This window comes from Sabethes cyaneus, chromosome 2 (assembly GCF_943734655.1).
Source record: "Sabethes cyaneus chromosome 2, idSabCyanKW18_F2, whole genome shotgun sequence".
NCBI classification, from domain to species: Eukaryota; Metazoa; Arthropoda; class Insecta; order Diptera; family Culicidae; genus Sabethes; species Sabethes cyaneus.
The window spans coordinates 183,654,322-183,779,830 of NC_071354.1; the positions used below are offsets into that span (position 1 = coordinate 183,654,322).

Below are 125,509 nucleotides of genomic sequence, written 5' to 3' on the forward strand. Positions count from 1 at the left end.
GCTCGCACATCCAAAGATTTCCACCACTTCTGTAAGTCTAAACCCGGACTCATAAAGCTAATCACCAGGCCTCGGTCTAGTCTGGTTTTGTTCAGTTATCAGTTTCACTGTCGCTTTTAAGTTGTTCTACATTGTGAGAATCCACTTTGTGATATTTTTCCTGGACAGTTTTGGACTCTAAGCCAACCAGGACTGCGTCAGCTTTGTACGGTGTAGTTTGCTCCTTGATCGAAGCATCTTGCGGAGGGCGGTGACCAGAGATCCCAAATATGATTGATGAGTTCATTAAGCACTTCCAATTTATCACCGCCAATAATCACTGTCTGTGGGAGGTAAACGTTGTTTTCCTCATATCATACATTTGTTTTTTTTTGACGCAATTTGACGTTTTCAATCTAGGATAGATTACACTTCGCCGTCCCAAAGTTTCTAGTAATGATGTTGAAGTCGCCTGCGAAGGCTAGGAGCTGGCTACTTTTGCTGACGATCGTTCCGATGCCAGTTCGCTGGATCACACCTTCAATAGCGATGTTAAATAACATACAGAACTGTCCATCCTCTGACCCACGGCAAGTTGAATGTGATTGCGTGAATGCGTACGCTTTCCGCATTCAACTTGCGCTTTTTGATGGATCATTTGACTATTTTTTGAATTCAGTCAATCTGCCGCTTGCGCTGCTGCCGTCTTATAATTCATGCGCCCTCTCAAGAAAAGCCAACAGTCGTTCTACCGCTTAGCGTTCATATCGAAGAATCTAAACTGCAAACTGACTGGAAGCATAAGATGACGTATTTTTTCGTTTCTCTTAATGTCTCCAATTCGGCTTCTCACAGTAATAGTTTGTCACCCGGTGTCGGTCCGACGCTAGCAAAATTTTCGTTTGTATTGGACGGAGTCCGATCGACTTTTTCCATGCACATGTAGGTAGCGGTTGTTTTTTTTTGTAGTATTGAATCATACGATAACGCGGTTGCTTTTCGTTAGCGTGGTGACTATCACTCATTTGACTGATTTGCAGTCATTCGCTGCTCCACACGGTAAAGACAACTTGATCGAAACGATTTTTGGAGGCAAAAATTTTTTCTAGGGTGAATTGAGACCCCTCTTCTCTTTGGAAACGGAATTATGACCCCCCACTTTAAGAGAATGGACTTTAATACAAATGAAATACAAATTTCCTCTTATCTCTAATGGAACCAAATTCTGCATGTGGAGGTTTTAGGAGGTAAGATTTTTTTCTATGGTGTACTGCGACCCCTCACCCCTGTGGTAGGGGGATATGGACTCTCATACAACAATTTTTTTGCGTAACTCAAAAACTAATCGAACTCAAGAAATTTTAGACTCTTCCATAAAACATTAGTCAATAAGGCTATTACAAATATTCTATAAAGGTTTTGTCCTTTCGGTGTTGGGCAACTGAAGGGAAAGAATATTTGATAATCGAGCAAATTTTCTCATAACTCGAGAACTAGCCAACAAACATTTTTGTTGAATAACATCTTGTCAAACGCTTGTTGCTCGGTAATTAGCTGTGCAATGGTTGAACAAGCTATTATTCAACAAAATTATTTGTTGGGTAATCAAGCAAGTGGAACCAAATTTGGCATGTGGGGATTTAAGGAGGCAGGATTTTTTTCTACGGCAAACTATGACCCATCTCCCCTTTAGCAGGGGGGCTCCCATACAAATGAAACACAAATTTCCAAATTATTTCAAAAACTAATCAAGTAAATGGAACTAAATTTGGCATGTGAGTGTTTTTGGAGGTAAGAATTTTTTCTATGGTGTACTGAAGTCCCTTCCCCTTTTAAGAGGGGGGGCTCTCATACAAATGAAATACAAATTTCCTCATAACTTGAGAGCTAATCAAGCAAGTGAAACCAAATTTGGCGTGTGGGGGTCTTAGGAGGCAGGATTTTTTCTATAATGAATTAGGACCCCTGCCTTATTTAAGGTGGGGCCTTTTATACAAACAAAAATTTTCTTGTTAAGTAACTGCCAAACTGAATCATCTAAGGTTGAACTCCTTAGAAACTTGCAAAACTCGAGATCGTGACAAAGGTCATCCGAAATTCACGATTTAAATACACAGTTTACACATAGTTTAATTTGCGGCAATATGAAGTTTGTCGGGTTAGCTAGTTTTATATAGATTTTAGATAAAAGATTGCTCTCACAAGCCATTAACTCGCAAGACAAATTCTTTGGTTGAGTGCCTACAGTCTGCTATGATGCCACTAAATAGCATGTTTACAATTCTGCAATTTTCAAGTAGTTATATACCTATGTACTTTATCGAATGGTTGGCGTTGTTTGGTGCTCATGATAATGTTATGCTAGTCAAGTTTCTTTTGAAGGCATAAAGCTTGAACAAATAGAGAAAGTACATATTTGGGTGCCACATTTAAATGAATTTATTTCCGAACACGTCCTGAATTATTTCCGGTCTCATCGCAATCAGCACTATTCATGCCAAAACCATTATAATGAATATTTTACCATTTATTTGCCCAAACTTTCATCTGCCCTAGAGAGAAAAAAAATATACATAAACCGTTTCCGATCAACAGAGCCGCCAGTAGGTAGAACCATAAATAAGAAATGTAAACACAGTTGGATGTGCATAAATCGAGACAGCGAAAATCAAGACCAGACGCTAAAATGAATGAAAAATCCGTAGTGCCGCGGTTGGTGTTGGAGTCGGTGTTGATTTTAGTGGATGCTGCTGTTGCCATGGACCTGAGGGCATTTTTTCGACGGCCCGAGTGATGGAAATGCGAATGCTGTGGGAGCAATAGTGCCGCCGTTGCCGTAGTATTACCAATATATTTAGAAATAGTCCACACGAGAAACGTACACAATTCAATCGACCCTGAATTGGAGCACGAGAATTGGCACGGAATCAAAGGCGCCGCGAGTGTGCTACCTTGCTGTGATAAAAAAAATCGGTATCGTTCGTTCGTCCGTCGCACGCCAGCAGCGTCACGTTATTTCAGGGGCACGATGGCTGTCCACATTTTGGACGAGGATCACTTTGCGATCAGTGCGATTGTAACGGTGGCGATGCAAATCATCTTCTTCCTGATAGCTGCCATTTTCCAGCTGGACAAACTAACGGATTTTGCCGGAGGAGTTAACTTTATCATCATTGCCTTGTTGACGTTCTTCCTGGGGCAGATCGACCGGACGCTAAAGGTAAGTTTCTTGTTACCACCGTCAGCAAGAGAGTCTCTCGTTTTTCATACCTACCTACTGTTATTGACAACATGAAATACGGTTTGGATGTAAACACTCCAATTTTCATGCACATTTATTTTTGTAGCTAGGTAGGTACATGATACTAATATATGTATTCTAGTCGATCGATGGCACAACGTCGCGAAAGCTGGTCCACTATGAAAATTCAAGTCATAAAATTCACTCGAAATAGGCCCCGAGGGTAATGTTTCGCAAAACTATAGTGGAGTTTAAGAACAGTATGTACTATGTAATATTGCTTCTTACTCTAAAGTCATCTTTTTGCGATGAGCTGTGCATGGAGATATAAACGTACAAACTTTCAGCAAACAAACGTTATTTGGTTGTATAATATCATCCACATTCGATACACGTAGAGAAATAATTCGATTTTCTTCCATTGTCGATTGGCGTGTGGTATTGATGATTGACGTTCGTTGGAAAATTGTGCCAGCCAAATGCAATGCAATGCTACGACGACGCTCTCTCTCAGGATATATGAACCTGTGTATGAACCATGCATTCCACAGAATGCACGAAAGAGATCAAATTATGAAATTATATATTCTGATTATGAAAACTTATTTAGATGATATTATATAGTGTGCAGTAGGTAGCGCTATAATAAATGCAAATTTTATTATTTGCATTTTTCTGTTCATAAATATTTAACCGCAGTTAGTGACGGAATGTTTGAGCTTTTGCTATTCAAGTTTATTTCAAACAACATCCTAATGTGCAGAAACATATCTAGATTCAAAAGTTAAACCATAAACAGCACCAGCATAGCAGTTGGATCAGTCATTTTGGAAGCAATGCAATGTCATGCCGTAAAATGACAATTTATTTCTGTATTTCCTTTCATTTCCGCTAGCTACGCGTCCATGTTGCTGATTTGTGTGGATCATGTTTAATGGAAACTGGAAAATATTAGGTTCGCATTGCTGTGCTTCTGTACAAATGAAATATGTTAAATGATTAAAATAAAATATTTTCATTGATGGTATACCAAGTGGATAAACATTTTCGGTTTTTACATTTAGTGGTTTCTTTCAGTCGACCTCGAAGTACGATACTGATCTAAAAGTGATGTGGTTCCGATGGTGTTTGAATATATTTATTAATATTGTACTCATTGAGAGAAAAATGCCTTATTTAATTGCGGCAGTTTGCCATATAGTCTAACCCCGGCTTGATGGAAGAGTGGTATGGTGGTGTAACGGAAACACACTTGACCGGTAATTGAAAACCATTCGAATCCCACCGGCCCTGACTTAAAAATTCCAGTTGAACTAATTTATCATGTTTCGCATCACACATGTTTCTCTTCTTAAAAAAGAAAATTACCAGTAATAGTTAAGAGTTCCGCCCAATTTCAAAAAGATCCCGCATTATAGGCTGCGGTATGTTTTTTGAGTTGTCGATTTTTGTTGCTAATATTGATAAATGTTTTCTTCTTTCACACCTTCACATTGGCTGTTGTAAATTGACAAAACTCTATTCAAATTCTACTTGCAAGCAATCAGTTCTAAATGAGTAACGCCAACGCTATAAGAACGTTAACAGTCAAGAAGCTGTATACCTATTTCGCAAAAGCATTTTTTAAGCAGCATTTAAACATTTGCGTTGCGTTGATTTGCTTATTGGTTACCTTGAAATTGAAAAATTTCGCGAGATCTCATCAATTTACAATTCTAAGCGAAATTTTGTTGAGGCTGATGGTAAGTTGAACATTTCGTAAGGGACTTTTCATGTTGCTTAGGCTCATGAAATTTTAGAATTTTGGGCATAAATTCGTGAAAAAACAACAGCTAGCGAAAAGTCGACGTTTCATGCCAATGAGTGGAGGAAGAATGTATCCAGTCCAGTCCACTGAGGTCCTCTGTTGGAAAGACTACCGTTATGAAAAATAAATATAGTACCACGCCGCTAATCTGACAAATTTATAGCTGGATTATCGAGTTTTGACCCGATAATCCGGCAGTCAAACTAACGTCAATGTGGACTTAAAATTTATTTTTGTTCAAATCCATACCTACACGACTTCGGAATTTTTTGCAAATATTTGTCGTAAGTACGCAGTAAGCTTATTTTATATTCAGTAATGCACAATTTCGTCAACAAAATACTTTTTAATGCTTAGTCAGTTTCGAAATAAGCGCAAGTATATCAGTCTAGTGAGAATAGCGATGAAAATATTGAGGTTATGGTTGTAAAATTTAGCGTAGTTAGAAAGAGCACCATTTACCATTTAGATTTAGTTAGAAGGAGTACCATACTGACTCTAATGAAGACGCTCATCCAAGGTAATGTTCGATTAAAAAAAGTTAAGTACAATACTTTTTAATTCGGAATTTTCCGGATTAACGAGACTCGGACTATTGAGCCGTCGGATTATTGGGTGTTGGATTAGCGGGGGGATACTGTAACTTGTCCACGTGGACATTTTCTATACCTATACAGTCTCGTTTGCCGTCTTTTCCTTGTCCGCTTTTTCTTGTTTTTCTTTTCTTATTTTTCTGTTTCAATTTCCCGTTTTTTGTCCCATATTTCTACTTTTACGTTCGATCTCTCTTTCCTGTTTTCCTCGTTTTCTCTATCGGCATTTTTCTCTTTCATTATTCTTCCTTTCCTTTAAGTTTCCCTTGCTTTCTGTGCTGTATCCCCTTTCTTGTCTCGTTTTGCCAAATTTACTTTCTCGTTTTCCCTTCTCTCTGTCTGCTCTCTGCTGTTTTCATTTTCGTGGTTCCCTTTTTCTTCTTTTCCCGTCTCGTTTTTCACCCTTTTTCTGAGTCATTTTTTCCCATGTTCCATTTGTCGTCTTTCTTTTTTCGTTTCTTCATTTTCAGGCCCGTTTCTCCTTTTTTTCCTCTCTTGTTCTTCGCATTTTTTATTTCCTCTCGACTGTTTTCTTGTTGTCGTTCCCGATTTTTGTCTTTTTTGTTCATTTTCTATCTCGTTTTTGTCTTCGCTATGCGTTTATTTACACACAATGTTTCGTCCTTTCTCTCATGATGTTCTGCTCTTCTGTCACGTTCTGTGTTTTCGTTTTATCCCTTTTGTCTTTTTTTTCATTTTTTTCTTCGCTTGCTTCGCTTTATTTAGGGTTCTTCTTTTATTTCTCTCATTATTTTGGTTCTGGTTTTTGCACTGTCCACTTTTTTCTCTTTTTACGTCCCGTTTCCCCTCAAATTCTTTCACTTTTTCTTTTGTTTTTAATGCCACTTCTTCTTCTATCTGTGATTATGCTAAGAAAATTTCGTAGTCTCTCCCTTCCGTGGTCAAGCGTTAACATTTCCATGCCCCTTACCATCCCTTTTAACCTGCTCGATTGGGTACACTCATAAAGGGTGTCCACGGTAAAATTGCAACACACAAAATTAATTCGCATAATTCGAGTTTTTATCCGATTGCCAACAAATTTTCAGGGCATCAAATGAAACAATTAAACTTAGTTTTAGCGTCTTTATTTTATTAAATTTCGTCTCCGTGTCCGAATGCCTGTATTTTGGTCTTAATCCCACCCAGGGATGGAAAAAATCACTTCTAGCGATCATAGGAGCGATCAGATTCAGATTCATTGACAACACTACTTGTAAGCGACAAACACTTTGTCTCGATCCTTACAGATTATGACTAACCTCATGTCAGATCATGTTTCTGTTGAGAAATATAACAGATACAGACGATTGGTTGTGTGCATCGTATGAATCACAATACAAACAACATGTGTGACCTTTTTCCACGCAGCTAGGTAAGATGTAACACTGTGATCCACTGCTGAAACTGTTTAGAAAACAAAATCATGTGATCAACGCTAATGATTCACTGTTTGTCATGATCTGTACGGATCGTGATCTGTGCATGTGGCGATAACTCACAGATTTTATCAAAATCACTGATCTTCCATCCCTGATCCCACCCATGATTTTTTTGAGTGGTTTTAACCCAAAGGGTTATTACCCATGAAATTGTACACAATCTCAAAATCGACATGTTTTGTATATTTAGCCGTGCTTTCTTTATTTCATCAACTGTTTTGACTACCTTAGGATGTTTCAGAAGATTTGGTTTTATAATAGCCCAGTATTTCTCGATTGGCCGCAGCACCGGTGTTTTTGAGGGTTTATGATCTTCTAGCACGAAAGCGACATTACTTGCCCTATGCCATTCCAGCACGGCCTTAGCGTAATGACATGAAGCCAAACTCTACCGCGAGATCGTAGGACAGTTGTGAGACTTCAGAACAGGAAAGTTGCTTTTGGAGGTACTCTTTCAAATACACCGGTTCATTCATGGTATCTGTGGTCACGAAAGGTGTACTCCGTTGTCCACATGAAGAATTTGCTTGCCATATCAAGAATTTTTTGGCAAAGTTCGACATCTTTAGTTTTCGAAGGTTCTCTGGAACATCAAACTTATCCTATGCAGTGAAATACTGGTTCCCCGAAATCTGGTTGGAGTCCGCTATCACGTAGGTGTCGTCGTCCATAACGTAGCGATGGGGTTTCGTCAGCTTTTTATCGTAAAACTTCTTGGCACGGCTTTTCGCGACCGTATTCTGTTGAGGCCTTCTGAACCTTGAACGTATGTAATTCAGCTCAAGTTTTGGCCGTCTATATGAAACTTTTGCTCAGATTCAGTTTTTTTTGCTACCTCTAGAACGAAGGAGTTTTTGTTTCCCGTCGAAGGCCCCAACTACGCGGGTGAGATCAGCATACGGACGCCTTTTTTCTCCACATCTTGACTCACGATCGACAGTCAGATGTTCTTCGAATGGATTTGTGCAGACGTTCTTCCGATGGATTTGTGCAGATTTTATTCGCAAACGAGCTGTTCTTTTGACTCCATTTTTCATATCTTTGCGCATCTGAGAAAAAGACTTGCACAGTACAGTCAATATTTGTATAACGCGGGTAATTGGGACCGCGTTATATGAAACGCGTTATACAAGTACACGTAGCATATGGAAATTGAGTTAATTGGGGCAATACTCGAATTTTACGAAATTTTTAATCAACACGACCATGGTTCCTTTGGGAAAGATGTCAAGTATATATTTTTCCATCTTACAGATGCTTGGTGAGACAGAAAAAATCCCCTCTTGGTCTTCCAGAGCTTCCGGAACACCCGCTAAATTTTCATTTCTGTGAAGTCTTCTCATAGCTTCAAAATTCTTTTTAAAGTCACTATGGCTTATTATTTGGCATAATACAAGTAAAGTAAACAATCCGTGCTATTGAGAAGCCATCATGCGATTCTCCGACAAATCCGGAACATCGGTAAAAGTGGTCAACGAGCGAAAATTGTTCTTTGAGTTCGGAATTATGTTCATTCAACCTCGAATTGAACAATGTGAAATAGAAATAGAAATTCAGCTGTTTGTGACTCAACCTGGCCACTATGAAATGCATCGAGATCCGATATTAAATAATTAAAATTGATGATCAGCGGCATCGAACTGCTTATCGCGTTGACGAAAGCAACAAAGTTTTCGTAGCCTGTGTAGCTCTTACAAGAAACCCCATTCTGCATTGTCCAGGAAAAGGTGAAAACAAAAGCAATAATACTTCTCTCTCACTTTTTCTCAGGCAAAACCCATAAAAATATTAGATACCGTCACCGCGGTTTACGGGATGGCCATGGCCAACTATATATATGATGATGGTTAGATTTCTGTTAAAATTTTCGCAGAAGAGCACGACACCTGGTGAAGAGCTTCAGTGTGAAGAGTAATTTCAACAAACTTGCGAAATAACCACGTTTATTTGTCAGCGAACATTTTCAGTATTTGCATCATTTCTGTTTCTAAATCCGAAATATTTTATATCAAACTCTTTTCAAATTGTAACGCGGACTTCAACATGAATTTTCACTTATTGTTCACTTTGACTGCAAATCCTTATTTTCCAGTGAACGTTTTGGCGGTCATATCGAGTCGTGAGCGGCCTATTTAGTTGAGGATTGCTGATATTCCATTTCATTTTGATCTGTTACAAATTAAAACATTTGCATTTCAAATAACCAATTTCCGGTAAGCTTCAAATTTTCTCTCGGTAAACCATCCAATGGCCAAATTAAGTCACAAATAATCGAAATATATTTCTAGTGTAGTCAAATTACACTCAATATATTCACAATATATTCTGAATTTTTCGGAGGACCACCTTACGCCTTCCTAAGGTCACTTATTTATTACTTTTTTTATACTTTGTATAAGGTAATTGACCTTAATTACTTCAAAAATATTTTACCAATTTTAACCAACTATACCAATACGAAAATTTCAACGGGTATTCCGGAACCTCCAGCAGGCCAACCCGTAACTTTGTGGTTTCCGTACATCACTTAGAGAGTCAACTGTTATATGCCCTACAAGTTCTTAGAAGACGCCACGGCCGTATCTGTTCCAAATCGCTCAAAATTCGAGTTTAGCCCCAATTAACTCAATATCCATATGCTACGTGTATTTGTTATACGCGGAAAACCGCGTTATAGAAATATCGTGGTACCCGCGCTATAGAAATCCGCGTTCTACAAATCCGAGTTATACAAATCTCTACTGTATAAACAATGCACTTTGAGCTTTCTCCATGCAAAGTTTCAATTAAAAAAGTTAGGGCAATTTGAGTGTGTTGCAATTTTATCGTGTCCAGCCACCCTCAACACACGGATGACCCCTTAGTAGAAGAAAGTAGAGAAATCAAGGTGTTTTATAGTATCTCTAGTATCTCTAAAGTAAGACTAGGGGTGTGCGTGATTTCGCGAAATTTTCTGTTTACCGAAATTTAACGAAATCGTATGAAATTTACCTTAGATGTCATGGTTGATCACCATTAAACTACAGTTGACACAAGAGTAAATTTCGTTCAGTTTCGTTCGATTTCGTCGAAAACGAAATTTCGTGAGATCTAGCGCAGCCTTAGGTAAGATAAAGTAGCGACTCGGTTTGGAGATCGCTACTATTCAGGAATTTCGGTGACCAAACTCCAGAGAAAGGAATTTCCCTGCTATAGACCCTATTGCAGGCAATTCTTCCAAGTATAGGGTTTATTTCTAATTCCCGTCGTAGTAAGGAAAGCCCCTCTAATTTTCATCATTTCTTAGGTGGATTTAATGAATACTCCAAAACTTCTGCTCCTGATTTGACTCAAACACTATTTGAATTCACTAAAAAGCGATTATTAAAGCATTTTATTCAAATTACGCAACTGACTTTATATCTTAAATTCGTCGTACCGTTTTAAAATCCGTTCATCAAAATTTTTCAACGTCCGAACTAAAAATCACAACAATGTTTACGAAGCTAACGCGCATGTATTTGTGTAGGTCGGCATGACAAATGTTATTCTGCAAAATTTCTGCAGGTCAGGCAAGTTTTCCTGGCTGTAGAATAACGACAATGCCTTGCGTGAGTTATTTTCATTTATGAATGACGGAAATTAAAACGATTAGTCGACATTTTCTTCTTCGTCGCACTAAAAAAAGGAGGAAATTTGGCTGGTAGGACTTCTTTAATGATAAAAAGCATTTAAATAGATCTCAGCTCACTTTGATTGATCGCGTATGATGATCAACAAACTAAAATATTGGGGAATAACTAATTTTGCATTGTGTGTCATAAAAATCGCTGATATTTTTAATAATTTGTGTTGGATCCTGAGCAGGAGCGAAGAGCAAAATAATATAAAAACATTATCAAACTGTGTTATAATGGTATATTTTGTTATTGAACAGATTTGGAGATACATTGATAAAACATTTTGTTATTGAGTAGATATTTAAAACAGTGGTTGTAAGATGAGTTTAATAACTGATTATGTTATCATATCTTATTTTGACCTTAAAATGACATTCGAAATATTCATAATTTTTTTAATGATTAAAGAAAATTTTGGACTATAAATCTATACCTATAAAGAAGAATTTCTGTCTGTCTGTCTGTCTGTCTGTCTGTCTGTCTGTCTGTCTGTCTGTCTGTCTGTCTGTCTGTCTGTCTGTCTGTCTGTCTGTCTGTCTGTCTGTCTGTCTGTCTGTCTGTCTGTCTGTCTGTCTGTCTGTCTGTCTGTCTGTCTGTCTGTCTGTCTGTCTGTCTGTCTGTCTGTCTGTCTGTCTGTCTGTCTGTCTGTCTGTCTGTCTGTCTGTCTGTCTGTCTGTCTGTCTGTCTGTCTGTCTGTCTGTCTGTCTGTCTGTCTGTCTGTCTGTCTGTCTGTCTGTCTGTCTGTCTGTCTGTCTGTCTGTCTGTCTGTCTGTCTGTCTGTCTGTCTGTCTGTCTGTCTGTCTGTCTGTCTGTCTGTCTGTCTGTCTGTCTGTCTGTCTGTCTGTCTGTCTGTCTGTCTGTCTGTCTGTCTGTCTGTCTGTCTGTCTGTCTGTCTGTCTGTCTGTCTGTCTGTCTGTCTGTCTGTCTGTCTGTCTGTCTGTCTGTCTGTCTGTCTGTCTGTCTGTCTGTCTGTCTGTCTGTCTGTCTGTCTGTCTGTCTGTCTGTCTGTCTGTCTGTCTGTCTGTCTGTCTGTCTGTCTGTCTGTCTGTCTGTCTGTCTGTCTGTCTGTCTGTCTGTCTGTCTGTCTGTCTGTCTGTCTGTCTGTCTGTCTGTCTGTCTGTCTGTCTGTCTGTCTGTCTGTCTGTCTGTCTGTCTGTCTGTCTGTCTGTCTGTCTGTCTGTCTGTCTGTCTGTCTGTCTGTCTGTCTGTCTGTCTGTCTGTCTGTCTGTCTGTCTGTCTGTCTGTCTGTCTGTCTGTCTGTCTGTCTGTCTGTCTGTCTGTCTGTCTGTCTGTCTGTCTGTCTGTCTGTCTGTCTGTCTGTCTGTCTGTCTGTCTGTCTGTCTGTCTGTCTGTCTGTCTGTCTGTCTGTCTGTCTGTCTGTCTGTCTGTCTGTCTGTCTGTCTGTCTGTCTGTCTGTCTGTCTGTCTGTCTGTCTGTCTGTCTGTCTGTCTGTCTGTCTGTCTGTCTGTCTGTCTGTCTGTCTGTCTGTCTGTCTGTCTGTCTGTCTGTCTGTCTGTCTGTCTGTCTGTCTGTCTGTCTGTCTGTCTGTCTGTCTGTCTGTCTGTCTGTCTGTCTGTCTGTCTGTCTGTCTGTCTGTCTGTCTGTCTGTCTGTCTGTCTGTCTGTCTGTCTGTCTGTCTGTCTGTCTGTCTGTCTGTCTGTCTGTCTGTCTGTCTGTCTGTCTGTCTGTCTGTCTGTCTGTCTGTCTGTCTGTCTGTCTGTCTGTCTGTCTGTCTGTCTGTCTGTCTGTCTGTCTGTCTGTCTGTCTGTCTGTCTGTCTGTCTGTCTGTCTGTCTGTCTGTCTGTCTGTCTGTCTGTCTGTCTGTCTGTCTGTCTGTCTGTCTGTCTGTCTGTCTGTCTGTCTGTCTGTCTGTCTGTCTGTCTGTCTGTCTGTCTGTCTGTCTGTCTGTCTGTCTGTCTGTCTGTCTGTCTGTCTGTCTGTCTGTCTGTCTGTCTGTCTGTCTGTCTGTCTGTCTGTCTGTCTGTCTGTCTGTCTGTCTGTCTGTCTGTCTGTCTGTCTGTCTGTCTGTCTGTCTGTCTGTCTGTCTGTCTGTCTGTCTGTCTGTCTGTCTGTCTGTCTGTCTGTCTGTCTGTCTGTCTGTCTGTCTGTCTGTCTGTCTGTCTGTCTGTCTGTCTGTCTGTCTGTCTGTCTGTCTGTCTGTCTGTCTGTCTGTCTGTCTGTCTGTCTGTCTGTCTGTCTGTCTGTCTGTCTGTCTGTCTGTCTGTCTGTCTGTCTGTCTGTCTGTCTGTCTGTCTGTCTGTCTGTCTGTCTGTCTGTCTGTCTGTCTGTCTGTCTGTCTGTCTGTCTGTCTGTCTGTCTGTCTGTCTGTCTGTCTGTCTGTCTGTCTGTCTGTCTGTCTGTCTGTCTGTCTGTCTGTCTGTCTGTCTGTCTGTCTGTCTGTCTGTCTGTCTGTCTGTCTGTCTGTCTGTCTGTCTGTCTGTCTGTCTGTCTGTCTGTCTGTCTGTCTGTCTGTCTGTCTGTCTGTCTGTCTGTCTGTCTGTCTGTCTGTCTGTCTGTCTGTCTGTCTGTCTGTCTGTCTGTCTGTCTGTCTGTCTGTCTGTCTGTCTGTCTGTCTGTCTGTCTGTCTGTCTGTCTGTCTGTCTGTCTGTCTGTCTGTCTGTCTGTCTGTCTGTCTGTCTGTCTGTCTGTCTGTCTGTCTGTCTGTCTGTCTGTCTGTCTGTCTGTCTGTCTGTCTGTCTGTCTGTCTGTCTGTCTGTCTGTCTGTCTGTCTGTCTGTCTGTCTGTCTGTCTGTCTGTCTGTCTGTCTGTCTGTCTGTCTGTCTGTCTGTCTGTCTGTCTGTCTGTCTGTCTGTCTGTCTGTCTGTCTGTCTGTCTGTCTGTCTGTCTGTCTGTCTGTCTGTCTGTCTGTCTGTCTGTCTGTCTGTCTGTCTGTCTGTCTGTCTGTCTGTCTGTCTGTCTGTCTGTCTGTCTGTCTGTCTGTCTGTCTGTCTGTCTGTCTGTCTGTCTGTCTGTCTGTCTGTCTGTCTGTCTGTCTGTCTGTCTGTCTGTCTGTCTGTCTGTCTGTCTGTCTGTCTGTCTGTCTGTCTGTCTGTCTGTCTGTCTGTCTGTCTGTCTGTCTGTCTGTCTGTCTGTCTGTCTGTCTGTCTGTCTGTCTGTCTGTCTGTCTGTCTGTCTGTCTGTCTGTCTGTCTGTCTGTCTGTCTGTCTGTCTGTCTGTCTGTCTGTCTGTCTGTCTGTCTGTCTGTCTGTCTGTCTGTCTGTCTGTCTGTCTGTCTGTCTGTCTGTCTGTCTGTCTGTCTGTCTGTCTGTCTGTCTGTCTGTCTGTCTGTCTGTCTGTCTGTCTGTCTGTCTGTCTGTCTGTCTGTCTGTCTGTCTGTCTGTCTGTCTGTCTGTCTGTCTGTCTGTCTGTCTGTCTGTCTGTCTGTCTGTCTGTCTGTCTGTCTGTCTGTCTGTCTGTCTGTCTGTCTGTCTGTCTGTCTGTCTGTCTGTCTGTCTGTCTGTCTGTCTGTCTGTCTGTCTGTCTGTCTGTCTGTCTGTCTGTCTGTCTGTCTGTCTGTCTGTCTGTCTGTCTGTCTGTCTGTCTGTCTGTCTGTCTGTCTGTCTGTCTGTCTGTCTGTCTGTCTGTCTGTCTGTCTGTCTGTCTGTCTGTCTGTCTGTCTGTCTGTCTGTCTGTCTGTCTGTCTGTCTGTCTGTCTGTCTGTCTGTCTGTCTGTCTGTCTGTCTGTCTGTCTGTCTGTCTGTCTGTCTGTCTGTCTGTCTGTCTGTCTGTCTGTCTGTCTGTCTGTCTGTCTGTCTGTCTGTCTGTCTGTCTGTCTGTCTGTCTGTCTGTCTGTCTGTCTGTCTGTCTGTCTGTCTGTCTGTCTGTCTGTCTGTCTGTCTGTCTGTCTGTCTGTCTGTCTGTCTGTCTGTCTGTCTGTCTGTCTGTCTGTCTGTCTGTCTGTCTGTCTGTCTGTCTGTCTGTCTGTCTGTCTGTCTGTCTGTCTGTCTGTCTGTCTGTCTGTCTGTCTGTCTGTCTGTCTGTCTGTCTGTCTGTCTGTCTGTCTGTCTGTCTGTCTGTCTGTCTGTCTGTCTGTCTGTCTGTCTGTCTGTCTGTCTGTCTGTCTGTCTGTCTGTCTGTCTGTCTGTCTGTCTGTCTGTCTGTCTGTCTGTCTGTCTGTCTGTCTGTCTGTCTGTCTGTCTGTCTGTCTGTCTGTCTGTCTGTCTGTCTGTCTGTCTGTCTGTCTGTCTGTCTGTCTGTCTGTCTGTCTGTCTGTCTGTCTGTCTGTCTGTCTGTCTGTCTGTCTGTCTGTCTGTCTGTCTGTCTGTCTGTCTGTCTGTCTGTCCGTCCGTATGTTCCTTATAGAATCGAAAACTACAGAACCAATCGGCATGAAAATATGCATGTAGAGGTTTTTTGGGGCCAGGAAAGGTTTTAGTGATGGTTAGAAACCCCTCCCCCCACTAAGAGGGGGGGGCTCCCATACAATTGAAACACAAATTTCTGCATAACTCGACAACTAATCAAGCAAATAGAACAAAATTTGGCATGTGGGTGTTTCCGGTGACAAGAATTTATTCTATGGTAAATTGAGACCCCTCCCCTCTTTATAAGGGGAACTATAACTCCTCTCCTCTTTAAAAGGGGGGGCTTCCATACAAATTTCCTCATAACTCGAGAACTAATCAAGCAAATGGAACCAAATTTGGCATGTGAAGGTTTTCGAGGGCAAGAATATTTTCTATAGTAAATTAGGACCCCTCCCCACTTTAAGAGGGGGGGCTCCTGTACCAAAGAAACACAATTTTCCTCATAACTCGAGAACTAATCAAGCAAATGGAACCAAATTTGACACGCGGGTGTTCTTGGAGACAAAAATTCTTTCTATGATGAACTGGGACCCCTCTTCACTTTAGGAGGGGGGGCTCCTATACAAATGAAATGCAAATTTCCTCTTATCTCGAGAACTAATCAATCAAATGGAACCAAATTTGGCATGTGGGAGTTTTAGATGGCAGAAATTTTTTCTATGGTGAATTACGACCCCTTCTCCTTTTAAGAGGGGAGCTCCCATACAAATGAAATTCAAATTTCCTTATAACTTGAGAACTAATCAAGCAAATGGAACCAAATTTGGCATGTGGGAGATTTTGGAGTCTTGAATTCATTTTACGATAGTTAGAGACCTCTCACCTCTGTGGTGAGACTCTCATACAAATAAAACAGAAATTTTTGTGAAACTCAAAAACTAATCGAACTCGAGAAATTCGAGACTGTTCCATAAAACATTAGTCAATACAAGACCACAAAAACTATCTATAGTAACACTAGATCATTCAGGACGAGACGGTCGCGAGTGTTGCCGGTGACCCGCCGTCGGAAGCGCCGCCCACTGGGGGGCTTGCAAAACTCGAGATTGTGACAAAGATCATCCGAGATTCATGATTTATGTACAACACAGGTTAATTTGTGGCAATACGAAGTTTGTCGGGTCAGCTAGTATTTTATAAAATTACTTTTTAATATCTCATATGCTACTACATTTGTTATTCGATACCTTAATAATACTAAAATATGTCATTCTAAACTCTGAATACGGTCATGTTATTGCTTTGTTATTCAAATAACACAAGTAGTTATTCTTTTGCCCATAAAGGAGTAAAACTTTGATATTATTTTCTGTTTTTTTACCAACTATGTCAGCCAAAACAAGACCAAATTTTGATATTATTTTACTCTTCGCTCCTGCTCGGGATAGGACGGGAATAGGCAATCACGATGAAGCAGCAACATACCCTATTCAGAAAAGAATGAGATTGTGCTTAAAGTTTACAGCGACAAAGATAGGTTCAGTTATCGAACGATGTGTCAATCTTCATTTGATATTCCCAACCACTATTAATTTCAACGATGCATAACAGATCTATTTTCGATTTGCTGGAAAATCCGCTCTTACCAATGCTCTCAATCACTACTAGAAACCACTAGTTTGTAAAGTTATCCGAAGAGCTGCTGTAACTTGTGGCATTGTATGTGGCTACATATAGCTACACAGTAACATGACAGCATGGCAAAGTTTTCGGATAAACAATGTCTTTTCTCACGTTCACATCCCACTTTTAAAACTTTAAGCTCGATAACGGGTGGTTAAATTTGGCATTGAAAAGTTAGCTGTGTTTAAAGCGTGTAATATTCACTGAACGTAGTTCCGCATGCTGTTTGGGTATGTGAAAATCTTATGGGGTAATTTTATTGAAAATTTTATTTCTTTCATCCCATCAGTCGACCATAAAAGAAGAACAGTATTTATAAATGATCACTAGCGTTTAATCACCATGCGCTTCCATTCTTTTGTGACGAATGGAGTTCCCTAGTGAATATCAAGTCAAGCTGTTTTTCTTCGTTCGACTGCTTTAAATATATTTTTTAGTGCTTCAGTAATAAACTGCTGTTGTTGTCGGATTTAAAACTCTTTTGTTTTTTATTCGGCATTTTTCATTTCTGAAAGCCATTGTTTCCGGCTTTATAAAGTGCAGAATTGCATTTTGCACGATGCGAAGCTGGCATTCACGCTACATTAAGAATAAAATATAGCGATATTGGTCGGACGTTGCACAAGCAACTGCACATTGGGAGGCGACAAACTTATAATCACTACGCCTGCCCACGTCTGCCACAGGAATTGTTAAGCCTTTTAACGTTACAAACAATAGAAATGTTCTCCAACGTTCTCTTTCGGATTTCCAATATCGTTTACCGGACCAGAGCTAATCAGAAAACGGGATCTGGCCGGTAATACCCTGAATACATGGATGCAACCTTCGCAGTCACCGTAGCCATTGGACCGTCATTAGATGAGAAGCGGATCCTACCTTCATAAAAAATCTTCATTTATTATCCGAGTATAGATGCAAATTCTCCGCACAAGCTTTCACACAATTTCGCCCGTAGCTAGTTGGGGAAAAGAACCCACCGCAAAAAGTAAATATGAATCTATCAGTTGGAATGAAAAAGAAGAATGACACACCACGGACCGGCTGTGGTTTTTTTGCATTCATGGTACGCTTGGAAATGGTATCACAATCCGCAGCAAACCTCTGGCTCATTTAATTCATTGCTAGAAATTTACATTTCTTGCCACCAATGACCGTTCAACTTGTGCATCAATATTCATGAGTATCTTCAAACAATTAGCCAATGAATGAAGTTCATAGATCACTGACAGGTGAATTAGCCGTGCTTCCATTCGATGACAGCGCTTTCCACACCTTCTTGCTTTCTCAACGGCAGCACGCTTCGTTCACTGAAAGCACCCCACTTTGTAGCGAAAACCTTAAACCGAGGTCCTTTGTCAGAATATGGGTAGAACGTTTCGTGCTTTTGCCCTAGTGAGATAAGTATTTATCTCGGAATAAAAACGGGCAAACCGCCATTCGTGGCCCGGAATTCGTTATTATAAAATGATATGGGTACACAACAACGAGCAGCGCAGCTATATGACATCAGAGACGTCTGACATAGACACGTGGGATTATAATCGGATCGGCCAAGAAGAGCGGGCTTGTGTTTTGTGGCGTACGGTATAAATTAGATATTGACGGCTCCATTAACCCAGTTTCGTCGCACCACAAAAGGACCACATTTGTACACGGGTACGGTTCTGCCTTCGGAGTGTGTAGAAGTTTTTATCGCTATATAGGAATAATATTTTCCTCCGGAAGTAGATGCGTAACACACCAGTGTATTGCCGCTATCTTCAGCGTTGACAGATGCGACGCAATAAGTTTTGCGAAACTTCGTCACACATGCGGGATGCTGGGTGGCAAATTTAGATTGCTGAAATGTATCTCTGTGCTATTAACATTTGGTAATTAAAACATTATTTAATATTTTAGTTTGATGTTTCAGTCGAGCTGAATTAATTTTGTTAGAGTAACTTCTGAATTGTACGCCTTTTGGAATATCAGCTTGGCAGATGCTCTGCACATCAGTTATTCATTATTTATAATTTGGATTTCAACATTTCGTATAAATTTACCGCACATCAAACCGGTCGCTACTAATGAATCAACAACCAAGAAGAGCTTCTCCTGTATCCCGCGGGATCAGGACGATGTCAATATGACTAATTACGGAAGCGTCATCAGCTTCATCCGGGTAAAATTGAGAGGAAAATTTAATTATTGCGTTTATTGATTGATGTGGTAATATATCATTAATTTCACGGTCATGTTCTATCAGCTCCTCAATGTTGAAGCTAAAGCCTGATCCTAGGTCGTCGATGGGAAATTACCACGGCTGCTGTGGCTAACGCCAAACCATATTATTTGGTTGAGTAAAATTGCAGTTAATTTATCACCCCAGCTTGCAGCAGGTATCGTTCGTTTATACGTGCGGCCTTAAATTAACGTACAAAGTTGGCAAGATTATACGGCATACACTGAATCTGAAACCATAACCCGAATGATTAACAGGATGATAAATCCAAAACCGATGAACTAACGAATATGATCTGTTATGTGGTTTGTCGTCGAATGCAAACGTCGCAATGAAAAATGCATCATTTACACTGGTTGTGACTGATGCCAGCAAATCTCGTAGCTCATCCGTCGCTAAAAGAGACCCGTTTTTTCGCTACACCATTTGCTGCTGTCGAACGATTGCCTGATTGATTGCTCTGTCCATTTGGTTAGACGCTAATTGGCAAAGAGTGGAGGGGAGCATGATTGAAAAACTAATTTTCCATTTTCGAAACCAGCTCAATCCAATCACAGCGCAGAGAAAATGTGCTGTGCCAGTGTGTATCATGAGTGGCACCGGATTCCGTTCGATCCCGGCATCCCGGCAGTCTAGGTCACAGACACTTGTTGAATGGAGCGAGTAGAAGAGCTTATTGATTTGAAAGAATTATTTTTAGCGCGCATCGTTTCCGATAGGGTGTTTGACGGCTTTGGCATGCGACGTATTATTCGCATTTTTTCATTACAATACTCTTGACATTTTTTTTTTACTTCAAGCTGTCGAGAAAACTGTATATTTTATGATACGAAACGGAGACACACAAAAGACACCTACCGAAGTGATCACCCACCCTATGTGTGTGATCTGCCTAGAGTATCTAGTGATAGTACGGTAGCACCTCATGAGCTTTTTCCACTATAACAAATTGATGGAAAAAAATCGAGCACCAGAGATCGGGACATGCAGCTAAACTTTACCCTCAAAGGATCAAATGAAAAGCTTCGGCATTGGGGGCCGCTCGGGCATGGTTCGTTCGTTACATGGATACATGGAAAAGTTGACTCGCACCGTCTATAGGTACCGCTTTTGAAATGAAAGGCGAGACTAATATGATACTTGAAAGTATCAACTGCCATAGACCAGGATCAAAGCAGAACCAACATTAATAAATCGAAGGCACTTCTTACTGGAGAGTCAGGTGCGTTTGTGTCACGGCCAATTTAGCTAAGATGATTGTAAAATAAACTAATTGAGATCGTTCGGCAACGCATAGCAGATACCCGGGTAAACTATGGAAACTAGGTAAAAAAGCGTCATTTTATATCATTTATGTGTATCGTTAATAATTATCAAACAAATAAACATTACTTATTTGGTCTGCACGTAAAATTGGCGAACTTTGGAGCTTACCCTTTCCATGAGGGTCAGTGCAGACTTGTTGGCAACCAATTTAGCTGCGTTTGTCCAAGATTTTCGAAATTTATCTATAGTTGTTGCTTGTTGTTTGTACTGGGACAGCTCTCTCTTCACCAAAGCCCAATACCGCTCGATGGGGCTTAACTCTGGACAGTTAGGTGGATTCGCCACCTTCGGTACAATATGGACTCCATTAGCATCATACCATTCCAAAACATCTTTGGCGTAGTGACAGGATGCCAAATCAGGCCAAAACAGCGAGGGTACATCATGGCTGTGTAGGAACGGTAACAATCGTTTCTGCAGGCATTCTTCACGGTATATTTCCTTGTTAACCGTTCCCGTAGTGATGTAACTTTTGCTTGCTCGACCACAGCTGCATACGGCCTGCCATACTAAATATTTTTTGGGGAACTTGGCTCTCTTCTTTGTCCTAAAATGCTCTGCAACGCCATTCCGCAGTGTAAAAAGACATACCAGAAAGCTGTTTAAAGTCTTCTAGGACATACGTTTCATCGTCCATTATAACGCATGAAAACTTCGTTAAATATTCGCGATAAAGCTTACGAGCGCGTGTTTTGGCCATCGTATTTTACTTATCATTACGGTTTGGCACAGTCCTCACCTTGAAAGACTTCATGCCTTGTCGTTGCTTAGAAGTGTGCACGAATGTTAGTGACATTTTTATTTTACGAGCAATGGTACGTACAGAAAGATCTGGTCTCCTCCGTAATATTTGTTTTACCTTCGCATCCTTGTGGTGGTTCCTCAGATCCGTTTTTGTTCCACTTCTCTTCTTCCTAGCTGTTGTACAGCGAGTATCGAACGATTTTAAAACACTGTAAACAGTGCTTGGAGGAAATCCAAGCTTTTTGGCAAATTTTCTTAACGAGAGATCCAGATTTTCATTGCGACCGCACACAATTGCTTTTCGCACCTACTTCTTTCGACGCCATTTTACGCTGATCGCTTGTAATATAAACAAGTGTTATATTTTCAGAAAGAACAGACATACGTCTACCACACTGCAAAATATTTCACTGATTGTTAATGTATTTCCGAAGCTGTGTGTTCAGGACTGTCCAAATTTTGTCGCGAGCAAGCCTTATGCTTTTCGTAAACTGGGTTGGACAATATTTTCTATTCCACCATACGAAGCACGCTGCGTGCTTATAAATATACAATAAATATACAAAAAGAGCGCCGTAAATATGCAATGGTGTTATTTGTAAACGATATCGAATGGTCGAAACACAAATGGCCGAGATTATATTTAGCCGAATCAAGAAAGGACGAATCTCAATTTGGACGTATTTCGAAAGGCCGAATCTCGAATTCCCTCGAAAAGCTCAATATGAAAAGACGTATTTTCTGGAAATACTCAAATAACTATTCAATAAAATAACGTGAATTGGTTTTTTTTTCTTTTTTAAGTGTTAGAAGCACAATTCCGCTAATCCGCTAACAGCTAAATAGCTCAGCTAACATTTCGGGTTAGGGTTAGCGATTTCGCTAATTTTTAAAACCGTTAGCGTTTTTGTTAGCTTCCGCTAAATTTATGTACCGCTAAATAAACCGCTAACTTTTTTTAGCAGGAGGAAATTTGTTGAGGAATAGGGTAACCAACGTATTTTGGACCCCATCAGCAGCTGTACATAATTTAGACACTTACAGCAAAATCAAATGGAAGTGTCCAAATTACGTACAGCTGCTGATGGGGTCCAAAATAGGTTGATTACCCTATGAAAATTTTCTTTTAATTCTGCTGTTGAACTAGGGTACGGGTGGATATTTCCAGCCCATTAAGCGGTAGCCTGAACACAGAGAACAGACATTCATCTTAATCTCGTGGGATGTGTTAAAGCTCTACCGCCATTTTGAATGTATGTGGTAATGCTCCCGTTACGTGGCGCTCGCATCATAAAGAAGGGGAGCTTTGGTTGCCAAAGCACATATTACATTTCAAATAAAGCATTATAAAGTTGCTAAGGTAACTAACATGTTGTTTACCTAATCAAACAATCTAAAACGAAGGAAAACACAATTTATCACGGTCACGGTCATCGCTGAAGAATCTGAAACACGGGTTTTATATCGAAGAGTAAAATCGGGCGAGGAGCGACCTGATTCAAGACTTTGTCATCCCAACACGAGGTTTCCCGGAAAGCTCTTGAAGTTACCGGTACCGGTGCAGTTGCGGTGGGGTCAGCTACCGAAATTGCAGATGCATTTATTTACCTCCACTAGTTTTTCAATCACAATCACAATCAAACTGCCTGTAGGTATAAAGTTTGCGTTTTCTGGTTTACATACTCCTTAAATTTATATTTTAGAACCTCGCTTACCGTATGTTCGTACCGTAAACTCCTTGGAATAAATAAATCGACTAATCTCAAGATTTTAGTCTTGACCTTGGAATGAGGTCATACATATATTAATATTTTTTTTTTTTTGAAACGATGGTTCTACAATTGATGAAGGGACGGTAGGGGAAAGAAATGAAAATTTTTGGTGAAGGAGGGGGAAGAGCGGAAAGGAAGGGGGGGGGGGGTATTGGTAGCTATGCTTGACAAGTAGTCATTTTGACTCCTACCTTTTGTCCAATGCTGGAAGGTGCATGAGTCGAACCAAGCTGTAATCTGAGATTATAACCGGATTCGAACCCACAACACCCTCCAGGGCATGTGGTTCGCTGGTACTTGTACCTTTGAACCATAGAGGCGCTGGACAAAAGGAGACCGCAAAATCCACTTCTCAAGGATAGCTACGCGTGTTGGTTGTGTTATCGACACATATTGTGCCGCTTCCTGCATCAATTGCAGATTACCACCGAGCGAGAAGTTTTAATCTAACTACTATTTACTTTCAGGACGACGACACTGTGCCGGTCCTTACGACTTGCAAGGTACTGCACGTGACGCTGTTCGTCCGTCAGCGTATGTTAGCCGCGTTTCTCGGCGCGGGTTTTCGAGGGAAGGCCCCGTTCCTATGTAATAGACTAATCTCAAGATTTTAGTCTTGACCTTGGAATGAGGTCATACATATATTAATATTTTTTTTTTTTTTTTTTGAAACGATGGTTCTACAATTGATGAAGGGACGGTAGGGGAAAGAAATGAAAATTTTTGGTGAAGGAGGGGGAAGAGCGGAACTCATGCACCTTCCAGCATTGGACAAAAGGTAGGAGTCAAAATGACTACTTGTCAAGCATAGCTACCAATACCCCCCCCCCCCTTCCTTTCCGCTCTTCCCCCTCCTTCACCAAAATTTTCATTTCTTTCCCCTACCGTCCCTTCATCAATTGTAGAACCATCGTTTCAAAAAAAAAAAAAAAATATTAATATATGTATGACCTCATTCCAAGGTCAAGACTAAAATCTTGAGATTAGTCTATTACATAGGAACGGGGCCTTCCCTCGAAAACCCGCGCCGAGAAACGCGGCTAACATACGCTGACGGACGAACAGCGTCACGTGCAGTACCTTGCAAGTCGTAAGGACCGGCACAGTGTCGTCGTCCTGAAAGTAAATAGTAGTTAGATTAAAACTTCTCGCTCGGTGGTAATCTGCAATTGATGCAGGAAGCGGCACAATATGTGTCGATAACACAACCAACACGCGTAGCTATCCTTGAGAAGTGGATTTTGCGGTCTCCTTTTGTCCAGCGCCTCTATGGTTCAAAGGTACAAGTACCAGCGAACCACATGCCCTGGAGGGTGTTGTGGGTTCGAATCCGGTTATAATCTCAGATTACAGCTTGGTTCGACTCATGCACCTTCCAGCATTGGACAAAAGGTAGGAGTCAAAATGACTACTTGTCAAGCATAGCTACCAATACCCCCCCCCCCCTTCCTTTCCGCTCTTCCCCCTCCTTCACCAAAAATTTTCATTTCTTTCCCCTACCGTCCCTTCATCAATTGTAGAACCATCGTTTCAAAAAAAAAAAAAAAAAAATAAATAAATCTTCAAATGTTTTTCTTACCATTACTCGTCAGGTTTAATAAATATTTATATTCAACAAACAACAAGGCGTTGCCTACTACCGTTGCTACAGTAGCTGATATTAGTGTTGCCATTAATTCGAATATGTAGAGCGTAGTAAGATTGTACGTTGAATTTGGCAACACGGACGTAGAGTAACTGGTGTACCCTGAGAAAGATGTCGCTAGTGTTTTGTTCAAAAGCTTACACACCATTTGAATAATATTTTATATAAACACTAGCTGACCCGACAAACTTCGTATTGCCACAAATTAACCTGTGTTGTACATAAATCATGAATCTCGGATGATCTTTGTCACTTCTCGAGTTTTGCAAGCCCCCCAGTGGGCGGCGCTTCCGACGGCGGGTCACCGGCAACACTCGCGACCGGCTCGTCCTGAATGATCTAGTGTTACTATAGATAGTTTTTGTGGTCTTGTTATTGATTAATGTTTTATGGAAGAGTCTCAAATTTCTCGAGTTGGATTAGTTTTTGAGTTTCGCAAAAATTTCTGTTTTATTTGTATGAGAGTCCATATCCCCCTACCACAGGGGTAAGAGGTCTTTAACTATCATAAAATAAATTCAAGACTCAAAAATCTCCTACATGCTAAATTTGGTTCCATTTGCTTGATTAGTACTCAAATTATAAGGAAATTTGTATTTCATTTGTATGGGAGCCCACCCTCTTAAAAGGGAAAGGGGTCGTAATACACCACAGAAAAAAAATTCTGCCATCTAAAACTCTCACATGCCAAATTTGGTTCCATTTGCTTGATTAGTTCTAAAGTTATGAACAAATTTGTATTTCGTTTGAATGGGAGCCCCCCCCCTCCTAAAAAGGTAAGAAGTCCTAATTCATCATGGGAAAAATGGTTGCCTCCAAAAACACCCACATGCCAAATATGGTTCCATTTGCTTGATTAGTTCTCGAATTATGAGGAAATTTGTATTTCATTTGTGTAGAAGCCCCCCCTCTTGAAGTGTGGAAGGATCCTAATTCACCGTAGAAAATATTTTTGCCTCCAAAAACCTCCACATGCCGAATTTGGTTCTATTTGCTTGATTAGTTCTCGAGTTATGGGGAAATTTGTATTTCATTTGTATTGGAGCCCCCCCTCCTAATGTGGGAAGAGGTCCTAATTCATCACAGAAAAAATTCTTGCCTCCAAAAACACCTACACGCCAAATTTGGTTCCATTTGCTGGATTAGTTCTCGAGTTATGAGGAAATTTGTATTTCGTTTGTATAGGACCCCCCCTCCTAAAGTGGGGAGGGGTCCCAATTCATCATTAAAAAAAAATTGTCTCCAAAAACACACACATGCCAAATTTGGTTCAATTCGCTTGATTAGTTCTCGAGTTATGAGGAAATTTGTATGGAAGCCCCCCCTCTTAAAGGGGAGAGGAGTTACAATTCCCCTTATAAAGAGGGAGGGGTCTCAATTTACCATAGAATAAATTCTTGTCACCGAAAACACCCACATGCCAAATTTGGTTCTATTTGCTTGATTAGTTCTCGAGTTATGAGGAAATTTGTATTTCATTTGTATAGGAGCCCCCCTCCTAAAGTGGGGAGAAGTTCTTATTCATCATAGAAAACATTCTTGCCTCCAAAAACACCTACATGCCAAATTTGGTTCCATTTGCTGGATTAGCTCTCGAGTTATAAGGAAATTTGTATTTCGTTTGTATAGGAGCCCCCCCCCCCTCTTAAAGTGGGGAGGGGTCCCAATTCATCATAGAAAAAAATTTTGTCTTCAAAAACACACACATGCCAAATTTGGTTCCATTTGCTTGATTAGTTCTCGAGTTATGAGGAAATTGGTATTTCATTTGTACAGGAGCCCCCCCTCTTAAAGTGAGGAGGGGTCCTAATTCAACATAGAAAATTTTCTTGCCCTCGAAAACCTTCACATGCCAAATTTGGTTCCATTTGCTTGATTAGTTCTCGAGTTATGAGGAAATTTGTATGGAAACCCCCCCTCTTAAAGGGGAGAGGAGTTATAATTCCCCTTATAAAGAGGGGAGGGGTCTCAAATTACCCTAGAATAAATTCTTGTCACCGAAAACACCCACATGCCAAATTTGGTTCTATTTGCTTGATTAGTTCTCGAGTTATGCAGAAATTTGTGTTTCATTTGTATGGGAGCCCCCCCTCTTAGTGGGGGGAGGGGTCTCTAACCATCACTAAAACCTTTCCTGGCCCCAAAAACCTCTACATGCAAATTTTCACGCCGATTGGTTCAGTAGTTTTTGATTCTATAAGGAACACAGGACAGACAGACAGACAGAAATCCTTCTTTATAGGTATAGATAAATGTCTGTTCTCTGTGGCCTGAACAATATTCAGGAACTACGTTGAAACTATATTTATTCGGGGCAAGATTTTTATACCAGTTGATAGAATAATATTTAATGAATATCGGCGTGTATTTTGGTCTTAATAAAACGCTACTGAATTTGAGTTATAGTCGCGAGAAATGATGATGTCGCTGCGGCTAAATTGAGCCCATTTTCTATAGTGGTGTCTGTGTTTTTTAAATCCGACAGGCCGAAAAAGCTAGCACAGCAATTAAATGCTTTTCAAAAACAGATCGAAAGAGACAAGAAAAGAGAGACCGATGGATAACTTCTCGCTATTGCCTACATTCCGGGCTCATTGAAGATAATTAGTTTTGCAGTGACAACAGCTTGCTGCTGGTGCTAGTGTATCATTGAATCGTTCATATACACTAGCGCCAGTTGTCACTCAAATACCAGATATGTCAGATATATTGACAGTAGTGTAAATAACGCACCATATGCTGGAATTAAAAACAAAATGCTGGTAATGGCTAGTGAATGAAAATTGATTTATATTTTCATATCAGAGGGGAATTTTTGTGTTATTCCGTGATAAAAAGAAGTAGAATTATTCTGTGACAGCATATTCACAGCTATTTAGTTTCTAGAATAAGTAAACGTGATCGTAATTGTGTGTTTTCTAAACCATCATCAAGCGCGGATACGCGTAAGCGTTTGCTGCTGATTTTTTCAGCCTGGTTACGTGCTAGTGGAAAAACAGTGGTGTTGATGTTTATAGAATAAAATTAAGCAAACTACTTACATTTTTATGAAAATAGTTATAACACATTAAAGCCTATGAGTGCTACATTCGTTTCAGTATTATTATATAGCGGCAAAGTTTTTATTTGGGAAAGTGTAGCCAAAAAAGGTAATGTATGCCGAAATTAGTAGCGTGATGGGAATACCCTCCCGTACCCAAGTATCTATCAATATTATCGCATAGATTTGAGTCGAATCTCAAAGCTTCGTAAAGTTTTGTACGCCTGGAAAACAGTTTTTCACCACAGAAACAGATTTTCTATGGCTGCGGAATTCCAAAGCAAACTTTGAAAAACTCTATCTTATGGAAAATTTCCAAAATGTTTATTGTTTCTTGTTCTTGTACTTGTATCATTCATTTATAAATGTGGTCATTGACTCATTGGCAAATTGCATCATTGACAATCCGGATACAATATTATTTGGAAAAATCTTTTACAAAATGTTCCACAGCGATAGAAAACTGCAAACAATAATCGAAAAAATCAAAGCCTGTCTCTTGAACTTGAAATATTTTCTATCTCTTCTATTTTCAATGTGAAAATGTTCTTCAAAACATTTTTTATGAACGCCTGTGATTTTTTTCATGATTTTTCCAGATATATACTTTATCTTAGACTTTTGCAACGAACATTTTCGTTTTTGCCAAAATTGGCGCTTATCAAAGTATTGCCAAATTTGCGCTTCTAACCAATTTAGCGGTTAGCTTTAGCTTCCGCTAAATTTTTGGTTACTTTAGCGGTTAGCGGTTATCGTAGCTAACGTTTTGAATTAGCGGAATAGCTGTTAACGAAGCTAAAATTTCGGTTAGCGGTGCCCACCTCTGGTGATTTGATAGACAGAAAAAATGAAATAAGAATAGTTTAATGAAAATAACGATTATTTTGAAAACAAAAACTACTTCCGAAATCCGTTAAATAAATGGTGCGTGTTTGAACCTTAAATTCAATCTGGGTACTGCGTTTGCGCTTTTTCAGGCGACAATAAACCGAAAAAATGAAAAATAAACATAGAAGGAATTCGCACGTATGAGACCGAACGCACGAAGAACCAGTAAATTCAAACTCTCTAAAAAGTTGAGGAAAAAATTAACTTTTTAGATTGTTGCATGAGAGCTAACATTCGCTCAACTTTTGCGATGAACCATCATGGCTTTTTGCCGCTTAACGTAGCTTTCCTGTCCTGTGTACTTCAAAAACAGCACTTTCCAAAGACTCAACTCTGTACAGCTTCCGTTTCTGCCTAAAAAATGTTTGTAATAGGTGATAAACTGTTTGAATTTGTAAAAATCACATTGGAATCAAAGTGATCCAAAATTGTGAAAAATTACCTTGTTTTGGTCCCTATCATGGATCACTTTGAAAATTGCTATTTTTACAGGACCAACCACCAACCACCAATATTTCGCTGAATCGTAAAGAACTTAGCTTGATTTTTGTGCACAAGTCATGTTTTACCCGATAATAGGTGATTATGTCACATAGAAACCTTATGAATGAGGAATGTACTGCTTATGCTAATTGAAAAAAAAACGACGGACATTTTGATAGATTCTCGATAACAACATTGTACGCTCATCAATAAAGCATCAATGTCGGGATAAAAAGGATGTTTTATGTGTTAATAGCTAGTTAATATGGTATATTTTCCTACAAAAATGCTTCACACTTTCAAACAATTTGTTCAATTGAGTTCTTTAATTTGAAACACAAATGTGATCCTTAATTGTGGGTGATCCATAATTGTGGAGGGAGTGTAATTGCTATTGAGTAAAAGAGATGCCTTTTATTATTTTTTATGCGTGCCTTCCTTTAAAGCTTGCTCTTCTAAGCAGTTTCGCCTCGTTATAGATGACCTGGCGTGGCATCATTAGGTTTGGCTAAGCCCACCCTAGATAGGTCTTCCGTCCATTATACAAACTATAAGAGGTGTTATAGAAGTTATGTATAACTCAGCATGAAGGAAGGGTAGTGAAGGGTTTAAGAATTACCCTTGCTTAAGTTACTTGACATTAAGTGTCCTTGGTACTACTGAGATTCGAACCCATGACCATTCACTTGTCAGAGCAGGCTCTGTAACCTTGCGACTACAGAGTCCCCAAATGAGCATTCCTCTGGCCGCAGAAAGATTTATTATTCTCAATCCTCAGACGAATTTTGCATTGTGATTCAGGCACTCTCCATAGATCTGTCCGATTCTGTCATAGAATTCGTTCTTAACATCGTCGGATTTATCGTTTGTCGGTGCGTAAAGATTGATTGACACTTGGTACAACGCGTATTTTTGCGTCGCATCACACTCCCTCCAATTAAACACCAAGAATGTTGGACTCTTATGCTCAAAGACATCAACAGCTCGTCGATCGCTCACCTTCAGTGTCCACGTTTCGTGGCCGTGTGATGCAGTCTTGTGCGAACTTGTCAACTGTGAGATTTTAGTTGGCTACGCAATCCGTAATAAGTATTTGCCTCTATATTTCATTTCGCTTTACTGAATCGTATGCTGCTTTAAAGTCTATAAATAGATGGTGGATCTTCTAAATGAGCTCACGAAATTTGTCAAGGATCTATTTCAAGGTAAACATATTCATCAGTTGTCACCGTTGTGACCGTCCTTTTCGAAAACCATATTGGTTCACTTCTGCAAGGACCTTAGTATGTGGAACAAGATGTAAGAGAGAATTTTCCAAGTTGAAAAAGTTTACACCTTGACAATTGCTGCATTTTGTGTCGATCGTCGGTCTTCCTGTAAATCAGACGTATGAGCCCTACGGATTCCTATGGATTGACCAATACAGCTGTTCGCCCCCGACATTCAAAAGTTTGGCAGAACATCTTTTTGAATTGCTGTGCACTCTCACTGCTTTTTTCACTTCGTCCAAAGTTGGCGAAATCGTGATTCCTTATCCTGGCCCTATCAACAATTTCGTATCGTTCACCCTTCAGGCTGTGAACCATTTCATGAAATTTTTAACTTTTCAGTTAAAATTTGACACATTAGTAGACATTTCCCCTTCTCTTGAAAATAACCCTACTGTGTAGTATGGTTATTTTTGACGGTTCGGTGGTTATTCTAGGCATTGACAATATGTACGCAGGTGAGGGGGAACATCAAAACTCTAAAAATAAGTACAAACATTATTTTTTCTTTCGCACATTGATATTTAACGGGTGACGACTACAATTTTGGAATTTTTTTCTCAAGCTGTCAAAAAAAAACAAAGGTACATGAAGAAGATCTGATTTACCTTAATTAAGGATACATTGTCCATTGTTGAAAAAAAATTATTGTACACTTATAAACGACCGTAATCGGTTGTTCGGCGAAGCTTCCGCTTGATGTCGGAACAGGAGCGTTGTACGACGACCAATTTTGCGAATGCATCTCTTGATTCTACCAATCAACTGTTTGCAATTCGTGATTCTCCAGTTATTTTTGAACACCAAGGACTCAAAAACCCGAAGAAATGTTCGATTGGGCGCACTGAGAAAGATTTGTCGGGTCGCAGTTATTGGGTACAAATGGGATCGAATGGGTATTCAGGAACGATTGGGTTTTTTGCGTAATGCGATGATGCTCTATCCGGCTAAAACACGTATTGTCCATTTGCATGATGTTTTTAAAGAAACGGAATCAAAATTTTCTTCAAACGTTCGTCTGGTGCACGTCTAATTGATAGCCAACCAGAGAGCTTGTTGTTGAAGGCACGAGAAAGAGAACGATGTCCTTCTGCGTCCATAATTTTGGCTGGTCTTCCACTACCTTGCTTGCGAATAGTTGTTGGATATCTTAAGATACGGGAAACAGTCGAAGCCGCGACATATTCACTTTTTAAATGTTGTACCCTATATGTACTTTTTGCCGAGATTTCTGTGACAATTCTTAGAATTGTACAACGCGCTTCCGAAATGCTTCTTGTTTCGACGCCATTTTTAGCAAAACTGGGCAATCATAAACAAAATAAAAAATATTGACAAAAAGTGGAGAGAGAGAGAAAGAGAGAGCTAAGTCATACATACTCTCATTTCTTTCTGAGCTCGTTTGTTGTTGAGTAAAGGGGCCTCGAAAAAATACCAAAATTTTAGTTGTCACTCGTTACACTCATTTCATTATTGGCTCACCTGTCAAAATATGGGATGGTTCATATTTTGAACTGTTTTTAATCACTTGAGGGGAAGTAACTGTCGAACTATTGGCAATGGCCAATTCTGATTCTACTAATTCTATAGTTTTCGTTTCATAAATTTATCAGAAGCCATTCAAAAATCGGTCGTTACTCAAACGAGTCCCTTGCATTACAGTGCGTAATAAGAGATACCAATTTTACGGCATAAGTACCTTATAATATCAACGAGAAAGTTGCTACAAGTTGTAGCAGAATTAAATGAAATTTCGTGCCAACGAACTAAATGCTGAGACACTCGAGCAATAATTTTAAAATTATTCTGCCCATCAATATCTTTGAATTATTAAGCAAAGCCTTAGGCTTAAACGTCTTTCTAAGGCTTGGCCCTTCTTTATCGACAGCCTTATTCACAGTCGGCTATTAGAGTATCGGACAGTACTCTAAGACACCCCACTGACTCTATCTAGCAGCACAGCATAGCCGAGATTCGAACATATGACGTCTGGCTTGTTAGACCAGCATCGTACCTCGAAGCTAACTGGTCGGTTGGGATTGAATTACAAGCAAGCTTATAATATAAACCTAAAGCATGACTAATTTTTCCGGGCTTTCTGTGAGAATTTACCCAACCGAAGCGAAGTATTGAAAATATAAAGCATTATTGGTGTCTGTGTCGGTTTCTATCCAGCTGGTTTCATTTATCTGGGCGCTGTACTAATATTTCATATCGGATTTCATATTGCTTTAGTTCAATAGCCTTAACGATGAAAAGTGCCGAGAAAGTCGAGTTATTAAATTTTTGTCTCAATACATATCCAAGCCCAAATCCAGATGTGGACGATCTCTAACTTCCAGCCAGCGTCATCATCACCATGAGTACGATAACCAGCTAGGGGTCGTATCATATCATCATATAATATATATTTTCTCTAACGCATGTCAACCGTATATGACCTCGGATTATATAATAACAATAATAATGATAGTCACTTTCTCTTTTTCCGCTACCACTTCCAGCACTATGACAGCCGGCAGTTGATGGTGACAGTGTTTGTTTGCCTGTGGGGTGCGAGACTGTCGGGATATCTGCTGTATCGGATCGTGAAAATCGGTCGCGATAAGCAGTTCGAGGATAATCGAAGAAACGTCATACGGTTCGCCGTTTTCTGGACCTTTCAGGTAGGCCATATGTGTCAACGGTTGTTAGTTTTACCGGTTGCTTGCTTCATTTGAATTAATTAGTTGTATGCATCAGTATATTGCAAACAAATTTCTGGATACTTTAAAAGCTATTACGTATAATTTTTTCAATCTGTTTTCAGGCATAATATTATAGATTTACACATTCATAATTTGTGTAGTCGGCTTTTTATACAGTGTTGATTGTTTTAATTCAGCTGTTCATCGCTCCTCTGCAGATTTTAAATATATTTTCGTACATATTGATGTGAATATTCATGCCAAAGTGAAAGCTGCACTAATAGCAGAAAGTTAAACAAGCTAAAAAACATAATTAATATGATGTTTCATGCAAAAGTACAAACTCTATAAACAGCGAAAAAGTGAAAAGTGAGCATAAACAAATAAGTATTTCTTGTTTATTTTAAAACCGATTAAATATACACGAAGTCAGCTATAATAGTATTCATTAACATCGCAGTAAATTTCACTATTAACTGACATCTAGATATCCAACACAGAATTTTAATGAATGGTAATACAAGAGAAATGCAGTCGATTCTGCTTCACATTCAAAAAGTGTGACTTCTTTTCACACGATCAATTCGGCCGAGATAAAATAATAATAGCTTTCATAGGTAGCTTATGTCCTTTGGGATAGAAAATTTCCAATAACTGGAAAATAGCTATCTATAAAATTTAACGCTAAACTTATCTTGAATGATGTCGAATTCTAAACATTAAATAACACCCGCTGTGTCCGCTGTGTTCAGAATAGCAAAACCAGCCCACTAATGAAAGTGTCAACTACTGTCCAAATGATTCGATTCAGATGTGTATTGCATTTGCCGTTAGTGGCCTGGGTTGCATTTAGTTTTGAATTTATTTTCCTAGATATAGTACACTCGTTTTCCCTGGTCAATAAATTAGCTAGTTTAATGTGTCTGCTCATACAAAAGTTTATTTCCGTTGCAGTGCCAGCGGAAATGTGAAACATGCTAAAAATCATAATTTATGCAGTGTTTCGTGCCAAAAGCACCGACTGGTCAGCGGAAATGTATGAAGTGTTCATGATTAATAAAGTATTCCATATTCAATTTTATATCATTACAAATGTGTAGAATAATTGTCAAATTTGAAACATGAATTGTTAGTGAAGCATTCTGCATTGAAAGAAATTCGCATGGAAGTTTGCTTGTATATTGATTTAAACAACCAACATAGTGTATGCAGGTATGTGAGAATAAATATTAATTTGAGTACAAAATTATATCCGGACTCAGTAAAACTATCGTGCATAGAAGTACTTATAAAGTTTGCCACCTCAAGCGCAGTTTGGCTTCATAGTTGCATTATACTTGTACTGGGATTTCAAATCAGTTTCGTTCTGTTGAAAGCAAGATTGACAGCTTGCGTGTATAAAGTGATGCAATGGGGACATGGTTTACCCAAGAGGCAATCCTTGCCGAATCACTTAGAGGGCTGTCTAATTTGCATAGAGCTGTCGTCATGTGTGCCGGTTAATTATCCATTCTTTGGCGTTTGGCCACATGTCGCATAAGGCTCATCACAATGTTGAAAGTGAAATGAAATTCAGCTTAATCCAAGTAATTTTTTTGGTTTATCCTTTCATTACTGTACCCCATGATGTCCTCTTGCGTGTTATTCAAATATGAACGACACTCTTTTTGCACTAAGTAAATTAATTACGATTAATAAAGATCCAGACTCAAGTTCGATTTTAATTTTAAATACAGCTACATTTTCAAGTAGGCTTTCAAGTTCAATTTAAGTCCAATTTTATGTCATATGTTGACTACAATTTCAAGTCCTATTTAATGTCCCAATTCATATCCAATTATCCAATTATTCAATCCAATTAGATTTGTCTAATTTAAATCTTTTCTCTTTCGATTTACCGTCCCATTTTTGGTCCATTTCAAGTCTAATTTAATTACAATTTCACATCAGATTTCAGTTTAAATTTCAAGTACAATTTCAAGTCCAATATTGAGGCCTAATTACATGTTTAATTCTAACCTTAATTTCAAAATAGTACGATTTCAAGTGTAATTTTAGTCCAATTTTAAGTCCCACTTTAAAGCCAATTGCAAGTCAAATTTAATGTCACATTTCATATACATTTACAAGCCTAAATTAATCCCAATTCCACTTGAAATTTAATATGATTTTAGGCCAATTTCATGTCCAATATATTTCCAATTTTACCTCCCATTTTAAGTTCAATTTTAAGTTTCTATTTCATGTCCTATTTAATGTCCCGTTCAGTGCAATTTTAGGTTTAATTTTATTTAAATTTCGCCTCTGATGTCAATTTCCTGAAATTGGAGTTAGGTCGAATTTAATGCGCCGATTGAGATTTTCATGACTAATTAAATTCCAATGTTAATGTCCCCCTTTTTAAGGCCAATTTCAAGTCTAATTTAATTCCAATTTAACCTTCCGATTGAAGTCCAATTTCATGTTCAATTTAATGTTTCATTTTAAGTACAATTTTAAGTTTGATTTTACTCCAATTTCGCCGCCGATGTCAATGCCTTGAAATTGCATTTTGGTCCAGTTTAATTGTCCCAATTGAAGATTTCTCGCCTAATTGAATTCCAGTGTCAAGTTCAATTGAGGTACAAATTCAAATATAAGTTGATTTCTAATGCCACGCTTAATTTCAAATCATAAAATCAAATTTCAAGTTTAATTTCAAGTCAAATTTAATTCCCATTTCAACGCAAATTCGACTTGAATTTAATGCCCCAATTCGTATTCTATTAGAAGTCTAATTTAATCCCAGTTTCTCTTCCAGTTTAATGTCCCATTTTAAGGCCAATATCACGTCTAATTTAATTGCAACTTGACCTTCGATTTTAATGTTAAATGAGTTTCAGTTTCATGCCCAATTTGATGTCTCATTTCGGGTACACTTTCAAGTTTAATTTTATTCTAATTTCGTCTCCCATGTCAATTCCTTAAAATTTGATTTTTGTCTAATTTGACAACCCAATTAAAATCTAATTTCAGTTTAAATTTCAAACTCATTATCAAGTCCCATATTAGCCCAAATTCAAGTCCTGTTTCAATTCCAAATTCAGGTTAAATTATACGTCCTAATTTGAAATCTAATTACAAGTTAATGTTCCATTTTAAGTACTAGCTCAAATCATATTACAGGTCCAATTTCACCTCCGATGTCAAATCCAATTACAAATACTATTTAATGTCCCAATTGAAGTTGAAGTAATTGAATTCCAATTTCACTTCCAATTTCAAGTCCAATTGCGAGTCTAATTTCACGCCAAATTCTAAGCTTAATTTCAAATAAAATTTTACGTTCTATTTTCTTCTCAATTTTAGGTCCAATTTACCGTTCTATTGTACTGCCGTCATATGCAAAAGTGACGTTAATCCATTTTGCACATTTTTCAGTACAAGCAAAAAACGAAAATTCGAGGCAATTTCTAAGTAAAGCCCAATTTCGGAATTTGTTTTTGTACAAATTGCTTATTTTGATGTATTTTAACTAACCATTGGTGTTTCATTAATTGTTTTGTAGATTACATGAAATCCAAGCGCTAACGTCACTTTTGTGTATAAATACAAATTCAATTTTTACGTTTCGCTGCAAAAGTGACGTCGGCGAACAAAACGGCAGGGACAGCATGCAAATGCGGAATTTAACATGGATGGTGTCTTTGGAGAAGTTAATTCAAAAAATATGGTCCACCTTTTTAATTCATCATGGTGATCATATATCCACCTATTAGGGTGATAAAAAATTTGTGGGTGAAAAAAAATCGATACAAAAATATGACATCTTCATAAATAATTTGGAACACATTAAAATAAGCAGCTTTGATGAATACCTCAACTCTTTTGTAACATATAATGACTCAGAAAAAATCCTCTAAAATCATTGTATACCAATAACTTTGCAGATGTTTTTTTGTGCTTTCAAATGATCTAACGAGTTATTCGTTACATTAAAATACATACTTTTTCTGACGACTTATTGCTAGGATGCATCTGAATTCTGAACCCCCAAAAACACTCATATGCGAATGTTCTGTGTATCTCACATTAATAATATTATTCAAAAGGTTGCCGAGGACATCTACCATATTGAAACTTTTTTTAAAAAGCAACTCCAAAACTTACTTCCATGGAGATTGATCATATATAATTTATGTCAAATATAAAGCGTTTATTTTAATGTTCAATAATTTTTTAAGCACATACCATTTTTCACAATCCTGTGTTTGCGGGATAATCAATTCACCGTTTTGCAATAGTTTTAGACGTTTTGCTTATTGCACGAGGGGAATGACTAATTTCCGATCTGGAACCCTGTTAGGCAGGGTATCAAATTTGTTGTTTTAACTTACTTATTGGCAAACCATGCATTGGCCATCGCATTGTGGATTGTTTCAGATGTGGATTAACCTGGGTACATATTGAGTTATCTAAATCTTGTTTTTTAAATATGAGAAAATCACGAATGCACTTTTAGGTGAATTGAGCCATTTTTTCACTAAAACCATCTGATGATTTGATGATGATTTACACGATTATCACAGTCGAATTTCGCACACGATTTCGCTCAAGGAAAATGAAGTGAAAAAGAAGGGGAAGAAGGAAAAAGAAGCCAAACTCATTAGTAGGGTTTGTTTTTTTCGATTACTCGAAAACGGTTCAGCTAAGTAACTATTTACAATCTACGTGAGGAATGTCGAGCTAGTCCCAAGTATATTGAGAAATAAATGAATGGTCCACCCCATCGACATCTCTATATCGAGCTGCAGTGGACGTCAGCGACAGCATGTCCTGGGCTCAAAATTTGACAGCGGGCCCAAATCAGACTGCTGGCAGTTGAGTGAAACGCAGTGCTGACATGCTATCTCATTTTCGCACACACGAGATGTTGGCAGCGAAAACAAGGTTGCCTGCCGATGGGATGGAATGGTCTCTAAGTTACCCCGTTCTTAATACTCAAAAAACTAAACCGTGTAAAAAAAGTACTTGAGTGTAGTCTAAATAGTCATAAAAGGGGCAATATTCAATTGAATTAATGTGTAACAAAGTGGTTTATACCGCAGTTAACACTATAACGTCACTTTTGCAGCGAAATTGCGGTTACGTCACTTTGTTTTTTCAATTTTTTATATAGTTTTCGATGAAAATGCATCGAGTTCTCAACAGCAGAAGCAAAAGCATTGCGTAAAGCACCATTTGGCAAAATAAAACCGTTTTTGACCAATTGGCGTTTACGTCACTTTTGCATATGACGGCAGTGTAAGTCTAATTTTTGGCACCGCTCAGTTAGCTTCGAGGTACGATGCTGGTTTAACAAGCCAGTCGTCGTATGTTCGATTCTTGGCTAGGCGGTGCTTGCTAGCAGGGCTTCGACCGATCCTTTTTTTCTACCGCAGTCACACCAATGCGCATTCAAGTTCACACCGTCCGTTTAGAGGTGGAATACGAACGCTATGCATAAAACAACTGGCAGTTTGCTCAGTCAAACGCCGAATGCACGCAACAGAATGAACGCTTTTTGACATTTTCGTTTCGATCAAGTTACCTTTACCGTTTGGAGCAGCGAATGACTGCAAAACAGTCAAATGACTGGCAATCACCACGCTAACGAAAAGCAACCGCACAATCGTATGATTCAATACTACAAAAAAAAAACCCGATTTAATCCACCTAGTGGTGAAAGGAACCTTTGTTATACGGTCTTACTTGGTATTTGAGATAGAAATCGACACGTTTTTGGAACATAATTCATCTATTGGTTAACGTTGCGTAATGCGTTGGTTTCAGCGGGGTGCTATCCTTATCTTAACGAACGGTGTTTGACAGTCGACTTAACGAAGGGCGCTATTTGCAAGAAATGCAGGAAATAGCGCCCGTCTGACAGGTAAATTTGCTGCCAACCTTGTCGAGATGTGCTGAGGATGTTGGCAACAAAAACATGGCACCCATCGCAAGCCCCTGGTTGGTTTACATAAAATTTTTGAAAATTGAATAAGTTTACAAATTTTGAACAAAATAGGAACACTTTTAAATTTTGAGTAAAATGTTTAAAATGTATCCGTCTGCTGGTAGTCGAGTAATTCGTAATCAAAATTAAGGTATTTTTTATAATCAAAGTTCTACAGTTCCTAAACAAGCAAACATAGACGTATACTATATTCAGCAAAGTTGTGTATTTTTATCATTTGTACAATTTTGTAATACAAGAAAAAGTCATACAACAATTACAAAAAGAGCAAAAATATAAAAACTGAGTTTACAAATTCATATACAATAAATAAGATTTTTCTATCTTAGCTGAAGAGATGGAAGGTTACTGTCTCTAGCAAAATTTCTTGTAATAATATGCTCTATAACTTTGCAGAGCACATCAATGTGTTATATTGACACTGAAGAAAAATAATTTTTTTTATTTCACTTTTAGGGGGGGGGATTAATCAAAATTTAGATTCCACCAGACGATAGAGCTTTTAATTTCAAGAAACTATTCTAAAGGTTCGATAAACCTAAAACCAAGTTTTCCCAGTCAAACCTCTAGTGCGCACGTTTTCTTTGGTTTGGGTTTATAGTGCGCGCGAGTAACTGTGTTGCAAAAGTTGGCGCGAGTGTTCGAGGGGTAATATCTTTTGACCGGTACAACCAATTCTTATGAAATTTTGCATATATATTCGTATTGTCAAAACCTCTCGTTTGATATTAAAATATTTCAAATTAGGTAAATTATCTTGGTTAAAATCATTATAAATTATTGTTAATTTTGGTGTGGTGTATACGGTTGCTCATAACTTTCAAATTAAACGTCCAATCAAAAAACCATTCAATAGTGATCTATTAGCATATATTATCTTTCAAATGAGACTAATAGCGCATAAATCGGTTTGGCCATCTCTAAGAAACAGGCGATAATTATTTCCTTGTCAAAACAGGTCTTTTAAGCATAACTTTTAAACTACTTGTTTGTTTTCAATTAAAAATTTCTGAATAATTTAGCTTTAATAAGGGCTTTCATTTGATACTAAGATCGTTGAAATCGGTCATGTAGTTCTAGAGAAACCCGTGTCACGTATTTTTCACAGTTTTGCTTATAACTTTTAAACGAAACGTCGTGTCACGAAGCAACTCAATAGTGATCTACTAGACAATAATACCTTTCAAACAAAGGTAATAGCGAACGATTCGGTTCAGCCATCTTTGAGAAACAGGCGATAGAAAAAATCATTACATATATACACACACACACACACAGACATTGCTCAAATCGTCGAACCCTATCGATTGGTATATGTGACTTGGTCCTCCGGGCCTCGGATCAATTTCGTGTTTTTCGACCAATTTTTAAACCTTTGTTATAGTATAACAAAGGTAACAACCACTACATGTGCATGGAAGAAGTCGGTCGGACTCCGTCCAATACAAACGAATACTTTGCTTGCGTCGGACCGACGTCCGGGTGACAAACTATTACTGTGAGCAGCCGATTTGGAGACAAAAAGAGAAACGAAAAAATACGTCACCGTATGCTTCCAGTCAGTTTGCAGTTTATATTTTCAAAACGCAAAGCAAAACGGGAGATTGACTGTTTGCTTTTGCTGAGATGCCGCATGAATTGTAAGACGGCAGCAGCGCAAGCGGAAGATTGACTGGATAAGAAAAAACAGTCAAATGATCGTTCAAAAAGCGGAGTTTGAATGCGGAAAGTTCGCATTCACGGCAGTCACATTCAACTTGCGATCCCTTTTCAAGCCCTGCTTGCTAGATAGAGTCAGTAGAATCGTTGCACTGGCCCTGTAATTTTCCTGTACTCTATACAGCCGGCTGCAAAGTCTGTCGATAAAGAAGGGTAATGTCTAATGACGGTTTAGCCCACGGCTTTGCTTTTTTTGTAAGTTTAATTTATTATCCTATTTCAAGTCCAATTTCAAATTTAATTCACCAATTTCACCTCCGATCTCAAGTCCTATTTTAAATCCCATTTCATGTCTAATTTAATTCAAATTTGAACTCCGATTTGAAATCCAATTTCACTTCAAATTTGAATCCTATTTCAGGATAAATTACAAATCATTTTTTAAGTTTAAATTCAAATCCAACTCAATCCAATTTATGTTAAATTTCAAGCCTAATTTTAGGACATTAAACTTTGAGGACTTTTGGTCTAACTTCAATTCTAATTTAATGCGAATTTCACTTCTCATTTGTTCTCTTTTTTTGTCTCGTTTTTTTTTCAAGATCAACTTAGGTCCCAATTTTTGTCCAGTTTAATGTCTCATTGATTTCCCATTTTAATTTCGATTTGAAGTTCAATTTTAAGTGCAATTTGAAACTCAATTCCAAGCCCATTTCAATCAAATGTCCCATTTTAAAATCAATTTTAGGTCTAGTTTAATTCCAATGTTAACTCCAATTTCAAATCTAATCCAATACTCGATTTCAAATCCAAGTACAATTTCAATATGAAGTAAAGCTTCAAGCCCGCATTATCTCAAATTCAAGTTTAATTCAAATTAAATGTCCTTTGTTAAGTCCGATTTTAATTCCAATTTTAGGCCAATTCCAAGTGTAATTTCTGGTCAATTTTTAAATTTGATTTTAAATCCAATGGTTTAGATATACGGCTTTTGCAGTCTACGAAAATGATTTTAAAACGATATTTTTTGTATATCCGACGTTTCGGCCGTTGGTTTCGGCCTTTTTCAAAGGAAATATACGATAAATATACCTATACCTATAACGATTCCTATATTTCCTTTGAAAAACGCCGAAATCAACGGCCAAAACGTCGGATATACAAAACATATCGTTTTAAAATCATTTTCGTATACTGCAAAAGAAGTATATCTAAGCCAAATACTATTCACAGTCGAAACCAGTACAATACAAAACAAAATGACCAATATTTAAATCCAATTGCACCTGAAAATCTGGAGTTTTTACCCTAATCGGTCGGTATTTTTGTGATAAGTAATAAAAGAATTTGAAGTTTTTATTCGAAATTTGAAATTTTGCTTGGAAATTGTCTGAAATTCGTCTTGAAATTGGAATTCAACTTGTACTTGAAATTGTACTTGTAGTCAGAGTTTAAATTTCCCAAAATTGAACCTACAAGTGGTATTATATTAGACTTGCAATTGGATAAATTTGAACAAAAAGTTCTACTTCCAACCGAACGTGAGCACTAAATTAGACACGAAGCTTTACTTAAAAATAGAACCGACATTTTTCGTATTATTGTCTCACCTGTTTTTCCTCTTTTCTTTTCTTCTTTTTTTGAGTCACGTTTATTCTACTTTAGGACCATTTTTCATTTTTTTCTGTACCGATTTCTTGGTTTTTGCTCTTACTTTTCATCCGCCTTGCCTCTTACGTTTTACTTTTTTCTATGCCATGTTTCCTGTTTCACTGTTCCTTTGTTCCATTGTTTTTTGTCCTATTTTTTCTTATCTTCAGTATTCTTTTTCTTCTTGTTTTACAAATATGTTTTATAACTTTCTTCTCCGTTTTCGGTCTTTTATGTTCAATTTTTCCAATTTTCTTATTTTTCTAACTTAACTCTTTTTATCTCTTTTCCTTCTCGTTTTTCGTCTTCGTCTATTCCGTTTTTCTCTTTTTAGTTCCCCTTATTTCCGTCTTTACTGTCACGTTTATTCTGTTTATCCCTTTTTCTCTTTCCTTGCCAATTTTCTTTTTTCTCTCGTTTTCGTATTTTTTTCTTCCGTTTTACCTTTTCACTTTTCAGTTTTTCCTACTTTTCTTTTATTTTTTTTTTAGTCCCATTCTCCCGTTTTTGGTGCTTTTTCTCATCTTCTACCGCGTTTTCGCACTTTTCCTGGGTCCTGATTCTTCTGTTTCGTTTTTCATTTTTTTTTCTTCTTTAGTTTCTCCTTGTTTTCAAACCTGTTTTTCTTCTTTTCCTGTCTCGTTTTTTGTCATTTTTAGTCCCTTTTCGACTTTTTACGTACCGGCTTTCGTCCTTCTTTTCTATCCCTTTTTCGTTTTCATCTGTTCCGTTCTTCCTTATAATGTGTCCTGCTTTTTCTCTTTTCTGTCACGTTCTGTTTTTCTTTTCTGTTTTTCCGTTTCCGATTTTCTCTCTTGATTTCTTTTTTTTTCTTGTTCCATTTTTCCTTTTTTTCTGTTCTCGTTTTTCCATTTTTCTGCTCCCGTATTTTCTCCTTTCCTTTTGAACTTAAAATTAAGCTCGAATTAGACTTGAATATATGAATACTAGCTGACCCGACAAACTTCGTATTGCCACAAATTAACCTGTGTTGTACATAAATCATGAATCTCGGATGATCTTTGTCACTATCTCGAGTTTTGCAAGCCCCCCAGTGGGCGGCGCTTCCGACGGCGGGTCACCGGCAACACTCGCGACCGGCTCGTCCTGAATGATCTAGTGTTACTATAGATAGTTTTTGTGGTCTTGTTATTGATTAATGTTTTATGGAAGAGTCTCGAATTTCTCGAGTTGGATTAGCTTTTGAGTTTCGCAAAAATTTCTGTTTTATTTGTATGAGAGTCCATATCCCCCTACCACAGGGGTGAGAGGTCTCTAACTATCATAAAATAAATTCAAGACTCAAAAATCTCCTACATGCTAAATTTGGTTCCATTTGCCTGATTAGTACTCAAATTATAAGGAAATTTGTATTTCATTTGTATGGGAGCCCACCCTCTTAAAAGGGAAAGGGGTCGTAATACACCACAGAAAAAAAAATTCTGCCATCTAAAACTCTCACATGCCAAATTTGGTTCCATTTGCTTGATTAGTTCTAAAGTTATGAGCAAATTTGTATTTCGTTTGAATGGGAGCCCCCCCCCCTCCTAAAAAGGTAAGAAGTCCTAATTCATAATGGGAAAAATGGTTGCCTCCAAAAACACCCACATGCCAAATATGGTTCCATTTGCTTGATTAGTTCTCGAATTATGAGGAAATTTGTATTTCATTTGTATTGGAGCCCCCCTTCCTAATGTGGGAAGAGGTCCTAATTCATCACAGAAAAAATTTTTGCCTCCAAAAACACCTACACGCCAAATATGGTTCCATTTGCTGGATTAGTTCTCGAGTTATGAGGAAATTTGTATTTCGTTTGTATAGGACCCCCCCTCTAAAGTGGGGAGGGGTCCCAATTCATCATTGAAAAAAAATTGTCTCCAAAAACACACATATGCCAAATTTGGTTCAATTCGCTTGATTAGTTCTCGAGTTATGAGGAAATTTGTATTTCATTTGTACAGGAGCCCCTCCTCTTGAAGTGGGGAGGGGTCCTAATTCACCATAGAAAATTTTCTTGCTCTCGAAAACCTTCACATGCCAAATTTGGTTGCATTTGCTTGATTAGTTCTCGAGTTATGAGGAAATTTGTATGGAAGCCCCCCCTCTTAAAGGGGAGAGGAGTTATAATTCCTCTTATAAAGAGGGGAGGGGTCTCAATTCACCATAGAATAAATTCTTGTCACCGAAAACACCCACATGCCAAACTTGGTTCTATTTGCTTGATTAGTTCTCGAGTTATGAGGAAATTTGTATTTCATTTGTATAGGAGCCCCCCCTCCTAAAGTGGGGAGAGGTTCTTATTCATCATAGAAAAAATTCTTGCCTCCAAAAACACCTACATGCCAAATTTGGTTCCATTTGCTGGATTAGCTCTCCAGTTATAAGGAAATTTGTATTTCGTTTGTATAGGAGCCCCCCGCCACTTAAAGTGGGGAGGGGTCCCAATTCATCATAGAAAAAAATTTTGTCTCCAAAAACACACACATGCCAAATTTGGTTCCATTTGCTTGATTAGTTCTCGAGTTATGAGGAAATTGGTATTTCATTTGTACAGGAGCCCCCCCTCTTAAAGTGAGGAGGGGTCCTAATTCAACATAGAAAATTTTCTTGCCCTCGAAAACTTTCACATGCCAAATTTGGTTCCATTTGCTTGATTAGTTCTCGAGTTATGAGGAAATTTGTATGGAAACCCCCCCTCTTAAAGGGAAGAGGAGTTATAATTCCCTTTATAAAGAGGGGAGAGGTCTCAAATTACCCTAGAATAAATTCTTGTCACCGAAAACACCCACATGCCAAATTTGGTTCTATTTGCTTGATTAGTTCTCGAGTTATGCAGAAATTTGTGTTTCATTTGTATGGGAGCCCCCCCTCTTAGTGGGGGGAGGGGTCTCTAACCATCACTAAAACCTTTCCTGGCCCCAAAAACCTCTACATGCAAATTTTCACGCCGATTGGTTCAGTAGTTTTTGATTCTATAAGGAACACAGGACAGACAGACAGACAGACAGACAGACAGAAATCCTTCTTTATAGGTATAGATATGGTACTACCACCTGCCTTAGCAGAACATCCGTTCATACCAATGAGCCTATCATGTCAAAAAGAGTTGAACATATTCAACGATTGGTCATGCTTCCCAACTCTTGTATGAAGAGCCAAAAGGGAATTGGTCGATAAGCAACATCACTTACACGTACCAGGGATTTAGAGAATCTCCTTCCAAGGGCTAAGTCACCTGAGTCAATCGTTGAATAAACCGTCTTAATGCAGAATGACTCCAGCAGGTGGGGAGAAGAGCCCGCTCATTATCCACGATGTGTTGTTAATCGAGCCAAGATTAACCCTAGAAAGTTGACTGTTTCACTCTCCCTAGGCCCACCGCTTCAAACAAGTGCTCTGATGGTCCCTCCCTCTTCCCGATTCTAGTTTATTTATGAAATGTGGTATATATGGGTAAAAATAGAACAATCTCACCAGCAGTCCTTCGAATGGAATAGAGTTGCGTCCTTTTAGTTTCCATAAATGCTTCTAATAATTAAGTTAATTTTCTTCTGGTATCCAATATCCATGTGCAGTATTAACACTCGTATTGGCCAAAGTTTTCACTATAGAGCAGTAAATGCTTCATAAGCTAAAACGAAAAAAATAATTAAAATAACTTATATTATGCTTACCAGATCATGTGGCTCCACCGTCTGCCCAAAACATCGATTATGAGATCAGACAGCCGGGAACCGCACAGTATCGCACCTCCTAGCTTGGCTACTCAATAGAGCATTACCGGGTATGGCCACGAGAAAGCGCTAGGTAGGGGCTTGGGATAGCTAGAAATTAAGCTCGAATGAGACTTGAACCTAAACTTGAAATATGATATTTGACTGAATTTTAAATTGGACTCTAAACTGAAACTATGACATGAAAAACTTTTAATTAGCGAAGTTTATTTGATGTCGTGATAAAAAGGTGCTGGTACCGAATGGCCGAAACACAAAGGGCCGAATCACGAATGGCCGAAATCCAAATGGCCGAATTCCAACAACAGTCACAGAAGGTCGAATCACGAAAGGTAGAATTTTCCCGGAATGCCCATATCAACATTTTTATTGCTCATGTTGTGAGACCTTACGCATTTTGACGAAATTTTTTCATCTATTTCTCTTCGCGAATTTGAAATATCCCCCTGAAAAACCTTTAAAATTTTCCCACCTATTGCCTTTTGTTCCACTCGCAGCTCTGTGATGATTTGCGTCATTGATAGGCGTGTGAGGCCTATTGATCGTGTCAGTAGCAAATGTTTCCTAGATGATTCAGGGCGAGACGACTGCAGACCGCGAGTGTGCGCCGGTAACCCGCTGTCGGAAGCGCCGGCCACTGCGGGGGGCAGCTCCCCCGCAGAAACCACTACTATTTAGGTGCATGCATTTTCCTGGGTTTACTGACTAATAGGGATTATCCCTTAGGTAAGTCCGAACGAGCGGTAGCGAGTAAGGACATCATATACCCAACATTTGTGCAGGCTGAAGGCCGTGATTATTTTCGGCCATTCGTGTTTCAACCTTTTGTGATTCGGCCATTCGTGATTCGGCCATTTGTGATTCGGCCGTTCGTGATTCGGCCATTTGTGTTTCGACCATTCGTAGGTAATCCATAAAAAGACGTATTTAATTATTGATTTAATTGAAGCTCTAACATACTCCGATAAAGGGGGTCAATCCCGGTGTAGTGGTTAGCATTCACGCCTCTCACGCCGAAGACCCGAATTCGAATTCCAACCCCGCAGAATCACGAATGACCCAAGCTGTTAAAGTGACTATAATCAAATAAAAAAAATACTACGATAAATTGGTATTATTGCTGACAATAGTCGTTGTGAGATCGACGATATTTTATTTGTAATTCCTGGTCTCAGATGCTGTAGTGTTTCTCGATTCATATAACAGCAAGCTCAGCGGATTTATAACGTATATAGGGGAACTGTGGGTAAGACGAACAGGGTGGGTAAGACGGACAGGTGGTTGATTCTACCAGTTAAGCATTAAAATTCGTAAATGTTTTGATGGGAATCCAACCAGCTTGCTATCTCATGCTGTCTGAACGTTTCAATCATCATTTAAAACTTTCCAATTTAGATAAAATACAAAAAAACTAAAAATTGGACATGATTCTGCGTTTGGATGTAACTTTTTTTCCGTCGGAATTAAGCTTTTTGAGTGGTTTAATTCCAAAATGTTGCCCATAGCATGAAGTATTTCGATTTAATACCTTTTCAAGTAACGTCTGCATTGAAATAATACGTAATTTCATTTGCGTATGAAAAATTGTCAACGCTTTAAAAAAATGTATAATGATGGGGTGAAATGGACAACTGCTAGTGTGGGTAAGATGATCAGTGAACATACTATATTAAAATTGTTGATTTTGCTTCTTAGTGATATCTCAAGCATATAAATGAAAATTTAACCGGAAAACGTGAACTTCAAACAAATCAGTAGCGGCCAGGCATGAAACAGTTTTTGGAATGCTTGTTCATATTGCCGCTGCCAAACAACTTTCTATTGGCTGCCTCTAGTGGGAGGGGGTGGACTGCCCCCTTCATTTTTTGCACGCTACACCACCATATTTTACGTATTCAATTTGTTAAGGGTCAAAAATAATAATATGCGCTCAGTGGGGGCGATTCACAATACCTGTCCATCTTACCCCCACACATTGTCCGTTTCACCCACAGTACTAAAAAAGTTCACTTTTTCGGACCATTTTTAAAACTCAAAATACACATTGAAAAACATTTTTTGTTAAATATTTCACTAGCTCCTTTTGAAAACAATAGGTTGAACTGAAGTAAACTGTATTTAGGTTTTATAAATCATAAGTTCTCTGTATTATATTACCTGTTCTTCTTAACCTGTTCGTCTTACCCACAGTTCCCCTACTTATTCGAAGCAGAATGGCGGTAAATGTTATGACAATTAATAATAGTTTAAACGTTATCGGCGGAAATTTCATTCACGCGATTCTATTCACCATCTTTATTCCATGTTAATAATCTTAAATAAAAATAAATTACACCCATTTCTTTTTTTATACGGGGGTTCGTGTCATACAAAATATATTTTCCTGCATATTATGTAGACAGAAAAACAATAGATCCAAAACTACTAATAAAAGAATATACGTTTGAAAAAATTCAGAAAAACTAAGCTTCTGCGAAGCGAAGCAACTAAAATAAAACACGAAAGTACCAGATAAAACAGAAAGTTTCTGGAATCTTCCTAAGAAAAATCTACATACCAGATGGCACCGTAAAATAGCGCTCATAAAAAGGGATTTTGTGTATTGTGGAAGCAATGTTCGTTCAATCGTGCCAGCTCGTTCGGCCAGCAGGCTCTAAACCGCAGCCTACAGCAGCAACAGCAGCACCAGCTGCATACCATCAACACGAAACTCAACTAATGTTCACTTCACCGAGCGTTCTATTTCACGGCAAACTGCCAGTCGCCTGCCAAGCGGTGTCTTATAGCGTCAGATTAATGGCTATCCGGGGTGCAATTGCAGGGTACATGATAGCATATGTTTGTACAGCCATAATTAGCGGTTTAGTACGGGGAAGCTACTTGCTACGGTTTCTATCGTGATCCGCTTACGGGGCCTTGTCCTATCGTCGCCTAAACCTGGCGGCGTATCCGTATGTATGTCGGGACTATAGGATTGCATGACCTGTTGGTATGTACCCAGCCGCTGCTGCTTTATGGCCGGAAGTTGCTTTCTTGGCATACCGTAAATTTCCACGTTTTCGCTGCTATCAGCTCCGGTGATTGGAAAAGAAATTTAAATTGCAAAAACTTTCGCGTTAGTTCAGACTCGTAAAGTGGATCTGTTTTGCTTTTGCCGCTTCAGGAAAGCTTATACATAGTTTCGCTGGATAGATTCTTGTTTAGGACACGAACCCCCGCATAATTGAGGAATACATTGCACATTTTCTTGAACTTTAGCTATATTTGGATGAACGATGTTTTACATAACTCATATTTTAAAGAAAATTTTTGAAACAGACACTAATAAAGCCTACAAGTTGGAGGCGAAATACGTATCTATCAGAATAATAAATAAATGTTAATGAACTGAAAAAAATAATCTTTCCATAAAATTTAAAACTGTTAATTCTTTGCAAAAAATAAATTCAATTATTTTCACACAGAGATACATCACGACTTTTCCGGGTTTGTCAAAGAAGGAGGAATTACAAAGAGGCAGAATGATATGCCAAAACACGAAAGGCTTGATGTTCTAGCAGGTAGAATCAAGAAGGGCATTGCATAAAAATAGGAATCTCTAGGGGGTGTGAAATACAGAATTATAAACGACACAAAAGGCTCAGTATCACAAAGTCGTAATTTATAGACGCGAAAGACGTAAATGCGAATCGAAGCTTTATTCAAACCTATCGGTTGATGTTCATGGCGCGGTACCGCTTGAACAGTCGATGAAAAAATAAAAACGTTGCAGGATCACGATAGGTACTGTTCAGATGAAAATAGTGGACTGGATGACTGGGATGTAAGAGCTTGGATTTTCGGTTTTACTTGAGATTTTATTCCTTCAAATTAATAATTTTCTGAGATAGAATATGGTAGACGTACCAGGAACCACGAAGGTGTAAGCACTAGTGTGGTAAAAATGCAAAAAATGATATTTGTTTCACTTATTTAAGAAAATTTCTTTCTTTCATTTCTTTCTTATTTGCCCAAAAAACTAAGACGTTTTAATAAAAAATCATAGGGGTTGTGTTACATGGAGAAACTTTGTTCAACAGGCTTTGTCTTAAGCGTCGATGACACTGAGCGAATTTTTAGGTTGCTAGTAAGCGAGTTGGCGAGTAGATTGTAAACTCGCCCTGTGTCATCATACACACTAGCTGACTAGCAGATTGTTTGCTAGTAGCGAGTAAAGTTGAATGCTGCTCAACTTTACTCGCTACTCGATGGCGTGTGCGCTTGTTGGCTAGCACACTAGCTGTGTGGCATCATAGTTGCGAGTAACTAGCGACGCAGCGAGAGGGTTTTTAAATTATTAATTTTATAGCACCAGAAATGCCAAATATTTTTACTAATTTTGAAATTGTAAATGCAATGTGAATTAATTGAAGTAATTCCTCGTAATACTTTATATTTATCAATTAAACATCTGTAAAGAAGTTAGAATTAAATAATATAAGATAACTCTTATGTAAATTGTACATTGTGTACGTTGAACTTGATCGTTTATCTAGCAACGATTTGTTTGTATGACCGGCATCGCTGCCTAATACGTTTTAGATTTATCAAAACCCCTCGCATACTAGCTTACTTGCCGATTTGTGTGTCATCATGACTCGCGCATTCGCTAACTCGCCCACTCGTGAAATCGCTGACTAGCAGCTTACAAACTCGTCCAGTGTCATCGACGCTTTAGAACGGCAAGCCATCTAAGTATTTTTTTTTGTATGCCAGAAGGGCATTGGGTTAAAAGGCCACTGCGACAGTCTTAATGATCGTCTTGCAGGCCCCTATTGCTGTACACAAAAAAAGTAAGTAAGTAAAGGGTTGTGTACAAGACACGACCGCATATGTAGGTGACGCAGGACTATGTAAGTCTATTTGTAGTGATAGTAGCATGTATCCATGTATGTAATCATTCGATTCTTCATGTATACATGCTATATGCAGCATATATACATGCTACATGCGTTGTATGTAACATTTATCAAAGTAGTAACATTGCATGCGTTCAATTCTCAAAAGATTTCAGAATTATTTCTATGTGCATTTGGAAGCAATTTAACAAAATCATGAACACAAACTATTGCTTTCCTGCCACCTTACTAAAATTAAAGCTTGTTTTTATTATCAATTGTTCCCCCACGTTGAAGGGATTTTGCCAATTCAATCCCATTTTAGCAACAGCACATCTTTTCACTACACTTCCAATAAAATGGCAAACATGCGTATCCATACAGAATCATATTATAAGCAAACACTACACCTGTAGCGCACTTTTCCAACACTTATATCATTTTCGCCTAGGTTTAATCGTCTCACCGTAAAGAATTTTCAATCTGTTCGGGCAATGGACTTTAGTAATTTTTTCTAGCACACTCCCCTAACACAGACATCAAAATGGACTAGGTTTAATCGCGTTCATAAGAAATTTGTTGGCACGAGGGGACTTTATCACTCGTTCTGGCGTACTTCACTAGCAAGGACATCAAAATGGTCTACATTCAAACGCGGTCGCGGTTTAGATGAGAAAACTCTGTCGCTTGTTTCGGCTTACTTCCCAAGCACAGATATCAAATTGGTATAGGCTTAGATCATCGTAAAGGATCTTCCAACCAATCACGAAGCGAGGATTTCCAGTTGGATAATGCTTCATTATTGTCCATTTTTCAACAGTAAGTACTTTGAAATCAATAGGTTTCATCATCGGTGTGGATGCGTAGAAGATTTTCGGATCGATTGGCGTAAAAAAATTTAAAATTTACCTGGAAACCACTAAGCTATTGGCGCTCAAAATCTTTCATTTTTTCGTGACGCTCGCATTTTTCGATTTTTTGGAATGACACACTAACCCAAACCTTGCCGTATGAGTCGCGTAAAAAACAAACCGCGTAAAAAGCGATTTCAGTGCATACTAAAGTGAATCCGTCTGTTATCTGTTCAAAAGAAAGGATCTTCAAGAACATCGGCATAGTTATTGCTCCATTTCGCTCCCCCACCTGAGCATTCGACATAATGGTCCATCGAGCCGGATCCGTGTCGTGCTAGGGAGTAGTCTATGTTCAATTTTGATGGAACGAATTCCTGCTGAAGCCGTGTAAATAATGAAGCATACGAGTCGCTATACTAACGGGACAACAACTCTAACGAATACGATCCAATTAGTGTTCAAGTTGTACGATGCTCAGTTGCCACTGTAAGCGCGAAGAGAGTGAATCATCACCATAGTCGACGGTTGATGTACTCAGCCACCATTCTCGACAGTGGACCACTCGAACAGTTGACACTCGAGTCGACGCTTAGTACTGATAGGAGTATTGCAACATGCTGCCCCCCTTGAAAGCCGTAGGGTTTCAAAGTTATTCCTATCTGTAGAATGGACCGAGGGCGTCGATGATGGGAGCACGAATTCGACTCCGTCAACTGCTGTGCAACCGGCGTCGATAACAAATGTCCGCGAACGACTCCGCTCGTCTCACTATCCAGAAATATCGCCCTTCTAGAGTACAACCGAGCATCGTAGAGCTAGTCTTGCAGTTAAACATTTGCTTCTGTTGAGTCCCCGGATCGTTGAAAGTAATGTCTCGGTTAGAATACTGCACGAAGCGATGTGATCGAAGTCTTGTTGAGATGCGATCCGATGCTGGATACAAGTGCGAAAGGATGACCAAGTAAGTTGGTTTGATGTCCGCGGACTGCGGTGTAAGTTGAGCACGATGACGTACGGAGTCACTGCCGGGTAGGCCGATTGCGATGAGTTTTAGCCTGAGAGGGTCTCTTCGACTCGCTTGGTTGATATCAGTGGTTATCGATTGATCGATATGCCATCGACAAATTGCGCTGATAACGGTTCACCACCACTTATTCAAAGTGGCTTCGGTTGGTGCCAATACGATGATACCGATGATATTAATCGGATATGTTTCTCTGCTGCAGTTGCTGCGACCATGTTGCGACTGCTTGCTTTCGGATAGTAGAAATTTAGTGGATCGTAGAATTTAGCCAAGGATGAAGTGTGGGTAGGTTCTGTTTATATCCAACATCCTCACTCACCCAGAAATAATGGTTGACACTGTTTCAGACAGTTTGTAGGGATATCCTGGTAATTGAAATCCGGAAGTGCTTGAAGTGAGGAGCCAACCAGAAAATGTGCTAGTGTTAGCGGCTGTAAATCACCTGGATCTTCAGAGATAGACGTGATTAGTCGGGAGTTTAAACATCCCTCAACTTGAACGAGCAACGTGCTCGTATCCTCCAGTGTGTCTGGATTCTCACTAATGACTCTCAGGATCAGATGCTAGGCTGAACAAACCGCAGCCTCCCACAACCCACCGAAGTACGGCCCACTCTGGGGGCTGAAATGTCATTGAATCCCCTCTTCCGCGCAATAGTGTGATACCTTGTCGTGATGATCTTTGTTCTTCAACAGTTGCATCAGCTCTTGGAGTTTATTCTTCACCCCGACAGAATTTGTGCCATTGTCAGAATACAAATCCGAGCAAAATCCCCTTCGTGATACAAACTAGCAAAATTTTTCCGTCGATAGATCCGACACCAACTCCATGTGAACTGCCTTCGTGCAGGAGCACACAAAAGCAGAAACGTAAGCTGCTGGGTGTCTTGAGGTTAAGCGTAAGTACACTGGGCCAAAATAATCTACGCAAGTTTGTGAAAACGGGCGGACATCATTTACTCATGCTGCTGGAAGATTGCCCATGAATTGTTGTACTGTGGTTGGCCTTGCTCGATGCCTAACTGCTTCCCTTCCTCGGAATGGCCAAGAGCGTAGTCTCGCTACCCTTTGTTCTGCTGGAATGGCGGACATAGACACATAAATAAGTAAGTAAGCAGTCTCGCTGCACTCAGAAGTAATTGGGGTCCTACGTGGAGCATTCGTTCTTGGTAGTGCAGGAAAGTTAATTTCGTCAGGCATGCTGGTAACGCCATAGGGTGTTTTCTATCCAATGATTCCTGAGCATTCTGGAGCCGATCACCAAATCTCATGAGATCGTCTTGTGTAATTTTGGGATTAAACCAACGCACAGAGGAGTATTTGGATCAAAAAGTTGGTCAAACTTATTTCAACACATCTTCAAGCTTGAATGGCTGTAAAAAACCGTAAAAGTATACAAATTTGACTTTAGATGATTTAATGTTGGGTTTATCCACCTAAAAGTGATATTCTGACCTTTTAAATCGTGTTTTACCTAATAAACATCATATAATGCTGAAATTCAATATTCTGTTTATTTGGAAGCATAAAATCTTCAATAAAGCTGATCTTCGAGAAAGCCGATGAATTTTAATGCAAAGCCTTGGATTTAAACGTCTTTAAGACTTGCCTCTTTTGTATTGACAGATTTCTTAGCCAGCTGTAAAGTACTGTACAATTACGGGGCTAGTATAATGACCCTACTGACTCTAGCAGCACCACCCAGCTGAAACTCGAACATACATTGACTGATTTATTAGTCCGGCATCGTATTTTGAAGCTTACTGGATGTCCGGGCTTTCATTCTTAATAAATAACACCGTTTTCTAGTTATTTAAGACTAAATGACAATAGAAAAGTTAGAGATTAATAATTTGAGGAGAGACAAGATTTATATCCTTCCTCTAGGAGGCCCTAATGGGGAAAGAAGTATCTATCCTCTATTAATATTGCTGTTTCTCATATTATCGGTTTTTTCAAGATGTGAAGGTCCCCGATGGGATGAGATAAGATAAGATGGGAATAATTAGATAAATACTATGGAAACTTACATTACCACCTAGGTGCCTAATATATCAGTTTCAACACTCGTCGTTTAACTCATTTGCTCAATTCTGTAAATTATTTTTGAAGAGACTGTAATCTCCCGGAATCGCTATTTCAGGCAGAAAATGCAATGTTTCTACTGATCCATTTGGTGTTATCCATTCTTGGGAAAAACGATCTTGGACACGAGGTGCTACGAGCGCAAGTTGACCAGTTTTGTGTAAAAGAATAGTGTATTTTTCTTTTAAGATCTCAAATTTTCTATCCAACGACGCAGATGTATTCCAGCAACTGCAAATAACTATTTAAAAATTATTATGTTGGATGTTTGGGTGGATTCTGGTCGGTAAAAAGACAAAGAAAAATAAATAATACGAAAAAATGCAAAACCCCAGCGTTACTAAAAAGTAGATGAATCGCGAGTTCGCAAATTTTCGCAAAATGTACTTCCATGGACAGTTAGTCTGAGCCTTACTCTTTCAGACGACATCGAATTTCCAGCCCGGACGGATCCGAAAGATAAACAAAAACCCGAATTAATCCACCTACCGGCGTGACCTAGCCTTTCTACTGTCACAATAATCATCATTTAATTTCTCAGGAACATCTATGTATAATTAACTTGACTATATTTTTAAATGATAATTATAATAGACCGTTGTATTTGTATTAAAAGATGTGGCTTTTCGGTCTCGGGTTTCTTACGAAAACTTTATTTTACGTTTTCGGCTGACGTTTCGAAGGTCTATGCCTTCATCCTCGGAGCAACTATTGTTATAAAACATTACAATTATTTAAACAGTAATGACGAAGATTGTTTAAATAATTGTAATGTTTTATAACAATAGTTGCTCCGAGGATGAAGGCATAGACCTTCGAAACGTCAGCCGAAAACGTAAAATAAAGTTTTCGTAAGAAACCCGAGACCGAAAAGCCACATCTTTTAATATATTTTTAAATATCCGTTCCGTATTCCTCAAAATCCTTATTTGCCAGTAAAATTCACAACGTATTGCGTAGAATAATTAGGGGAAGGGCGGTAAAGACGGACACCTTAAGGTAAAGACTCAATATCTACTCAAATATAACTGTATTGATCCCAATTTTCGTATAAACTGAACCTTTAAGTCTCTGTCTAATAAAGTTACAACGTGTGCTGGAAAATTTCTTCCAAAATTTATGCATTTTTTAATATCATAAATATCATGTATAAATCAGAGTTTCTGCGCATGGGCGGGAAAGACGGACACTTGATATGGGAAAGACGGACACTCGCAAAAAGGTGTCACGCGTCGTTGAATTATCAGTATTAAGAAAAATTAACATATTTCATAATGTATTTAGGAAAGAATTGGTTTGGGAGACCCCCTTCCCGATCTCCCCTTTGAGCGAGAAAATAGAATGGTTCCCTTCAATATTTTAAGTGGTGACGAATTAATCGTTTCTAAAAGCTGGCTCATTCCAATTGTTATATGACTTCTGGTTACTTTTACATATATAATATGGAAGTATTTGCAATGTTAAATCGTTGTTGGGCGTTGTTGTGAACCCATTTTGTTCAAAATCTGTGTGTCCGTCTTTCCCTACCGTTGGGTGTCCGTCTTTCCCGACTTGGATACCATTTTTTCAAACTTCAATAACTTTTTACTGAATATTCAAAAATTCACTAGGTTTCCAATGGATATTCAATGAAAGATCAAACTAACGCAATGCCGTCGGTTTAGCATGAATATGTTGTTTTTTAACGATTTACCAGCTATTTTCTTCACGCACAAAATTACATCGGTTAGCGTATATACGCATTTTTTCTTTGTTTTGCTTATAAATTTGTCAGCTACGCTGCTAAAAATCGGCAGTTTATTTCAAAAGTGTTAATTCAATCTATAGAAACATTTCCCATCATTGATTTGCTTCAAAAAATTATTGTTTATGAAATATGACAAGTGTCCGTCTTTCCCGCAGTGTCCGTCTTTACCGCCCTTCCCCTAAATTTTCTTTCCTTGTGTGCGTAAATACTTGTAACACCTTATTTAGTTTTATAATCGGTCGGCCTAAACTTTCGGGCTTCAGAGCCACATAGGAAACTTGTTTTGAATTGACAATATGAAATATGTGTTCAGAACAGATTTTTTGATAATTAATTAATACCATGTGTTCAAAAGTTAGCATCTTTGAAAAACAAGAGTTCAGAAAAATTATTATTATACTTCGCCTTTGAAGACAAAGAATATCGACAACAAAATGATTAATCTCAAAATTTTACTATTAGTTTGCTTGGCTTCAATTTTGCAGTATATCTGAATTAGAAAAAATAACTGAATAGAGCATTAGATATGAAAAAGAGTAATTGAACCTTTTCTTAGCTGGCGCTCCTTCAGATAATTATTTTTGCATGAAAATCAAAACTTAAACTTCTTTTGAATGTAATTTCATGAAAAGATAGTCATTAGCTTGATCGCATCGTTTTTCCAATGTTGGAGGGTTAGGAAAACAAGAGGGTTGCAAAAGCTGCGCCTTAAACATGCTTGAGAATGGGAAATATGATCGATATGATTTTCAGTGCTTGTCATTTTTGATTTATTTGTTGAAACATGATACATGACATAAGACATCTGTCCTTTAAAATGTCATTAACGAAAACAAATCTTACAAAATTACTACCGTGCAACGTTTACTTCCTATGTTTCATATAACATTTCTAAGCTCTAGTATCTATTGATTGAAAAGAGCATCTATTGATGCGCAAAATTTGTTTGAAATTTGTATAAATTTATTTGGAAAAATCAACTCATTTTTAATCCTATACACCAGCATGAAGGTATGCTTAAATTAACTGCTTTTCTTCGCTGTTTGCTTTTCGTGTACAATTGTGAGTAACAGCAAGTGAACAAAATGACAATTGAAATCTGAAATCAAAGAAAAGAAAAAGCTTTTCGATTGAATCCCATTATTTAATATTTATTTGCAACAGATACGTAGTTCGCCTACGACGTGCAGGCTTCATCAGTGTCTTATTTCAAAGCGTATACGTATCTGTTGCGAATAAATATTAAATAGTGGGATTTAGTCGGTAAAAGTTTTTTCTTTTCTTTAATTTCAAATTTCGTATTCCACTAAGAGGCTTCAAAAATTTCAGACAATTGATTCAGAAAAGTGAGAAACATCTTTTCTTGAATTTCAATGCAAATTTAAAAATTGCAAATTGTCATCCCAAGTAACAATTTGAGTTTTATTACACTCTTATGATGACATTCAAGACCAAAATTGGTCATGAAAACCACCATAAGAGTACAATCAAACTCACATTGCTGCTTGGGATCACATACACACACATACATACATACATACATACATATATACATACATACATACATACATACATACATACATACATACATACATACATACATACATATATACATACATACATACATACATACATACATACATACATACATACATACATACATACACACATACATCACACACATTGAATACAATCAACATTTGTTTTGAATTCACACGTTTTAACGGTTTAATATACGGTGCTTAAGTGTTAAAGTTTAAATAACTTTTGAACGAACTGTCCGATTTTAAATAACTCGGTTTCGTTTGATAGATCTCAGTAGTAATTTTCAAATAATAATAAAATGTGTGATATTTTTCATTGAATTAATGCTTATATGTTACAAAAATATGTTTTAAATACTATTTTTTCACATTTCTTTATGTAACTTTCAAACTACAAGCCCAATCGTCATGAAATTTGGAAGTTAAAGGTTTGCAAGGCTCCTCTTTCATATGCAATCAATTTTGTTCAAATCGGTTAAGTGACCTATGAGATAATGAAGTCCCATATTTTTCATATTTTTATACATAACTTTTGAACTAAAAGTCCGATCAGTATGAAATTCAATAGCGACCAATGGGACACCTAGACCTTTCATTTGACACTAAGAACATTAAAATCGGTCCAGCCATCTCCGAGAAAAGTGAGTGAGATTAAAAGCGTCACATACACACACACACACACACACACACACACACATACACACACACACACACACACACATACATACACACACAGAAAATGCTCAGTTTTCGAAACTGAGTCGAATGGTATATGACATTCGGCCCGCAGGACCTTCTTTCCATTTCCGGTTTTCCAAGTGATTTCTATACCTTTATACTATATATTTATATAGTAGAAAGGCAAAACTATTTTGAAACAATTTTTTTTATCATAATACTAAATGCCTTTGACGTTCCTTTAAACTATGTTTAAGCTATAAAAATACTTTATTCAAGACTAAAACATGACACATATCTTCTAATTGTAGAATCATTTTGATTTACGTTGATAGTTAACTCCAACTTCAAGGAAAATGGAAATACATTTTGAAAATTTTTAAAAGGAATTTCATCGCTCCAAAAACATCAATATTTCGGCAGCTGGTGCAATCCGAAATCAAAACGAAAGAATTCAAAATGGCTGCCAACTAATGCGCCAGATATCTAGGAACACAGATTAGTACAATATGATGAATAAAGAAGCGTTTCGTTATTTCCCTTTTTGACCAGCTTTTTGAACCAAATACTCCTCTGTGCAACGCAGCTGAGATTGCCTAGAGACTGTTTCATCCGTTCTCTTTAAGAATCTCGTCGGCACAGAAGAACAGGGGGCCCAACGTGCTAGATGGCTCGACCAGGTTGGAGCCGACTTGCTTGTGTCGAGACGTCTAACGAAATGGTGACGAGTAGCCCAGAATCGAGTATTAGCAGGTATCAGCATCTTTGGCTCGAGCGTGCTGCTCCTCACAATCATTATTGTCATTATTTTTCATAATTTGTATGTAAGTTTTTACCACCAGAAAGTAATTCACATTCATATACATATTATTATACAAATCAGGTGTACCGCAGGGTAGCACGCTTGGTCCACTACTTTTCATATTTTTTTTTTCAACGACGAAGCAAATGCCGTTTGCCGTCTAGTACCAAGTTGCCGATAAGTTTGCGCCGCTGACTTAAAGATCTATCTGGCGATTCGTTGCATCGAGCATTGTTATCGGAATCTGTGACATGAAAAACTAAATTTTTAAATAATAAGCACTGCTAAGTGCTAAGTGATTGTTTTTCGCCGAATTCAAACGCCAATATTTTTGAGCAGGCCAAGCGTTCAACAGAATCGACTACGTTAACGATCTTGGCGTTAATCTTGACTGTAAGCTGACGTTCGACAGGATAGGTTTGAATTTAACGAACCTTCTCACATGTTTAAGCGTAAAATCACTAAATGTAATTCATATTGATTCTTATGTCGATACATTCATTCGATTCATTAAGACAAGTTTTTGTCAGATGATAAGAGTAAATAAAATAAAATAAAATAAAATAAAATAAAATAAAATAAAATGAAATGAAATGAAATGAAATGAAATGAAATGAAATGAAATGAAATGAAATGAAATGAAATGAAATGAAATGAAATGAAATGAAATGAAATGAAATGAAATGAAATGAAATGAAATGAAATGAAATGAAATGAAATGAAATGAAATGAAATGAAATGAAATGAAATGAAATGAAATGAAATGAAATGAAATGAAATGAAATGAAATGAAATGAAATGAAATGAAATGAAATGAAATGAAATGAAATGAAATGAAATGAAATGAAATGAAATGAAATGAAATGAAATGAAATGAAATGAAATGAAATGAAATGAAATGAAATGAAATGAAATGAAATGAAATGAAATGAAATGAAATGAAATGAAATGAAATGAAATGAAATGAAATGAAATGAAATGAAATGAAATGAAATGAAATGAAATGAAATGAAATGAAATGAAATGAAATGAAATGAAATGAAATGAAATGAAATGAAATGAAATGAAATGAAATGAAATGAAATGAAATGAAATGAAATGAAATGAAATGAAATGAAATGAAATGAAATGAAATGAAATGAAATGAAATGAAATGAAATGAAATGAAATGAAATGAAATGAAATGAAATGAAATGAAATGAAATGAAATGAAATAAAATGAAATGAAATGAAATGAAATGAAATGAAATGAAATGAAATGAAATGAAATGAAATAAAATAAAAAATTAAATTAAATTAAATTAAATTAAATTAAATTAAATTAAATTAAATTAAACAAAATAAAGCACACACTAGAGCTATGACTGGTGCCTTTGCCATAACTGTAACACCTTTCTTACTTATAAGAAAAATAACTGCTTATTTATCCGCTAATGTACTACGCTCGGCAAATTTGGCGACTTAGTATTATTATCACGTAAAAACAATTTTCAGTTTTACCTACTGTTTGGGTGAGAAACCATTACCAAGAGGTTGTTGCTCATTTTCAACAACGAGATATTTTGTTTCATAACAATTTCGAGTACCGTCCGCTATCATCCACACAAGAAGAAGCCTTCGTCCAAGGCTGGAGTGACTATCCGAAGGGACCAAAACAAACTATGAAAACACTACAATGAATTAGGTTACTTTAGCCATAACTGTCGCCTGACTGTTGTTTATCGTACTCCACAGGAAAACTTCTCCTGCAACGGCTTAATTGCTGTTTGTATACGCTAGAATACTGCCACTTTGTGTACCAACATTCGGAACCAGCAGCAGTATATCAATTTTTTTTATGTACTTTAACCTGAATCTTTAAAATGGGACTGGCAAAAGCTGCAACAAAACAAATCGGCATTACCAACCACCGAATAAGCAAGACAATTTCATTTTACGATTCCATTTCATGCTTTTGTATTCAGTGTTTGCTGTAATCGGAAGTGTTTCCTGACTCTGTCTTTTGTCACATTCTGTATTTATTTCCTGTCTCTTTTTTGTACCCGTGCATCCGCCTTTCGTGGAAGACACTTTCCCTTCGAGTTGAAAAGGTGAACTCACGTGTTAAGAATAAACCAAAACATAAATTTTTTATTTCAAGGAACAGGTGGCATTCTCTAATATGCAAAAATAAATAAATTATGCCGCACTTTAATGTTTGCAACGATTTCCATCCACAAAATGGATTCAAATACATCAAATCAAATAATTCAATCACAGCTGTTATGATCTGCTCGACCTCGATTTAGAACGATTACTTAAAATTAAAATTATCCTTACTGGTATCATCGCATTGAAAACCTGCTCTATAGCAATGTTTTTTATTTCGTTCTTCTATTCTTTTCACCATAGGCCGTCTGGGTGTTTGTCGTTTCGCTGCCAGTGATTATCATCAATTCACCCCGACACTCGATACCGTTGGCACCGAAAACGATGACGACGTTGGATTCGGCAGGCACTGGAATGTTCATTACCGGGCTGCTGGCGGAGACGTACGCCGATCTGCAGAAGTTTTCTTTCCGCCAGGATCCCATCAACCAGGGCAAATTCTGCAATGACGGTAAGTCCCACTGCGAGTGACACCGAACGAAGCGAGATGAACCGAGCGAACCAAGCGCTGCTGGTCTGTTTTTCAAGGACGAGAGGCTTTAATTGTCGTTTTGTTAAAGATGGGCGATGCTTTTGGGGGAAAAAGTAACGGGTAAGAGGGTGGGTGAGCTCGCTGATGCTCGTTTTAATTATGGAATCATTAATGGACCGTTTGAAACTTTTGATATGATATTCTGACTAAATTGCACTGATTCACATTGCATTAGCCGCATTAGAGACATTGTACGAAGCAGAAATAGAGTACGGAAAATGTCATTTTCAATCATTTAATGGGGCTTAAATGGCCCAACTACAAACAAGCGTTGGGTAATAAAAACATAACACAAAAGCCTGGATATAAAAGCTTCAATAACGTATATTAACCGAAAATTAGCTGACTTTAATTAACATCACCATGAAATAAATTACATCACTTTAAAAACCCATTAGCATGGCTCATTAATAAAAACTGTCATTCACTCAGATTGGACACAACCCATTTTATGTCAATTTTCTCATTCAAACGTTTTCCTTTTATCCCCCAACTCCAGCTAAGCAAGTAATGCAGCAAAAATCATTGATTTATTTTTGTCTTGAAAGCTTCGAAGAAAAACAAAATCGAAAGAAGGATAAAAAATAGCGACCGGAAGACTTTTTCCAAACAACATCCAAAGCCGAAGATGGAGAAAAATGGTAATTTTTGACGAAGGCACAGCGAGCGGGAAGATTAATGACCGGCAAGCAGTTTACGATCCAGATGATGATGGTGATGGTGATGGTGACGATAGTAAAACCACACAATGTGATATGGTTTTCATAGCCAGGAACCGGAAGCGACAAAAAGTGTGAATAATTTCCGATGGAAGAGCGAACGCCAAAGTGGGTTCGAAACAGAATGAACAAAAACGACAACTTTGGATAACTCTGACCTCCATTGGAGAGATGTGTATTTTGGTGGTGTCATGTTTTTACACTGTGACGTTATTGTGATGAAGGGCTCTACCAGTGCTACTTTAAGATATGATAACATCGAACAAATTAGGGTAAATTGAAACGAATCGCTTTGCTTCATAGGAAAGTGTCACTTTTCATTGATACCCGAAGATTAGGCCTGGTTTTTGGCCCTTCTCAATTTTCGAAATCAGATATTGGATATAGGAACCATTTTTAAATAGCAGAGGTTGTTCGGAAAAGGATATACCTAATGCAAATAATAAGCTATATTTGTTATTTTTCAATTTTACGAACAATAATTATTCTAAATTTAAAAATGCATCTTTTACTGGACTCAAACATCACTTATCTTGTATGTGTTCAAATAAATTTTTTCCAACATTGCAGCAATTGTCCCACAATCGTTAAAGATTGCTTCGCACAGTTGAGAGCGTGGCGAGAAAAATCCCCATAATGAGCTAGAGCTAGAAGCAACTAATGATTGCACCTAGCTTAGCTAGCGGAAAAGCTAGCTTCCCAGCAGGACCGGATGGTTTTATGCCAGCGTCACCGACGGACGGCTGCCTACCTTCCAGTACCTACAGTAGAAAACCACTTCTGTTCTCCGCATACTCGTCCTTTCGGCTCGAGTGACGCTTCGCTTACTGGAAACCCAACGGACTAGTAGAGGACTAGTTGGAAGACAAATGGGACGAATATCAAAATTGAACGGAGATACTCTGCATGCAGCATAACGATGTGGTTTGATTGCTTTGTCATACAATTTACGTTGCAAAACGACCCAAACCATTCAAGGTTACCGAACGAGCACTTTTAGTTTGCCCTTCGCTTGAACAATAGGTCGTCACTTGAGGCTGTCTACCTGTACCCGGAAGACAGAAAAGATCGATCACTAGGTATATAACCGCATGCACTGGAATTGGATGGAAAGTTGTGCTTCAATGCATCCTTGTGGATTAAAGTACTACATATTGGTAAATGTGTATGGTAACAACATTTAATCGAAAACAATACTGTGCTGAAACCAGTCATGAGCAGTCATGAAAAAACGACAACAATCATTGTTCCGTACAGATTTCCATCCATTACAAGCAAAAAATTCAAATATTTTTGACTAATATATAATTATTATTTTGTTGACATATTTAAATTTAAATTGAGCAAATAACTGATTTTATGAAATTACAGTGTGAAATCACTAATTCGTTTTTAGTGAATAATTTAATTTAATTTGCATTTTTTATGCGAGCCGGCAAATCCCACATTCAATTTCCCAAAATTTTACAACGATTAATCAATCTTCCTTACAGTGACGCTTCTCTATTTCTCAGATTTTTAAAAGAATTATTTTTCACGACCAATTCATAAAACAAATTGGATTAGAGTTACACCTAGATATCTAAACTTTTTTGTTGGACGTGCAATCGAATGATGTTATTAGTTTTGACGTAGGACTACGTCTTACGGTAAGGCTTAAGGGTGTCATTCCGAAAAATCGAAAAATGCGAGCGTCACGAAAAATGATAGGTTTTGAGCGCTAATAGCTTAGCGGTTTCCGGATAGATTTTAAATATTTTTGCACCGATCAATCGGAAAATCTTCTACGGATCAAAAACAATATAGAAATCTATTGATTTCAAAGTACGCACTATTGAAAAATTGAAAATAATGAGGCATTGTCAAACTGGCAATCCTCGCTTCGTGATTGGTCGCAACGTATTTTTAGAAAAAAAGTGACAAATTCTCCCCATCTCAACAGATCGAAGATTCTTTGCGACGATTGAACCTAGACCAATTTGATATTTGTGCCTGGGAAGCACGCCAGAAAGAGTGACAAAGTCCCCCCAACATAATTCCTTACAAACGCGATTAAACTTAGCCCAATTTGAAATCTGTGCTTTAGAAGTATACTAGAGTGCCAAACCACCCCTTTTTCATCCGGTGTTATCGTTTAAACATTAAATCTAGCCCAATTTGATGTCCTGAAGGTGAAACTTCACAGAAAGTGAGCGGCAACCCTTTCCTTTTGCCAGATTGCATCCATACACTGCATCAATTTGTTCCGAACTGTTGTCTTGCTCGGAAAGAGTATTGAAGGGATATTTGTGTATGTGACGTAACGCAGCAATTCTCAGAGCGAGGAAAATCAGCAACACTCTTATCCGAGAATAGTTTTGAACGTTTCATTTGCTGCTTTACGTCAGTTAGTTGCCTGCAATGCTATACATAGTTGCAATAGTCAAGCATTACATTTAGATTATTTTTTTTTTCGAAATGATGGACAAGACAAGGTAGGAGGGATCCGTAGTGATGTCAATTTGACCGTCGACACGGCATAAGACAGGAAGGTACCTACAAATCATTTTGCAAACAACTTTAACTTACTTCTATAGTAGCTTGCAATCATGAAAATGGGTAGAAACATGTAAAAAATTATCGACGCAAAAATTTGAATTTCTCAACCTACAGCACAGTCAAGCAATTTTAACATAACAATTTTTTGATATCATCAAAATACATACACAATACAATACAATACAAAATACAATATATGTAAATAGTGTTTGATGTTGAAGTAAGATTTGAGGCGCTATTAACATATATTTAAAAACAATCGAATTTTCTCAACCTGCAGTTAGTCTTAACTAATGCTGCATTTACATTGATGTACATGAAGAATTGTATTATTACATGCGTGGATACATGCTACTATCGCTACAAAGAGACTTACGTAGTCCTGCGTCACCTATGCGGTGGTGTCTTGTACACAACCCCTCTGATTTTTTCAAAGGTGCGTAGTATTCATAGCTTTTGGAAACCCCTTATGTGTATATACCTTGGGCAAAATTCAAGTTTTCTGGCACATTGGATATTGGCAACCGGGCCTCGTTCAATTTTATTGTCCATTTTGAATTTGAATTGAACGTTGAAGGTTGAACCACAGACAAACAGACGCGACACTCACGTTAATTCCAACGTCTATTCAAAAACAACTTATTTTTCAAAGAAGCATATTTCGCAACATGGCCACACCGCGGCGCTCGAGTGTTGCTACGAGTTTCCAGTATAAAACCATACAAATGTAAAACACCTACAGTATAAAACCCTGCAAATGTAAAAAACCTACAGTATAAAACCCTGCAAATGCAAGCTACTCCGCAACATACATAACAGAGGGCGCAGCGCTAGTGTGTAAGCAAAATGTGTAGGATGATGGTTTTTGAAGAATTTTCTTCTACAGTCAACCAAAAAAGTATTCGGACAGCAGCGCATAAATTTTTCTTTTAGTAATTTTGCGCAGTATTTTTGCAAAGAATGGAACCACATGTTTTTTAAAACAATGTTTAACTAAAGCATATTTAGATGCACAACAGAAATTCGGAGAAAAGCTTTCCGTTTTGAAGATAGAGTACATATAGTTTGAATTGGCTAAAAATGCAGCCAAAAAAGTATTCGGACAGTTAACTATTAGTTGAAACAAATGTCCTTTCTCGCTCAACTACTTCCTTGTAGGACCATTTACATTCTTGATGACCTGTTTTAATCTGTTTGGGAAAAATAAAATTACTTTTTTGGCTGCATTTTAGCCAATTCAAACTATATGTAATCTATCTTCAAAACGGAAAGCTTTTCCATGAATTTTTGTTGTGCATCTAAATATGCTTTAGTTAAACATTGTTTTAAAAAATGTGTGGTTCCATTCTTTGCAAAAATACTGCGCAAAATTACTAAAAGAAAAATTTATGCGCTGCTGTCCGAATCCTTTTTTTGGTGAACTGTATGTGTCATGTCAGTTCGTCAGTGGTTGAACCTTAGCACACGCGCGCCTAGGAAATCAAAAATGGTAGGTAAATAAAAATCAGAGGGGTTGTGTACAAGACACGACCACATATATAGGTGACGCAAGACTACGTAAGTCTCTTTGTAGTGATAGTAGCATGTATCCATGCTTGTAATCATTCGATTCGTCATGTATACATGCTATATGCAACATATATACATGCTACATGCGTTGTATGTAGCATTTATCAAAGTAGTAACATTGCATAGGTTCAATTCTCAAAAGATTTCAGAGTTATTTCTATGTGCAATGAAACAATGACACAAGTTAACAAAATCAAAAACACAAACTATTGCTTTCCTGCTACCTTACAGAAATTAAAGATTGTTTTCATTACCCATGGTTCCCCACGTTGAAGGGATTTTACCAATTCAATCCTATTTTATCAACAGCACATCTTTTCACTACACTTCTAATGAAACGGAAAGCATGCATATTCATACAGAGTCATATTATAACCGAACACTAGAGCTGTTCCAACACAGATATCAAATTTGCCTAGGTTTAATCGTCTCGCGGTAAAGAATTTGCGATCTGTTTTTTATATCTTATCACTCGCGGAACACTGTACTGAGGGAGATTTCAGATCAACAGGTTAACGACCGTACTTAAAGTTCAATCAACTTAAACATCGGATTCTGAGGCCAGCTCAGCCGTATTTATTTGAAACTCATTTGCATGTGTTCGTTGCAGTATTTGAATCTGCTGTTGCATCTCTGATATGGGCTTAGCTATTACTGAGCCTTTTTCTTATACATAACAATTCTTCCTCTTTTAGAATTTGAATACAAAATTTTTTTTTAAGTATTTACAATTTTATAGCTAATAATTTTCATGTTTTGTATAACCACTTGATTGCGCTTAACATTCTAAATTTTTATTCACTTAACTAATTAATATACAATCATTGACTTCATTTATTCATTGACAGTTTTGTATTTTGTAAGTAATATTTGTAATATTTATATTTCACTTTCGATTGTGTCCTTTGACACCTTTCTATCTTGTTTGTATATAAAATTTGCTCAATAAAATTTTCTTTTTCAGATTGTGCCCGTTGACACCTTTTACTTTATACATAATTTTCGTTTAATAAAATTTTTGTTTTTCAGATTGTGCCCGTTGACACCTTTATGCTTTGTTTGTACATAATTTTCAATTAGTAATGTTTTTCTTTTTCAGCTTGTGCCCATTGACACCTTTCACATTTGTTTCTATATAACCATACATATAACCTTTTCTTTTTTTTTATATAAAAACTTCTTCACGTTTTCTTAAATTACATCTTTTCTCTCACCAAAAAAAAACTCAAATAAAAACTTTTCACTTTTCAATTCCTGTTGTCTCTATGCTGTCGTAATCTGTCAGATCGTCGCAATACCGAAGATCCCGCTTTGCTACTTGAACCATCATTGTATCGGATTTTCTTTTCTTTATTCTTTGATATCGTGTCAGAGAAATGAAAGAGTTCGTCGTCTGACATAGTCCTTTCACGCTTGCAGGTCCTTCTGCACGGAACTGTCAGATTCTGACGACAGTTAGTTACTTTGGGGACCCTCAATTGCTCTCGATGCGCCTTTAGCACCACGCTTCCAATAGAAATCTGGAAGATTGTAGGAGAATACTGTTTTACAAATTTAGCTTCAACCCATCTTGAACAGTCTTTTATATTGTGATTTTTGTACCAAATAATATCCCCCAATTTCAATCGAGCAATAGGGTCCACAGAAACTGATTGCTTATTACTAATATCACAGATTTTTGATTTATTATAATCAATAAAATCGTCAATTTTCTTAGGCTTATTTATTTTCTTTGGATTAATTAAATCCAATAGGATTTTTGGCGTATATTTGAAAATCCTCTCCGATGGAAAACTACCATCTTTAGGCAAGCAAGAATTCCGATAATTCATCAAAAATAGATTAATTTGATCTTCCGTTTCCATCCGCTTTACCTCTGAATTAAAAAGGAATTTTTTGAACACCTCCTTTACAATCCTGACAGACCTTTCGGCTTGCCCGTTACTAGAAGGATTGTAAGGAGGGCTTTTCATGACAACTATACCTTGCCTTTCCAAAAACGAAATAAAAGCAACCGAATTAAATGGTGGGCCGCCATCTGTAACCACCACATCCGGAAGACCAAATCTGGCAAAAAAGGAAATGAATTTCTTAATAACCTTGCTTGCGTCTGTTCCAAACCTCATCCATTCCACTTCGATCCATTTCGAAAAACTGTCAACGATCAGTAGAAATACCTTTTGACCAAAATAAAAAAAATCCGCGTGTATCCTACTAAACGGATGAATCGAAGGAAGCCAGTGAGTTTGCGTGCTTACTTTGGGTGTTACTGCCATTCTATTACACGGTTCACAGGCGTGGACGAAAATAGCATCAATAGCAGCGTTAATACCAAACCAGAACACAGACCTACGAGCCATTTGCTTCATCTTTACCATACCAGAATGATTTACATGCAACAATTTCAAAATATCTCCTTGCATCGATTTTGGTATAACAACTCTATCCTGGAAAATTAGACACCCGTCAACCACTTCCGGGTCGTGTCTATTAGAGTGAATATTCATCAAGTCTTTGTCTATTCTCTCAGGCCAACCATTCTGGTAATAAGCAATTAATCTTTGTAAAAACACATCACAACTTGTTTCCTTGGCTATCTTGGAGCAATTTATGGGAACTTCCTGAGTAAAATTTATGCTCTTTACGAATTCCCTGTCATACTCTTCTGGAGTACCCTGTTCAAGCGGAAAACGAGAGCAGAAATCCGCGTTGCCCATTTGTGCTGATGGTCTGTAACATATGGTAAAGTCATAGATAGAAAGCTCTAAAATATACCGCTGTAACCTAGTGACATAAATAGCATTTTTACCCGTCTTTCCAAAAATTCCAACTAGAGGCTTATGGTCAGTATAAACCGTGAAACTTTGTCCATAAAGGAATTTGTGGAATTTCTTAACTGTACTTACTAGTGCCAAAGCCTCTAAATGCAGAATCGGATAAGAACGCTGTGCTTTATTCAAGGAAAACGAAGTAAAACAAATTGGCTTTTCTACACCGTTAACCACATGTGCGATTACTCCACCCAATCCATAACCTGAAGCATCTGAAACAACTACGATTGGCTTTTTTGGATCATAATATTCTAAAATATTTGCATCCAATAAAGCAGCTTTGCTATTAATAAAAGCCTGTTCGCATTCTTTACTCCATTCATATTTAACATCTTTCTTGAGTAATTGATACAGACAAAACAGTTTTGAAGACAGATGCGGAACAAACTTGCCATAATAGTTAAGGAGACCCAAATAAGCTTTCAACTCAGTTACATTTTTAGGTGTAGAAGCTTGGTTAATTGTAGTCACTTTATCTGGGCTTGGAAGCAATCCATTGTCAGATATAATATGCCCTAAATAAGGCAAACTCGACACGAAAAACGAACATTTCCTCCAATTAACTTTGATGTTTGCATTGCTTAGTCTTTCCAGTACTGTATAAAGCTTCTTACGACAATCCTCCATATCAACTCCTGCAACTAGAACATCGTCTAAGTAAACAGAAACATTGTCTAACTCTGCCAGAACCTGCTCCATAACCTGCTGAAAAATAGCAGCACTAGAAGACGCTCCCTGAGGCAAACGATTGTATGTAAACAGTCCCTTTATGGTATTTATTACCATTATTTTCTTAGATTTTTCTGATAAAGCTAACTGGGTGTATGCACCTTCTAAATCCAGCGAACAAAATACCTTGCAACCAGACAGTTTAGCGAACAAGTCCTGCGTAACGGGAAGAGGATATGTGTTTGGAATGATTAATTTATTAATGGAAACCTTACAGTCAATAACCATTCTGATCTCCTGATTCTGTTTCATTACTACAACTACAGGGGAAGCCCACTCGCTAGTCTTAATTGGTGTAATAACCTTTTCCCTTTCTAACATGTCTAAATGTTCTAAAACCTTTTCTCGTAATCTGTACGGAACATCGTAGGCTCTCTTAAATATCGGTGAATCATCCTTCAACACTAAGTCAGCCTCATACCCTATAATCGGAGAAGAAAAATTTTTGAGGAAAACATTGGGAAAACGTGTTTTAATGTCCGAAATTATTTTATCTTTACTGTCATATGAACGAATATTGTTAGCAATAGAAGAATTAGCAAAAACTTTTCTCCAGCTTGGATAGAAAACGTCCAACCAACTACGTCCTAATAAAGGAAGAAAATCGTTTTTACTATCTAAAACTATCAACTCTAAACGCTTATAAATTCCGTTAATAACAACATCAACCAACACCTTCCCCAAAATTGAAAGTTCAGATCCATTAACAACAATCAATTTCCTTGAACATTTTTGCAGAGGCATGTCAAAAAATTTGCAATATAATTGTTTTCCTATTAAAGTAATTGAAGAGCCGCAATCAACCTCCATTTTAACAATCAATTTCCTTGAACATTTTTGCAGAGGCATGTCAAAAAATTTGCAATATAATTGTTTTCCTATTAAAGTAATTGAAGAGCCGCAATCAACCTCCATTTTAACAGCACGACCCTCAATCAACACATCAGTCAAACATGGTTCATTCAATCTAGTTTTGTTAGATACCATCATACAAGTAAAATCACCTGATTCATCCGAAGAGTCACCCATTGTTGGCTTTAATCTGTTAAATAATTGTTCCAATCCGCTGCTAGTACAAGGATGCGGTTCGTCAGCAAAACGAACAGTCGGTTTCCGTTGGCTGTTAAGATACTTAAAACATTTCTTTAAAATGTGGCCCGGTTTGCCGCAGTAGTAACAGGTTACATTACGTTTGTTATAACCATAATGGTCATGTCTAGAACCGCTCTTACTTCTATTCCTGTTACCACTCCTACTCCTGCTTCTCAAACCAAAGCCCGAACGACTTCTGCTCCTGCTCCTACCTCTATTCCTGGAATCATTCAAAAAATTATCCCGTCTTCCCAGCCTAGCTTTAACCGTTGCTACCTGCTCTGCTCTACCACCCAACATCCTAGCTCGCGATCCGGCCAACTCCCAATTCACTAGCATGCGCTCAGCTGATGCTAGCGTAAGATTCTCTTCGCCTAACATCTTTTGCTGCAAATCTTTGTCGTACACACCCATTAATAATTTGTCTCTAATTGCTGTATCCCTAAACTCCCCGAATTCGCAAAACTCAGCCTGCATCTTGACGGCTAATACAAAATTTTCCGCCGATTCATCAACCCCTTGCACACGGTTGTAAAATTTAAACCTCTGAATCAAGTCCGATTCACTTTTATCGAACCGCTCTTTCAATTTTTTTATCATCTCATTATATGGTATGGTTGATAAGTCTTTAGCTGGGTACAGTAGCTTGAGTTCCTCAAATACTACTGGCCCACTCAACGTAATGAACAGAGCTTTTTGCGAGTTCTCGGGAACCTGGTTGTATTGAAAGACATATCCAAGACGCTCAACATAATTACTAAATGAAGCACCAGGGACGTAGGGCTCAATAGAACCGATAATGTTAGAAGCCATGTCAGATGAAATTATGCTGCACAAGAAAAAATACGGTCACCCTAATAAAAGCAAATGTAGAAGTCGCTTACCGAAGCTGATGTATACTATACCACTCAGAACAAAATCTCTTCACGCGCTCTCTGCCGCTGATGACCAGATGAACGCTATGGATGCGTAACGATAAGTAACGCACGATAAGTGGACGCTGCTAAATCAAATCCTCTCACGCGTCGATGCGGTAAACTGGTAGGCAGGCTGCACACCACTTCAAACTTCAGCAAAAAAAAATCTACAGCTGCACACAATTCGAAGCTAAGCTCAATACGCTTCAAGCAATATAGGCGATGTATGTATTGTTGAATTAGCAAAAAAAAAACTATTCTCCCGTTGGAGCACCGAATATAAAACTTTCTTTAAACGAAAAAATTGCCTTTTAAAAAAAACACTTTAAATATACTTTTTGGTTCACTTTCTTCCTTACAATTTATTCCGTATCACGTATTCCGTATTCCGCTCAATACAACAATTCAAAATTCCTAACGGGAAGCCTTTGCCTCTCACAAGCCGCGCACTATTTCCGCCAATTTTTCAAATAGTAGACCTTTGCCTTACACAGAAATTTTCCCCCTCAGCGACGCTATAAATCTCACAAAATTTAGCACCTTTGCACTCAAATTTTCGTCAGTTTTCCAACAAATTTCCACTACTAAAAGCACTTATACCGACCTTTGCCGTACAATTTATAAAAATCACCGAAATCTTCAAAATGCCTTTGCATTACTTAAATTTCACTATTTGCACCATTTGAACTTAAACGCGTACCGGAAACTTTTCTCGCTCGTCGCCAATTTTTATATCTTATCACTCGCGGAACACTGTACTGAGGGAGATTTCAGATCAACAGGTTAACGACCGTACTTAAAGTTCAATCAACTTAAACATCGGATTCTGAGGCCAGCTCAGCCGTATTTATTTGAAACTCATTTGCATGTGTTCGTTGCAGTATTTGAATCTGCTGTTGCATCTCTGATATGGGCTTAGCTATTACTGAGCCTTTTTCTTATACATAACACTGTTGAGATAACGAACTTGTGTCATTTTTTCTGGCACACTTCCCTAACACAGACATCAAACTGGACTAGGTTAAATCGCGTTCGTAAGAAATCTGTTGGCACGAGGGGGCTTTGTCACTCTTTCTGGCGTAATTCCCAAGCAAGGACATCAAAATGGTCTAGGTTTGATCGCGGTGTTAAGAAATCTTGTAGAAATGAGGAAACTTTGTCACTTGTTTAGGCTTACTTCCCAAGCACAGATATCAAATTGGTATAGGTTTAGATCATCGTGAAGAATCTTACAACCAATCACGAAGCGAGAATTCTGGTAAAACATAGATTCTAGGGATGGGAAAACTATCATTAACTACTGATAGTTATCAGTAAGCAATAATATCACTAAGTATCAGTAAGGTTTCGCTATTATTGATATTTACTGATATAGTTACACGTTGTCCCGTTAGAAAAATTAATTGGATTAAACTTATTAGTCGGTAGTTGCGTACGATAAACGTGGATGACACAATATATTGTAGTCATCGCCAGTAGCCTAAAGCCGGGGTAGCTCGTGCTGATTCAAGTCACCAATTTTCTAGTCGTCTCAAAAGTCACAAATCACTTTCGACGTGATCGTGCCACCTTGCACATTGAGCCCCTGTTCCTGATGCCAGTAAGGTTGTTGAAGACAACTGTTTCCGTCGTACTATCGTCCGACATTCTTACGACGCGTCTGGCCCACCGTAGCCTACTGACTTTCTCCACTGACTGACCTACTGACTCTCCAAACAATGCCTGTAGCTCGTGATTAATACGTCTCCACCACTCTTCGCTTTCAGTTTGAACTCCGCCCAGTATCCGCAGTACCCTTTCGTTCGGACACGGCAAGGGCGCGTATATCCTCCGTGGGCGACCTTACGAGTCCATAAAGAACTACTGACCTAATAAAAGATTTGTGCATTATCAGCTTCGTACGCCGTACGGTAGCATATGCTTCTTGATCGTAGCATATAGCGAAGGGCAAAGTAAGCTCGATTTCCCGCTTGACCGCGCCGCTGGATTGCCTTACTAATGTTGTCCACGGTCACCAGCAATCCAAAATAAACGAGTTAATCTACACTCAAAATAATCCGCACATAACTAATGGATAATTTCCATATGAAAATCCTTATGATTATTATGTGCCACATATAAACACAATCCGCCCAGAAGTACACATGAAAATTATATGCATATGAATAGTATGTGCAAATTTTAAAGGTAAATTTTAAAAACACATAAATGGTAACTGTTTGGCACATAAAGTTCATTTACTGGGCACATGGAAAAAATTTATGTGTGAAACACATAGAAACTACACGAAAAGTTTTCTCAGTGTACCATTTCTAGTTCGTCGCCGCCGAGGGCCGTGAGAGGCACGCGTTTGGTTCCTTGGAGCCTCTTCCTTTCATGAATGTTATCTTTGACGTATTTATTACTAATCTGATCTTCCTAGACTACTGCTTTCAACCTGGCGTAGGTTGCCTCCACCATCGCAAGGTTCCTAGCTATGATATCAGTCATCTTGTCACCTTGTCTCAACCCTCGCCGTGTCTCGACGGGTGTGTCCCTGAGATGTGCACGAAACACACCGATCGATCCAATAGCTCTGATCAGTAGCGTCAGTTTATCTGGGAAACCGTGTTCATCCAGCAAGTGCAATTGCTGGTCTTGATCGACTGATTCATGTCATGCGTAGGTATGATGTGCTCCCAACATATTTGCTGGGTGGTAAAAATCTGGTTCGTAGTTGCGCGAGCCTCCATAAAACCAGCTTGGTAAATTACAAAGTAAACTTACAATGAAGAACGCAGTTATAGTATTACAATTTTCCATTTTTTACTTCAATGAGTAAAATTACTGATATTTACTGATAGTTATCAGTAACGTACTGAAATTACTGATAGTTATCAGTAGCGATTTTTAATGATAGTTCCCATCCCTAATAGATTCATTATTTTCAATTTTTCAATGGTTCAACATTAAGAATCCATACTTTTCTTCATTTGGGCCAATTCTTAGAAGATTTTCCAATCGATTGGTGTAAGAATATTTAAAATCGTTCGGGAAACCACTATGCTATTCGCATCTATAAATATCTTTCTTGTTTTAATAATTTTTTTAGTTTTGTCGTCGCTGTGGATTGAAAATGTCCACAGCAATAACAAAAACGGCGAAGACACCAACGAAACCGAGGCCGGTACGGGAGGCACAGCCGCCGGTATCAGTTCTATCGGTAGCAGATCCGCCGGCATCGGAGTCGCCGGTCTACATCCATGGTGGTCAGTTAATAAACCCTCAACTACCACCGGCTTTTCTGCCAACACATGGGGAAGCAGGCCAGCCAATGGCCTGGCGGTGGGCAACCGTGGCACTACCAGTGTACCTGTTGCAGGGGGCATTGCACATGGTGGAGGCCCAGGGTATTTGCAACAAATCCGGCAGGGTCCCATTAGTGTGTTTTTTCATGTTTCATATAAAAATTTTCAGATACCTTTTTCAAGTATGTGTATCGGCTGACAGTTTTCTCGGAAAAAGTTAATTAACTCGGTTCCTCCCCTTTCGTTGAAGGCGGCATTGCACATGGTGGTGGCCAGGCTTGTTATTTCCTCACTCATTGTGCAAAAAGTGCAACTTTTTTTCAGCACAATGAGCAGAACTGCTTTTAAAAATGAGAAATAAATCCACACAATGAGAAACAGACTAAACATAAAGAGAAAAACTGACGCGTAGAAAAACTTCTTATTGCGCTCTTTAAATGAGAAACTTTCGGTTTCGGCTCTCGGTCCTCTCGGTAGCTACAGCAGTAAGCTTGAAAACGAAGCAACCAGTGCACGATGCGCGTACAGAAACTATAGACTCAGCGTCAAGACAATTTTAAATCGATTTGAAATTGGACCTCAATTAAAGTTCAAATTGTACTTGATATTGGGCTTATAATTCCACTATAATTTCTATCCACCGACTTTCAATCGGGCTTAAAAAGGACATTAAATTAGACATGGAATTCAACTAGACATAAGATATAATATTGGACTCAAAATTAGACTTAAATTGAACTTCAAAGAGGTTATTCGAGTACAGGACAATTACGGGGTTAGTGCAACGATCCTACAAACTCTAGAAGAACTGGGAGAATAAATTGAACTTGAAATTGCATCTGAAATCGAAGGTAAAATTGCAACTAAATTAACCCTCTAACGGGTAAGACCGTCTGTAGACGGCCTTCGCTTTTGGAGCTCCAGAGAGCTCCACATACGAAATTTGCCTTGAATTGACAATATGAGAAATATGTTCAGAACAGATTTCCTGACATGTTGATACTAATATCACAACATTCTGGTCATGCGTTCAAAAGTTATCATCTTTCAAAAACAAGAATTCCGAAAAATTCTGAAAAAAATTATGGTGCGAATATAACCGTTTTTACGTTTGAAGAAAAAGGACATCTAGAACAAAATGCTCGATCTCAAATTTTTCCTATGAATAATTTACATGCTTTTTTTCACTTTGGTGATATATTTGAACTGAAAAAATATTTGGGTAGAGCGTTAGGCATGAAAAACTAAAAAGAGAAATTGGACTATTTCATACCTAGCGGTCCTCCAGATAAATATTTTCCCATGAAAATCAACACTCGAGCTTCTTTTGAGCGTACTTTCATGATAAAGTAATCATTTGCTCGATCGCATCGTTTTTACGATGTTGGCCGTTAGAGGGTTAACCTTGAAATTGAACTTGAAATGGGAAATGAAATTGAGCTGGAGAACAGAGGCAAAATTGGAATAATGGAACATTACATTTGCACATCAATGCACTCCAAGTTGCGCTTGAAACTAGACTTCAATTTGGCCTTTAAATTGCATTGAAATTGGACCAGATGGGGAAGGCCGGAAGGCGAAATTGAAATACAATTAAACTCGGAATCATACTTAAAACGGGACATTGAGTAGGACAGATCAAACTGGGCTTGAGATCGGAGGTGAATTTGTAACTAAATTAGACTCGGAATTGACCTAAAATGGGACACTGAATTAGAGATGAAATCGGACCTAAATTGGACTTTGAAATTGAACTTGGAATTTGATTGAAATTAGACTCGTTGGTCGTGAAATTGGACCGCATTTGAAACTGGACTTGGATCCGATGGTGAAATTGAAATTTAATAAGACTATACATTGGCTTTAAAATGGGACATTGAAATTGGACTATAACAGGACTTCCATTTGCACTTGAAACTAGACTTGAATTTTTATCTTAAAATCCGACGTTAAACTACACATGAAATTTAACCAAAAAACGGAGGAGAAAATTGGAACAAAATTACACTTGAAATTGGACCTAAACTGGGAAATCCGAGGTGAAATTGTCATTAAATTACATCTGAAATTAAATTTAAAATGGGACTTAAATTGGACTTGTGATTGCACTTGACTTTAAACTTCAAATCGTACTTGGAAACTAGCCTTCTGGTGTTCAAGTTTTTTCTTTCATGAATTTATGAAATTTCACATGAAAAATCAAACGCAAAAAATCAAACTAGAGGGTGTCACAAATTAAATTGCATCACGGAAAAAACGCTGTAGAAAATTACCCATTGGGTAGAAGGTGTTTAGAGTGTATTGTTAACACTGCATTTTTATCGCTGTCAGTTTTAGAAAATTGGAAAAAAATGTGTCACACGGAAAGCAACGTCGCGAATTTATTTTGCGCAAACATCTGGAAAATCCTCAACTCTCTCAGCGGGACATCGGCTGGTATCTCGGGATATCGATGCGTCCACATTGCTTGTATTCTAGAAGAATTGTGTTACAAATTGTTCATTATTGCTATTTTGATTAAGTTCGAATTTATACATACTTGTTATGAAGTATTGCTGCAATTTTTCCCAATTTTTTTTAGTTTGTGTTTTTGATTTAATTTTGTTTGTGTCTACATATTCCATCTTTAAGTAGCAAAGTAATTCTTTAACTTTGATAGAAGTTAAAAGACATTCAGCACTGTTTATTTAGTCTAAAGAATTGAAGCAAAAGCAAAAAAATAACTTTCAACAAACGGTGGTAAATGATCCATCTGCTTTCGTAAAGGAAAGAAAAACTTGTTCGGTTTTAGTGCCTCTTGACTTTCACCCCACCCGAGTAGTTTCAAGTATAAGGTTACTTTGTTCCAACATAAAGTTGTTTCTGAAAAATGCAAGTTTATCCGTTCATCTTCGGACAAAAACTTTTAAACTTTAGTTCTATTTGATGAGCAAGTAGACCGCCAAACCGGTTTCTTGAAGCATGCTAATGAAGTGCTTTTGTGTCTGATTTTCGGTAGTTTGGACTACCGACCTGTGCTGGAATCAACTTCAACTTCTTCACTTTTTCCGATCTTATCAATCGGACTGGTTGAAAAGTTTTCATTTGTCAAGAAGTTGGGTAGATTTTTCTGACGATATGACTCTGCGAAAATAAAATATACGTATATGTAAGTCGTGGTAAATTCTCTTGTTTTGCAGTGATTTTTCTACTCCATTACAAATCTAATTAGTTAAAAATACTGAAGTAAATCTCGTAATAGAGGTTTTCCGTCAAAAAATTTTTTTTCGGTAAATGTTAGGTTTTGACTCTTAGAAATGATACCCACATGAAACTTTCTTGAATAAAGCCTCTAACTACTGTAAAAATGAAAAAATAAAATACGTATATTTCAACCCGTCACTTCTCGGATGTATTACATGCCTTTTTGTACCAGTGTCCTTTTTTTCACCACTTCGAAACCATTTGTGCCACTCTTTACTCTTGTGGCAAGCAACACACGAAACGAAAAAGAAGGAAATCATTAGCTTTTCATTCGTGTTGTCCTTTTCGCTCAACCGCTGATACACATATGTCAAAATCTGTTGTGCAATGCTGCCAGAAAAACTAAAAATTTTGATAAACAGTGCTGCCGAAACGAATTTTTTAAAACTCAACATTCGTGATTTGGTGAAAAGAAATTCAACATTCTCGCAATTTGCATTGTTTAAAAAATCATAGTAAATTCTAGAGTCAACGAAAAAAATATATTTTTGCACCATTGTCACTCGTATTGGGAGTACTTTCGAGAAAAAATAAGAAAAGGAGGGGTATGATCTGACGGAAAACCTCTATTGTGCTATTTTCTGGCTGCATAAAACATAAATTAATAGACCAGCGTTATGTTTTGTTTCCTTGACTTTTATAATGAGGTCAAGCATTAATTAGCTTTTTTAACGGAAGTCTTTTCCAATAGACGGAGGGAACGGTAGAAGAAAGAAATACAATCAAAAGTGTTTGTAGTATCCAAACAGAGTGGGATACTGTGTGAAGGAAAAAGAGCTTAGGTAAGGGAAGGTCATTGAAGCAACGCTTGTTAAGTTTGTATAACGTTCCTCTTTACCCAAGCCAGGGGATCCGCGGATCGAATCAAGCTTTAATGGGAGCCAATTATGCCCGGATTCGTTTTTCCCCCCATGCCATCTCTTCACTAGAGGGAATTATGCATCTGGTCTCAACCACAATTCACAATGAAATATTAAATCGAATGTCAGTTTCTCATCACATCACATTCTTTGTTGCCACAAAAATTCTTAAATACGGCTTAAAGCATTTCAAGACATAGAAGGCTGCCAAAAAATATATCTCCACATTAATTAACTCACCAAATCCATTGAATGCAGGACACCAGACAATCACAACCCATAATAAGCCAACAATGCTGCATTTTATAAGTGACGCGGTAGCTTGTTTTATGCCTTGGTTATAAAATACAGCATCACATACTATAACAAAAACCTTCTCCCCGCTTGGGATAATAAAAGCATTTTGCAATGATTTTTAAATTCATTGCCCGGTGCCGAGTGCCAATAATAATCTTGCCTTTCTCTTCATTTCCTTGCAGGACTCTGGCGAATGTCGCGGCATCCGAACTATTTCGGCGAAATCGTCATCTGGTGGGGCATTTTCGTTATCTCGCTGAACGTAATCCACGGCATCGAGTGGGTGGCAATCATGTCGCCAATCTTCACCACCCTCATCATACTGTTCCTGTCGGGCATCCCGGTGCGCGAGCGGTCCGCCGACGAGAAATACCGAGAGTAAGCTCTAATTAAAGTGTTTGATTGCACGTTCCCTTCGCTCCGACGCGGCTGCCGGGTTCCGTCGGTTGTTTTGATCCGTTCTGTACGAGCTTCTGGTTTTTACGCACAGAAGCGCCGCCGGTAACCGAAGGATACCATGTGTTCAAATTACACTGATCAACAACGTTTCGATGAGCAAAGGTTAATTAGGAAAAGTGAGAGCTTATACCTTTCCAACGTGGGTAGTGGGTTGGTGCTAGATTCCGGTCTATGGTTTGAGGATGCCAGAAAAATTGTTAGAGAATCCGTTCCGGTAACTTTTCATCATCTTTTATTTGATTCGATGGATATGCAACCATCCTTTACAAACGTGTTTTAAAAGAAGACTTCATTTCGAATATTTTTTTTTGTTAGCGACAAGTTGATTTCCCTCGAGTTTGTCGACTAGTGTTATCGTGTGTTGGTTTAAAGGAGGACTGCAATGCAGCTTTTCCGAACATAAGGTTTCAATTTGTTAGATGCTTTCGTGTGGAAATAATTAGAAAATCATTACCCAGTTCTTTTGTGGAATTATGCATGCCGCATAATGACAGGGAGCTGCTGCGAATTTTGCATTAATTACAATCAGATCTGGAAAACTTTTTGACATTACGAGTTGAAAACCATTACAGCATACCAACATTTGGATCACCTTCCGGGTACAGGACGAGTAAAAGAAGATGGTCTTGATTAAAATTAGCATTTGAATTGCTTGTTCCGAAAGAAGTAATGAGCATGGGACAATGGATTTTTTCCGTTATTAAAAATAGGTTAGGGGCACCAGTTTTGGCCACAGTTTGCCAAACTTTCATTGATATGGATCATGTTCCATCAGAACCAAATAGGGCAAGGGACCTAGTTTTTCGACTCTGTGCTAGTTTTCGCACCATTGCTGAAATAGTTTTGACAATTTACGGAGGGAACAGTAGAAGAAAAACTTTCTTCAGTTAGAAGAAAATTTTTGACCGGGAAGTTGCTTGAAATCCATTGTCACGCAAGTTTCGTCGTCCATTAAAATACATCCATTGAATTTCGTCAAAACTTGCTCGTGCAACCGTCTAGCATGCTTGTTGGCTACCAAATTCTCCTTCAAGTGCTGATTCAGATGTTTACTGGCATTGTAGGACCTATACCCTTCTCGAGCGAGGATATTCCACCATTGGTATCGTACCTTCTAGCCATATCCCGGAGTAATTTGGAGTAATTTGGACACTTACAGCCAAATCAAATGGAAGTGTCCAAATTATGTATTAGAATATGGATGCACACACACATTGTCACGCTCGTACACATCTTTTCTCACCAATACATGTACACACAGCTACAACTTTTGTCGGGAGGGGTGGGTTATTGCTTATATTACTTGATAAAATGTTTTTGGTTTTAGTTCCAGTGCTAGATTGCGAATCCGAAAGATAGAGATGGGAAGCACTTCATTAATGGAGAAACGGTGATCTATCGCTAGGTAGATCCGTGAGAATCCGACATAGCTTGACATTCTTAAATTTTTCAAAATATCGCTGGAAAATAACGACGATGGTTAGAGTAATAGAACAGTTGGACCATTTAGATGGTCGGGTTACGGGTAGACGGAAACAATTCACAACATGCAACACTTGGTCGGAAATATCGAGGAGATCGTATAGTTTTTAACAATGATTGTAACCTTCTCACCGGATTATATGGCAACTTTGTTTATTGCAATTCTAACATTATTGATACTTTGTAAGCACGTATCTGCAAGCTTCGCACCAGTTTCGATCATTTCAAGTTTTCGTTCCATATCGTCTAACGCATCAACTTCCTTATTCCAATGGTCTTTCAGTGGTTTAAAAATTGAAACATCCACGGGCTGTATTCTATGTGTGGTGTTCGGATAGAGAGCTATCAATATTATCCCCAAACGTAGGCACAAATCTGCTACCTCTATAGCCACATGAGAGGTATGCCTGTCAACAAACAGTATAGCGGGGAGCTGGATTTTATGCTTGATCAGAAACGGATAAAATACTTTCCTAATATATTCTCTAAAATGACGAGTGGCCGTCTAGCCCCGTTCGCTTTGACCAAGTCCCCTGCAGGGGGAAATGCTTGAGCGACTTTTTGACCGCCTTACGGCAAGGTTTGGGATAAAGTGTCATTCCAAAAAATCCAAAAATACATGAGTGTCACGAAAGTATGACAGATTTTGAATGCTCATTTATTTATAAGTTTCTTTTTCAATCACTAATTAGTGAAAATTAACGAAAAGTTTCAAGGTCAAATATCTTCATACATTTTTTACATAATTGCCTTGATTCACAGGCGGGGATGTTATTTGAATACACCATCTGGACTGAATACTCACTGCGATTTCATTTACTGTTGTTTAAAAAAAGGATGAAACCCTCAAGTCTCAACAGGTCAAAGATACTTTACGACGTTCAAACTTATACTTTTTGATATCTGTGCTTGGGAAGTATGTCAGAAAAAGTGATAAAGTCTTCTCGTCCTAACAAAATTTCTTAGAACCGCAATAAACCTATTCCAATTTGATGTCCTGAAAGTAAACAGTTACGACTTTAAGGCTGTCGCCTATTAACCCAATGCCAAAACAAATAGAAAATCCCAATACTGAAAGCATTAAGTTGCCGGTTGCTAGTAAAGTTGACGATAGAGTAACATCTGTACCTGGTAATACAGCCGATAACGAGCTGGCTTACGCGATCAGTGGATTAAACCCCGCTAATGGAGCGAATGCTGAAGGAAATAGTTTAGACTGCGAGTTCCAAAATCCAGTTTCTCCTTTAGCTTCTGTTCATATTCGGAGTTTTGTTGATATGTTGAATGACACGACGCCCCGTATAACTGCAACAGATGCAATTCGGAAGCACGTTCCGAAGCAATACGATGAATGGCGAAGGAAACCCGACGAAATGCGAAAGCGTCATGAACAACAACAACAACAACGACAACGACAGCGACAGCGACAGCGACAGCGACAGCGACAGCGACAGCGACAGCGACAGCGATAGCGACAGCGACAGCGACAGCGACAGCGACAGCGACAGCGACAGCGACAGCGACAGCGACAGCGACAGCGACAGCGACAGCGACAGCGACAGCGACAGCGACAGCGACAGCGACAGCGACAGCGACAGCGACAGCGACAGCGACAGCGACAGCGACAGCGACAGCGACAGCGACAGCGACAGCGACAGCGACAGCGACAGCGACAGCGACAGCGACAGCGACAGCGACAGCGACAGCGACAGCGACAGCGACAGCGACAGCGACAGCGACAGCGACAGCGACAGCGACAGCGACAGCGACAGCGACAGCGACAGCGACAGCGACAGCGACAGCGACAGCGACAGCGACAGCGACAGCGACAGCGACAGCGACAGCGACAGCGACAGCGACAGCGACAGCGACAGCGACAGCGACAGCGACAGCGACAGCGACAGCGACAGCGACAGCGACAGCGACAGCGACAGCGACAGCGACAGCGACAGCGACAGCGACAGCGACAGCGACAGCGACAGCAACAGCGACAGCGACAGCGACAACGATAACAATAACGACAACGACAACAACAAAAACGACAATAACCACAACATGAGCAGGAGATGAATAGGCCGGATGACAGGGATAATTACTTAACTAGGAAGCTGGTGGAAAAGATGTTGCAGGTCTGAGAACAACAAGACATCAGTTGGTTAGGTTATCGCTCAAACTATTCAACTTTCACGAGTATCCCAAGAAGTACACATCGTATCTCTTCGTTCAATGCCAAGGGAATACATGTACCGTTTATTTGTGCCGCCCTATATGGAAGCAATCCGAGCTGTCGCGCACCGATAACGACTACGGTTTTCCTCTTCATGTGTTCCCATACGAAATACAGCGACAGCCCTATAGCATTCCGCCAGTACAATCTGCTCTGAACTACGGTTTCGATACACTGCTAGAAGGCGGACCCACGAAGCAGCAACTCGCTGCTAGACATGTTATTTCGAAGGACTTGCCGCCCTTTGATGGTAAAGCGGAAGATTGGCCTTCGTTCATCAGCAGCTACCACCACATTGTATGCGGGTTTTTAGATTCCGAAAACTTATTACGTCTTCAAAGGGCTTTGAAAGGTGAAGCCAAGTATGATGTATGTAGTCTTCTGCTGCATCCTGCCACGGTTTCGCAAGTAATATGGACGCTACAGGTTCGATTTGGGAAACCTAAACGGATCGTGGATGATACACCTGGATACACCGATTCCGAAGTCAGGGCAATCTGGGGATGTAGTGAAATACCGTCCAATGGTGCAGAAACTGTGTCGGCATCTGCTCGCAATGGGGATGGAATCACCATTTGTCGAATCCCATTTTGTTGCGTGATATCGTAGTAAAACTATCTGATTCAGTAAAATTTAATTAGACCTTGTATCAAGAGCAAATTCCGGTAGTAAATCTTGACCATTTTAGTTACTACATTGCAAGAGTTGCCTATGCGATGATCAACCTGCCAACGGCAGCGGAGTGTCAATTGAAATCAACCAAGACCGTGAAAAAAAATACCAGAGAATTTGTGAATGCGCATTACTGCTGAAGTTGAAGCGAATGTGACAGATACGGAAAGCTCGTGTGAACCATACAAGCAGCCAGTTGCTACAGTAAAGAAGCCAGTAACATATAATATATGTTTATCCTGCGGTGGAGGTAGTCATCAAGTGGCAAACTGCTCGACGTTCGAAAAACTCCATGTCGAAGGTCGTTGGAAATTAGTGAAAGAGAAAAGGTTATGCGGTCGCTGCTCAACTCAACACAGTCGCTACCCGTGCAAAGGTACAGTTTGTGGAATACATGGTTGCCAGAAGCGTCACCACCAGCTCCTGCACTACGTTTCTTCAGAGGAAAAGCAGTCTACCAATGGTGCTGCTAGCGGAATAGTTAACCTCCATCGTCTGACACCAGCTACTTTGTTTAGGATGTTGCCTGTTGCATTGTACGGCAGCAAAGGTCAAGTGGATACCTTAGCTTTTTTGGATGACGGTTCTTCCATTACAATCGGGGAGAGCTCGTTGGCAGAGGTGATTGGACTCAAGAGGAAATTCGACACTCTTTGTATTCACTGGACCGGCGGAATTCAGAAGAAGTTGCATGACACACATGGGTGCATGGGTGGTAATAAGCGATTCAATGCATGCAGAGGCCAATGTGGTTGAAAATTTAGGTCTACCGTAAAAATTAAATTTGAGAAGATGCAACCAGGGCTTGAAAAGGGATCGCAAGTTGAATGTGACTGCCGTGAATGCGAACTTTCTGCACTCAAACTCCGCTTTTTGAACGATCATTTGACTGTTTTTTGAATCCAGTCAATCTCCCGCTTGCGCTGCTGCCGTCTTACAATTCATGCGGCATCTCAGCAAAAGCAACCAGTCGATCTCCCGTTTTGCTTTGCGCTTTGAGAATATAAACTGCAAACTGACTGAAAGCATACGGTGACGTATTTTTTCGTTTCTCTTTTTGTCTCCAAATCGGCTGCTCACAGTAATAGTTTGTCACCCGGACGTCGGTCCGACGCAAGCAAAATATTTGTTTGTATTGGACGGAGTCCGACCGACTTCTTCCATGCACATGTAGTGGTTGTTTTTTTGTAGTATTGAATCATACGATTGTGCGGTTGTTTTTCGTTAGCGTGGTGATTGCCAATCATTTGACTGTTTTGCAGTCATTCGCTGCTCCAAACGGTAAAGGCAACTTGATCGAAACAAAAATGTCAACAAATTTTAGAGCGCGGTCGTTATGCTGCGTGCGATCGGCGTTTGACTGAGCAAACTGCCAGTTGTGTTATGCATAGCGTTCGTATTCCACCTCTAAACGGACGGTGTGAACTTGAATGCGCGTTAGTGTGACTGCAGTAGAAAAAAAGGATCGGTCGAAGCCCTGGATGCAACAACGATTTGGGCACCTTAAGGGACTACCGGTAAAGAATTTTACGGGCGCGGTTCCAGGTATATTAATTGGGTTGAACAATGTACATTTGCTAGCGACGTTCAAGCTTCGCAAGGGACGTGCTGGTGAGCCCATAGCAACGGAGACACGTCTTGGGTGGTCAGTTTATGGTAGCCTACACGAAAAACAATAGTAGATTCCAAGTTATCAGATGTTTGTGCAAACGAAGCCATCTGAGCTTCAGGAGAGTGTTCAAGAATTTTTTACATTTGAGAATTTGGGAGATGCCGTAGTGCCGACGGCCGAGAATGCTGGAGCGCAGCGGGCCAAGAGAATCCTAGGGGAAACGACGATTGCGAGACGAACCAAGTGGTTAAACGATGTTCGTTCAATTAGGAAAGGCGAGTTAGTGATGATAAGGGATGAGAGTGTCAGGAACCGATGGGTCAGGAGGCTTGTGGTTGTGATAAAAAGCTATTCTGGAAAAGAGATCTGAGAGATCTGACAGTAGGCAACCTTGCGTTGGATGTACAGCAGGATGGTGACGCCGAATCTAAACTGCTGGCGACACGTGGGGGAGAATGTTGCGCGCGAACCGGTTCAAGATGCAGTGGAAGATAGTAGCCGTCAGGGGGTCGGAGCCGTCACGGTTGCTGTCATCAGTAAGCTGTCAAAGGCCAGCAAAATGTCATCAAAAAGCTTAATAGTGAAGCTGTCAAAAGTAGTAGTTGTTATAAACAAGCCAGTTGTAGTTAAAACTGAACACATAGTTAAAATCTGTGCTTAAAATTCTTAAAGTCTGATAAATGTTAAATTCTTCTGTTTGCGGTTATTTAAAATTAATCGGATACAAAATTGTAAGTAAACAAATTATGCGTATACCGAGTTCCGTAATCTCCAACCGTACCAACATCACATGTTAAAACCTGTGGGATTTCTTTTCTTGGAATTGGTTAGTCCAAGTGTTAGGGTTTGAGACTACATTATTCGATCTGCCTTTTATCATATGATAAAACCGGTTTGATACGGATTGCACGACAGTTTTATTTCTACTGATTCGACTAACAAAAGGGCTTTTGTGATCTTTCGCTCACGCTATCAAATCTATACCTATAAAGAAGGATTTCTGTCTGTCTGTCTGTCTGTCTGTCCGTATGTTCCTTATAGAATCGAAAACTACTGAACCAATCGGCATGAAAATATGCATGTAGAGGTTTTTTGGGGCCAGGAAAGGTTTTAGTGATGGTTAGAAACCCCTCCCCCCACTAAGAGGGGGGGCTCCCATACAAATGAAACACAAATTTTTGCATAACTCGACAGCTAATCAAGCAAATAGAACAAAATTTGGCATGTGGGTGTTTTCGGTGACAAGAATTTATTCTATGGTAAATTGAGACCCCTCCCCTCTTTATAAGGGGAATTATAACTTCTCTCCTCTTTAAAAGGGGGGGCTTCCACACAAATTTCCTCGTAACTCTAGAACTAATCAAGCAAATGGAACCAAATTTGGCATGTAAAGGTTTTCGAGGGCAAGAATATTTTCTATAGTAAATTAGGACCCCTCCCCACTTTAAGAGGGGGGGGCTCCTGTACTAAAGAAACACAATTTTCCTCATAACTCGAGAAGTAATTCAGCAAATGGAACCAAATTTGGCATGTGGGTGTTTTTGGAGACAAAAATTTTTTCTATGATGAATTGAGACCCCTCCCCGTTTTAGGAGGGGGGGATCCTATACACATGAAATACAAATTTCCTCATAACTGAAGAACTAATCAAGCAAATGGAACAAAATTTGGCATGTGAAAGTTTTCGAGGGCAAGAATATTTTCTATGGTAAATAAGGACCCCTCCCCACTTTAAGAGGGGGGGCTCCTATACAAACGAAATACAAATTTCCACATAACTCGAGAACTAATCAAGCAAATGGAACCAAATTTGCCATATGAAAGTTTTCTAGGGCATGAATATTTTCTATGGTGAATTGGAACCCCTCCCCACTTTAAGAGGGGGGCTCCTATACAAACGCAATACAAATTTCCTCATAACTCTAGAACTAATCAAGCAAATGGAACCAAATTTATCATGTGGGTGTTTTTGGGGGCAAGAATATTTTCTATGGTATATTTTCTATGGACTTCCCCACTATAAGAGGGGGGGGGGCTCCCATACAAATGAAATGCAAATTTCCTCTTATCTCGAGAACTAATCAATCAAATGGAACCAAATTTGGCATGTGGGAGTTTTAGATGGCAGAAATTTTTTCTATGATGAATTACGACCCCTTTCCCTTTTAAGAGGGGAGATTTTGGAGTCTTGAATTTATTTTACGATAGTTAGAGACCTCTCACCCCTGTGGTAGGGGGATATGGACTCTCATACAAATAAAACAGAATTTTTTGCGAAACTCAAAAACTAATCGAACTCGAGAAATTCGAGACTCTTCCATAAAACATTAGTCAATACAAGACCACAAAAACTATCTATAGTAACACTAGATCATTCAGGACGAGACGGTCGCGAGTGTTGCCGGTGACCCGCCGTCGGAAGCGCCGCCCACTGGGGGGCTTGCAAAACTCGAGATTGTGACAAAGATCATCCGAGATTCATGATTGATGTACAACACAGGTTAATTTGTGGCAATACGAAGTTTGTCGGGTCAGCTAGTATAAGATAAAGAAAACAATGCATATCAGGATGATCGAACGAGATCATTGTCTCTCGGATTGTGTACTAGATTGAGATATTCAAAAAAAGATCTTCTGCATTTACTTAACAAACCAATGGCAAATAAATAACTTTGGAAAATTACTATTTATGTACTTAAAATTGCTCTCGTACTATGTTGACAATAAGTTATGTGGGAAATTAGAAGAGGTCGTTTTTTTCAGGTTGTACGACTAAAACCGGTGTGTCTGCCCTACTAAGCTAACTGTTTTGCTTTAAACTAACTCACAATGAATAGAAAATGACGTCGAATATAAAACAAGGGTCCAACATTTTTCAAAAAGAAACAGGTACCGTCATCCGGGGCGAGATTGTGCCAAAAAGCATATATTTTTGTTCTTTAGCTCAGTATACAAACAATTTAAAAAATTAAGTTGATTTCAAACCTGTCAATATATACTAAATTGTTCAATTAACAACTACCGTAGAGATGGTTTAGTTACAATGAAACCTAATTTTACTCGAAGTGCATGAACTTTGGCACAATGTCACCCCCTAGAAGGGGGGTACATAAAGTTAGGCTAAAAACCTATACAGTGAACATTAGCACGTTTATAAACAATACACATAAATATCAGTATAAAGTAGTTCATATGAGGCCGTCTATGAACTAAGTGGACTATTAGGGGCAGGGGGTCGGCCAAAAACAACGCATTATACAAAAAGTATGAACGAAAATAACCCGGAGAGATCTGAAATAACTAAAAATGAGTTCGTAGTCAATGGACAGCCTTTATATAGCCAGTAGCATTTCTAGGATTAACAAGGGGGAGATATATGAAGGGGTGTATCCTAAGGGGGCATATCTATTTGATCATTTAACAAAAGTAACCATTACTTCGTTCGAGAACCCGCGGCCGCTGAGCATGTGGCCTATCCCACCCCCCTCCCCTCTCCTTAAAACTGGCAGTTTATACACGGTATAATATATTCGTCTTATATTAGAGTGTTTATTCAAAGTATCTGAAATTTGCAGAGAAAAAGTAAAAATTTGTTTAAATTATTTAGCAGACCTATGATGCTGTTTGCTCCAAAATGGATGGTGCAATCTAATCTGTCGAAATATTGTGCTCAATAGTAAAGAATGTGAGTGTACTGACGTCTTTTTGTTGTATATGTGAAATCCACAAAATGGATCGATCATTATGGCTTGGCACCATCTCACCCCCGTGAAGCTCGTAAAGTACAAATTTTCGAAAAATATTATTTTCGTAATCAAAACTTATCCAACGCATAATAACCTTTCAATACATTACAAATGATTAGTTTATGTACCTTCAAAATAGCAAGTTGATGCGATTTCTTGTTTGGGTTGGTTTATGCAGGGCATTTTTTTCAAGCGTTATTTCCGAGTATTTTTGATCGCGAACTTTGAAACCCTGTTTAGGCTAAATAGATTGCTAATATTATCTATGTTCCATTCTAAGTTATGAATAAATATGTTATGTTTATCATCATTTTGAATTTAGGACACCAGTTTCTATAGATAAAATAAATTTTCACAAATAAACATTTTTCGTTTTTGGCACAATCTCACCCCGGATGGCGGTACACAAGATGTATACAGAATCGAAGTCGATTTAAAATTATGATAAATTGACACAGTATGAAAGAATAAAAGTTATAAATAAAAATACTCAAACTATATTTTTAGCTTCTAAATGCTGCAAACGGCGCTCTTATCGTGTGTACAATTATATGATAAATCATTCGTATGACGTGTAATTAATAGCACGTCCAAGATTGGCTCTAATTGGGCATGCACACAAAAGACATTAACACATAGATTAGATGCGGCCGATGCCAGTCACATTTATATTAATCAAATTTTGTTCTCGATTTCGCAGCGATCTGGAATATCGAAAGTACAAGGCATGCACCTCACCGCTGATCCCCATCCCACCGGCCATCTACGCTGAAGTCCCCCGGGCGTTAAAGTTTATTCTGTGCTGCGAGTTTCCATTGTATGACTCACTGGACAAGCGGCGAAAAGAGGACGGCCCGTTCGCCATGACTACCTCTATATCAGTGGCCCATTCGCACTCGACCCACACATAGCAATCCGGGAGTGGACAGCATCCCAATTATCCTATGTCATCATCGTCCTCCTACCACCACCATCACCATCCCCATCAGCATCATCACTACGCTGGCGGGGGTTCCGGGGGTGGTGCTGCTGCCAGTGGCGGGTCCTGCACCTCGAAGGATCGCAACTCGATTGGACGAGCTGCCAGCTATTCTTCCAGCTATCGAAGCGGAAGCGATAGGCGCGGCGGCGAAAAGTCCCACCACAGCAGTCGAGACCTTGAGGACATCGTTCCGGAGCGGATCACTTGCATCGCCAGTGGCGACGGAAACTACTTCACCGGCTCGGCGCAGATTACTACCATTTTGTGATCTCGCTCATCGTTCAATGTTAACTACTGCTATACAAACAGTATACATAGGTAAAGAATAATAGTATTATTATTATCAAGGTGTGTTTTGACTTTAATAGGTTGATGGTTGCTAAAACATGTTAAATTGATGATTAAAAAGAAAAACTAAATATGTTAAATTCGGGAAACAACAATAATGCCAATTTCGAACAGTCAACAGAGTGCAGGATTCAAGTCTAATCGCGTGAACTGTGTGAACAAGTTAACAACTAATAATGTTTGGACTCAACTATTTACTGATAGGAAGATATATGTACTTGCATCTTAGTTAAGTTTCTCCTCTTGCGAATATAAGTCTATATAATCCATTTGCTTAGAATAGCAATACTTTCCGATGATACTCTTCAAATAATAACGTTCGTTCCTATGTTAGTATCATGAAGCAATTTGAATATCTAAATTGTTTTTCTGCCAACTGTACCTCTATCGAGGCAAGTAGATTGCACCACCTAGAAAATCTAACTATGTAATCCCAATTCAGATCGATATATGATAGAATAGTAGACCTGGAGGATGCGACGGCGTGGAAGACCCTGAACGAAGGCAAAGTGTTGCAATTTTTATCAAACCGACGAAGCTATTAATCTTGTAACAAAGAGTAGGATGCCAAGCTTTAAAAACTTGTCAGACGTTGTTGGTGTTTAATTTTTAGCGTTGTTGAATATCACACGTTTAATTATAATCTTCATAAATCTGGATCTGGAAGAAAATCTTTTTAAAATGAAACCAGTAAACGAGGTACGTGCTTTGATGAACCCTGAGCGTGCGAATGCTTATGATTAAAAATAATGAGCAGAGTAGAATGAGGTGTGCCTTTATACTCATAATAATTACAATTTGAAGCGGCTTTTTAGATAATTGCCGAGCCAGTGCGATGATCCATGCCCTGTTATTATAAGCGAGACTTAAACAGTTGAAAACTAGTTTGTTAGACCCGACGTAGCTTTGCAGCCGACTGGGAAATTTATTCCCCCTGAACATGACTCGCGATTTTCCGAATCAAAAGTTCTGAACGTGAGAGATGAGAAATGACACCGTTAGAATTGGCTTATGGATTTGGCAATCGGCTCACCGCCCAACTCCAGGTCATTCAGGTCACTCTTATCCTGGTACTTTATTCAGTGAACTTTTGCACCTTTTTCCGATCCCACCAAGTTATTAGGAAACTAGAATTTAGGTAACACATAAAAAAAATAACAAAAAATGCACTCCAGATGCAAATCACAATGCACAAAACTCTGTAGTAGATACAATCTGTCTATAACCGAATAGGTAGAAGAACAATTATATATGAACCTGTACTCTATTTAGCAGCACTCTGCGGATCCTTTTAGAGAAAATGTTGTATTGAACTTTTACACATCTGCTTCCATTTAACCAAGCCATTATACACAGTCCCATTTTCCCGTTTAGAATACATCCCAGCCAGAAACAATGTCTGCATAAACAAGTATTCAAAATGGGAATCGTAAAATCAAACAAAAATTGCGTGACAAGTTACTGTTTTGCTAAACATTGAATCAATCACTAAGTAGGAAAAAACTATATAGGAAACTTTGCGGTGTTCAATATACACTAAATGTAACAAATGAATTTTAGCCGGTAATTCTCAAAATCTAAATTAACCTAAACTTGTTAGAATTTGATCCGATCACACTATCCACCAGGTAATCCAGGTACTTGCTCAACCACGATACATTTGATTTCAACCTTTTATCATTCTGCGAGAATGTAATCGAGCTCAAACACAGCACTGTAGGGAGCATTCGAAACACTGCAAACGAAAGCAAAAAGCAAAAAAAAAGCGTACAGAAATCATCATCAGGAAATGGAAACACATACATCAGCACTCATGGATGGAATGTAACTCTTAAATTTAGATAGGCATTTAAGATTGGAAAACGTTTAAGCGCGCATGAGAGTCAATCAAACTGCACCGAAAAACAAAAAAAAAAATGCACTCGGCCGATCGATCACGCGGAGCACGCCAAAGCCTAACGCTTACTCGCACGATTTTACTCAGCGACGGAAGTAGCTGTGCGAAACTACGCGGTACTAGTACAAGCTAGCAAGTGTCAAATTTATGCACCATCGCAGCGAGATCCACACAATTGATCAATAGTCACGAACCAACAACAAAAAAAAAAGATTTACTGCAGGTTTGCGTAGAATGTAGCTAAGCGGGTTCTAAATTTAATATCGAAGAAGATGAAGAAGAAAAAAACATTGAAGACTAATCAACATTCATAATGTTGCATTACAGATAGAGATGTATTGTAATTATATATATTTGAATTACGAAACAAAACGGTACCTATACATGGCATATTTGGAGATGGTCAAATTAGAATTATAACGTGACAACTGATTTTGTCTGTGCTTTATACAAAGTAATATCACATTCCTTCAGTATGAAGAAACAGTTGGCCTATATCAAGGATTCTAATATTCAATGATGCTTTGCTAATCGCTTATTTGGTATTCTCGTTACATATTCCGCACACTGCATTTTTGGGTGGCTTCACAAGCTACCATATCATAGGTGATATACAATACGTCCTGTGTAGCACGGATTTAATGGTTATCATTTTGTCTGCCCCTTCACTGTTACAAATTAAGGAGAACAGATAAATTGGGCACGGTCCGGCTCCTGATGCTGTCTCTAAATGAATAGAAACTCTACGCGTCATACCTAAAGTAGTAGTTCTTTAGCAGCTCAAGAGGACGTTTTCACTGCTCACATTTTAGTGAACGTTCACTGAGCTGCTAATGAGCTAGCAGCATTATAGCACCGCAAATACAAAAGATACAGCAAAACTACAGCAAACTCTGTCAAATAGTACTCGGCTGAGGCGGTACTGTCAAATGAATCAAAATTGAGTCAAAGTAATCGAACCATGCTCATTGCCGTAGCTAGACGGGGTGCCTGAGAGACCAGAACACCTCCAGAATTCTGCAGACCCGCTCCAGAAATTTTCACCAATGGGATTTGAAAACCGGAAATAAATTCAGTGTATATTTTCCAGAAAATATTTCCCTCCTTATTTTTCTCGCGCAAAAACCAAACTTTGCTTTGTAATTGCTATAGGGTAAATGATTTTGAAATGGACCTAGTTGAATTCTGATCTTGAATGGACCTATTTTTAAATAAGAATTTTAGGATATAATTATCAAGTCTTTGTACTGTATTTAGCTTTTATGTTTATCTTTAATCATTTCTGAACGTAAATATACTAAAATTAAATTAAAATTATAGCCAAAACTACTTTATTGCCGCGTATTTAAAAGTAGCTGTTTTTCAGCGTTTTGGCAGTCACCATAGAGTATTTTCAAACTGTTACTACCCGGAACCCTTCTGGTTTGAAATAAAACAATGCTCTTAAAATGATGCTAAAATATTTGTAATTTCAATTTAGGTATTTAAAAGTTCAGTAAAACCAGTAAAATCTTCAAATTCCTTAAAAATGTTAACCCCCTTTTTTGATCTTGAATGGACCTAGTATTGATTTTAGAATGGACCTAGTTTTGCGCTCCGAGACATCACTGCCGGTAGCTATCATTGCCTACCACCAACGAACACGCCGTTCTATATTCCATAAAACTGCTTGTTGTCACTATAGTATCTCCGTTTTTAATTAATCTATAAGCACGGGATATTGAAAGTAGGCTTGATTTATAGCCTAAATAAAAACTTAATTATATTGATAAAACTAACTATCACTCATCCTTTTTCGTAGTTGCTTCATAGTGTTTGTACATTGTAGCCTCTAGTTTTGAAACTAAAAAGTCTTCCTAATTAGTTAGCTAACATATGTCATTTTATGCTTAAAATAATATAAACTTAATTTGTACAAAATCAGTATTGTACAAAAATTTTAACCATCATTGATTAAAAGATAAGATGGATCAAAAGATAAGAGGGATACTAACTGCCTTCTGTTAAGGGACTATGCCCCCTTTTCAATTTTTTAAAACCTAAATTTTTTAATTGATTATTTCGAAAGATTAACATTTTGACCATATGTGTTTGAAGTCGTTTGCATGAATTCCAAATATTGACAAAGTTACAGCTATTTGTACCGCGCATGTCTGGAGCGATTAAACAACGAGTAAAAACTTCAACGTCGTTTTTCTCGAAACCAGGTTTTGAAAGTCGGTACCATAAATATCTCAAGAACGGCTCAAGCAATTCTTATGATTCTTTTTTTGTTTGAAAGTCAACAAAATTATCTAGTGTTTGACCCATCCTTTTCTTGATATTGTAATTTTTGTATTTTTTAGAAATGTTTAAAGTCAATTTTTTCGCCTAAAAACCATACTTTTATGTATCAATGTCCACCATTTTGTTATGTGTTCGGATTCTAAAACAGGATGGATCAAACACGAGATAATTAAATGTTCTTTCATGTCGTTTTGGAATTTTTCAATTCGGATAAGCCCCCAGCGCCAATCCATGGTACCGCAATTCATGGTTTTTTGAACGACTATCTTCAAGGAGCCGTAGGGGCAAGGGAAAGAGGTTCCCTTATGAAAACAAAATTGCAAATATTAGTATAAAATGCAATGTTTCGAATGCAAAAAACCCGATTCAATTTGCCTTTCGCGTTATCGAGAAAAAATTATTTGAAATTAGGCAAAAAATATGGTGTAAAAGGTACTATGCCCCTTAAAAAAGAGTTATTTTTGCTTCATTTGCATTTAGCACAAAACCAGTTACACTTAAATTTTTCAATTGGATTTTACGTATTTGTTTTGGCACGAAGCAAAAGTGTAATCTATATAATCTATATAAGTAACCTATATAAGTAGAGTAAAATTTTCCCAATTTGTTCGCCCTATGTAAAAAAAAATCCCAAATTATGCTAAACGGGACAATTCTTGTATCATTAAAAGTAATGCACAGAAGAATGAAACAAGTTATTTGAGAATACAATTCTGAAGATTTATATATAGCTTTATTGTATAGGAAACTCTAATATTGGAACTTCGAATTGAGTTACGAAGCTAATATTCCAAACTCTATTTAAAGTGGTTATCCCTGCTTAACTATCTACGGGCAACATCGTAAAAATGGTTGGAATCAAAATTTTTTTTCATGGACAAATAACGTCCTGTATTTTCCATATAAATACAGCAAAAAGTTTTGCTGTAAGTTTAAGTTTTGACAAAACTCAGATGAGAAATAGTTTAAACACGTTAATCAAGCATTACCAAAACACCTTTAGCGCGCTGACCGAAAACCCTAAGGCCAATAAAATTCAACCGGATCCTGTAGTCAAAAAATCAGACTCGTCTGAGTAAAAAGAAGCAGCCACTTCTGATGGTTAAGAACGCCAACTTCCTCACCCTCGTGAAACTTTGTGATGCCCAACCGTCCTACAAAATTACCCGGTTTGGCAATAAAATCATCTGTGCGTCAATGGAGGATTTAGAAATTAGGTAAAGGCCTGGATAATGATATGGTGCAAAAAATATAAAATTTGGATCAATATCTGGACCATTTTCGAACTGGATATGCCTAAAAAAATAATATTGTATTTGATAATTTTCTAAATAGTTTAGTTAAAATAATTATGAGGCTCAGAATAAAGTAAAATTAGGCCATTACAAATATTTTATAAAGTTTTTGTCCTTCCGGTGTTGGGCCACTGAAGGGGGGGAACAAAGTGAATTTTTTTATCGAGCAAAAAACATGGGTTAAAGCATTTTTATTTAAAGTTTAAGCGTGAAAACCAAATCTGTTCTTACTTTTAATAGATACGTTATTATTTTCCATGCGAAAATGTACGAAAAGAAGACAAAAACGAGAGAATTTTTTTGGACAATTTTCGGAAGCTCCGAATTCGAATTTCCATTTCTGTTTCGTGCTAGAAGTGTTAAGTACACTCATTTTTCGAGTTTTTCAGGCTGTAGAGCCCACGGACAATTGATTTTATACTCATATCCTACAATTTTTTTAGCCCCCCGATTTTTCAAGCCAATTTCCAAACGGGGGATGACAAAAACTTAAAAAATATTTTGCAAAGACCTTATATTCCGCCGATAAGTAAGCAGGTTGACTTCACATCGCCTTTTGGTCGATTGACAGATAGATTAAAAATCATTTTAGTAAAATATTCAAAATCATGCAACCGGACTAACGTTGTAGTACGTCATCCATGGTCGTATCTTATACACAACCTCTCTGATTTTTTTCTTGGGGGATGTAAAGTTTTCTTTAAGCACCTCTCCCCTCTGACTTGTGACAAAATTAATACCTCCTTGTCCACCGAAATTGAGTGACCCTGAGATCTAAAATATTCAACTGTACCAGATAGAAAATAGGAAGGTTCACCTATTTTCTATCTGGTACAGTTCTTCATCGACTATCATTTAAAATTAAAACCTAGTATCTAACCTTACCTTTAAACCTAGTAGAATTACCAAGTCTAATTTTTTCAAGCACCATTTACAGTATGATTTCGAATTTGACAACAAATGCGTGTCGCCTATGTTGCCAAAATCGAAACCGTGGCAAAATCTAGACCATTTTTTAACTGAAAAAATTGCATATAAATGTGTCAAAAATTGTATACCATCAATTAACGAATTTTTCACGATTGCAACGGTTTTATATTCAAAATGTTCGACAGGGGCTGTCGCAAACCTTTAGATACTTTGCAGTAAGACGTAGTCCTACGTCAGTAAAAGTCTGATTTTTCGAAATATGTAGTCACTAAATAAAAACTCGAACCCCACTGTACTTGATAAACTACGTATAATACAAGTTATATTACATATTTTTAATGAATGGTTTAAATTTTTGAAACTAATAGGCGATATAATTTTTTTATGACGTAGAAATCGTTTCAACCATATCTGAACAACAGGTAATAATAAATTTCCAATATACAAATGTTACACACAGATACATACACAACGCATATCAAGTCACTGAAACATTGTTCAATTGTTGGGCTGACATCAAAACAAGACCCTCGACGACTGTGACCGATTTCAAATTTTTCAACCGACTTTCATACCTTTCTAACAGAGTATAAGAAAGGTAAAAGCTGTTCAACCTTGTGTCCTATTAATAAATAACAGTAGTGTAGTTGTACTATTAAAAAAAATTCTTTGTTATTATTTTGTTCATTTACATGGAAGAAACTATGACAATCCAAATTTAGGTCCATTTCAAAATCAAAAATAGGTCCAATTCAAGATCATGTTGGGTCCATTCAAGATCAAAAAAAGGCTTTGGCAAAAAACGATATATTTAATAAAAGTTTCATCAATTATACATTTTTAAAGTACTGATAAAGTAGAAAAAAGGTGGTACTTTCCAACAAATAGTAACATCACCACATATTATTTATAAATGACGAGTAAATTGAGCAGGAGTGCGAGTGGTGGTGTTAAAAAGCGCTAAATAGGTCCATTCAAGATCAATTACCCTATTACATACCGAAACTTAATATGTGTAGGGACGAGGAAGGGAATCTAATCACAAATGAGCGCAAGGTGGTCGACAAGTGGAAGCAGTTCTTCGATGAACACATCAATGGTGAAGTTGCAGAAGAAGACGGAACGGAAGATAACCTATAGGATTGCCCATGGAAGATAGTAATGTTCCAGCACATGATCTGATCTCAAACGAGAAATCGGGTTGCTGAAGACCAACAAAAGCCGCTGGTAAGGACCGGCTACCGGCAGAATTTTACAAACATGGCTGAGAAAGGCTGCCTATTCAGTGGGTTATTTCCATGATTTGGGAGGAGGAGAAGTTACCGGAGGAATGGATGGAAGGAGTGGTTTGTCCCATCTATGAAAATGGTGATCGGCTCGACTGCTGCAACTATAGCGGTATAATGCTGGTAAAAACGGCTTACAAGGTACTCTCCCAGATCATTTTACGCCGGCTGTCAACAATAGCATAAGGTTTCGTAGGGAATTACCAGGCGGGCTCCATGAGCGCTCGCGCAATTACGAACCTGATTTTTACCCACCGATAGATTTTGCAGAAATGTTGGAAGCACAACGTGCCCATGCATTAGAGATGGTCGGGTAGCGGAAAATTTGCCCGAAACCCGCACCCGTACCCGTACCCGCCGGGATCGGGTCGGGTTCGGGTATTGAAAAAAAATAATTTGCGGGTTCGGGTCGGGTGCGGGTTCTTAATTTTTGTTTTTGAAATCGGGTACGGGTCGGGTCGGGTATCCCTATTGACCACACTTAACACTAAAGATGGTCGGGTACCCGGACCCGTCCCGTACCCGTCGGGTTGCGGTCGGGTTCGGGTATCAAAAATAATAAACTTGCGGGTTCGGGTCGGGTACGGGTCTTCAATTTTTTTCTTGATCGGGTACGGGTCGGGTTCGGGTATTCAAATCTTCATACCCGACCATCTCTACCATGCATCACATGTTTATTGATTTCAAAGTAGTGTACTATACAGATATGGCAGATAATGCACGAACACGGTTTTCCGGACAAACTGCGACTGATCAAAGCTGCATTGAATCGAGCGACGTGTTTCGTGCGCATCTCAAGGACACTCTCGAGTCTCTTCGGGACGTGGCGAGAGTTGAAACAACGCTGTTGGGGGGTGATCCGACGTGGGGGCACCGAAATGGGAGGCACGATTTTCACCAAGGGTAGCCAACTCCTAGGTTTTGGGGATGACTTTGATTTGACTTGACTTTAGCAGCCGAGAGCCGGGGTGGCTCATGCCGTATCAAGAATTTCTCTCCATTGTACTCGGTCCTGAGCTACTCGTCGCCAATTCGTTGCGCGTTTCGACACACGCAAGCCAGCTTCAACCTGCTCGAGCCATCTAGTACGTTGGGCCCTTCTATTCCTGGTGCCGGTGGGGTTCTTGAAGAGATCGTGACTTGACGTGACCGGCCACCGTAACTTTCGATTCTCTCCAAGCAGTGCATGTAGCTCATGATTCATATGCCTCCGCCACTCTCCGCTTTCCGTTTGTACTCCGCCAAAAATAGTCCGCAACACCTATCGTTCAAATACGGCCATTGCACGTATGTCCGTAAGCAAAGTTACAGGACTATCGGTCTGATTAGCGTTTTGTACATCGTCAGCTTTGTGCGGCGACATATGCTTCTAGATCGAAGCGTCTTGCGGAGGGAAAAGTAGGCTCGATTTCCAGCTTGAATGCGTCGTTGGATCTCCTTACTCGTAGTATTGTCGGCGGTGACCAGAGATCCCGAATATACGAGCTCATCAAATACTTCCAATTCATCGCCGTCAATAGTCACTGTCCGTGGGAGGCAAACGTTGCTTTCTCTATGGCTTCTTCCTACCATATATATGGTTTTGGACGCATTGACATGTAACCATATCCTCCGAGCCTCCGGTTTTAGACTGGCGTAGATTGTCTCCGCCGTCCCAAGGTTTCTAGTAATGATGTCGAGGTCGTCTGCGAAGGCTAGGAGTTTGCTACTCTTGCTCAAGATCGTTCCACTCGTGTCGATGCACGGTCGCCGGATCACACCTTCAATAGCGATATTGAATAACATATAGGACAGTCCATCCCCTTGTGCAACTCTCTGCGAAAGGACTCGAGAGTGTCCCCGAAACGCGTACGCAGCATATCACTCGCTCCAGAGTAGCTTTGTCAGTTTATCCGGAAAACCGTACTCGTCTATAATAGTATCGTATGATGCCATGAAATCCATGAAAATATGATGCATGGGTACGTTGTACTTTCGACATTTCTAGAGGATCGTAAAAATTTGATCCGTAGTAGCACGGGTCCCCAGAAAGCTCGCCTGATACTGCCATACGAATTCTCTTACTATTGGGGATAGACGACGCAACAAAATCTGGGAGAGCACCTTGTAGGCGGCGTTAACCAACGTGATGCCGCAGCAGTTACAGCAATCTAGCCGGTCGCCCTTTATGTAGATGGGACAGACTACACCTTCCATCCTCTCCTCCTTGGCGACGAAGGAGGAAATCTACGACAGACTGAAAGCGGAGTCGGGAAGGACTGAGCTAAAAATAAATGCCTCGAAAGCTCCAACGAAACAAACACGCGTCTCTCACGGATGGAAACCTTTAACGGCGACGAACTAGAAGTGGTAGACGAATTCGTGTTTGGGATCGCTGGTGACCGTGGACAACAATACTACTAAGGAGATTCATCGGCGCATTCAGACGGAAAATCGTCTCTACTTTTCCCTATGCAAAACGCTACGATTAAGAAGTATACGCTGGAAGTTCAAGCGGAAGGTGCTACGGATGAGATTTGGTGGAGTACAAGCTAAAAGCGCCGAGTGGCGGAGGCGTGTGGATCACGAGCTACAAACACTGAACTGTACTACTTGAGGAGATTTCCATCGTACATCTAGCGAAAGTCAGTAGAATGCGGTAAGCCGGACACGTCGTAAGGATGCCGGACGACAATGCGACGGAAACAGTTCTTTTTAACAATCTCACCGGCACCAAGAACAAGGGGACTCAACATGCAGGATGGCTCGACTAGGTCGAAAGTGTTTTGCGACTTCTCAGACGACTGGAAAACTGACGACAAGTGTCCCAAGATCGAGTGGAATTTTTTTGGAAGGTACCCCAAAGGCCTCTCCCAGGTAAATTTCCTAGCTACGCTAATTACCATCCTTGATTAGCCGAAACCTTGGCCATGGTCGATGAAAAAACGGATATCGGCATATTCTTCAGCTCATTCGTTTGGCCTTAAAATTATTTGGATTTTTTTGGAAGGTACCCTAAAGGCCTCTCCCAGGTAAATTTCCTAGCTACGCTAATGACCATCTTTGATTAGCCGAAACCTTGGCCATGGTCGATGAAAAAACGGATGTCGGCATATTCTTCAGCTCATTCGTTTGGCCTTAAAATTATTCGAGTAGATCCTCCGTTTGAGGTTTTCTGTCGGTTGCAGTTGGGGGACGTTGGAAGGACCGTTGATGGTCTTCGGTATAACGTACATAACTTGAGCCGGTCCATCCCCTCCAGTGACCCCAAATATACTTGGCAAAAATAATGGGCTTGAGCGATTCGCACTTGGTGTGGGAGATATATTTGACGGCATAGTTTGCCTGTTTAGTGTGGGACGTAAAGTACTCGGTTCCCTAGAAGTCGTTGTCGTCCACCGGTAGGTTGGTCTCGTTATAACTGGCGTGCCCAGCCCTAAACAGAAGGTGAGGCACCAACTATTCAGAAGTTACCGTAGCTTCGTGGATCAACCCAATTACTTTATTTATCGCAAAATACCAGTCGATTGAATTAAAGACTCTGGGATTCCAGGTTGTACCATAAGGGTTACATAAAGAAAGCGGGACACGTGTCCTAGCCTAGGCCTAGGACTTAAAACTAGAATTGAAATCGGCCTCAAAACTGAATTGAATTTCGACTTAAAATTGGTATGAAATTGTATATGAACGTCTTTAAAGGCATAACCCTTCTTTATCGACAGAAATCGCAGCCAGCTGTTAGAGTATAGGACAATTACGGGGCTACTGCAACGATCCTACTGACTCTCACCCTCATTCTTTATTCCGCTGGGTTTAAATTTCGTTCGCTTTTCTCCGGATGGGAGCGAATGTTGTAAATGCCGAACCAGCTATATCCAGCGGACACGAAAAGCCTCACGATGTCCAAGTATTTTGCTCCGGGGTGAAGCAGTACGAACAAAGCATCGAATGTAGTTGTTCGACTGTTTTCGCCATGAGTGTTGCAAATCAACTGATAACGCTGTCAACTATACACTTTTTCCAAAGAAAAAGTGAAGTTTTACCGTAAGTTTGGATGGAAAATCAGTGATTTTGAGCAAATCTGAAAGTTATCGCCACACGCACAGATGATCTGTACAGTTCACAGCAAACAGTAAGTCTTTAGCTATAATCACAAGATTTTGTTTTTTTTTATCAATTCTCAGCAGTCGATCCCAGTGTCACAGTTTAACATAGCTGCACACAACTGTTCGTCTGAACCTGTTATATTTCTCAACGCAATACCGTGAGCCCCCGGTAATATGAATGAAGCGAAACTAGAAATCTCTTTCAACGGTATTCCGAGAAACTAAAGAAAAAGAGAAAAAACAATTTCCGAGTGAAAAAAAATTTAGTTTCTTTGTTCCACTACATGAGTTCAGTTGCACGAATTTATTTATAGTAACCATAATAACCAATAGGACATAAATTTAATTTTGACGAGGCTAAGATAGTGGAAAAGATTTACAATTTTACCACAAGACTGATTGCCGTAACCTTTTATATTAGGATTAGAGGTGAGGAAAACATCGTTAACAAACAGTGTGACTCTGTAACATCCAAAACAGCATACAACCCCCTATCGGCCACGGTGAAAAATTTTTTCAGCGCAAGTTACCAACTAGAAAAAACAAAGCAATTGATTAATCAAACAATTATTATTTGTAGATTAAAAAGGTGCATGTTGATGGATTAAAAGCAGTATATAGTAGATTACATAGCAAACAATTTAGATTTCGCTAATAAGCTGCAGATAAGGAAGTGGAGTTATTTAATAAGTACCGCAATAAATGCGCTTGGAGATGCTACAAAGACACCCAAACAGTGGGAGCTATCATGGCGGAGCCTGAAGCAAAAAATAAAATCGAAATGGTTGGCTATACATAACCGTCAAAGTGGGAAGAACGGAATTTCGAAGAAAAGAACTAGAGAAAATGGTTCTTGGTATAATCCAGAAGGATACGCTAGATGGGAACGGAAACACCCAAGAAGACAAACATTTCACAACAACATTGAATCGATAAGACAAACATGATGACCATGCGTTATATTTTGCTCTCGGCCCCATGACGGCAACGCGTCCAAAGAGAAGACAACTTAGAAGAGGTCAACGCTATCCTGAAACATGGATGCAAAAAATGGAATAGCAATCTTTGGTTTGCTTGAAACTATGCAAGAAGATGTAAAAGAATACAAGAAATGCAGGAGAAAACTTGCCACTTTGCAAAACGGGGTTGGCGTACTGAACGCAATAAACTATATTCTACAGAAGCTGTTGAACCATAATTGAATATTGCGAGTGATTGTCGAATTCTTGGTGAACCGATGCTTCAACCAGAGCTCAATAACCCATTGAAATTACATTGCAGATAAATTCAGAGTACATATAATTTTAATTTTTTTACGTAGGACTACGTCTTACCGCAGGGTGTCATTCTAGTGACAAATTCTGCTCGTTCTGACAAAAATTTTTACGATCGCCATTAAACCTAGTCTAATTTGATGTCTGTGTTAGGGAAGTGTGCCAGAAAAAATGACAAAAGTTCCTTATCCCAACAAAATCTTAAGGTCTTTGCGGCGAGATGATTAAACCTATGCGAATTTGATATCTGTGTTGGAAAAGTGCACTCCAGCTGTGGTGTTCGGTTGTAATATGATTCTATATGTATGCGCAGATATACCATTTTCTTGGAGAAGTAATGAAAAGTGCAAAAGATGCGCTACTGATAAAAAGGAATCGAAGCGGTAAAATGTCTTCAACGGGAGGGTGAAAACCCAGTGATATCTTTTCTCCACCGCAGGATCACAGACAGAAGAAGAAATTAGTTCGCTTATATGCTCACAATAGCCTCAATTGTTTTCAAGATTATAAGACCACAACATGCAATATCAGTTGGGCACATTTACATATTGTTTATTGAATATTGACTATGCAAAACGCTGGTAGCAACGCATATCTGTATCGACTGGTCACTGAAAATGCATGGCAGCTTGATTTAAATTTTAAACAGACAATATATCAAAACCAAGCTTGCATTAAATCTATCAGAAGTAGGTAACAATTGGAAAACCTCAATTTAGACCAACTTGAAACGCGAACGTAGAATTGACATAACGCGAATTGTCCATCATTTAGATCCACCAAGAGTATGAAATCCAATAGAGCGCCAGGGATAGACTGTATTTCAGCCGAAATGCGCAAAGCTGACCCATCTTTGTCAGCCCAGATGATACATCAGCTTTTCAGCAATATGTGGGAAACCGCAACTTTTCCGGTGGACTGGATGCAGGGCATATTGGTCAAAGTTCCTAAGAAAGGAGACCTAATTGAATGCGGTAACTAGCGTGGCATCACATTGCTCTGTATTACTCTCAAAGTACTTTGTAAGGTGGTCCTCAACCGGATCCAGGAGAAGATCGACGCTACTCTCCGGCGGCAGCAAGCTGGATTCCGTGCTGACCGATCATGTGTAGACCATATCACAACGGTCCGCATTATATTGGAACAGATCAACGAATTCCAGGACTCTCTGCTGCTGGTGTTCGTTGACTTCGAAAAGGCGTTCGACCGACTCAACCACGAAAACACCTGAGGCGCACTTAGGCGTAGAGGAGTTCCAGATAAGCTAGTCCATCTCATCGAGGCTCAGTACGAGGCGTTCTCGTGCAAGGTTTTGCACGTCTTGTCCGACCCCATAAGGGTTACTGCTTCTGCTGGCGTGAGACAGGGCTGCATTTTATCACCGCTTCTGTTTCTCATCGTTATGAATGAGATATTAGTTGGAGCAATTGACAGTAGACCAAATCGAGGATTCCCTTGGTACCCTCTACCGATGGAGCAGCTAAATGACCTCGACCTAGCTGACGACATTGTCTATTGTCTTGCTCACACAACGCCGAAACGATTTGCAGAGCAAGTTAGATGACCTCGCCGAGAGCTCCCAGGCAGCAGGTCTCACAGTCAATGTAGCGAAAACATAAATTTAGGACTTAGGAGGTAGTGAACACTGACAATTCTACCAACTTCACAGTAGCGGGACAACAAGTTGAGCAGGTAGACGCCTTTCAATAGCTTGGTAGCCAGACAACGCCCGATGGTGGTACCAAGACTGATATAGCCACACGGATCAGGAAGGCCAGGGGTGCCTTTGCAGGTCTGCGAAACATTTGGCGCTCAAACCAGATCACTCTACGTACGAAAACCCGAATCTTTAATTCAAACGTCAAATCCGTACTGCTGTATGCCTGCGAAACGTGGTGCGTCTCAGCGGAGACAACGCAAAAACTGGAGGTATTCATTAACCGGCGCCCGCGATACATCATTCGTGCCTGGTGGCCTGATAACTGGATATCCAATGAGGAACTCCATCGTCGGTGTCATCAACGGCCGATAGCCACAGAAATTCGTGAACGTAGGTGGAAGCGGATCGGACACACCTGGAGGAAAGGAGCGAACGAGGTTTGCAGAGGCTTCTCTCGACTGGACTCCACAAGGACAGCGGAGGCTCATCCCAGAGGCACATCGCGGCGGAGCTTAGCCAACACCATCCGGGCTGTAGACGAAAACCTGTCCTGGCGACAGGTAAAAGCCATGGCAGGTAACCGTCAGCAGTGGAGATCTCTGATTTCATCCCTTTGTTCTGCCGGACCGGCGGACATGGACACATAAGTAAGTAAGTAAATTTGGAATGGAATTCATAGATTGTTGTGGAGGGATCGAATTGTAGTATACACTACAAAAGCAAAGCCAAGGTGCTACATTCCGTTATCGAAACTTGATCTTCTGTTTTTATACGACAGACTTCGCAAACAGCTGTTAGAGTTCAGGAAAATTGCAGGGCTAGTTGCTACGATCCTATTGACTCTAACAGCCACTTCGAACTAATAAAGTTAAAATTTGATATCTTTACAGGAAATCTTAAATCGGTCTTTGAGTATTTCAAGGTCTTACAGAAGCGGAATATGTTAATATAAAATGTTTTACTATTTTGATCAAATGTAGAATTTCGAAGCACTAAATATCAGTACAAAAAACTTATAAGCAAAGGAATAAAATGCACATATATTGTATGAGTCCATTCGTCAGACGTTTGTTTCAAGTGATTATAAATTCTTAATTCTTATGCAGGCTTCGATAGAAAAAATCTTACTTTCTTCTGTTTAGCGAAATTGCTTCAGGATATAGGTTTATCGTAAATCGACTTGTTTTACTCCAAGCTAGTGGCTTTTTTAAGAACGACCTTAATGTCCATCGGTGGAAAATTTTGCAACAATTTTACGTTGTTGGCAAAGTCGTTCTCTAGGATTTGATCCCGCAATAAACTGAAAATAGATATTCGATATAGCGCTTACCTATAAGTATTCAATTATAATACTCACATAATCATTGCACAGCACACTTTTATCAGGAAATCATACCGCTTCTCGTCGGCAAACACGGAGTCCCAAATCCGTAAAACATCAGGCAGTGGAAACTCTTGTGAGAGCAATAGTGTTAGCCATCGGAAACTGTAATATTGGGGATAGAGTTCCTGATCCCTCAGTCTGGACCACACGTCTAAATCTTTGTCTTTCAACATATTCGACAGCTTAGCCATCATTTGCTTGATACCTCCCTCGGATTCGTCTAATGTTTTGATGAAAAAGTCACGAATCTCTCCCATCAGTGCCGTAAAGCAAAAGAAACAGTCAGCTTCCGCGTACTGACGATATTCGACGTTCGGATCGGACGCAAGGACGTAGTAAATTGGACCAATAATTTCGTTCATACCCTGCACGTAGCTCTGACCTGGATTCAACTTAGCATAGAGAAACAATATCCGTTCCACCACCTCCCAGTGGGCCTCACGACCTTCATCCATTGCTTCATAGCTTTCAGTTGCTCGCTTTGTTATCAAATTTATCTACGGTTGAAATAGTTTATTTTAGAAACCAATCGACAGTTTTAGTATTGTTTAAGTTAAATTTAAATCAATAAACTTACTTGCTATAATCCAGTGAAAGAGATATTAGTACAAAAATACAATATTAGTTAATGATTTAAATAACATGCAAGAAAAAGTTAACGATTTCTAACCTTGGTAACGCCCAATCCTTTCCGTTCGACATTCGCAGAACTGAGTGTGCTTGGTGCTACCCGTACGTGGAGTTTTCGTTCCCGGTTGTGACTAACTACCGACTCACAAGGAAATTCCGTTGCCTACAAGTTAAATCGTAGCGTAAAACCATCAGAAGCAGAAATATAATTATGCTTACTTGTTGGAAAAAGGAAATATCGGGACACAAACGTCTTACGTCCTTATCAATTTGTAATAGTACTTCGTTGTCTTTGAAGAACGTGTTCCAATTACTTTCCGGTCCATCGCTTAACGGATGATCTACGCATCCGGATCCGTTCTGCTCTCCAGGTGGAATTACCATTTCGTCTGCAATTGATTTTTTGTTCGTGGAAAGTAATAGTTTTTAACTTAAGCAACTTACCAATAAATTGCTTATACAATTCTCTCTTTTTTGCAAGAGTGGCTGACCATGTGTCACGTTTTGGTCCCAAGTATCCGAGTAGCAATTTCCAGCACAAAGAGCGTAGCCCACTACAGTCTGGGATGCCTACATATAAAACATTCAAAGTCAAATGATCATTCATTAGATGCTTTCTTATATATTTATCAATAATCTATAGCACTAAAATATTGCGGCAAGAAGCTTCAATATGCAAAATACCATCAAAAGGGGCGTTTGCAATTGTAAGCTATTTGACAAACAGTTCGGTACATACCATAAAAGCAGAAATTCTTCAGCATCGTTATATCAATCATATCCTGCTGCAAGATGTCTTCGAGTCCAGCAACCCTGTGAAGACATATGATAATAGTGTTTAGTTGGTAATTTTCATCACTAAAATTGATTTACTTACCTTAATTTGTAAAGCGACATTATGAGAATTATTTCTGTGTACGTTTCGATGGAATGTGATGAAAAGTATGAAGCTGCTATCACGAACTGAACTACCACTGACTGAAACCACAACTATGTTCGATTATTTTTATTTGTTTTGAACATTTACCGAAAGTCCAACTTAAGCCGAGATTCGAAGGGGAAAAAGGAAAAGAGTTCACTGTTCTCCAAACAATGTCAACAAAAACAAATACATAATTACAGCCGCACTGTGCAAAACTGATTATTGATATGAGGATGTTTATGATTAGCTTTGGCTTGGCGTTGGCATAGAAATGACAATCAGCTGTTGCATGATTGTACACATACAAAGAATTGAGTCAGCTTGCAGTGAAGGGCCGTAAAGCTTTCTGGAACTTTTAAGAGTTTCGTGTGCTCGTCACTAGGTGACTTACGTATTAGCCAACTTTTCTACTGCGTGGTTCTACCTGGGTCTGCCAGAAAGGATTCCTTTTAAAATTAGATCGGCTAGGGCTGGCTAGCTATTAGCATATATGTTATTAAATGGAAAATTTACGATAAATAGATATTTAATGTCTATTCAAATTCACCACTTTTGAAATCAAACTACGCGATGTAGCCGATGATCTATCGGTTTTTGATTTGGTGAACATCGAGTTAAGGACAAAAACTATCGTTAATAAGTATCGTTAATTTTCTGAGCAACAAGGATTGAGCAACATAATGCTTGGCAGTATCGTAGTAGTTTGGGTTGCGTTATTAACAACCAAGTTTCGTGCTAAAGCGGGGTACGCTGCTGAAAAGTAATGGGTAAAAAGATAGGACAAGAAATGCTCAAGAAATCGATTTCGTTTACGATTTCTTAAGCAGTACGCACTTCATAAGAAATATTATTTCACGTTCAGATGGCGCAGTTTTACATGCAGGTGAATTAAAACGTCACTTTTCCGTACGGAATAATATCCGGCGCAATTATTACCACAAGAAAAAATGACAGGTGGTTGCTTGCATTGGAGTTGTCAAAATTTCTTCGGTAAATAGCAAGATTTTTTCTTGAGCTGTTTTCTTTTCAGCAGCGTGTCGTGTTTGGAGCAAGGCATTTCGGGTGAAACCAGTAATACTCGGAACTCCGTTGTTGCTTTTATTAGGTCGATCACAAGACTGACTCTTTATTCCCTTTTCTTCAATCAAGCCTCTAATGAGTTCCTAACTTCTCTCTCTCTCTCTCTCTCTCTCTCTCTCTCGCTCTCTCTCTCTCTCTCTCTCTCTCTCTCTCTCTCTCTCTCTCTCTCTCTCTCTCTCTCTCTCTCTCTCTCTCTCTCTCTCTCTAGCCCTATTTTCCTTTTATTCATTTCTGACCCCACTCCCTACATCCACTTCTACCTCTACTCTTTGTTGAAATATATGATAAAGATACATATCTTTGAATCTTCCCGGTTTTTGAACATTTCTTTTTTGTCTCATTTGATTTAAGTTTTCATCCTTCGGGTCTGTTGTCGATGATTGCTGAGTTAGTGTAACAGAAGTTCCAACCGTCACGGTATCATTCACACCTGGCTGTGTTGAATCTGGAAGAAATAATTAATTATATCGAAATCTATTCTGCAAATAAAGAAAGGAACGACTATTGTTCGTTTCTTTTATACCTCCTAAATGCTGCAAACTTTTATCAGTCCATTCATTAGAGTTGCAATCCGAATTGGATGCGCTAGGGACTCTCTTTACGTCCTGAACGTTTCGAGATAGCTGAATACCATCCTGACTCCGTAGTACCACCTTGGCACCTTCTCTTGCTAAAACACTGAACCTTTCGCTTGAGAACGTTGGGTCAGTTTTTGTACGCTGAGTGACGGCAACAACAACTTTGTCTCCTACGGCAATGTCGCTATCTTTGGCACCTCTGCGCATATCGGTAAACTTCTTGCTCACTAACTTGGTAAAGGCGTCATCTTCGCGGACTTTATTCCTGTCTACTCGTTCTCTTGGTTCCCAGAGGCTTGGAAACGTACCCCTATATCGCCAGCCCACCAGTAACTCAAAGGGAGTGATCCCCAACCGAGAATGATGTTTGCGTGTGTTATGCGTATGTACATATTCATCCAATGCCTCTCTCCATCCTCTTTTATCTTCTCTTGCAGCTGCCAATGCTTTGATAACCTCTTGGTTCTGTCTTTCAATCGCACCGTTAGATTGGGCACTCAACGGGATCGACTTTTGCACACGTACTCCTTTCGCTTCCCAGAATTCCACAAATTCACTGCCTTGGAAAGGTGGCCCGTTATCGCTTTGGAGTATAACGGGAAGCCCCCACAAGCGGAATATCTTGCAGAGCGCTGCATTTGTGCAACGAGAGTCTGTTTGTTTCATTTCTATAACGTGCAAATACCTTGAGTAAGTATCAACACACATCAGTAAGTGTCCTGAGCCACAACCTTGAACGGTTAGAAAATCTATTTGAAGGATCTCCCAGGGCCCATTGGGCAGCTGACGACTTGAAAGCGGTATGGGTGGATTTTTTCTGGATATTACCAAGCATGTTTCGCACCGGGATACAAAATCTTCTGCTTCTTTAGCCATGTTTGGCCACCAGAAATACTCGCGAAGAATACGCTTTGTTGCTCCACAGCCGATATGTCCCTGATGAGCAGTTTTCAATGCCCTTGTTCTCAGGTTGCCAGGAAGGATTATGAGATTATTTTTTAGGATTAATGAACCAAATATGCTCAGGTTTTTTGACTGAGATTCGTAGCGCTTAAGTTTGTCCGGCCATTTACCCGTTTCGAGTGCTAGTTTCACTTCATCTAGCTCAACGTCGTTTTCAGCAGCTAGTTGGATTTCTGCCCACGAAATGCTCATACTTCCGGCATCCAAAGCGTAAAGCATATGTTTGTCGTTATCCTCATCAAACGGTTCATCAATCTGTGATTTATGAATAAGCCGCGATAACGCATCCGCAACATTACAATTTCCAGCAACTCTCTCTATACGAAAGCTATAAGGAAGAAGTCGCAATGCCCAAGCCTCGGCACGAGAGATGGCCCTTCGGCTTGTTCTGTGCAAACCGCCGAAAATGTACTCGTTGGCCTCTGAATCCGTTCTAATAATAAACTGCTTGCTGGTCAGGTAGAATGTGAATCGTTCCACTCCCCATACAATAGCTAAAGCCTCTTTTTGGGTTTGTGGGTACCTCTGTTCGGCCAAGGTTAGTGCCTTAGACGCACACGCTATGATACGAGGCTCACCTTTAAGACTGTACTGCACAAGAACTGCTCCTATCCCAATCGGCGATGCATCGACGTAAAGCTCCGTTTTGTCGCTGTGGTCGAAATATCCCAGCCTAATTATCGATTTCAATGCTTCTGTTTTTAGATGTATAAACTCTAACTCCTCTTCTTGTGTCCAATAGAACGCGTTTGATTTCGTAAGTTGCCTTAGTTTTTCCGTTTTATCTGCTCTATTCATAATAAACCGCTCTGTGAAATTTATTAAGCCCAGGAAGCTCTTAACTTCCGCTAAGGATTCTGGTCTACGAAAACTTCGTATTGCCTTCCGTTTATCATCTTCAACGCTCCAGCCATCATGGGATAGACGAAAACCTATGAGCTTGACAGACTGTTTCCCAAATACGCATTTAGTTGCATTCAATAAAACGTTATGTTCGCGCAGTCTATGGAGTACTTCCTTCAGATTTATATCGTGCTCAGCTCTAGTTTTTCCGAAAACTAGAATGTCGTCTAGATAATTCAAGACACCGGGGCAGTTTGCAAGAACGACCGTTTGTAGAATCTCCTGAAATATATCAGGCGAGTTGCACAAACCGAAGGGAAGTCGTTTGAATCGGAACATAGCACTTCCCGTGAAGAAATTTGTCAAATGTCTACAATCTTCATGAAGAACAACATGGAAAAAGGCGCTTGATAGGTCAATCGTTGAGAACCAAGTCGCTCCATGTAAGTCAGAAACGATTGCCTCTAATGTTGGCATTTTGAAAGGAGTTCTAATGATGGTCTTATTGGGACCCCTCAAATCAACAACCAACCTCACGTCGTTTTTTCCTTTCGGGACCACCAGGAGCGAGGAGCAAAATGACTTATCCATCCCATCCGAAACTTTTTCTATAATATCCGAGGACAGTAACGCTTCAAGTCTACGCTCTGTTTCTTCCTTGAAAGCTGGAGGAATACTGGTAAAGATATTTCTTGACGGAGGTAAACTTTTATCGTAGGCCAGTAACACTGGCGGCACGTTGAACTTCGGAAATTGGTCACAGGCAGAAATAACATATAGCTCGCCTGGAAACGTGTGGTGGTTTTCTCTGCACAAAGTATCCTGTACTGGAACATCAAGTCCCATGCGTAGTAAACTGTATCTAATTGATGTTCCTCTACACAGTAGCGGTTTAGCACCTTGGATCACATAAAATTTTTCCAGTAGGCGTGGGCGATCTGGTGTTATAAACAACTCTGCGACAAAATTTGCGGTTACTGGTATCGGTTCTGTAGTCGCATAAGCGTTCAATGGTTTGTCTGTCCCTTCTTTCAAATTAAATATTGGACTGTGGAGTGGATCATTGTTCATCAATTGATCAAAAACATCTGCACCGACTGTGTTAACGTCAGCCCCAGAATCTATCATAAACCTTACTGAAACTCCAGCAACTGAACCCGTGACAGTGTGTCCTGAATAGTCTGGGCTCTTAGAAAAGATAAACGAACCAACGACGTAGTTCTCGCTTGTTTCAAAGTGAGAGGTGCCTTCATGGGACTCATAAGTAGTCGAATCGTAATTTAATTTCTGGTGTAACGAATGATCGGAATTTGAACTAGAGCCCAATATCAACTTAACATTCTAATAAAAATAAAATTCACAGTTAAAAAAACAATAAATATCGACAGCTGAAACTAACCATATCGTTTTCTAAATCAGTTGGATTTTGACATATATTACATTCCTTAGGAGACTTCCTTTCTGTGCCTTTACCGGAGACCGCATGAGCTATGTTAAGAGATCTGTTTATTTCATTTCCTTCTAATCCCATATCTGTTCCATGTTGAAGCTCATGACCAGACGGGGGATAGTATAAGAGCCGCTCGCTCCACTGTAAAAGTATTCCTTGTATATATCTAGCTATTTATATATTCGTTTATGAAATTCTGTTACTTCAGGTACTGTGCGGTAGGTAATATGAGGAAATATTCAAAATAGTACTGATATTGACTATTATAGAGAAACAAAAACAATGTTGTTCGAACAAAACAAATTTATCTACTTTTAAATAAAAACAGTTCTCATTGTGGATTTGCATATGTAACAGAATGAAAATGAAAAGACATGTGTACATCAGAATCTGGTTCAGTGTAATTTTTTTTAGCGTTAAATGAAATTAATTTGATTCACTTACTGGTTTCAAATCATCGTTCTCATTTGACACGTCGTCTTGTGTGGTCTCTATTGCAGCGATCTTTCTCGATTTTGTATACGAAACTGGATCAGCATCTTCAGTAATTCGACGTTTGCCACTATTAAAAACATTTCCGTGACAGGCACGTTCGATGTGTCCTTTAACTTGACAGTGATGACAAACTTTATCTTTTGCGTGACACTCATATGGTTGATGGAAATTACTGGTGCATCTCCAGCATGGTATACGAGTAACTCGGTGTCCGCTTTGATAGGATCTACCTCGACCACGAGAAAAACTCCCTCTACCTCGAAAACTTGATAAAGCTCCTCGCTCGTACTTAGTAAACGGGCGAAAATTTGTATTAGAAACGGCGGCGATTTCTACTGGTGAACCGTTCTGTTGCTGATTAGTAGCGAAAAATGCTTCACTTTGACGGTCCAGATCGGCTGCTCGTACTTTGTCTAAGAGATACGCGAGGGACCCCCCTTTGCGCATAACCTTCCTGCCCACTTCACGCAATTTAGAATTCGAAGCTTTTGACTGGACAATATCCGAAACTGATTCAACTAATTGATCGTTATTATAACCGCAAAGTTTGGCGATAGCTATTATTCGTTTTACAAATTTCAAATCGGATTCACTGGAAACCTGACGTAGAGCGCGTAATTTTTGCCGTTGAAGTAGCATATAATCACGTGAACCATAAAACTCTTTCAAACGGTACATGACATTAGCATACGGAAATAATTTTTCGTCAGGAGCACACGTAGTGGACATTGTGCTCTCTAACAGTTCTATCAACCTTGATCCCGCTTTCATGCGAAAGACATTGATTTTAACCGACTCGTCGGTGATGCCTGCAAACTGCATAGAAGCTTCCAGAATATCACGCCATTGTTCAAACGATTTCTTGTCGATATCGTCTTCGCCATCCTGCGGTTTACATTCCGAAATTTGGAGCGTAGCGAATGACATTGATGTTAAAATTGACGTATCATCATTTATGACTCGCGTAGTTGAGTTTTTCCGCAAAACGAAACTATTCTCGCTTGTATCTGAAGGTTCCTCAATCCATCGATTGGTCATGTTGTTTTCGCTACGAGCTAAACGTAGCTTCGCTGCTAGAGACGCATTGCGCTTTTTTTCTTTATCAAGCTCCGCAAGTAGGAATTTAACATTTACATCATCTTCGTGAAATGTGACGGTGTTTCTAGAAGATATTTTAATATGAGATAGATCACTCGAGTAATATATATAACCAAGAACCCAAGTACCTATCCGGAACGCCTGCCATTATAAAATTCAATCAGAATATTCAACCGGTAAAGAAAATCGGTGGCTATTGCCTCGTTAAAATAACTGTGACTGTACCTCACTTACGCAAGAAACAAAATGAAACGACGCTATGTGAGAAATGGAACGATAAATGTTCCACTAATACGTATGTGAAGGTAACTGTCACGAATACATCGCAGCGAAAATAGATTCGATATTATTCTGTGTTGTTACTATGGTTACTATGTTGTCACCATGGTTGAACAAGATGAAATGATCAGCAAGTCACTTACACTAATAACAGATGCCGAACACAAACCCCAACAAGAGCTACGTTTGAATCTCACTCAAACATAGGGATTCAACAGAAAAATTCCTCGTAAAAATAGAAGAGAAGCGAAACCGATAATCATACCACCGGACAACCAACACACACCACACCAGACAACAGGATCAGAGATGCCGTTTTTTTTGCCAACCATTGTCTTTAATTAATTGGCAACCGGCGCTCGACTACTCGAGACACCGGACAAAAGACGATCGTTTTGAAATAATCTGCGTACAGATGGTACAGATCCACCACGACATCCAGCAAATCTGCAACAAATCTTAAAAAACAACCTGATAAGGTCCGCACCTTTACTAAAAAATTACAAAATGCCACAAAATCCGCGTTTCACAGACAAATCTGTAAATCTGGTATCCCTGAATATCCTGTGATAGAGCTTACCAATATGCGGTTGTGTTAGTGGCTTGTTTTCCCCCCTAGTTTGTAAAGAAAACAGCATAATGGAAAAACCAACAGCCGTCAGCAACAAAAAATCACGTATATCGGCAAAGTGTGCATGTGGTAACCGTCAGGAATCTGCATGTTCGCCTGTTTGATTATTTCTTTTGCGTTCACACGCGTGTGAGTGTAGCACGGCATAAAACAAACGAACTAACTTCCTTTATTCTCCAAATCTTTGCCATTTCGACAACCAGAGGCGCTGGAATCAACAGTTAATGCGAATCAATTATAAAATTTTTTTTTTTTAAGACAGTTTCTCGCGCAATTATGTGCTTTTTTAATAATTGCAAATAAGTATGTATATTTGAAAAAATCTTAACATAAACGTCGTATTTATATTCTCCTTCATGTCATATGCATAATCTCATGGTGATACCATAGACATACCTGAAAAGCTTTAAAAAAAAAGTATAATCGTCATTGTGATTTTTGCCGCCACTAGCTAATAACGCTTTTAATCAAAAGTTCCTCTCAGGGAACGTCATTTACATATCGAAACGCCCGCTCAGAGGCTTTTGGTAATATTAGTGAGTACAAGATGCTCAGGCAGATCTCTCTTCTCTTTTTTTTTTTGAACACCCACACAAGGGATCAACACCCGCTCAGAGGCTTTTGGTAATATAAGTGAATACGACATGCTCAGGCAGATCTCTCCTCTTTTTTTGAACACCCACACAAGGGATCAAAATATCGTCTCTAGGATATCATGTCCATGATTCCGTTTCGTCACTGGAACATGAAAATATTTTTTGTTTAATCCTCTCGGGGATTGATTACGAGGTAAACACCTCGGAATATCATGTGAGACTCCAACATCCGCTCAGAGATGTGAAATTATACTTTTGTAAGGCCACAATTTTTAAAATGAAAACCTGGTACTAACACTGCCACGTACCTTTCTAGCCGCTTGGAGTAACTGCACACACCAATACAGACTGTAACGAATTGAAATGGCTCGCAACCAACCAATACACACCACTATGCAATCCATGTTGCATCAACACTCGAAACGCATCCGATTTTAGCAGTCCATTCCTTCCGCTATCCATGAATTCAAATATGTTACACCACCGTTCCATTCCAGAGAAAGCGATCGGTTCAAGCCCACCGAATTGCGCCAATGTCGTGTTTGGAGCAAGGCATTTCGGGTGAAACCAGTAATACTCGGAACTCCGTTGTTGCTTTTATCAGGTCGATCACAAGACTGACTCTTTATTCCCTTTTCTTCAATCAAGCCTCTAATGAGTTCCTAACCTCTCTCTCTCTCTCTCTCTCTCTCTCTCTCTCTCTCTCTCTCTCTCTCTCTCTCTCTCTCTCTCTCTCTCTCTCTCTCTCTCTCTCTCTCTCTCTCTCTCTCTCTCTCTCTCTCTCTCTCTAGCCCTATTTTCCTTTTATTCATTTCTGACCCCACTCCCTACACAGCGTACCCCGCTTAAGGCTATCATCTAACCCAGAGCGGGCGGCTAAATTAAAAAAAGACGGGTGTGCTCCGGGCTACACGGTCGAGAGTTGCTCTTAAGCTTAACTTGTAGTACAGATGCTCACTAGGATTAGGAGACGATCACTGACTTGTCCCACCTTCTCTTTAACCTTTCGTTACTCGCGCCAACTTCGATTGGCATGCTAAAACCTAACAGAATTTACTCGAATACTAATGCCACTTGGTGAAAAACTTATGAAACTTTTTTCACCGTTTGAAAGATCATGGTCTGTGGATTAACTTTGCTGAAAACAGTAATTTTCTTTATTACTGGAAGCCCGAGATATACTGAGATAAAGTTAACGGTTCACAGGCGTTGTACAAAATACAACAGCGCGAGTAACGGAGGGTTAAAATTTATATAAAACAATAACTGCTGTAACCACAAAGTCCGCTGTTTTTACATTATTCTGCCTTTATTTTTGCGACAAGTATATTAATTGAATAAAAATAGTTCCAGTTTCAAGTCAAATTTTAAGTCCAGGTATTATTTAAATTTCACGTTAGTTTCAAACCTAATTTAAGTATAATTTCAAGTCCAAATTCACCGTTGGTTTTCAAGAGAGGCGTTTTTCTAGTGGTAGTGGTTGCAATCAGGTTTGCCCCAAGGGAGCCAGCCGGGCCCATTGCTATTCATCTTTTTTGCGAACGATCTGTGCTCTACAATTGAATCCCCTAAGTGTATGTTTATCGATGACCTGAAGTTCTACCGAGTAATAGCTTCGAGAGTTGACTGCTGTGCTTTACAATATGACATTAATTCGTTGCTAAATTGGTGCACTCTTAACGGAATGGAGGTGAATGTGCAGGAATGTACTGTAGGGTTTCCAAGTAGCCGGTTTTTGGCCGGCACGACCGGTTTTTCACTCGCAAAGCCGGTGGCCGGTCAATCCTGTAAAAAGGCCGGTTTTCCGACATACGAAACCGGATTTGTACTTTTTGCCTGATTTGTTAAATTTTCTGATAAATTTATTAGCAATCCTGAGTATAGGGTTGCCAAGTCTCAAAATTACAAAAACCGGCCGGTCGGTCCTGCCTTCAAAAAAATGCAAGGGGGGGGGGGGGGGTTGTGGCAGCATTATTTTTAGAGGATTTGCCTGGAATGTGTAATGGCATATTATTTGGGTAGTCACCGGAAGTCGGTTGACAGTTTTCCGTGTAAATGGGATGAACAGTCAGTTGTGAAGATAGCGAACGGTAGGAATCAGAGTAACAACTACTTGCTTCTGGCGCTAGTGGACAATTTAATGTATATTACCGCCAGAAGCAAAGTATTGTCACTGCAAAACTGGCTATCTTCAATAATTCACTGCTCAGGATTGCTAATAAATTTATCAGAAAATTTACAAATTAGACAAAAAGTACAAATCCGGCATCATGTGTCGAAAAACCGGTCGGGCCGACCAAAAACCGGCCACTTGGCAACCCTACCTGAGTAGTGGATCATAGAAGGTAACCAGTTTTGCAGTGACAATACTTTGGTTCTGGCGGTAATGTTCATTAATTTATCCACTAGCACCAGAAGCAAGTAGTTGTCACTCTGAAACTAGCTATCTTCAATAATCCATTCAATGTTCGTTGTGGTTTCGACTGTGATGTCCTACCGTTCGCTATCTCCACAACTGATTGTTCATCACATTTACACGGGAAACTGTTAACCGACTTCCGGCGACTACCCAAATAATATGTCATTAACGCACATTACACATTGCAGGTACTCCACTAACAATACGCATCCACGACACCCCCCCGCATTTGAAGGCAGGACAGACAGGCCGGTTTTTGTAATTTTCAGACTTGGCAATCCTAATGTACTGTCATCCCATTCTGCAGAAATTGACAGATCACTTCGTTTGACTATAACTTGAAAATACCCAAGGAACATTTTTGTTGCGTAATAGCTTATTAAACTATTGTACAGCTAATTCCCCTGGAACAAGTGCTTGATAAGCTATTATACAACAAAAATGCTACCTGGGTAACCAGTATCAACCGGGTCGATTCCGTGAAAGATTTGGGCATTCTTCTGGATAGCAAACTTTGTTTTGTTCAGCACGTCGCAGTAACTACTGCTAAAGCTTATACTGTACTAGGCTTTGTCAAACGGAATACTCAGCAGTTTCAGGATGTCTACTTCCTAAAGTCCCTCTACGGTGCGCAGTATTCTTGAGTACGGGGTGCTTGTATGGGCGCCCTACCATGCAGTTCAAATCAACCGGATTGAACGAATCCAGCGTAATTTTATCCTGTATGGTCTTCGAATGCCTTGGTATGACTCAGCTCGTTTGCCTCCCTACGAACACCGGTGCAATCTAATGAGTCTGCCCAGTTTGGTAAATAGGAGGAGTATGTTGAAATGATTATTTTTCTTCGACCTTCTGCAAAACAATGTCGATAGCCTGAAGATATTAGGACAGCCTCGATTCAACGTTCCGCCTAGTGTACCTATTTTATTAAATTAACTGTAAGACCTCAGCGAAGCAAAATTCGAAAATGTTACATATGGGGCATTTTTAGAGTCAATTGTTATCTAAGTATTGCTCTATCTTAAGTATTTACCGCGCACACTGGGTGGTGCACCAAGAGCGCCCTCAGCGCACTACTCAGTGTGAATTGGGAGTGGGCCGTAAATAGTTCAGAGAGAGCAATGCTTAGTTCAGCAATCTTATAGATAATAATTGACTCTATAAATGCCCCATACGTAACATTTTCGAAGTTTGCTTGACTGAGGTGTTACAGTTAAATAAAAAAAAGGGGCAGGACAGCCCTACTTTCAACGCACCGTACTTTATTGTCTAGAAATAATCCTAATGATGTGCGTTGTCGTGAGCTTAAAGTTGTATCTGATTGTTATGATTATAATGTGACTAGAACTACTTTTAAACTTAGAATTAGTATATATTAGTACTGTTTGTATAATACCTTCAAAGACCAGTATTAATAAAATAAAATTAAATTAAAATCAAAATTTCTCACTTATCTATGTTTACCTACCTAAAAAAATAACTAATCACACTGTATTTGAGGTACAGTTACTTTGTTATGCTTAGTTCTCATAACTTCTGCCTAATTCAGCTAAAATCAAACTTTTCCTATACCTTCCATTACATTTTACTACCATTCTTCCGTGAGCCCGGGAATTCATGTGTCAAAGGTAATATTGCCTTTAGCGATAAAAACAAAAGAAACTGAAATGCACGAGGGAATGCTGTTGCCACGCTGAGGCTGTGAACCATTTCGCGAAATTTTTAACTTTTTGGTTAAAATTTGACAGTACGATGGTTTTTCGAAAATAACCCTGCTCGGGAGCATGGTTAGTTTTAACCAAGTTCTGAGAGCCAATGAGATATGCCACAGGTGAGGAAAGAGCTTCGATGTGTTTCACTGATTTTCCCTTGAATTTTTTTTCACCAATGTACACAGTAATTTTTTTTCGCCGGTTAAGCGGGGTACGCTGCTGAAAAGAAAACAGCTCAAGAAAAAATCATGCTATTTACCGAAGAAATTTTGACAACTCCAATGCAAGCAACCACCTTGTTTTATTAAAAGAAATACTATTTGAAATTTTCCACCTTCTTTTATTCGACTGTACTCTACTACAAGCGGATACGGAATGAACCATCTAAAACTAAATTCAAAGTACATAGGATATGGGTCTAAAGCTAAAACCAAAGAGCTAAACACGAGGGGTGCATAGCTACCATAACATCCTCCTTACTTTAAAGAAAAGAAAACTTAACTTAAATTTACAAGGTAATCCTTAAATCTATTCGGAAGACGAATTTCTCTTCTCGGGCGATCAACTGGTCTAGGAGCCGATGAAACACGTTTCTCTTTTGGTTGCGAAGCACGAGGTGTTGTAACGGACGATTCGATAGGCACCGTTGACGACGACGACGACTTATCAATCGCAGCAAACGTTGATTGATTTGACGCATGAAAACCATTTTCAATAACTGCGTTGTTCGGAACAGCTTCAATATTTCTATCGGGAAAATTTTCGTCCTCTGGGAGCATCAAGACAGGATTGCGATTGTGTCCAGGTCCAGCTGTTGGTAACGAGGCAAGATCCTTGCGAGGCTTGATGTGAACAGCACTGCGACGATAACCAGCACCATCTACTTCTACCTGGAAAGAGCGTTCACTCAAGCGATTCAAAATTGTGCCAGGAGTCCACTGTTTCGAAGTTTCTGGATTCAACTGAACATATACTGGAGAGCCGACTTGAAGATTAGGTAGAGTCTTAGTTACTTTATCGTAGTGAAACTTAATTTTCTTTCGGTTTGCTTCAATAGCACCCGGAACACCTTCGACAACTTTCGGAAAAAGATTCTTTGCAGAAGTTGGAATGCCGCAACTGGTAGACCTTGAAAATAAACGAGCCGCTGGACTGGAACCTATTTTATTGGGTATGTTCCGCCAATGTAAAAGTGCATACCAGAAATCAATTCCGGACTCTTGTGACTTTTTCAGCAAACGTTTGGCAATCTTCACGGCTGCTTCGGCTTTCCCATTCGCTTGTTGTAGATGAGGAGCAGATGTTAGGTGCTGAAAGTCCCACTCGCGGGCAAACTCTACCATCTTTTGGCAAACAAAGTTAGTACCATTGTCTGTAAGAATTACCTGAGGCTTTCCATGACGAGCGAAGTTTTCCTTACAGGCAGCTATAACGGAATCTGGCTTCAAATCTTTTAAGACGTCGACCTCAAAATAATCAGAATAGTGATCAACGGTTACTAGGAATGCTCTTCTGATATTTACGAAGTCCGCGAAGAAAACATCCATGGAAACGAATTGGAACGGGTACACTGGAATGCTGTGAGTCACCATTGGAGGATTTGATTGAGATGCTGCAAACTTGGCACATGTTGTGCACGACTGGACAACTTCTTTAATTTGAACACTCATTCCAGGCCAGAATAAGTTCGCGCGTGCTAACTTTAAAGTAGCTTCGATTCCACTGTGACTTGCGTGACAAATATCGATAAGTTTTCTGCGTAGAGAGTGCGGTATAAGGATTCTGTCGTTACGGAAAACTAAGCCGTCTTGGGTCGACAACTCCTGACAGTACCGGAAATATATTTTAACGCTGTCGGGCACTTGGTCGGCCGTCGTTGGCCAGCCATTTAGGATGAATTCGATGATGAGCTGCATCGTCGAGTCTTTCGCTGTTGCTTGAATTATCTCACTCAAACGAGTATCCGAAATACTTAGGTAATTACTTAGTCTGACGCTGCCTACCTGTTCGATGACTTTGTATATGTTGCTTTTCTTGTACACATCTGCAGTTGCATTGTCGTTAAGCGGTGCCCTCGAAAGAGCATCAGCTACAACGTTGTTCTTACCGGTCACATATTCCAAGGATATTCTATATCTTTGAAGATTTAATAGCATATGTTGAAGTCGTCTGGGGGCTAATAGTAGAGGCTTCCGGAAAATGTTAATAAGAGGTCGATGATCGGTTTTAATAGTAACTCTAGGGTTTCCCACGATTAATTGATCGAATCGAACACAAGCAAACAAAATGGCAAGCAGTTCCTTCTCTATCTGGGCGTAATTCTTCTCCGTAGCAGTTAGTGTTCGAGAAGCGTATCCGATTACTCCGTCTTCTTGAAAAACAGCAGCTCCCAAACCGAAACAACTGGCATCGCACTCAATGGTAATCGGTAAGTTCATATTGTAGTAGCGAAGCGTGCCAATGTCCGATACTATATTCTTGACGCGTTTGAATTCCTCTTCCTCTATCTCTGTCCACTGCCAAGGAACGGAAGTAGAAATCAATCTTCGCAAGTTTGTAATGTTCATGCTAAGATTTGGGATGAAACGACTCAAATAATTTATCATACCGACAAAGCGGTGAACTTCTTTTCGATCCGATGGAGTAGGAAAGTTTCGTATCGTAGAAATCTTACTTTCATCTGGCTTCAATCCCTGGTCAGTGAGCACGTGACCGTAAAAATCAACTGAAGTCTGGCATAATTTTAGTTTGGAACGGTTCAGTTTAACATTCCGTTCTTCGAGTCTGGATAGCAGGTTTTCTAGATTAGTATTGTGATCGATCAATGCTTCTTCAAATGTACTGCCTTTTCCATATAGCAAGAGATCGTCGGCAATACATTCTACCCCTTTAAGGCCTTGGATTACTTCCTGTAATTTCATTTGGAAGATTTCAGGGGCAGATGAAATACCAAAAGGAAGACGGGTCCATCTATAACGACCGTAGGGGGTCCAAAAGGTTGTCAGCTTACTGCTGGCTTCGTCCAATTCGACATGCCAAAAGCCCTTCTTGGCATCCACTGTCGAAAATATCTTCGCATCACCCAGTTCAGGGAGTATCTCATCAAGAGTAACGAATTGCAAATGGGGCCTTTTGAGCGCCTTATTTAGTGGAATAGGATCTAAACAGATTCGAATGCCTTTCGTTTCAGAGTTACCCCGTTGAACCAAAACAAGGTTGCTAACCCATTCAGTGTGTTGCGGTTCCTTGACAATAATACCATCCTTTTCGAGAGAGGTCAATTCATTTTTTAACTTACCTCGCAAAGCGATGGGTACCTGACGTGGCTGTTGAATCAATGGAGGAATGGTTTCGTCACACTCTAGAGAAACTTTTCCTGCGAATTTTCCATAGCCGTTAAAGAGTTCCTTGTGTGCGTCGACAATCTGTTCTGCTTTGACGCGGTATACATTGAGTAAGTTGTCGGATGACTTAGCAGATTTGGGTTCTGTTAGAGAAACTGTCTTACAAAATTTAACGAGCCCCAGCACACGACATACATTTGCGGATAACAACGGACGATGATTAACGTCAACTACTTGGAGCACTAAAGTATACTTCTTTCCCGCTCGGCGACAAGGTAATTTCACTTGACCCAAAACATTGATGGGGTTTCCACCGAAACTCTGCAAACGGAACTGAGAAGGCAATAATGGAGGGCTAGCGTTACCTGTAAGTTTTGATAAGCATGCATGACCAATCAGGCTCGTGTTCGCTCCAGTATCTAATTCACACACAACGGGCTTCCAGGTACTACCGATTTTCAAATCCAACTGGGCAGATACACCTCCACCTCTGGCGCTGTTGTCAAAAATTCTGCCGATCTCATATTCTTGTTCTGAATCTGCATCCGATTCATCAGTAGAGGAACATTCTTCAGTTTCGCTGTTTTCCTCACCGACCTTCTTCACTCTTCGGGGCTTCTGGCTGCGTGGCTTCCTACTCGACTTGCAAACTTTTCCGAAATGATTTTTACCATTACAACGACGACACTTCTTTCCGAATGCTGGACAA

The 125,509-nt window shown here is 39.1% G+C and overlaps 2 protein-coding genes across 2 annotated transcripts; one reads left to right on the top strand and one right to left on the bottom strand.

The window, feature by feature from the left end:
* The first annotated feature begins 3,007 nt into the window (after positions 1-3,007).
* On the top strand, positions 3,008-91,244 carry LOC128737449 (uncharacterized). The gene is made up of 5 exons (XM_053832086.1): positions 3,008-3,199; positions 32,546-32,707; positions 61,765-61,972; positions 80,318-80,513; positions 91,034-91,244. Exons 1-5 carry the CDS (start codon positions 3,008-3,010, stop codon positions 91,242-91,244), a joined length of 969 nt encoding a protein of 322 aa, XP_053688061.1.
* A 16,189-nt stretch (positions 91,245-107,433) lies between these two features.
* Positions 107,434-109,535, bottom strand: LOC128738184 (TBC1 domain family member 13). Its single transcript, XM_053833117.1, has 7 exons — positions 109,268-109,535; positions 109,130-109,203; positions 108,835-108,960; positions 108,610-108,779; positions 108,431-108,553; positions 107,734-108,257; positions 107,434-107,676 (listed from the first exon to the last, which is right to left on the bottom strand). The coding sequence occupies exons 1-7, from the start codon at positions 109,285-109,287 to the stop codon at positions 107,562-107,564; spliced, it is 1,152 nt and encodes a 383-aa protein (XP_053689092.1). The 5' UTR covers positions 109,288-109,535; the 3' UTR covers positions 107,434-107,561.
* Positions 109,536-125,509: the final 15,974 nt, after the last annotated feature.

Bases quoted from the DNA above. Each gene is read 5' to 3' on its own strand.
- LOC128737449 (XM_053832086.1), top strand. From the start codon at position 3,008: ATGGCTGTCCACATTTTGGACGAGGATCACTTTGCGATCAGTGCGATT. The intron at 32,708-61,764 runs GTAGGCCATATG...TTTTCACCATAG, and splicing joins CCGTTTTCTGGACCTTTCAG to GCCGTCTGGGTGTTTGTCGT. The intron at 61,973-80,317 runs GTAAGTCCCACT...ATTTCCTTGCAG, and splicing joins GGGCAAATTCTGCAATGACG to GACTCTGGCGAATGTCGCGG.
- LOC128738184 (XM_053833117.1), bottom strand. From the start codon at position 109,287: ATGTCGCTTTACAAATTAAG. The intron at 108,258-108,430 runs GTTAGAAATCGT...TTTCAACCGTAG, and splicing joins AAGGATTGGGCGTTACCAAG to ATAAATTTGATAACAAAGCG. The intron at 107,677-107,733 runs GTGAGTATTATA...ATCTATTTTCAG, and splicing joins GTGTGCTGTGCAATGATTAT to TTTATTGCGGGATCAAATCC.